Source organism: Mustela nivalis (genome assembly GCF_964662115.1).
Source record: "Mustela nivalis genome assembly, chromosome: 5".
Taxonomy (NCBI): domain Eukaryota; kingdom Metazoa; phylum Chordata; class Mammalia; order Carnivora; family Mustelidae; genus Mustela; species Mustela nivalis.
Genome location: NC_139024.1, coordinates 69339260 through 69483438, shown reverse-complemented (window position 1 = coordinate 69483438; position 144179 = coordinate 69339260). Strand labels below are relative to the sequence as shown.

The window sequence follows — 144179 nt, the reverse complement described above, 5'->3', positions numbered from 1 at the left end:
AAATGTGAAAAAAAAATCCTTCAACTTTAATTACTAAAAATGATGAGGTCAGTGCTCCAGAGCAATCAATTCACCAGTCTTTTGTTTCAAGTTCTAGCCTCTAGAGAAGAAAAATTATAAGATACTATCCTCTTAAAGCATTTGTTGATAAACTCTACTTTTTTAAGGTTTGAATAGTTGACAATTGTAGGCTCCTGAGGTGTTCATTCCCCCCTAATACTTTTTTCTTCCCACTTTTAAAATTCTTTATTCTGTCTGGACCAAGGATGATTTATCCTAGATGCTTTTGTACGTGATTTTGGAGTGACAATATTGACAGTCGACTTTTTAAAATTCTTCCCATCAAAATGAAAGAGGTCCAAAGAACTTTTTTTTCTTAAAAGATTCGATGACTGAGTAAGATTAAAGGACCAATTATCAAATATTGTTCCTAAAGATTATATTTTAAGGGGAGCCGGTGAGGCTCAGTTGGTTAAGCATCTGTCTTCAGCTCAGGTCATGATCCCAAGGTCCTGGGATCAAGCCCCAAGTCGGGCTCTCTGCTTAGCAGGAGCCTGCTTCTTCCTGTTCTTTCTATGTGTGCTCTCTCATTGTTATCTCTGTCACTGTCTGTCTCTCTCTCTCTCAAATAAATAAATAAAATCTTTTTAAAAAATTATATTTTAAAAAACATGGTGGGAGAACAAGGAAATCACTGAAGAGTAAAATTATGATATAATCTAATTTCTTTATTCCATCTTGTATTATTATTTAAAATTTTATAAAGCTTTTGACCCAAAATGTAAATAATGATCTTTCTAAAGCTATCTAGCTAATGAATCTTGTTTATCCATAACTATCAATCCAACTCCCTGTTCATTTGGCCATTTTAAAGTTCATAATAACTCTTTTGGTACATAAAGCTAGCAACTGTACTACCGCAGCATTTCAGTCTTGCCATAATAAATATCTCAATCAACAGCTAGACTTACACATATGGCTAATGAGGACATTTTCATTTCAAGTTACATTTGGAATGCCTACTATGTTTAAATGTGAATATTCAAATATTGACAACTAACCAGAATGACAAACTTTCTTCACACTACTGATACTGATATATTGATTAGACACAGTGATTAGATACGATGTGATGACAATTTGTTGATGAAAAGTTTAGGGATGCCACAAATAACAATGAAAGGAGCATTTCGCTGCTTGGTCTTCTGAAGATCAAAGCCAACGCAAACTTGAATTACAGATCTAGGCCAAATCCCAGACCCAAACTCAAAATCTGGTGCAACCCTTATTTATAGTCTTGAAGTGGGCGGCAGGGGAAGTGCCCAGAGACAGAGACATTAAGACTGATTCCAGTCTTAAGTCCCTCTGCCTGAGTAATGGTGGGCATGTTACAAAAGCCCTAAGCCTGACCTTCTTCACCAATAAAACAGGAACAGTGTAACCAGAAGATGGAATGAGCCTAAGTAGGTGCAGCACTTACCACAGGACTTGTTCTGTCATGCATAAATCCTAGTTGCTGCAATTATTGTACTTACCCTGATCATCATCGTTAATATTAGGAATATATCTACTTTGGGGGTTGTGAGAATTAGAGGGTACCTATAAATAGCACTTGAAACACTTTGCACTCATTTTATAGATGGAAGCTCATATTATCTGGGCACCTACAGAACTTTGAAAAATGCTATAAACAAAACCTTAATTGTGAATTCAGAGGGAATGCAACCAACAGGTATATATGCTGCTGACATTGGCATGTCATTTCTTTTCAACCTAGTGCCCTCACCTCCTTCCCCTCATAGGGAACTCTGCACCTTAAAAATCCTGGGAAAACAGAGCCTGTCTCTTCCTAGAGGGGCTGAAAACACTAGACAGTGGTTTCACAGCATTCCTGGAAGCAAAGCCTAATAAGATCAGCCAATCCAATGCACCCATTTGAGATTTTCACATTGCAAGGTAGTGATGTAAAGCAACAGAGTCTGGAAAGCTGACTAAGGGATACGGAGGAAGCAATGACATCCACTTTCAGGTGTGTACGAGTGGTAGTGTTCAGTGGCTGGCAGCAGCGGCTTCAGTGGTCCTTGCCAGTGTGAAGCTGGACAAGAATTGGCTCTAGCTCTCATGGGCAGCTGCCTTGATCCCGACTTTTTCCAAACCTAGCACTCCAGACTTCCCAACATTTCTAGAAAGTACCCAATACCTTTTCAATAAATTACTCTTCTGCTTAACTTGGTCGAAGTCCATTTCTGTTGATTGCAGCTAACACTTTTGCAGAAATTGGTGATGAGTGTTGGGGTGCGGGTGATAGAGCCCCAAGTGTAGCACCGCTGAGTGCAGGTAAGGTAGTGAGGACGCCACCATTCCCCGCAGGCCGCCTTGCCCAGCCACGAAGATGAATTACAACCTGAACGTTGCCCCCTTGAGTTGAGCCTGTGGACTGGAATTTCCAGCTGGGAACTGGGGATGCTTGTGATGCAGGTAAAAGACAACTTCTTAGCTGTTGCTTATTATGTCTTGGGCTAGGGACTATGAGTCTATAAGACTCTAGTATTAGGGAAAATTCACGATGTTGGACTATGTTACTACTTTTTATGGTGTTCAGTAAGATATATCGAAAACAACGGACAACTTTAATTGAAAGTGGCTGGTTTTGGTTTTTGCAGAATGCTGACCTCTAAAATGCCTGTTTTAAAAGCAGAGAAGAAAGGTCAGTATGGCTTTACTATTTGAAATAGGTGAAGAGGAGTCAGAGGCACAAACTTCCAGTTATCAAATAAATAAGTCACGGGAATGAAAAGCACAGCATCGGGAATATAGTCAATAATAATGTAATAAGTAGGCGGTGACAGACAGTATCATGGTCAGCATTTTATATGTATACAATTATATATATTTTATATAATTTATATTGTATGTAATTACATATATATGTATGTGTATATAATACCATGGTCAGCATTTTATATTGTGTATAATTGTCAAATCACTATGTTGTACTTGAAACTAATAGGTCATTTATGCTTGAGATTAAAAAAAAAACAACAACAACAGTTTTTTCTGTGGCCTACAAGCTAAATTGACTAAAAATCTGATAATTTACTGCCCTGCAAGATTGTAAAATTAAAATTCTCAATGCCAAACTAAAGTTTTCGAACCAAGACAAAGACTGCAGAGACTAGGCAGGAAAAAAGACTCTAGCAGAAGACAGCCTGATCACCTGGGCCCTGCCTGTGAGCCTCCTGTAAGTCTTGTCAGCAGGACTAAGCGTGAAATACTTTCCATGGGAAGAAGCAGCTGGAATGAAAGCAGCCTGAGTTTAGATGAGATTGTTGCTTTGAAATATCCTTTACCCTGGACACAAGGGCGATCAGGCAAAGTACAGAGGCAGATAAGAAAGCAGATCAAAAAGCCAAGCTGCAAAGGTGATGTCTGGGTAAGATCTCTGGCTGTGGTTTCTGTTCCACGGAATTAACCAGAAGCAAGTAAACAAAATACCTGCTCAGTTTCTAAAGCCTCTGCATTACCCAAAATGCTCTGATTCCAGCCAACATCTTGTGATCGTGTCACCCTTCAAAGCAAATCACAAGCCGTCTGAATTCCTACCTATGATAAATAAACTGCGAAAGATTTGTACCTCCAGAAAGGGCATTCCCCTTCCTAATGCCCATCACAGAGGGGCCCACAGAGAACAGTGGACAGAACATTCATCTGCAGAACCTGCAGGACCAGGGTGGCAGAATGGCTGCCAGGGCATAGGACATGGACTCCAGTGATCCAACCCATGCTTTGAACCAATGACCAGTAGATGCTACTTCCATTCTTCCCTCCCCCAAGTGAGTATTTACCGTTGTGTTCATTTTCCACCATTGTATATGAGATCATTCTGGGGAGGGTAGTAAGAGACAAAACTCTTACCTGGAGACTTCTGAACCAAGAGGAAGATGTTACCGAGAGATATTGAACTTGGAGCCGGATATGAAATCTCAACAAAGTTTTGAGTTGGCTCCTTTTGGAAAGGAGTGACTGCATTCACCCAAGCATATTTGAATTGATCTTAGCCAAGCATATCATACTTGCCAATGGTTGGTTCAGGAACCCAGAGCATAGCATTCCCCCAGCAAATATGGTTATTGGTTTGGGGATGGGTACGTGTCTCAAGTAGACCAAATTAACTGAAGGGAAGGCCTTTATAACCGATGGCATGGCTCCCACTCCCATACTTCTCGATCCCTCCACCACATTCCTTCAGTTAGGTACTGTCTTACAACCTTAAGAGAAGCCCACTGATGAACACATGGAGAAAGGCAGAGTGGAGAAAAGAGCAGAGAAATTGAGACAGAGCCACCTTCATACTATACCTGAGGCCTACATTATTTCTGGACTTCTTGTTACTTGAGATAATAAATCTTCTTCTTGTCTAAGACAATCCAAATTGGGGTTTCTGTTCATTTTCTGCCCAAAGCATCCTGATATGCCAACCAAGTGGAAAGTTAAGGTTATCAGCTGGAACATATTTGCCTCAAAACCTCGGATAAGAGAATATTAAACTGGCACAAAAGGCACCTGGTTCCTAAACCAAGAGTTATCCAAAAGAGAGCTGAAACAAACCATGAGGTCCTTCATTGACAAATACGTTTAGGGCAAAAATTTTATGTGTCTCCTATATTTATTTTATATGTGGAAAATGTTACTGCTCCTCCATGCACAATACTGCTATAAAGTTTACTTTTTAAATGAAGGTGTCTGTTTAAAAAAGGAATCAATTTAAAGAAATATACTATCTCAATTATATTAGTTTCTTATAGTTGCTGTAAGAGTTTCATAACCTAAGTGGTTAAAACAACAGAAATTTATTCTTTCACAGTTCTGAAGGCCCAAAGTCCAAAATCAAGATGGCAGCAGGGCCATGCGCCCTCTGAAGCCTCTAGAGGAGGATCCTTCCTTGAATCTTTCAGCTTCTAATGGTGGCCAGAATCCTTGTAGTCCTTGGTTTAGAGAAGCATTACTCCCCTCTCTGCCTCTATCCTCCTGCGGACTTCTCCTCTCTTATGTGTCTGTGCCCATATTTCTGTCTTCTTATAAGGACTTCAGTCGTTGGATTTGGGCTCACCCTACTCCAATATGCCTTTATCTTCACTTGATTCTAACTGCAACTTCCAAATAAGGTCAAGTTCATAGTTACTAGAGCTTAAGTTGTTATATAGAGGCCACCCATTGGGGCAGCATTTTTATGAGCATCTGGCCCTGTTCTAATCATTGACATCTTCAATTGGAACTGAATTCCATTATCTCTGACTAAAATTAACCATCATTGTACTCTGAAATGCCTTCCATTACTCTGGGCACTATTTTCCGGTACCTGGCATTACCCTCTGATTTCCTAGTTCTCTGGTGTCCCTCCTCACAGGGAAACAAAGGGCTTATAATTTGAGACTTAAATCAATTATAGAAAGTAATTATTACATGCTGTACCTCAAAGAGCTTGATCCACAATTAATTACTTGGCAAAAAATGGGGGAGGTGAATTTAGGATGAGTAATTTTTCATTTGGAAGACCACAATTGGAATGGTCAACTATTTAAAATTGAGAATGACAGTCTGGGAAGAAAAAAAATAATAAACCTTTTAAATGGTTTCATGAAATCTTGGTAGCTTTAGGTATTAGGAAGGTTTTCCTGTCCCATTTGTTGAAGTAATAAAGTGTGAAAAATGTTAAATCTGATTGGCTACGCCTGTCTAGCATTAATCTACATCTGAAAGGAAAGAAAAAAATATTCAAAACTTCAATCACTGTTCTTTCCTGTTTTAATCAGTTAAAAATATATTTTCCAAAGCTGTTCAGAAAACAGCGGTGTACAGGTACTCTGAAAAATCATTCAGGAACCCATGGGCCAGTGACCAAGGCAAACGCATTTTTCTGAGTATGGTCAAAAGCCGTTTTCTCTTCACAATGTAAGTTCAGATTCTTGGCTGTGTGTGAACCACCTGGTGTTCATAGACCAATGCAGGAATGCAGAAAACTGTTTCCATGGTGATGAGACTTTCCTCCTGGCAACCACCCTTCCCCCACCTCCCATCTTTCCCCACTATCTGGGGTTTAGTTAGGATTTCTGGGAAGAGCAGGGATAGATGTACAGCAAGCATGTTGTGGTTTTTCCAAGTGCAGTTACTGTGCTTCTTTATGACTTTAAGTCATGGATGAGTCTCCCTGCCACCATTTGGAGATAGCCACAAACTCATCAGAATCCATCCAAATCTTCTTACATTTGAAATCACTCCATCAATAGCATTTTATTTAACATCTCCGTATATGAACAGACACTTCTCTATAGCCGTGGTCAGCAACTACAGCTCAAAGGCCAAAGCCATCCTACCACATGTGTTTGTAAATAAAGTTTTATTGGAAGATGGACACACCTAATTGTTAGCATATTGTCTATGACTGCTTTCATGTTCCAGTGACAGAGGCGGGTAGTTGGCAGAAGTGACACAGTATATGGTCCACAGGCCTAGGAACATTTTCTTTCTATCTGGCACTTTGCAGAAAAAGTTTTGTCCGTTCTTGCCCTAGAGGATGTGGAGTCAAAATCTGGTAAGGAAGACTGCACAGTTTAGAAATATGTACTACATGCTATCATAATCACAGAGAATTAAGTGAATGTTACTAGGAATCCCCACATACCACTGAGGACAGAAGTGGGTTGGAAAGAATCTCTAGAAAAGGTAAGACTGAAAGATAGGAAGCCTTGGGATATACAAATCTAGGGCAAGGAGAGAGGCATTCAAGGCAGAGGATGGTGAAGGAAACAGTCTCCAGTATCCTGACACGTGGAAAACCCACGAACCCTGGAAAGAACCATGCAAACATGGAGTGTGGCTCTCACGGTGAACACAAGTTTATAATAGTAGGAGGAGAGAGTGGGCATAGCAGGACGTGAGGCTGGGGCCAAAGACATACAAGCTCTTGAAAGTCAAGCAAATAAAATGACCTGAATCCATAGGGAATGACGACACCCCAAACTGGAAACTGATCTGATGAAATCTTTGTTAAAAGTAAATTCAGGAGCACCGGGGTGGCTCAGTGGGTTAAAGCCTCTGCCTTCAGCTCAGGTCATGATCTCAGGGTCCTGGGATGGAGCCCCACATCAGGCTCTCTGCTCAGCCGGGAGCCTGCTTCCCCCTCTTTCTCCGCCTGCCTCTCTGCCTACTTGTGATCTCTCTCTGTCAAATAAATAAATAAAATCTTAAAAAAAAAAAGTAAATTCAGAAAATCTAATGAAGATTGAAGCACAAAGAAAGGAAGAAGAAAGAGAAGGAACCCGGTTACTATCTATCATCTATGTCCTGCTGATTATGTCCCAGCCACTACTCTAAGCACTTTGCGTGTATTAACTCACTCACTGCTCCTGACAACCTTATGAAGTAAGTACTGTCATGACAGCCACCTTATAGATGACAAATCTGTAGCTATGAGAGGTTAAAAAACTTGCTCTAGGTCCGACTGGTGGAAATGTGCAGAGCCAGGGTTTGGATCTTGGTAATCTGGTTCCTTAGTCTAGCTTCTACGGTCATCGGTTATGAGATTGTTGCAAGAGTATGAAAGGGAGGTGGTAAGAATTCACTTATACTTGTTTCCATGGCCACACAAGGTACTCCATAAATATATTTGATGAGTAAGTGCTGAATGAAAGAAAAGAAGAAGAAGAAAATAAGAGTAACAAAGTATATTTTGCAGGGGGTGGGGGATTGGTGGTGATGGGGGGGATTCCATAGAGTTCAGAGCCTAATATAAAAGATAGGGAGGAGAAGGAGATGACAACAATCATTCTAGTAGTTCCCCTTAGGATGAGTGAAAGAATGAGGGAATTTACACACAGACAGGCAAACCAACAAAATAGGAAAATTCAGCTCTGGGGAAAAAGGTAATAAATTCAGTTTGCGATCAAACAGGTAATGAATTTGATGAGATGGCAGAGCATCCAAGTAGAGAAACACTAAGCCCTTAAAGGTATAGGACCAGGCCTTAGGAGGGAGCTTGAGTCAGAACAACAAGGTTGGTGGGTGAGCTTTGTGGATGTGATGGAGAGGACAGGTTGTCTTTCTCACACTGATGGAAAAAATGAAGTGATCTTCACTCATGACATGGACACCAAATAAAGCAAAGAAAACCATGGTGACAGATGATGACAAGTTACGAAATTGGCCTACTGAAGAAGAATGTGGGGCTGGCTCTAGAGGAAACTGGGAAACAGAAGAGAATATCCATATATTTAATGCCTTTTCCATGTCCAGTGCTCCGACATTGCACTTGGCCATCACATTGAGTCTGAAACTGGTGGTGTGTCTCCCCTTGAGAGCAGAGGAAACAGAGTTAGAGAGAATAAATGACTTACAGAAGAACAAAAGGCAGAAGGTCACAGAGCCAGGATTTAAGCCCATATCTGCCACTCCAAAGCCCATACTCCTAAGTACCACCTGACTGCAAAAGTGTCCTTCCACACACTTCCCAAAGTTCCCTACGACCTTCTGCACCGATAGTATATGATAGTATATGATTCTGTAAATTGTTCCATGATCCTTGCATCCCATGAAAGGGCAAATCACAAGTAACTGCTTATAGAGCCACCCCTCCATGGGGTATGTTCACTAAAATGCTCATTTCAGACCAGTTTTGGGGAGAACTTTGGAGGAATGTGCTAGTGTTCCTAAGCTTTTGAAAAACTCACCCAATGCTTTCTCCCTAGATGTCCTCATTTCTGGTTCCTACAAGGCTGGCCCCTCTCTGAGTGATAAGCTCTGAGGACTGGATCCAGGGTATTGCCCTCAAAAATCCGAATCTCAGGAATCCCTCCCTCCAAATCTCAGTATTTAGTACAAGGACATAATAATTCATTTGGAATAATAAAGATAAAAATGCATTAGTCTGCTTTTAAATATGAATAGAAGAAATACCACTAAATGCAATAAAGGCTATTTTTAAAAGGTAAGAGCTGTCTCTTAATTAACACTCTCTTTTCATTGACTTAGTTTGCATCACATATATAAACAAAGTTTGGGTTCCAGTTCCATATTAAACATACCTGATGATTTCACGAATTGTCTTCAATATGCCCATTCTAATTCTTTCTTTCTGAGATCAGATAGCCAATCTCACAGATGTTGGAACAAATTTCTTCCTTGAAATTCATTTCGTAGTGAAGTCACACTGACTCATTGTATATCTCAAATAAATAGATTTCTTCACATAAATATCAATATTGACAAAGCTAAAGAAAGAATGAAGGAAAACTTATCCCGAGACTGGGACGAAAAGTTTGAATGCTTAGCAGTGAAGAAAATGGAAGTACTGTGTCTCCAGAAACTCATAGTAACAATAATAGCATATAGGTTACCTTCTCATAGAAAATGAAACCAAGGAGCAGCAAATATTTCAGGCAAGCAGCTCAGAGCTTCAGATGCAGAGCTGATCTTCAATTTCTCTTAAAACTTCACACCTTTGCATGCTGTGGATGAAGGGATTGAGCTCCACAAAATTGCAAGAAGCTTGACATTTCTTGAACCTAATTGCCCTCCAGGAGAAACAGGTCTAGCAGAAGGTAGAAGCCTTCTAGATCGCCATGTTAGGAGAGAGGATTCCGGTATCTCTAAGACATGGCTACTGGCCACGGTGGGAAAGACTCCTCAGCATGACACCTAAGATTATTGATACATCTCTGACCAGTCACTAGAGCCCTGCTGTTGAACCACAGCTGCACTAAACAAAGTGGGCTAGTAGGGACCGAGGAAGGAGCAATAGGCTGAGTAGGAACATTGTGAAAATAACTATGAGTCCATGGAGCAAGGCATGTGCCTGTGCCAAAAACTCACCTTACAATATTCTGGCCTTCACATCTATACCAACTCTAGAATACATACTCAAATTTCTGGGTCTTTCTCCTCCTTTGAAAAGAAGAGTAGTAATTTTATAAGATACATGGGTCCTCTTTCTTTCTCTAATGGTTGTTTCAAGTCCTAATCTCAGCATCCACCAGATGCTCCCTCTACTTTTCATGGAAGACAATGCAGTATCACCCCCTTGGTGGACTTTATTGACACTCTTCAGCAGCCTGGTACCACACCTTGGTCAAGGTTCCCTTTGCCTTATATAATCTGCTGTCAGTTCTCTCACTATTTTCCCCGTGTTTGCTAACTTGTCTTTATTCCTGGACTGTGAGTTCCTTAGGGCAAGCAGTTATATCCTCATCACCCAACACAGGGTACAGATGGCAGACAGCTTTTCAGGCGTTCTCCAAGCCCTTGGGACTAACCACTCTCCCCTCCCATGGTTGGTTGAATACTGTCCCTCCAATAATTTCTAGACCCCTGAACCTCACAATGTGACCTAACTTGGAAATGGGAACTTTGCAGATGTCCTTAAGGTAACTGAAGTGAGACCTTACTAGATTGAGGTGGGCACTAAATCCAATGACAGTATACATGTATGAAACGGGACAGGAGACCTCAGAAGCTGTCCTAGACAAGAACGTATACTCCCCAAGAGTTCAGAAGGAGTGTAGCTGACATCTTGATTTTGGACTTCTGGTCTCTAGAACCATGGGAGAATAAATTTCTGTTATTTTAAGCCACCAAGTTTGTGGTGATTTGTTACAGCAGCCCAAGAAAACTAATATACTTCCTTTCTCTGGAGGTTTCCCAGCAATCCACATGGTTTTAGATTCTAGGGAGCCATGTTGGGACTACAAAATTCCATTCCCTCACCTCACCCACAGGGTTCCCACCTGTGGGCATATATTGAAGCTAGGCCAACAACATTCCTTTTTTGGGAGTTTGAGGGATAATAAAAGAGAAATGTTCTTTTCCCATTTTTCTATGTCATTCAAGTTTCTGCCCAAAGGCTAGCACCCCATAGATACATTCCTAGCATCCTATCTAGAATTCTTCTTCTCATGACTCTAGATCTCTATGCAGGTGATTTTGGAGTCCTTATTTCCACCTGGAATTATATTATTTATATACTTGTTTCCTCTTTTTGTTCCTCTGACCTCCCACATAAGTGTGTAGCCTCCACAAGAGCAGGGACATGGTCTGCTTGTTGGCTACTGTATTTTCAGCCCTAGGACTCACCTTGCACACAACAGCTCTGCAGTGAGACAGATGAGTCTGATCTAAAGAGAGAAATTAAGGTGAGAAGTGAAGAGCACAAATTTCCTGTCAGAGTTCCCATTCCCTGTTTCAATTCCTTCTGAGGCCTGGTCATATTTCTCCCTTTAGTTTCTGGGGGACAGTCTGATGAAATGTGCCCTCCTAAACTTAAGCGAGTTGCTTTATGCTTCTTAGATCTACACAAGAAATCAAAAGAGACCCATCTAATATACCATGGCACTTAGTAAGAGCTCTCTCCAGCACCTCAGAGGAGTAAATAACAGAAAGGAAAACTGATGAACAGATGTATAACTTAACTACTTAATTCAGTTAGACTCCTAACGGGATTCATCTTACAAGTAACTAAGTTGATTTCAGATTGTAGGATATATTTTCCTCCTTCAGAAATTATCTTCTTACCACCAACTTGAGTGCCTGAAATTCTATCACTACAGATTTTGGAAGCACTCTGTTCAAATATAAATACTCCTGGAAAAAGCAAACGTTCAGCCAGTGACTATTTTAACAGATCTTAGAAAGCTAGGCTCTTCTGAATGATGTATAGTCACCTTAAGGAAGGAGAAGGGAAGGGATCACAGACATGGGAAATGGCAGGATAGCAAAGATGAATTTTAACCATTTTTCTAGCATGTACACTGGGGGATTACAGATTCTCTGTTCATGCAAGACCAATTGCATTGATGGCCCAGTGAATGGCCTCTCTGGATCTTACTTTTATAATGTGATTCTACAACCATTCCCATTAAGAAGCTGGATCTGGGGGCGCCTGGGTGGCTCAGTGGGTTAAGCCTCTAGTTTGGCTCAGGTCATGATCTCAGAGTCCTGGGATCGAGCCCTGCATGGGGCTCTCTGCTCAGCAGGGAGCCTACTTCCCCCTTCCCCTACTTGCCTCTCTGCCCACTTGTGATCTCTATCAAATAAATAATTTTAAAAATTAAAAAAAAAAAAGAAAGAAAAGAAGCTGGATCTGTTTCCACACTGCTTGAATCTGAGCTGCCCTATAACTTGCTTTGGCCAAAAAAATGTGACATAAATTATATCGTAACCAGGCCTCAAGTGGTACTTTTGCTTCCACTATTTCATGGAAACCTGCCATTTCCATAAAAACTAGCCAGCTCACTCTGCTGAGAAATGAGACAAGTGGCTACCCAACCACCCTCTTGGCCAGCACAAAGGTAAGTGAGGCCATCCTAGACCAGCCAGTTCCCAAATGATCTGCCAGTTACTCACAGTTGCATGATGAAGTCCAGCCAAACTAACACCAAGCTGACCATGCTCATGAGTGAACAAATGTTTGGTGTTCTGATCCATTGATTTTTGGAGTAGCACACAGCAATGGCTAAATGACAAAATACCAGTCTACCCTAGAAATCCCAAATCTAGGGATATGTTGCTTTCCAAAACCATCTGGAAGTCTTAGATTCTGATACCACCTTCCCTTGACAGTTTATACTGGAAGGTTGGGTTTTCCAGGTTGAGCACCTACCTTCTACTTACCCTTCAACAGCACAATATCACCACCAAGTGTGATGGTGTTTCTAAGGAACCTTCGTTCAATGTCTCACTTTGATGTCAGGAACATGGCTCTCTTTACCACTGGTCTGGCCTCACATTTGGGAATCTCACCTTCTCCAGCACCTACCACTCACACTGATAATGATTCTTGGACCTGGGCCAGAGGACTCAACTGAGAGATGACTGTTCAGGAAAAAGGTATAGGAGAAGAGTCCTAGAAAAGGAGGAATAGAGAAGGCAGTAAGCAATTGATATCAGGCTGGAGTTGGAGCCAAAATTGGGTGAGGCCAAAATGCAGAATCTCAACCAAAATTGAGAGAGCAAAAAAGTGGAAGTTGGGCTAGTGAAGAGTGAATAATAGCAATGAGATCACATTCGTCTCCCCTTCTCTCTTGTTTCTTTCATTACCATGTCTAAAGGGGAGAACAGGATAGTCAGAAAAGCAACACATCTTCCTTCCAGCCTTTCCCTCTTTTTCTGTGCCTACTGTGACTTGAGAAGAAGCCCCAGTGTATGTCTGGGTAGAAACAGATGCCTCTACCCCCAGCCTCCTCCCTTTGTCCTGTCCTGCCTCCTCCTTATTACATTCTCACTACCTATGGTAAGAGGTGAACACAGGGATTATTTGGGCATGGCGGAGGTGGGATTCCTCTAGACAGTTTAGTGACCAGCCTGTCATTCATGGATGAAACTATGGTGAGGGGAAGGGGAGGTGAGGCTTCCATGGTTGGACACAGAGACCCTTAACCTTACTAACCAATGAGGACAATGATCTCCTGTAGACCTAGTATGTGTCTACTGGAGAAAACGGGGCAGCGCTCCTTATGATGAATGGAAAAAGGTTTATTTTATTTTATTATTTTATTTTACTATGTTTTATTTTAAGGTAAGAAGAGAATCTATAATCATTGTCAGGAGCCTGTTCTAATAAATACCCTAACAGGATAATTTTTTATAATAAATGTGTGGGTTTTTGTCCCCTATATTTCACTTTGGACCTCTTTACAGAGCAGAAGGGCAGGTTTATATTTGTGTTACAGACTGCAAAGCAGATGTTGCATGTAAAGACAACTATTGTTTTCCTAAAGTTTCAGCCATTAAAAATATTATGCTTCCTTATAGTCCTGGAAAGAAAGGGGGAAAAGGAGATAGGGAAGCAAGGGAGAAAAGGGGTCAAATCTGCAGATATGGTGACCAGAAGACCCATGTTCTCCCTGACTCCCACCACCCGGGAGGGGCAAGAAATTGGAGTGGATGCACAGGTGCACCCAGAAGTGGTAAACCCCAAGCAGAAGTGGTCCAGCCCCAGTGAAGATTCCTACACCTTCTGGGTAGAAATCCAGAGCAAAACTTTGGATACCAGTAAGGACCTCAGCAATAAGGATATCAGCAGAATTCATGCTGCACTGGAGGGTAGAATTCCTCCAGCTCATCATGCTCCAAGAATTCTGAAGTGACCTTGAGATGGCAAGCAACCCCAATGCTGATAAAAGGGGGCGGAGGGGGTCTCTGACATGGATGTATTCAATTAAGATTAAGAAATGGCTTTATCATGCATGTCTTGGTTGGATGGTGGCTCATACCACTTCATCTGAAGATGTACGGTATCCAACACATTACTCAATATATGAGTGTGCTCTTAATTCTGTTTTCTTAGTTCCTTTTGAGTCAGAACAAATCTGCCAGGGCCCTATTCCATAAGTCTTTCAGAGAGATATCCTGCCTCTGTAGGTCTGTTACATGTTAGAGGTTTGTTTTAGGGGCCAATTCAGTGCATGCCCCTTCCATCATCAGCAAGAAATGAGATAACAAGCATGTGGGAAACAATAGGGAAATAAATGCTGCACAAGTTTCTGAATTTGTGAAGTTGATGGAGATTGTCTTCATTGCATCTCACAACTATGTCATGCTCAAAATCACTGATTCCTTTTACCCAAAGAAAAATGTAGCCCCCAAATATATTAGATGTCCTTTGAAATATGTGTACTTCATCTCCTCTTGTCATCTCCTGATAAGATTAATGAAATAAGGGGTGCCTAAGTGGTGCAGTCAGTTAAGTGTCTGACTTTTGGTTTTGGCTCAGGTCCTAAACTCAGGGTCATGGGATCCAGCCCCATGTTGGGCTCTGTGCTCAACACAGAGTCTAATTAAGATTCTCTCTCCTTCTCCCTATGCCTCTCTCCCCACAAAATAAATAAATAAATCATTTAAAAGAAAGATTAATGACATAATGCATTCAAAGAACCTAGCACAGGATAAGAGCTGGTTAAATTACGTTGTGTTATATCTTTATAAGACAGAAATACTCATGCTCCAAACTTCTTGTGTCTTAAGATGAAATCAATGCAGAAAAAACCCTCAACCCATTCCACAATAACCTTTGTCCCTAGCTCATTATAAGAGCAAATTAACAGCCCACTTCGTAGGCAGTAGGTTGTCAAGAAGCACAAAGGCCTGGGCCCAGAGAAAAAAAGGAAAAAGAAAAAAGACATTTTCTCAAATCCATGGAAACTGAAGACTTACATAAATTTCATTATACAATTTGCCATTGCTACAGATGCATATACTATTTTAAGCATTATTTTGCTTTTGCTTTTAAAAAAAAAAAAAGCCATCTTGCAACTGCCAAAATATGAATTGGGACACCCATCTCCTGTCACCTTCACCTAGGCTCAGACACCCTCATGACTGTCACCATTCTCCAGACTCTGTCCATCTCTGCAGCTCATGGCTCAGGTTGCTATAGAAGGTAAGTGATGGTGACCCTTTCCTGTGCACTGGATCTCAATGAGGGTGTTAAAAATGGAAAACCACTCTTCACATATCACTGAATCTCTTCAAGGAGGATGAGAATGTGGCAGCTCTGGTGATGTAGAGAAGTGGCTTTTAATTCTCAGATCTTCATGAATAGAAACTACAGTTGTGTCTGTATCTTGAAAACTACATCAAAGGGGTGGGGGAAATGTTAAATTTGTGACCTACTTTTGGTTACTGGAAATATAAACTACAACCCACTCTGTGCACTGGCCCCCAAGTATCACATAACACACACCTGGCAATCTTTTTTTCATTCTCTATATCTACCTCTTTATGTCAGCCAGTATCCTTTACTTTTAAGGGGATGAGTTCTAGTCAGTGTTTATGTTGCAGTTGGTGCAAAGTCAATAGCATGACTCCCTTTCCAACCCTGCATTCTGTGTTGCACATTGGTGGCTTCAAATCAGCTGCAGTGGGAACATTTACACAACAGAGAATGCCAAATGTCACGAACCAGGGTTGTGGGTTTTTGTTGAAAGATTTTTTTTTTGAAAGATTTATTTATTTATTTGAGAGAGAGAGTGTGTGCAGAGAGAGAGGAAGACAATCAGACTCCTGCTAAACAGGGAGCTTGATGTAGGGCTTGATCCCATAACCCTGAGTCAAAAAAAGGGTCAGATGCTTAACCAATTAAGCCACTCCAGTGCCCCAAAATAGATGGTTCTTAAACACTAATTATCATCACAGCACTGGTTTAAGGAAGGTAGGTGGGAGCAATCAAGAGAGTACCAGGTGCTTAAGCAGAAGAAGGAATTGATGGCGTTGGAGGCAGAAATGAGGTTCATTTAAAAAGGGGGCCCAGGGCAAAGAATACCATCACCTACTTCACAATTTCTCCTGTACTGTCTGCTAATGTCCCACCCCAGACTGTAAGGCCTTCCCTGTTCCATACTTACCTCAGATATTTACACAGGCACACCTTCACCTTGAAATTTCATATCAACCATCTCCAAAGATGGTTGGAGATAAAGCCCATAAAAGCCATAGATCTTATTCTCCGAAGCTGTACCCAGATAAAACTTGTATATTGCACATTAAATAATCTTTTCAGAGTATAATACCAAGTATAATACTACTTGCAAGCTGATTAAATATTTTGATTAAAATATATATATATATGAATTCACTTTTCTTTTTTTTCCTGTCAAATGTAATTAAACTTCATCTCTGCATTTAGCTGCTAGTGTTCAAGTAGAAACCCAATGCCTGACTGTATGTTATTTTAACAGCTAAATTAATTGCCTTCCTGCAATAGTGAGAAGCAATGAACTACATATAAAGAATCAGTATTTCATGCTCTTTACCACTTTAACTGCCCAGGACAACCTAATCTATACTTGAGTTAACAGGTTTGATTTCTAAATTATTTATTTTCCTTCCCTTGTTTACTAGAAAGGAGAAGCTTTTGTGATACTGGAAAAAGAAAATGAATAATACAGGAAACTATATGTCTGTAATGTTAATATTAGCACAGAGTTGAGCTCTCAATGAAACCTTATCTACAGAACTAAAGTAGTCAAACAAAATGACCAATACACATTTATTCTGAAAATCTTTGGGTCTAATTCAATTAGGCTATGAAGGCGACACAAAGCCTTTTAATGAACTATTGGACTAATGACATGTTTATTTGGTAATCAAGAACAAACGCAGTTCAATTTTAATGCAATTACCTTCTTTAAAGGACACTTCTTCGTAGGATAATGATAAAAAGTGGAAGGCTTCTGAAAGAGAAGATGTTTAGTATTAAATTCAGCTCTATTTCACATCCATAGCTTCTAAAATGCAATGTGGTAGAATGCATTAGTGGTCCAAATTATTCATTCCTCCATATAGCTATGCCCTTTCCCCAGAGACTGCAGTTCTGCAAAAATCTGTATTTCCTGACCCCTTGATTCCAAGTTCAGTCATGTGTTTTGCCAATAAGTAAAGTATGAAAAGGACTTACATATTTCCACTTGCTCTCTTGAGTTTCTGTCATCACCAAGAAAGGGTATGCCTGGGCTGTCTATATCTCAGTAGGAGGATAAAAAGCACAGAAGAAGAGCTTTGCCAGATAACACATTAACACACTCTAGCAGAGTTAAGCTTAGAAGAGAGACATCAGCCAGCCTACGATACATGAGTAGGCCTGCCAAATTAGCCAAGTCATCAACTCACCAGTATATAAGCTATAACAATATATGGCTATTATAAGCTGTTGAGTTTTAAAGTGGTTGGTTACACAAAATAGCTAAACCATATATAATGTCACTCCCTTTCACAGTTTCTTCTTGAAGAGTGAAGAATTTTATATACACAAAGGATTTCCTAATCAACACACAAGTGATTATCAAAATCAGACTTTGCCACTTCATAACTATAAATATGGAACACTTTCTTTAAGAATCAACATTGTTGGGGCACCTGGGTAGATCAGTGGATTAAAGCCTCTGCCTTCAGCTCAGGTCATGATCTCAGGGTCCTGGGATGGAGCTCCGGATTGGAGCCTGCTTCCTCCTCTCTCTCTGCCTGCCTCTCTGCCTGCTTGTGATCTCTGTCTGTCAAATAAAAACATTAAAAAAAAAAAGAATCAACATTGTCATATTATATCTATCAAGTCTCATAATTAGTTCAATACCAGAAACATTGACCAAGCTACCAATATCATGTGCTACATCCTGAGAACTCAGAATTGAGGAAGAGCACTTAAGTAGAGCTCAGGGTCTATGTTGGAGAGGAAACACTTTTATCTACCCTTTAAGATTTTTCTAGCTGGTCTGGTCTAAGAATTAAACAGATGTGAGACAGAGTAACAGGAGGGGAAAAAAAAGTTTAATTATGTGCACACAGAGACTCAATAATAAATTAAGACCCCCAAAAGGTCAAGATAGGCAGCTTTTATACTTCTTAGACAAAGAAACGATAAATCTGTGAGGAAGTGACAGGACAAAGAAAACATGTTTGGAAGCTTTAATTAATAAGGAATTTCTTTAAAAGATTTTATTTATTTATTTGACAGACAGAGATCACAAGTAGATAGAGAGGCAGGTGGGGAGAGAGAGGAAGCAGGCTCATCCGATGCATGGAGAGCCCGATGCTGGGCTCGATCCCGGGACCCTGGGATCATGACCTGAGCCGAAGGCAGAGGCTTAACCCACTGAGCCACCCAGGCGTCCCAATAAGGAATTTAAATCGAATTTGGGCTGTAGTAGTAAATCAGTAAAAGTAACAAAGTGTCAATATAGTCTTTCCAGCTCTCAATTCCCTATCTCAGGTGATAAGAATGTCTCTTTATCTCCCTGTATAAGGAGGGTAACTTTCACATGGGAGATTTATTTGCTGATTTCTGGAGACAAAGAGAAATGTAAGAGTGTTCGTCTTACATTGGCTATTTCTTAAGTAATGCTAATTCAAAATAATCAATATGCCAAAGTGGCACATTTTGGGGTGGACTACCCTTGGCCCCCACATCCATCAAGGGCCTGGTGACGCCAAGACAAAGAGCCAGAGTCCTTGCCGAGTGCCTTCCTAAACCCAGATGTGTTTAGTTCTGATTTCTTATATTGGAAACATCACTTTGAAAATACCCTCTTTGTCTAGAAAGACGAGTTTTATAAGGGGCTCCAAGATTCTGATAATATGCAATATTTGAAGATTTTAGGCAGATAAGAAGTTGAAATTGAAAACTAGGGATACCTTAAATTCTAGGAAAAAACTAAGGATGCAATCAGTTATTTTTTCATACTGTGGGTGTAAAGATTGGACATTTATTCAGTTAACAATAAATTTTCACCAAGTTATCTCCTTTCTCCATAGCAGCTGGAAGTTTTTTCTTCCCAATTTCCCCTGAGGGCCATGGACTCAATATGTGAGAAGAGAGGAACTGACATTACTCTGCTAGCTGTGGAGTGATTTCAGTGAACAAATATGAAGGGAGATCAATTTTTTAAATCCTCAGTTAATTTTCTAAATACAATATGTAAATATGCTTTTTATACTCAGATTTCATAGTAAGTACATCTGTGATGAAATCACAATCTTACCTATTTCATAATATTAATCTTCCCTCATAGATAAGCTTTGTAAATACATTTTCAAATTCTTTTCTATTAAGAATTTCTATATTCTAAATCTATATAAATCTAAGAGATTATATTAGGGTTGTTTGTGGTTTATTTACTTATATTACTTTCTTTAAGATAGAAACTATGGATGATTACTTTGATGAGGAAATGTGTAAAATAATAATGATAATCAGAGGCTCAAAGTACTTTACATGTTTAAACTCATTTAATTCTCACAGCTTTGTAAAATAGGTATTATTATTATTATCCCCAGTTTATAGAAAAGGAGATGGGTGCAGAATGGTTTTGAGAGCTGTCCAAGGTCACAGAGCTGGTAAGTAGTAGAGCCAGAGTTTAAAAGCAGGAAATCCTCCAGAGTCTTTGCTTAGGCCACCAAGATACACATTCCTCTCTTAAAAAAAAAAAAAAAAAAAAAAAGGCTGCCTGATCCTTCCCCTACTGCACACCCTTTTTAATGCATTCAGATTGACTCACTGACACTTACCCAAAAATTTGGGAAGGGACGGTGCTTTTTACATACAAAGCACTGTGTACTAGCACTGGAAATACTCCATAAACAAAACAGAGTATTTGCCTTCTTTGGGCTTGAATCCTGTGAAAAAAGTATTAAACCAGTAGTTAAAATAAAATGTAAAGAATATAATCTAGTCAAGGGGTTAGAAAAGACCTCCTAGAGAAAGTAGCATTTAAATTGAGATCTAGGGGGCGCCTGGGTGGCTCAGTGGGTTGGGCCGCTGCCTTCGGCTCAGGTCATGATCTCACAGTCCTGGGATCGAGTCCCGCATCGGGCTCTCTGCTCGGCAGAGAGCCTGCTTCCCTCTCTCTCTCTCTCTCTGCCTGCCTCTCCATCTACTTGTAATTTCTCTCTGTCAAATAAATAAATAAAATCTTTAAAAAAAAAATTGAGATCTAGGGGTACCTGGGTGGCTCAGTCCTTAAGCATCTGCCTTTGGCTCAGGTCAAGATTTCAGGGTCCTGGGATAGAGCCCCACATCGGGCTCTCCGCCGAGTGGGGAACCTGCTTCCCATTCTCCCACTCCCCTAGTTTGTGTTCCCTCTCTTGCTGTGTGTCTCTCTCTGTCAAATAAATAAATAAAATATTTAAAACTAACTAAATAAATAAAGATCTAAAAGATGAATAGGAGTTAGCCAAAGAGTAGAGGAAATGTCAACAACAAGAGAACACCCAAGAGCAGTGGAGTGTGCCTGATGTTTATAGAGAAGGACAGGAGCAAATGACAAGAAATTAGTTCAAGGGCTTGGGATTTATGTCAAGGAAAACAGAAAATCATTAAAGAGTTTAAGGAAAGGAGTCGCATGGTTAGATATACATTTTGAAAGCACAATAATAAGAGCTGTATTGGGGGGCAGAGAAGCCTGTGCCCCTATAATTACCAGCTCAGAAGAGCTCCCTTTGGATGGACCTAGAGGGTATTATGAGAAATAAATCAGACAGAAAAATACCATATGATTTCATTTCTATGTGGAATCTAAAAACCAAAATAGACTCATAGATATAGAGAAAGAAAAATCTGGTGGTTGCCAGAGGGGAAATGGATGAAGGATGGACAAAATACAAGGAGATTAAAAGGGACAAATTTCCAGTTATAAAAAAAATGACATGGGGATACAATGTATAGCATATAGAATATAGATAATAATAACACAACAGTTTTGTATGGTGACTGATGGAAGCTGGGTTTATCCAGGTGATCACTTGACTTGTATACCAATGTTGAACCACCATGTTATACAGCTAAAACTAATATAACACTGTATGTGAACTACACTTTAACTTTTTTAAAATGAAGAAAGAAAGAAAGAAAGAAAGAAAGAAAGAAAGAAAGAAAGAAAGAAAGAAAGAAAGAAAGAAAGAAAAAGTGAGAGGAATCCCTATCATCTCCATCCTCATACTGATGAAGGATGGTTGGAAGACAAGAGGTCAGGAACAAGGTCCCCCCAACATCTCTCTCCCCCAGGAGGAAACCACTTTTAAGATTTTATTTATTTATTTGACAGAGATCACAAGTAGGCAGAGGAGGCAGGCAGAGGGAGGGGGGAGCAGGCTCCCCGCGGAGCAGAGAGCCCAATGCAGGGTTCGATCCCAGAACCCTGGAATCATGACCCAAGCTGAAGGCAGAGGCTTTAACCCACTGGACCACCCAGGCGCCCCAGGAAACCACCTTTTTTTTTTTTAATATTTTATTTATTTGACAGAGAGAGAGAAATCACAAGTAGGCAGAGAGGCAAGCAGAGAGAGGGGAGAAAGCAGGCTCCCCACGGAGCAGAGAGCCCAATGTGGGGCTCGATCTCAGAACCTTGGAATCATGACCCGAGCTGAAGGCAGAGTCTTTAACCCACTGGACCACCCAGGCGCCCCAGGAAACCACTTTTAAAAGGAGTTTATACCACCATGGATGAGCCTTCCACCCTTTCCCATTTGACGAAAACCTGTTTAGATGACAGGGTCAGGGAGCGTTAATCAGATTAAAACAGCCTTGCAACAAGCCCATAAAAAAAACCCTAAATGTAGAGACTCTGATGACAACCCTCTCGGGCCCCCTTCCTCCTTGGGAGCTTCGTACTATCACTTTGTTATTAATAAATCTTGCTTTGCGGCCCACGACTCTGTCTGGTCTACCTCTTCATTCTTCCAAGCAGTGTGACTTAAAAGGGGGCAGGGGGTACCAACAGAGAAAAAAATCCTGTAACAATACCAACGTAAACTTGTAGAAAGTCTTCTAGCAAAGACCCTAACCTCCATACTCGGTAACAGTTTTATCTATTCTGGCTCCTCCCATCTTAAAAGAACTCCATCCGTGAGGACCCTTCCAGTTTTCATCCCATCCCCTGCTCTCTTTCACTCTTCATTCCTCTCCAGTTGGGCTTCAGTCCCTTTGCTTCACCAAAACCACTCTTGCCAAGGTCACTGGTAGGAGCAATGCTGCCAAATCCAAGAGTTGCTTGTCTGTGGTCATTTCTCCAAGCTTCTCAGCAGGAGTCCATACCCGGCACCACACCATTCTCTAAGAGCACCTCCTTATCTTGGCTTCTGTGACTGTTCAAGCTGCACATTTTACTCCCACCTCACTAACTTCTCCTCAGAGACTTCCTTTCTTTTTGTTTTAGAGCCTCAAACTCCAACTGTTGGCAGGCCCTGGGACTCCAAGCTGGCTTTTCATCTCCATCCACACCCACTTTCAGGCTGATCTCATTAAAGACCCACAGTTTTATTTATTTTTTTTTTTTTAAAGATTTTATTATTTATTTATTTATTTGACAGAGAGAAATCACAAGTAGATGGAGAGGCAGGCAGAGAGAGAGAGAGAGAGGGAAGCAGGCTCCCTGCTGAGCAGAGAGCCCGATGCGGGGCTCGATCCCAGGACCCCGAGATCATGACCTGAGCCGAAGGCAGCGGCTTAACCCACTGAGCCACCCAGGCGCCCCAACCCACAGTTTTAAATACCAGCTAAATTCAGGTGACTCTCCACTGGACATCTCCAATCCTGACATCTCCCGAAGTTTCATTTTTCACTAGACCCCACAGATGACATAGTCAGTCCCACACTCAGTACAGGATTGCTGAATTCGTCAAAGAGGAAAGGAATAAAAGATCTGTGGTGTTTCATTTTCTGTCTGTAACTTTCACAGAGAGCACTTGCTAATTTCATACATCTTCTAGCATGAAGATGCAGCGGAAGATAAAGACCTTCAGAAGAAAATCACAATTGTTTCCCAGGGAAAAGTCCACTGTATTAAAACAGTAATTCAGAAAGCAGTAGCATAATTTTGTTGCTCTTTAAACCTTTAGAATTTTATCACAACTAAGGGATATAGGGAATATATCTATATCCCTTAGATAGGCAGATACACTGACTAGTGATAACTGGGTTAACCTTTCTTTATCACTTGCTTTTTGATCGTAACAAAGCTTTTAGCTTTTATTCCATAATTTACCCTTCCTTAAAATGAAAACAAAGAACTCCTTCTATTTTAAGATATAATAAAAATTTTAGGTTTCGCAGAGGTCTTCTGAAGCTTTAGTTTTAAGTCTATGGACCATGACATTCCATTACAACCACTGGTTCTACTAAAATTCCTTACTAATTTCACATTCTTTACCTTATAAAATGTTGAATATCGAAAATTCCAATTTTTAACGGACTTTGCTTTGTGACTGATTTTCTTCCAACCTTATGCTTACTGTGATGGTTCAATAATATTTCTTTCTCAATTGCCTTTTTTAACAGCTATGTTATTATTGTCTCCCTCTTTCCTGTGGCCTTGAACTATAGGCTAAGGAAAGACTGCGTTAGAGACCTAGTTTCTGACCTCGACTGTGCCACCAATCAGCCACGTATGATTAATATATAGAATTCTGAATATTTTCTTCTAATGAAGAAGTTGAGATCCATGGGGTTAAATGATTTGCCCAATTAGAAAATGCTAAAAGAACAAAATAAATTGAAGATATTATTATTTTCATCCTCATTCTGTAAATAAATTCATTGCAGCTTTTATTTCCATATTTTTTAAGTAAGAAAGTTGCCTGGATTCCTAAATGTGGGCAAGACCTAATTCTCCAGGTTTAACAAATGAGGGAGTTCTAAACTTCTCTTGTACCAGACTGAGTCAGAGAAATTATAGGGACTCCATGAAAACCTGCTCTTTTGCTTCTTTTCCTGCTTCTGCTGCTGGGACATACAGCCCTGCCTTAACGCATGCCTTATAGAACAGACAATGTATGTCCTCCTTGTAAAGGCCAAGAGTTTACTGACTTCTTCAGAGTCTTGCAGCACAATAGATAACACATGGGGAGAGACTGGGAAGGATCATCATGAACATTTTCCAAGGTTATTGACTCATCGAGATCCCTGGCTCAGGGCAGAAGTGACTTATGGAGAACATCTAAAGGCTTGTATTTGTTCCTGGATCACTGAGAAGTTGCCTACACAGGACCATTGTCCTCAGCAAAAATGGTAGGCCCCAAGCAAAGAACAAGACTCTTCTCTCCTTTCTGAGTTTCCTGGATGCTCTGTCGGTATCTACACTCTATTCTTTAATAAATGCTGCTCTCACTTCCTCCCAGCTCACATTTGATTTCTAGCCTGCATGGAGTCAAAGACCCTCTTGGCTGGGCCTGTGGGACATCCCCTCTGGGTCCTTGTGCCCAGCCAGCCTACACCAAGACCTAGCAACAAAAACCTCCTCCCCTGAGATATCTCCATTGCCAACTATGGTGATTAGCCCTTTAATTCAAGAGTGCATGAATGCTTGCTAATAAAAAAAACCTCATTTTTTCTCCAAGTCATCCAATCTAATAAGCATCCCCAGTGTATTTTGTTTCAACACACTACTTCAGTCTAAAGTTGCAGATGTAAGGTGGACACACGATAAAGTATAGAGAGTTCCCATGAACACATCATCCACCTCCAGATAGGCTGCCTCCATCTGAAGCACGTACAATGTTTCTTCAATAAAGCAGCCCCCATTCTCCACTCTTCTGATCCCACATCCTCAGTACTCTGAAGGAAAACTGGACTATGGGTTTGAGGGGTTGGGCAGAAATGAGTAGGAAGATAAAGCAAGGCTGAATAAGGCAAGACTGCCTCTGGGCAAAGTCTTTCCAGACCCCTTTCTTCCCTGGTCCCCATGCCTTTTTCCCTTCCACGGCAAAGCATTCTGTCTCTTGGAGCAACTGAGGGTTATGTGGCCACCGGCTGCCCTCTGGACCTCCTGCTCATTACAAGTTCCCGTGCTTTCTACACTTCTCACCACGGAGAACTCCAAATTACATTCCTTGAATCTCAGCTAGATAGTAGAAGAAATAAGAATTTAATCATAGTGACCCATACCATTGATTGATTCACTCATTCAACTTGCATTTCTTGAGATAGCTATCTCATGATGGGTGTCATTCAACTCCCATTTCTTCCCTTTATGTCAGATGTTGATTGGCACAATGACATAGAAAGATATGTGTAAATGGTATTTACAGGTTAGAGAGATCTATAAATAATTACCCAACTCCCCAAAGTGTTGTCAACTGAAATAATTTTCAGTTGGTAAAGTTTTAAACTGTGGTGTGTGGAGGCAATGTGAAGAGGGAGCAGGGAGCCGATGGTGGAGAGGAGAAATTTGCCTAAATCCTAGCCTTCAGGCTGCTCTCCTTAAAATCAGAAAAATCCAGGGAGAATGGAGGGACAAGTGTTCTTAAATCAACTTCCTTCCCCTACAGAGAGTTGAGTTTCCCCAAATACCTTTAAACCACTACACACTTTGTCATTGTAACTGAGGGGACAGTCCTAGAATCAATGATATGGAATAACGACCTTGACAGGTCGTTTAGAGGAAATGGATTATTTGTATGGTAGGAAAGGGATCATGCTCATCTTTTGTCTGCAGTAATGTGTAAAATCAATAACTGAAGAATTGATTCTCTACTGGGGGAACTAGGTAGACATAATCAGCTATAGAATAGTCCTTTCTGACTCCTATAGTATAGCGTACAATGGCCCCCTGTGCAGTGTTTTTGCCCCTCATTGAAAGGCGACAACTTTCATTTCAGTGTGACAGGCACAACTCTGCCTTACTTACAGCCTGTTAGTTTCTGCCTTGTGCCAGCTACCAACGGCCTGGAGCAGAAGCATCACCATGAACCAAAAAGCATAGAAACCATTGCACCTGGGACTCTTGATTCTGGCCCAGAGTAAAGTAGCATCTTCTCCTTTTCTGTTCATTCAGCAGCCCCCAGATATCACCAGGGTGGGTCCTGCAAAAGAAGGGGAGTTATAGTCAGTCCCACAAGCAGATTTCCACTGATGTGGAAGTTACTTGCAGCTCTATCATGACCACTAACATAACACATTTTATTTTCAATCGTAAGGGATTATGATGCTAAATCCTTTCACATTTTCCCAGTTTCATTATGTGTTGGTTATCCATCACTAGTTTTTTTTTTTTTTTAATTTCAAAGAAATATTGGTTTTAGAGCAGTTAAGAATGTTATGTTGGTAATGACCTTTTTTAAAAAAAAAAACAGATTTTATTTGAGAGAAGAGAGAGAGCACAAGTTGGGGAGGGGCAGGCAAAGGGAGAGGGAGAAGCAGACTCCCTACTAAGCAGCTGATCTCAGGACCCTGAGATCATGACCTGAACCAAAGGCAGATGCTCAGCAACTGAGCCACCCAGGAGCCCCAGCAATATTTCTTTTTTTTTTTTTAGAGGAAAATCTATGGAAAAGCAGGAAGGTAGAAACTGACATTAAAGAAGTGCATTGTTGGGGCACTTGGGGGCTCAGCTCATTAAGCAGCTGTCTTCAGCTCAGGTCATGATCCCAGGGTCCTGAGATTGAACCCCACGTAAGGCTCCCTGCTCAGTAAAGAGTCTGCATCCCCCTCTCCCTCTGCCAATCCCCATGCTTGTGCTCCCTCTCAAATAAATAAATAATTTTTTTAAAAAGAAAGAAAATCTCTCCTTCTTTAAAAAAAAAAGTTCATTGTTGAGGACAAAAAAAAAGTGTGCTGTTTCAGAACAAGTGTTATGTTTGTTTAAAGTTTGCGTTAGCACTTAACACCATCTATCAGCTTAGGCGTCTAAACAATTTGGACAAAGAGTCTAAGAAAGTGCAATTGCAATGATTCCAAAAATAGCTACTCTGTAGTTTTAGACAATACCATTTTAGATCACATTCCTGTGTATTTTCATTTACTTATGAGCTGCCAGATTATTAAAGTAGCAATTAGCTATTCAATCAGCCAAAAAAACACCTCAGAATTTCTATATCATATTAAGCAAAGAAATACTAACCTTTTTATTATGGCCTTCTTGTCTCCTTGTGCCTTTAAACAAAATACAAAAAACAAAAAAAGACTTAAAAAAAACTCTTTAGGGGCGCCTGGGTGGCTCAGTTGGTTGGACGACTGCCTTCGGCTCAGGTCATGATCCTGGAGTCCCGGGATCAGTCCCACATCGGGCTCCCAGCTCCATGGGGAGTCTGCTTCTCCCTCTGACCTTCTCCTCGCTCATGTTCTCTCTCACTGTCTCTCTCTCAAATAAATAAATAAAAAAAAATCTTTAAAAAAAAAACTCTTTATATCAGGGAGATCATATGATAGTTGTCTTTCTCTGCTTGACTTATTTCGCTAAGCATGATACACTCTAGTTCCATCCATATTGTCGCAAATGGCAAGATTTCATTTCTTTTGATGGCTGCATAGTATTCCATTGTGTATATATACCACATCTTCTTGATCCATTCATCTGTTGATGGACATCTAGGTTCTTTCCATAGTTTGGCTATTGTGGACATTGCTGCTATAAACATTTGGGTGCACGTGCGCTTTTGGATCACTACGTTTGTATCTTTAGGGTAAATACCCAATAGTGCAATTGCTGGGTCATAGGGCAGTTCTATTTTCAACATTTTGAGGTGATTCACAGACCTGTACCCCTGGGGATAAAAATATATGTTTATAAAAAATTAAAAATTAAAAAAAAAAAAACTCTTTAGTCAGGGTAAAAAGTTCACATAAGTCATTTTGTGACACTGAGGAGGAAATAGGTTCCTAATATACAATAAACATTCTGATTGCATGTTTTGAGTGAACTTTTGATCAGGGGGTGTTGCCTGAGTGACAGACTGTCAATTGAAGAAGTAGCTATTGGGTGGTTGGAGCAATTTCTGATACTTCAGTAGCCTTACAAGTGACAGAGATAAAGAAGCGATTGCAAGAGAGCCCCTAAATCAGGGGTGCCTGGGTGGTTCAGTGGGTTAAGCCTCTGCCTTCTGCTCAGGTCATGATCCCAGGGTCCTGATATCGAGCCCCGCATCGGGTTCTCTGCTCAGCCGGGAGCCTGCTTCCCCCTTTCTCTGCCTATTTCTATGCCTACTTGCGATTTCTCTCTCTTTGTCAAATAAATAAATAAAATCTTAAAAAAAAAAAAAAAAAAAAAAAGAAAGAAAGAGAACTCCCAGATCATCAGGGCCTGGTTATGAGGTTTCTTGCTCCCATCTGGCTAGCATCTGGCTAAATGCAAACATTCTGAACTTCAGGATTGGAACTCTGAACTCACTGTCTAGTATAACTGAAATGGGGAAATCATTTTTCAAACTACTTACTGAGAAACTCAGGAAAGTCTGAGCATCTACGTTATACTAGTGTTCCTTCTAAGGTGTCCTACCTCTCATCATAGTGTGTATTTGTAAAGGTGGATTAGAAATCTACAAATTACAATATTGAGATTTCAAGATCGAAGGAGAGAATAGACTATGTTCTAAGATCTACAATTGCCAGGGTTAAATGAAATCTTATACTTTTAATGACACCCCTACCCCCACTTCCAAACTCTGTAATAGGCATTAACTAGTACAGCTCAATGTAACTCAAGAGGAAATTTTCCTTGAAATAGATGGCACATCAACTCCAGATATAATTGGGCTCTGGGAACCAAGTCCATGTGCAAACAATAAAAATCAATCAGCAAACAGCTACTGAGTATGAGCAAAAATACTGTCTTCAGGGCTATGAAGCAGTTCAATACTAAATACAGTTCAAAACTGAATAAGCTCTCCAGGGTCTTTGAATCCCATAGGAATGACAAAAGAACCCATTTCTAAGATAAATTAAGAAAACAGAGAAGCTGTGTCAATGCTTGTTTAGTTGCATTAGGCCCAGTTAGCTTATCCGACAAATAAGGGCAATAATGCCTATTCGACGGGATCATTGAGAGAATTGTGTCAGATGAGTGTCTGTAAAATGTCTAGGGCAGTATTCGGCACTTAATTGACATTCCTTTAAATGACAGCGGGGCTGATGGCTGGTGGTGTTGCTGTCTTTACTGATGATTTTCTTGCTGCTGATGTTGTTAATGAAGAGATGACACTGAAGACAGCAATCAGGAAACTCCTGTTCTACACAGGATTGGATTTAAGGGACAGATTATATCTGAATTCTAAATAAATGGGAATAAACAATGATGTGTTCTAAAGTCCTTCTTGAAAAGAGAGTAGAGAGAACCTAGGAGAGGCTGCCTTCTAGGTCTGCCCTAGGACAGACCACACAGTCAGGACTTGGGGAGAGTCACTAGGAATTCAGTACAGGAGGGATCGCTCTTCACAATGACATATTTCCTCTTGTTATCTCAGGAATAAGAAGGCCTAAAAAAAGAGCAACAACACAGATCGCTTTCTAACTAACACATCTCAGGAACTAACTCCTCCTTTGGAGTGAAGCCCAAAACACTCGAGTGGGAAGTGGGTGGGGAAACAAACTGGGCCTCTGTTTTTCCCAATCTCTTTCCCTTTATCTCTGGTTTTCCCTTTCTTTCTTTGACCCAGGAAATCTCTCCTCTCTGTACTGCAATCCCTAGGCTTTTGAACTCAAAACTGACGTATCTTTATCCCAGTCCCTGCTGTTTAATGCCCAGAAAAGGAAAAATCTGGGGGTATGTCTTACAGTTATGGAGGGGAAGAATAAAACTTTGCCTTCTACCCTCTTAGGTTTTTTCCCTGGGGTCCTGCAAATTAAAGTGACAAAAAGTAGATTAACAGATTAAAGGGCATACAGATTTTATTTAATGTTAATTTTTACAGGACATAGAGGCCTTCCTAGAAAAGAAGTAAAGACCCAAAGAAGCAGGTAGGTTCGAGAGATAACATGCCATTGTTAACAAAGAGAAATAAACTGTGGAAATGTGAAAAGACAGAGGAAAAGGGATTTTAGGCTTCTAGTGGCTACAAACTGTGAAAGATAAATATATGGGGAAAACTAATGGAAAACAAGAACCATTTTAGCAAAGTTTGTTTATGTGGGCCCATCTTGGTGCCAACTTTTCCTCTTCTTCATGGCCATAAAACGTTCCTGGGAGAAGAGATTTATGGCAATCTTTATTTCTCAGCAATGCCTACTTTCAGCCAGATGAGGAAAGTTCTGGGAGTGCTTCTTTCTGCATCTGTTGAATCTCAAGTGACTTCATCTCAAAATAACTCTTACGCTAAAGTGGCAACTTTTGGGGTGCCATATTATAATTCCCTTCAATTTCAAGCACAATTGTTAAAAAGAAGCAGGCTCAAAATGGAGTCACTCATGTTAAGCCCCACCAAGATTTAATACCTAACTTCAGGCCATTTTGGCCTCTCCTAGAAGTGGAATTTTAAACCAGTTTTAAACCTGGAATTTCCTGAGGAGCACTAGTGAGTTCATCTGCATGATAAGGCCACCTGCCTTTCTCTCTGTGGGAAGGTGACCTTGCCTGAAACAATCCTTTCTTTTCTTTTGTTAGTAACTTCCTGGTCTTGCCTGGTTCTGCCTATTAAAGCCTTCCATTTTGAATAGTTCCTCAGAGCTCCTTTCTATCTGCCAGGTAAGGGCCTGGCTAATTCATTAGTCAATGAATAAAGCTGAATAAAGCCGATGAGATGAGATCTTTAATTGTACTCAGTTAATTTTTTTTTTTTTTTTTAACACATGTAAACAAGAGAACATTACAAAAGTTTCAAACTAACTGCTTGGCCCAGGCTCACCCTGTCCATACTCCATATGAAAAGGATAGTAGGATGGGCACAGAGTTTATATTTTAACTGTTACATGGTTATTTTAAAGTCTCTGAGAGTACAACTTTAAAAGGAGCTTCTACATGGCACCTTTATTAATAAAACATGAACTAGAGAATATGCATAAAATCATCAGGACTGTCACTGCTAACGTTCCAGGTATTTGGACACATGGCATAAGTTGAGCCAAAATTTTAGAGAACAGAAGTGAAAAATAGTTTTATTTATTTGTCAAAATAATGATCTCAACTCTATTTTTTTCATGATTTTTAATAGAACCATAGTTTTAAATTTATTTCTTTAAGGATATTCCTGATACAGAAAGAAATCAATGTAGGCATCAAACATAACCTTTGGGAATTACTGCCCATGCCTAACTTCTAGAAAAAGCAGACACCAAGCTTTTTTTATGATACAAAACACCACCTGTAAATTCTCAGTAATTTTCGGTTCAAGCGAGAGTGCTGCATTTTCAAAACAAAATGCCTTTTGCCATTTAATATGTTTATTACAAGTTTCATGGTTACAAGTTCCAGGGTTACTGCATGTCAATGGTAGTACATGTGTCTTTATGCATTCAATATTCAAATATTGCCAACATTTCTTTAGCATTCTGTTACTTCAGCACACTGAGTTAAGCTCAAACTCTGTTACTATGACAACAGAGATCATCCTGGCTGCTTACACCAGTATGCTGCTCTGTAAATCATACTTCTCCAGGTAATTTTGCTAACAAAGCATTAATTGCTTCAGAGTTATAGAAATTATGTTTTAGATTATAAACATCAGAGCAGAGAGAAAAGCAAATTGAGTAACTCTAGACCAGGATTATAATGGTGCAATTGCAGACAGATGCATTTTCACTGGGTAGGGCTCCTCGCACTCCAAGCACACTGTTGTTTGCTCTGGGCAGAGCAATGCAGGCAGCTCATTTCAATCCACTTTGTAGAACAGCAGACTGTCTATCTGCTCTTTCCTTCCATTTAAATTTCTCTTCATACTGTGGTTTTTCAACATGTTGCCAGGAACATGGCCCTTGCATACATCTGAGATGGAAATAACTTATTTTCTACTACTAATTTAATTTCAGCCTTTAAAACTGAATAGTACTTAAATTGTCACATGTGGTTCCAACTTGTTTTACATATGTATGTAACTGGGTGGTTTCTCATAAGATTACAGTTAGAAAGGGCTGCAATCACCTCCTAGCTCCAATGAGGTGGAAGGGTCCACTTCTAAGGTCATTCCTATCACTACTGAGAGACCTCAGTGCCTCATGGGCTGTTGGCCAGAAGCTTCCCTCCATTCTTCTCCAGTGGACTGCACTAGACTTCCAGGACAGCTCACGAGATGGAAGCTAGCTTTCTCCACAGCAAGTGATCCAAAGAAGAGAGAAAGGGTATTCAAGAGGAAGGAAATCAAGCTCTACCTCTCAAAAGTATAGCTATCAAAGTATTTGTGGAATATTTTGTACATCATCACATCAAAACTATGTAAAGTGTCAACTCAGATTACTCTTCTGATGCTTTTTCCAAATCTACTATGGCTAGACAATACTTTAAGATATTCATTTGTTTTTGTTCTATTATACCTTCTCTCTCTTTTTCCACTGTTCAGGGGGTAACTGATCAACCTCTCATTGCCCCTAGGGACTTATGTGGCTTTGGGGAAAGCAGAACTGACTTACATGTCTAATCCCTTAGAATAAGAAAGTATTGGAATGCCTGAGTGGCTTAGTCAGTTAAGCATCTCTCCTGGGCTCAGGTCAAGATCCCACAGTCCTGTGATGGAGTCACGCATCAGGTTCCTTTCTTAATGAGGAACCTGCTTCTCCCTCTGCCTACCACTCCCCCTGCTTGTGCTCTATGTTTCTGACAAATAAATAAATAAAATCTGTTAAAATAATAATAATAATAATAATAATAATAAGAAGAAGAAGAAGAAGAAGAAGAAGAAGAAGAAGCATTATCTGTGGGTACAGGAGGGGGAAAAAAAGTGGGGGAAGGTTCTGGGCAGGTTACTAAGTTGCACCAAGCTTTCTGACTCACTTCACAAGCAATGAGATGTTAGGGAGAGTTCTGGCTGTGGTTTACCTGGAAGAGGGGGCATAGTAAGAACCACAGTTCTGGTGTGGCAGAGGAAGCTAAGAGAGCCTGAAGACCTGGAAGGGCCATGCAGACAAGAGCAGTGACGTGTTTTTTTAATGACCAAGAATATTCTTTCTCCAACTTCTGCCACTTCTTTGTTCCTATACAAAAATATACAACTTGAGGAGGGGATGCTGGTTCACCCAGGGAAATGGAGGCATAGAGTCAGAGACTGAGTGATAGAAAATTTAAAAATGCCATCTTCTTCATACTTGAGTTGTGACTGAGACCCGACAGCTTCATTCCTTTAGTAAAGCGCTGCCCAAGCCTGGTGCCAGGATCTTCATGTGAATTATCTCAGCTGATCCTCACACTAGCCCTCACAGATGAAGGAACAGGCTTAACCAGCTTCCAAGATTTACCTAAGCTCATACAACTGGTATAATGTAGGACCAGAATTTAAACCTGACTACAACTCCAGGGCCTGGGCTTTAACATAAAAACAAAGAACATTAAAGATCAAAGGCAAGACCTGAAACCATAAAACTCCTAAGAGAATATACAGGTAGTAATCTCTTGGATATCTGCCTTAGTAACATATTTATGGATATGTCTTCTCGGGTAAGAAAAACAACAGCAAAATTAAACTATTGGGACCACACTAAAATAAAAAGTTCTGTACAATGAAGGAAACCATCAACAAAATGAAAAGACAATCTACTGAATGGAAGAAGATATTTGCAAATGACATATCCAATAAGAGGTTAATATCCAAAATATATAAAGAACTTATACAACTCAACACCAAAACCCCCAAATAATCCAATTAAAAATTGGGCAAAGGACCAGAATAGGCATTCTTCTAAAGTAAATATATAGATGGCCCAACAGATTCTTGAAAAGATGTTCACCATCAGTAATCATCAGGGAAAGGAAAATCTGAACTACAATGAGATATCAACTTACACCTGTCAGAATGGCTAGAATAAAAAAGATAAGAAATAACAAGGGATGGCAAAGATGTGGAGAAAAGGGAACCTTCATGCATTGTTGGTGGGAATGCAAATTAGTGTAACCTTTATGGAAAAGGGTATGGATATTCCTCAAAAAATTCAAAATAGAAATACCATACAACCCAGTAATTCCACTACTGCATAATTACCCAAAGAAAATGTAAACACTAATCCAAAAAGATATATGCACCACTATGTTTATTGCAGCATTATTTATAATAGCCAGGAAATGAAGCAACTTAAGTATCCAACAATAGATGAATGCACACACACACACACACACACACACACACACACACACACACAAACACACACACACACGTGGAATATTACTAAACCTTAAAAAAAAGAATGAGCTCTGGCCATTTGTGACAACATGGATTCTAAGTCAGACAGAGAAAGACAAATACCATATGATTTCACTTATATGCAAAATCTAAAAAACTAAACAAATGAGTAAATCAACACACAGAAATAAACAGAAACAGACTCATAAAACAGAAACAGAAATAGAAACAGAATAAGACTCAGAGAGCAAATTGGTAGTTGCCAGATGAGAGAGGTGAGTTGGGGGTGTGGGGAAAAAAGAAAAAAAAGAAGAAAAAAACAGAGAATAAGAGCATAATAAATGCTTATTAAATATGTAGCCCTCATCCATGAGAACTTCTGAAGACCAAAGAAGATGTCTAATAAAAATGACCTTGCACATACATAAAGGGAGACAAGTTGGTGCTTCTCAGCTACCAGTGACATTCTGGGTTAGAACACTGAGCACATTTATTAACTCTGTGTCCCTATCCTTCTCCCCATCAGACAAGCTCCTCAAGGACAGAACCCTTGGTCTGTTCAGCTCTCTCAGCTTGGTGCCCAACACAGTAGATATTAGGTTCTCAAAATGGTTTTGTTATCATTAATTTCCAATATCATCACTTTATAATTCTTCAAATATCCCATTCTTCTTCTGAGGAGGAAGAAAAAAGAGGCTTAATGGTAGTAATGTATTTAGGTACAGAAGTTTAATTTTCTGAGTGATTGCTCATCAATACAAACACAAACAATAAAAATATATTGGTTTCTAGTACTTTGTCAACTGGAAATAGCTATTATATCCTTAACTCTGATATTAGATTCACTAGAATGCATCTCTTCTAAGCCAGAGTTTGCTACACATTAAAAGAGATTGTAGGGACGCCTGGGTGGCTCAGTTGGTTGGACAACTGCCTTCGGCTCAGGTCATGATCCCGGAGTGCCCAGATCAAGTCCTGCATCAAGCTCCCAGCTCCACGGGGAGTCTGCTTCTCTCTCTGACTTTCTCCTCACTCATGTTCTCTCTCACTATCTCTCTCTCAAATAAATAAAATCTTTAAAAAAGAAATAAATAAATAAAATAAAATAAATAAAAGAGATTGTAAAGAGTGTTGCAAATATAGAAGGAGATATGCATATGGTAAATTACAGCTAGAGTTCTCATTAATAAAGTGTTAAACAAAATGACTTTCATTATGTCAAGTTACTATATGTGTCTTGGTAAAGTAGCAATTAACCACAATTCACCTTTATTTAGAGATTTTTTTTTATTGTTATTGCTTTATTTTACTTTAAAGAGAAGATGCTGCATCTCTTTCTCACACTCATATTTACCTACATACCCACAAACACACACACACACACACAAAAGGCCTGCACAGATGTTTTTTCCTTCTTAAATTTGCTTCTAATTACAAAAGTAAATGTTTTGAGAGGTAAAAAAAAATTTAAGATTCAGAAAAGTGAAAAAAGAGGAAAATTCATTTAATCATCCAAAGATAGACACTTCCACCATTTTCCCATACTGGCTGAAATGATACAGTATATTCAATTTTGTATCCTGATTAACATCATAGCATATGTTTTCCCCCCTGCATTAAGAACTCTTCAGATATATGTTACTAAATCAGGCAAGTTAATGAGGCTTGAAACAAAATAATTTCTTGACTTATACTCATTTAGCCAGAAAACATAGTGAATTTGAATATTCTGATTCCCAGAACATGCAGGAACCTTTTTTATGTAGTCAACTGCACTGATTCTGTTTAACTCAACAAATGTTTGTTAAATGTTTAATATATGAGAAATAATGAGCAAAAGGTTTGTAAGATGTTGCTCCTAAACTCAAGAAACTGAAAATTTAGTTGAAAAGACAAAATCTGAGAATCCTAGAGGAGAACACAGGCAATAACCTCTTCGACATCAGCCACAGCAACTTCTTTCAAGATATGTCTCCAAAGGCAAAGGAAACAAAAGTGAAAATGAACTTTTGTGACTTCATCAAGATCAAAAGCTTCTGCACAACAAAGGAAACAGTCAACAAAACAAAGAGGCAACCCACAGAATGGGAGAAGATATTTACAAATGACAGAACAGAAAAAGGGCTGATATCCAAAATCTATAAAGAACTCTTCAAACTCAACATGCACAAAACAGATAATCATGTCAAAAAATGGGCAGAAGACATGAACAGACACTTCTCCAATGAAGACATACAAATGGCTAACAGACACATGAAAAAATGTTCATCATCATTAGCCACCAGGGAGATTCAAATCAAAACCACCTTGAGATATCACCTTACACCAGTTAGAATGGCCAATATTAGCAAGACAGAAAACAACATGTGTTGGAGAAGATGTGGAGAAAGGGGAACCCTCTTACACTGTTGGTGGGAATGCAAGGTGGTGAAGCCACTTTGGAAGACAGTGTGGAGATTCCTTAAGAAATTAAAAAGAGAGCTTCCCTATGACCCTGCAATTGCACTACTGGCTATTTACCCCAAAGATACTGATGTAGTGAAAAGAAGGGCCATCTGTACCCCAGGGTTCATAGCAGCAATGGCCACAGTTCCCAAACTGTGGAAAGAACCAAGATGCCCTTCAACGGATGAAGAGATATAGATGATATGGTCCATATATACTATGGAGTATTATGACTCTATCAGGAAGGATGAATATCCAACTTTTGTATCAACATGGACGGGACTGGAAGAGATTATGCTGAGTGAAATAAATCAAGCAGAGAGAGTCAATTATCGTATGGTTTCACTTATTTGTGGAGCATAAGGAATAACATCGAAGACATGGGGCAATGGAGAGGAGAAGGGAGTTGGGGGAAATTGGGAAGGGGAGATGAACCATGAGAGACTGTGGACTCTGAGGAAGTAACTGAGGGGATTTTCTTTGGCAGGGGGGTGGGGGGAGGTTGGGTGAGGCTGGTGGTGAGTATTGCAGAGGGCACGTATTGCATGGAGCACTGGATGTGGTGCATAAACAATGAATTCTGGAAGACTGAAAAGAAATTTAAAAAATAAATAAAAATTTTTTAAAAAGAAAAAATTTCAATATATCAAAATGTTAAATAATATTGCAATACATAATAAGGAATCCAGAGGAACTGGGTAGACCATAAGGGCCATAAGAGTTCAGTTATAAAAAGACTACATGAGGTTTGAGTGGAGGGCAAATGTGTGTGGGTATCATCCTGGAATCATACATTCACAGGTGTGATCACAAACAGCTCCTCAGGCTATAGGTCTATCTAGGACCATTCTGCAAATCTACTCTTCCCCAGTCCCCGGAACTAGATGAGGCTAGTTCCACCAGCATCCATATGACCAGGCAGGGTGCCAGGGGGTGGAATAAGAATCAGCATAGCCCTTTAGTAAGTGCACACAGTGATGGATGTTTACGGCAGATTATCACCTAACTTCTTCTTGCCCTCATCCCTTGTATTAATTGGCACATGCAAATTATACATGCAAAAATGGATTGTAAACGAACAGTAAAACCATGCATTCATGACTGAAAATACACAAAAAGATGTGCAACTGTCACGGATTCCCCTTAAATACGCTGACTACCCTCCAGGTTCATGCAGATCGTTTTTCCTTGATTCCTAATTTAAAAGGTTTTATTTATTTATTTGAGAGAGAGAGCACAAGCAGGGGGTGAAGCAGAGGGAGAAGCAGACTCCCTGCTGAGCAGGGAACCTGATGCAGGACTCCATCCCAGGACCCTGAGCCAAAAGCAGATGCTTAACTGAGTGAGCCACCCAGATGCCCCATCTTAATTCCTAATTTATTTTATTTTTTTAAAAGATTTTATTTATTTATTTGACAAAGAGAGAGAGATTGCAAGTAGACATAGAAGTAGGCAGAGAGAGGGGGAGTAGGCTCTCGGCTGAGCAGAGAATCTGATGTGGGGCTTGATCCCAGGATCCTGAGATCATGACCTAAGCCAAAGGCAGAGGCTTAACCCACTGAGCCACCCAGGTGCCCCAATTCCTAATTTAAACATGAGGTCTGATCTGAGCTCAGAATGGGTTTAGCTCTTTCTTAAAAATATGGGAAAGATATTTTTAATGTCTTTAAAATAGCTGAGAAAAAGTGTTGTTTTAGAAAATTCTTTTTGAAACCAAAAACCAATGTAGAAGCTTTCAACTAGAAGATTAATTTTGGGGACAAGAACTGAAAAAAAACAGCTTGAACAAACACTGTATCTGAGTGTTAACTGTTACAGTTACTCTCACAGTGATTACTATTAAACTGAAACCACATCACACCCCTTGCAATATGAGTATCAACAGAAGCAGAAACATTACATACGTAATGTGTGATCTTTCTGTCTTCAGCTTTCTAAGCTCCCTGAAATACTGGAGTCAAATATTGGGTCTAGGACACAGGAAGAATTATCAGCAGAGTTTATAATCCCTTTGCAATATGCCTAAGATTTTTCTTGCTTCACATCCTCTATAAACTGCAATTTTCACCAATGTTAAAGTATTTTTACTGTGACCTTTAGCATCAAGTCATTTGCCTTAGCAAATGAAAAATCATGCCTTTCTGTCATATCTAGAAATGCAACATGAACATATTGGAAATAAGTCCTGTTTCAAATCATTGAATAATTATTACAAATTACCTTTACAAAAGATTATCAACCAAGAGACACAGCACAGGAATAACACAATCTCAAAGACTGAGTAATCATATAGCCAACTTTAAATTGGATTTCATCTATGGCATTTACCTATTTTTAATGTTGGAAAGGTTTAGTCTTTTTGTATCAGAAGGACTACTGGAATAGACATCTGAATGGCAGGGGGAAAGTTTCCATACTTTTATTAAACCATTGGTTCTGAAATGAGCAACCCCACCCCCCAGACATTACCCTCTGCTGGAGGCAGCCATACCTACAGCTCATGGTGGGGAGCAGCCAGAGTGGGTGGGCTACCCGACCCTTACTTATCTATCCTTTCAGAAGCTGCAGCTGCTAGATTCAAGAAGGTATAAAGTAGGGGGAGACAAGTTGGCACCAGGAAGTGTTCTTCCCTCAAGTGCTGTTGTTCAGACAGAAACAGAAAGTTTGGTATTAGTGTATCTCATATTTTCTTGTATTTTATTTGCTCAGAGTATCTAGTTGAAAGGAAGTAGGATCAGGGGGAAAAAAATCCCATCTCCATATCACAGAGCACCCTGGAACTACATGAATATGCCAAAGCTTGGAAATTGGGTTGGAAGATGTACATGTGTATTTGACCCCCCAGCTGTAGATCTAAGAGGCAGTTCCACCAGCATCCATATGGCCAGGAGTCACACCCAGGGCATCCACACCCTGGCTGTGGACAGACATTGAATCTAGAGTTCTGCTGTCTCAGCTATGAATTTAAGAGCTGCATGGAGCTTCTGTCCTCAAGATTCAGAGTAAGATTGAATTTTTTTTAAATACATACCATATGAGGCAAACACCTTCTGAATTGTTTCGGTATCCTTAGTAGATTGCAAAAACACACTCCCTCAGTGAAAAAGAGCCAAAAATCATAGAAAACCAGTTGAGATTAAAAGAAAATCACAAGTAAATGAAAAAGGAGTTGGCTAAGATAATAAAGGCCTACAAGGAAACAAAAGTACAATAGAACTTCTACTGTCTGAATGTTTGTGTCCACCCAAAATTCCTGTGTTGAAATCCTAACCTCCAAAGGTGGTCTTAGGAGATGGGGCCTTTGGAGGGTGTTCAGGTCATAAGGATGGGGCCCTTATGGATGGGGTTAGTGCCCTCATAGGACATCTCATAGAGCTCCCTTGCTTCTTCTACCCTGGGAGGACACAGAAGAAGCCTGGGACCCAGAAAGAGGCTCTCATCTGATCATGCCGGCACCTGATCTCAGAATTAACCACCTCCAGAACCATGAGCAATAAATTTCTGTTATTTATAAGCCACCAGATCTGTGATATTTTGGTTTAGCTGCCTGAGACAGAACTGAAAGATGCCTTTCTGGCAGTAAAAAGCAGAATGCACACATCAGAAAAGTGAGCTGGTGATACAGAAAACCAACATGAGCTCTCCCAGATTGCAAAGGAAAGGGAGAAAGAGATTTTTTTTTTTCAATTAGAGGATAATACTTACTCAGAACCTAAAAATAAGTTATTTCTTAAGGATCATATTTGTGTTTCTGAGAAGAAAACTGCTATATGAAAAGCAGTAAGGCACAAGTAAAAAAAATTTTTTAAAAATTGATAAAATAACTTCAATATGAAGATGCAGGGAGTTTACTGAGATACAAGCTAAATCAATTAAGTGATGGTGTTATGACCTGAGTAGAAAACTCACTTACCACCGTGTAACTAGACCAAATTTTCTGTGGTCCCCAGTGTTCACCCCACACACTCAGCTGTTGTTTTACTTACGATGTTCAAGAATTCCTTTTGGACAGTAATAGATTCCAAGCCACATGTTTCTCCTACTCTGATTAGTCAGGACTTTTCTGCAAAATACTTCTCTCAATCTTGGTATTAATTCTATCAATAAATAGAGGAAACATCCAGTCACAAAGACTAATCCTTAAACTTAAACTTCTGTCTCACCATGACCCCGAAGACCCACCCCAGCTAGAGGCCACCAGCATAAGTGATGCCTGTCTTTGAAACAGCCTATTGAAGCTATTCAGTTGATGGTTGGTGAGACTATTCTTCTTTTTTTTTTAATTTTTTATTTTGTATAAACATATATTTTTATCCCCAGGGGTACAGGTCTGTGAATCACAGGGTTTACACACTTCACAGCACTCACCAAAGCACATACCCTCCCCAATGTCCATAACCCCACCCCCTTTTCCCAACCCCCCTCCCCCCAGCAACCCTCAATTTGTTTTGTGAGATTAAGAGTCACTTATGGTTTGTCTCCCTCCCAATCCCATCTTGTTTCATTTATTCTTCTCCTACCCACTTAAGCCCCCATGTTGCATCAACACTTCCTCATATCAGGGAGATCATATGATAGTTGTCTTTCTCTGCTTGACTTATTTCGCTAAGCATGATATGCTCTAGTTCCATCCATGTTGTCACAAATGGCAAGATTTCATTTCTTTTGATGGCTGCATAGTATTCCATTGTGTATATATACCACATCTTCTTGATCCATTCATCTGTTGATGGACATCTAGGTTCTTTCCATAGTTTGGCTATTGTGGACATTGTTGCTATAAACATTCGGGTGCACATGCCCCTTCGGATCACTATGTTTGTATCTTTAGGGTAAATACCCAGTAGTGCAATTGCTGGGTCATAGGGCAGTTCTATTTTCAACATTTTGAGGAACCTCCATGCTGTTTTCCAGAGTGGTTGCACCAGGTTGCATTCCATATCACTCGGCATCAGGGAAATACAAATCAAAACCACAATGAGATATCACCTCACACCAGTCAGAATGGCTAAAATCAACAAGTCAGGAAATGACAGATGCTGGCGAGGATGTGGAGAAAGGGGAACCCTTCTACACTGTTGGTGGTGAGACTATTCTATCTGGACATGAGAACCCATATGTCTTATATGGATATATGCATAACATAGTATCTTATTGCACATATAATCTTTTTGTCTACAAATAATTAATGAATGCTTTGGGATTGAAAGGCAAGCCAGTCCTTTATTTTCAATATCAGAATCAAAATGTGAGTTTAATGGACCGAGATTGAAAAATAGGAGGAAAAAATATGGACAACAGATGAAGTAGTAATTACCAATTGTTTACAAATACACCCCAAAAAATGCTGAATTAAGATGTCTCCCCAGCAACCCCAATTGGCAAAACACATTAGAGAAATGGCTATGGAGTTTATAAGGACAGGATTATGACTGAGGAACATTCACAAAGACATTCTCCAATACTAAAACGCCCCAAAAGTCTACACGTGTACTTCTCTTGGAAAAAAAATACTCAATAGAATACTCCAAGATTAATCAAAAATTTCAAAACTCCATAATAGTCTGACTATATGAAAGGGCTCTTGAGACTTAACTTATGTAGTTTGAGTTCCAGTCTTAGAAATGCAATTGAATACATGTTGTCAGAAGCATTCACCAGCCTGACAAGAAGTCTTTATAGAGTTAGACCTTCTCAAATATTTCTCTTCTACTTCTGGGTTTGTTTGTGGCTTTCCATAATTCCAGAAACGGTGCTTCTTGAGCACCGTTGAGTTCAGCTGGAATCCTTCACTTGCTGTGGTTGATGACCATTTAAAACATTTAAAAGACTACCTGTGGAAGTCAGGTTCCAGTTCTTGCTAACAGTGGCTAAACGCTGGACAGGGAGAAGCCCCCAAATCAGAATTGTCTTGTCTCCTCTGCCTTCAACAAACAAAATCAGTTTCCTGGAAAAAAAAAGCGGGGGGGGTAGGTACCAGTTTCTTAGCCAAGTAACCTGAAAACTTATTTTTTTTATTTCTTTAAAATTCATTTTTAATGATATGAATTGTTGATGTTTTTCTATGAAAGATAAGTAAATTTATTATCCCTCATTTGCCACTCTACATCTTATCATCCATCAAAATTATTTGAAGTATTTTTCTGCTCATTATACCAAAAAATCACTATTGTGTACCTTTAAATATATAAGAATATGCAAAGAAAAAAAGATTATAATTAAAAGCAAAATATTAATAGTGGTTGTCACTGGGTCAGATTCTAGTTACTTATATCTTTTTCTCTATTTTCCAAATATTCTGTAATGTTACCATATCACTTTTTAAAAAGATGATTTAAAATCCATTTGTGTAATTTATAGGTCATATGATCACATTTATTTCTGAATATATAGCAAAATTTCAGGGCCTAAATACACAAAAATAATATTAGAAGTGATTATCTCTGGGCAATGGATGGAGGGTACTTTTTCCCTCTTATGTATTTTAAATTTTTTTCTATAATGATAACAAACTATTTTATTATAGAAAATGCTGTTTGTATAAAACTTAAGGGTCCGGGATGGCTTCGAGGAATATATACTCACACATACTGTAAAATATTTATTGAGTTTTATTTCTATTTCACATTTAGAATTTAATAGACTGTAAGACACCCTACAGGATAAGCCACCTGGTGCCCAACTCAACATAATCAAACAGGCAGAAGCAGAGAGGTGACACATTAGGACTGTTTTGTCACACCGCATGAGTCACAAGAGAGCAAGGACTGCTTTAATTACTAGTCATTGGAATTTCTGATAGATATTATGGAAAATTTTAAATCCAGTTAATTTACTTTGGCAGCTTGACAATGGGCTCATTTACAATCCTCTGAGGGAATTGCAAATTTCCCATGCTTCAATTTGGGATGGGGTGGCATTATTCATATAAGTGCACTGTGGTGGAATTCAGGCCTTAATGTTAGTCAGAATATATTTTTAACCCATCAGAAGCCTAAGTCAAGATTATTCATGTTTGGAAGAAATGGGATAGAGGAGAAAAAAATCAATGATAAGTTTTTTTAAAATGTGTACATGGTCTACCCTGATATTTATAGCTTTTTAAACCTAAAATTCAATCATTGGAATATTTTCATAGAACCCTGTTATTGTGACCCTTCCCAAGAATCTTCCAAAATTCTTTTGACTAATACCTTGAGCAGTGGTTTCTTTCAGAAACTAAGCTTTTGCAATCTTAGAATGTGAACTCCACGAGCAAAAGAGTTTTCCCTTCCTTCATTTGCCCTCCATCGAAATCCCCAGTTCATTGCCATGAGCATTTGGAATGTTGAATGAACTCTTATTTCTTGGGTGTGGGAAAGAGGTAGGGCTCAGACTAGGGTAAAGAAAAAGAAAAGTGAAAAAATTCAAAGGTGTATTTGTGGGTGCTCTGAGAACAGTGAAGCCTTTTCATTCATAGAAGATATTTAAAACTTCCAGGGGGCACCTGGGTGGTGCAGTCGATTAAGCCACTGACTATTGGTTTCAGCTCAGGGTCAAGAGATGGAGTCTGGCATTGGGCTCCATGCTCAGCATGGAATCTGCTTAACATTCTCTCTCTCTCCATCCCTCCTGCTCAAGCTCTATCTCTCTCTTAGAAATAAATAAATCTGAAGAAGAAGAAGAAGAGGAGGAGGAAGAAATTTAAAACTTCCAGGTTGTGTTTTAGAATCTTCTTCATATAGGCTGATTGTCAAAACAGACTTGAGTGAATATTTATGAAGCATGGGTATTCAACTCAAGGGGAAAAAATTTCAAAGCAAAAGATGTGTTCAATTTTTTTTTTCTTTTTCAGAATGCAAATTTATCTCTTCTGGGCTTTTTTTGTTGTTGTTGTTCATCATTTTTTTTAAGCCAATAAAGCACAAGTTTATAGGTAAAAGTAAGTAGTCCATTCAGGATGATCATATTTCCCCCTCAAGGTTTTGGGAGCATGAGGAAATCAAAACCCATTAAAATTATGACCGCGGGAAGGGTAAACGTGATACCTAAATACATGTTGGAACAAGAGAACAGCTCACTGGTGGGAGTTTCAACTTCACCACCACTCCCTCTGGGGCTAGGCTCATCTTGATAGAGTTAACTGCCTGCTTGCATATGCTTCACATTACTCACAACTGGCAACCTGAGAAAGCTGCTGGCATGTGGGAAGAAGTATGTCTTGCTTCATTACTTCTATTCATTTCCTCCTGAGTCTCTGATCTCAACCGACTTTCAGCCAACGCTGAAGAAAGAACTGACCTTTATCTTCTTAGTAAGTAACTGACACGCAAACATGACTGCAAATGAATAGTCAGTTTTCATGATTTAGACTTCAATATTCTCACGTGATTAACTTAAAGTAAGTCCTTTAAATTCAATCTGCCAGCTTCGAAACATATCGTCAGTGTAAGGGTTCCTCTTACCTTATTTTACTTTGGCAACTGGCGTTCTTGATGGAAGAGACCTCGTTCCCCAGTTGCCAACTCATTTCTCATTTCTCAGATGCAGTACAAGCTCTGGCCCGAAGACTCCGCCTCTTCCTTTCCCTCACTCTTGAGACTGGCAGTATCCTTACCATAAGGCATATTTTCATCTTCTCGCTGATGACCAGTCTTGACTGCAGAGTTCAGCCCTGTGGAATACAATCGAGTGAGATGGGTGATGTTTGTAAGGACACTCACTTCTTCAGCAGCCCAGACCCATAAGATGATTCCCTGACACCACTGTGAATCAAAGAATAAATGCAGCCTCTCTAATGAGGGGGGCAACCCTATTTTCTCTTTTATGTGGATCTGTGATAAAAACCAGGGGCGCCTGGGTAGCTCAGTCAGTTGAGCACCTGACTCTTGATTTTAGCTCAGGTCATGATCTCAGGGTGGTGGGATCAAGCCCACATGGGGCTCTGCACTGGGCGTGGAACCAAATTAAGATTCCTTCCCTTATCCTCTGCCCTTCACACCCGTCCTCTCTCTCTCTCTAAAACAAACAAACAAAAAACCCAGGAGTATAACAATAATGAAGAGCCCACAAAAAGCCCCTATACAAATGCGATCAGGGCACTAATAAAATAAATAAATAGATGGTAATCTATTTAGCCAACATCTTTAATGGATGGAAGCAAGCATCGTAATCCACACAGCAGCCCTACAACAAAGGTCGCATTCTTATCTCCATTCCACATAGGAGGACAGCAAGACAATGAATGGTTAGATAATCTTTCCAAGCTCACACAGCTGGTAAGACAGGATTAGGATTCTGGATTCCAACCTAGATCTGGCCCCAGACCCCATGCTCTGAACCACTGGGTACACTACCTTTCTATGAGTGGATTAGTATAAGCATATATTTTTAAAATGAAAGTCATATATCATCAACATCTCCCAAACCCCAAAGGAGGGCACGTGCCTGGTTTAGTGATTTTTCTTAATTTCTGGATTTGCTTGAATAAAAACACTTAACTTATATTTTTTAAAACCATAAAGACCAAGTTGTTCAGTTATATGATTAATGAATCACCTTAACTTAAAAAGAATAAAGTCATATGAAAAACTAGAATATTTCCCTGCCAGAGTCACAATGAAAACATAAATTTATAAATTAAAATGTATGTCAGCAACAGACTCCTAAATTTTATTCAGGGATGACTTTCTTCCCTTTTTTGAAAAAACAAAAAACAGTCAGGCATGCTATCAGCAGGCAGGTCTAAGTTTAAATCACCTCAATGCATTTGTACTCTCTCCATTAGAGTCCATTAAGTGTTTGCCTCTTGGTTGTCCATCATTTACTTTGTTCTTGGCTGGGTCACTTAATGGCTCTGATCCTTAGCACCTGCAGGGATATGGGATGGCTTTGAGATAAATGGTGTGAAGGGCTCAGGTGATACCTGCCTATGATAAGTCACAGTTACAAACACTGTGGCCATTTTCATTATTAATAATTCTTCTCTAGAGGATGTGCTGGCTTTGTCTGCCCAGTCTGTCCCCCTCCTTACTTCTCCTGGTATTTGTGCCTCCCGCTCCCTTCCTCTGAGGGATTCGTCCCAGTTCTGTGGTGTCTGCAGGGGCGGACCACAAGGGTGGGATAGGACTCACGGTGGTCCTATTAGGCAAGTACCTGGAATTCCCAGATTGGAGGGGAAACAAAGTTCTTCTTTTAGTTTGAATTAGAATCTCCAAGAATGTAACCCCAGAGCTGACTAACATCACATCTGTGGGGCATATATTTGTAGAGGAAACAGAGAGAATCGGAAGCCAGTTCATGGGTGGCTAAGCTAAGGAAAAATACACCCGAGTACAGCTTGACCCTTATCCTTCCAGGTACAGTAGTTACTAGTGTCCCATTTATATTCAGTTTTCAGAAATTTGCAGTTGAAAAACTTCTGACCAAGTAGGTTATTCATCCATTCATTTATTCTTTCATGCATTTATTCATCAGATGTTTATTAGATGTCTACCACGTGTTGATTTAAGTGAAAAATTAAATATCTGGTTCTGGATATATATATATATATATATATATATATATATCTTTCTCTATATATATGTATATACATATATATGTATATATATAATAATACATATAATATATGTATAATAAATATATAAATATACATATATACATACATATATATATATATATATATTTGGTTCTTGATATTTATAAGAAACTGAGTAGCTGGACAGGTTTCAGAGGAAAATTGCAATTCTGGGTCTGTTTGAATTTTTGGATGGTCTTAGGCATGAGGGATGGTTTATGGCTTTCTCAAGCAGGCTTTGGGGTCTTGGCTGAAAGTAGGACATTTAGAGCCAGGCTACCATATCCCTCATTTTGTAAAAATCTGAGTCCAAAGTAATTTTTATTATTTTTGAGAATACAGAAAGTCCAGAAGGTACAAATAAGGGAATAAAAATCATCCATAGACCAAATACCAAGAAGTAACCTCTGTGAATATATTGGTATATCCATTTCCAGTAAGACCTTATTTGGTGAGTAAATTCATGGGTCTGTGAGTAAGTTCACGGGTCAGAATTATTTTGATCCTTCAAAGATATTCTATTTTTTGGTCCTCTTCTGACACAGCTAAATTAGATGGCCATTTAGGGTATAATAAAGGATCTTCAACTGGATAATCAGAGCAGCATTTATCTGTGCCTTCTCACCAGGGGCACAAATTCTGCCTAAGTCACAACTGTCCACGGCCAATGGGTCATGTTCAGCAGGAGATCATCAGAAACTCTGCTTGCATGCTGTCACTTGAGCAGTTAAGCATGAACTAGATGACACATGTGAGAAACTGGCTGTCCTATTAGACCAAGGAGGAGGCAGTGGAAACCCAAAACAGCTAAGTTCTGAGGCTCAATTAAACTCCAGCCTCTTCTTCCCATGTACAAAGGACACCCACTGATGCACTAGTTTGCTCTTAAATGCGTTCCATCAGAAACTGATTCATGACATCTCTCATAGAACTTAAGGTCACCCAGTCCTGTCTGGATGTTTTGCTAAACTCCATGACTCAGAGGTGTCCTGTCCAGAAGGATATAGGATTTCATCCCTGTGGGTAGTTTAGAAACTATTCTTGTGATCTTATTTATAATATTCATTTCCTTCAAGAAATTATGGCTAAAGTTCTGCCTGAATTATCACAAATTCTGAACTGATGATATCTTAATTAATGGTTTTGAATCTCCTAGTTCTTATTTTTCACACGAATGAAATCTTGTCATAAAGTGGTTCTGGTAATGGTGAAATATCTTGTTTTCAGACTAACTGTCCTACTAACTACAATTATATATTCTAGACAAAATGTAAAGATCACCTTTTCAAAGTCACTAGAGAAAGTCCAAAAGGAAGAAGAATTGAGAAGTTATTCAACACTTAAAAGAAGCAAAGACAGGGGTAAGACCCACATTATTCAGTTTTTCCCTGGATGGGGGTGGGGGACACACTTCAATCCAGGGCATGGAGGATGATCTCCAATAGAAATCCCTAATCTTAGTAGCCTAAGTAGCCTGGACTACCACGGTAGCTGGAAATTGAGAGAACAAATCTCAAAAAGGAGGAATCAGAGTAATAGGAGCCCCAAAATCTGTGTATTAACGTCCCTCAAATTCTTGGTTAACCTCTGAACTGTATTTATGCAGGATAAGATTCTAAGAAACTCAGAAGGAAAGTGATAGCTGGAAAAGCTGAAAGACCTGTGCATTGGTTTCAGTGGCCACTCACCATAAAGAACACAGAGTTTAGACTTCAAGACCCACCCAATTAGAAGCATTTGGTGAATGTCCCAGGCTTCCATTAAAACTGCACAAGGGACATGCATTAGGAGTAAAGACTTACTCTCACCCTCCAAAATATGCTAAATGAAAGAAGCCAGATGCAAAGGGCTACATACTGTATGATTCATTTATTGCATGGTTAGAGAAAATAAATTTATAGAGACAAAAAACAGATCAGTGGTTGCCTAGGACTGAGGGTAGTGACACAAGGCACAAGGCAGTTTTTTGAAATGATGGAAATGTTCTAAAACTGGAAGGTGGATAAACAAAATGTCATATATATGAATTATTCATATATATATGGATGAACAAAATGTCATATATATATATATGTGTGTGTATATATATATATATGGATTATCCTCTTTTAAAAGGAAGGAAATTCTGACATGTTCTACAACATAGAAGAGCCTTGAGGACATTATGTTAAGTGAAATAAGCCAGTCACAAAAGGACAAATACTGTATGATTCCACTTATATGAGGTACCTAGAGTCATCAAATTCACAGAGACAAAAAGCAAAATGATGGTTTTCAGGGCCTGGGAGCCTGGGAGGAGAGAGAAATGGGGAATTGTTGTTTGGCAGGCATAGAATTTCAGTTTTGCAAAATATAAAGGGGTTCCAGAGATAGATGGTAGAAATAATTGCCCAACAATGTGAATGTGAATGTACTTAATGCCACTGAACTATACACTTAAAAATGGCCAAAATTGCAACTTTTATGTTATGTATATTTTATCACAATGTATATTTTATCACAATTTTTAAAAATTGGCTTGTGGTAATTGTACAGCCCTATTAATTTGCAAAAAATCACTGATTATGCACTTATAATAGGTGAATTTTTTGGCATGTAAATTATACTTCAATTAAGCTACTAAATAGACCCTGAAAAAAAGTCTTTATCCTCAGACTAAGAAATTTTCCTTGGGACTAATGACAAAACTAAAATAAACCTACACTTAAGAAAGGCTAAAACCAAGATTTCACAGCTCAAGGGGATTTTCCAATAATACAACTACTTGTTAGAACAAAAATCACACACTCTTCAGAAAAAAATAACACAATTCAGATTGTACATAATGGACTATCACAACACCAACTATGTAATTAAAAATCACTAAATGTAGCTCATAATCAAGAGAAAAATTTTAGTTGATAGAAACAGGCTAATAGATGGTATAGATGTTCAAATTAGCATAAAGAGGTTTTGAAATAGCTAAAATATTTAAAGCACCTATAGGAAAAGATTAGTAGGAGAGGTGAGGTAGGGAATTTTAGGAAATATATGGAATTTGTAGAAAATTTGAGAAGGAAAAGAACTAAATGGAAATATTAGAAATAAAAAGTACAATATTTGGAATAAAACATTCATTTGATGGCATTAAAAGATATTTGGCCATACCAAGAGAAAGCATTAGTGACTTTGAAGATAGAAGTCACCCAAACTGAGGCACAGGAAAAGAAAAGAATTTTTAAAAATAAAAGGAACCTGAATTGCCTGTCAAATGATATCAAGCAGTCTAATATGCATGTAATGGGAGTTCCAAAAGGAAAGGAGAGAAAGAATCAGGCAGAAAATTATATTTGAAGAAATAAGGACAAAAATTTTCTAAATTTGATCGAAATCAGCAACCCATGAATCCAGGACACTCAGTGAAAGCCAAGCAGGATAAAAACAAATAAAATCCCATCTGATAAGATCATAAGTAAGCTTCTAAAAACAAAAGATGGAAAGAAAATCTTAAAAGCAACCATGGTTTAAAAAAATTCATCCCATAAAGATAACAACAATACTTATGGTTTCCTTCTCCATCAGAAAAAGTAGAATCCAGAAGACAATGGAACCACATCTTTAAAATGTTGAAAGAAAAAAAAAATCTCTCAATCAAGCATTCCGTATCTGGTAAAAACATCTTCTGAAGTGCAGGTTAAATAACTTACCTTCAAATAAAAAGCTGATAGAATGTGTTGTCAGCAGACCTCTCTCATAGGAAATGACCCTGACCATTCCTCTGGCTGAAGGAAAACAAGAGATGATACAGTTTGGATCTACTGCTAGGAAGGAAGAGCATTGGCAATGGAAGCTCTCTTTAAAAAATAATAGATTGGGGACGCCTGGGTGGCTTAGTGGGTTAAAGCCTCTGCCTTCGGCTCAGCTCATGATTCCAGGGTCCTGTGCTGGAGCCCCGAATCAGGCTCTCTGCTCAGTGGGGAGCCTGCTCCCTCCCCACCGCCAACGGGCCTCTCTGCCTACTTGTGATCTCTCTGTCAAACAAGTAATATCTTTAAAAAAAATAAAATAATTGATTTTTGTACTTCTTTTCTTATATTCTTTAAATGTCAATTCATAGTTCAAAACAAAAGTGACAGTACTGTATTGTGATTTATTTCATATTGAGAAGTTGAAAATATGAAAACAATACAAAAGGTGAAAAAAGTGTTAATGCAATTACACTATTGGGAGATTGTTACACCATATGAAAAGTGATATGTTTATTCAAATTACAATGTGACAGTTAAGGATGTATGCTATAATCCCAAAAGAATTCTTTATCATGGATTAGTTACTACTCCAATTTAATAACATTTCCATTAAAACTAAGGAGCATCATGTGAAAGTTACTTTAAAAGTTACTTTAAAAACTCACAGGAAAACACTATAAAGTTATAATAGGATGCAAATATTTCCAATAGAAAGACAAGATTTTTCTCTGAGTATTCAAATATTTTCTAAGTCATCCTCTCTTTTACAGACTCAGAGAAGGTTTAGAATAAATAAGGTGATGTGTTTGAGGGAAAGATTTAGGCAAAAATAACAAGTTTTCAAATTTTACTGTATCCTCATCTCAAGCCTTATAATGCAGGATAAATTTAAAATATCACTATTTTAAAATCCAGTATGCAGGTTGGACTAGACAGCAAAACTCTCCACAGGGACACTACCCTGAGAAACTGGTCATATTTCGTGGCTTTATAAAAATAAAAATAGCTAAATAAATAAATAAATAAAAATAAAAATAGGGCAGTTGCAGTCGTGCTCTCCGAGTGCCTGTCTCCCTCCTCGCGCCGCCCGGATGGCCTCCCAGAACCGCGACCCCCAGCTGCCGCCAGCGTCGCCGCCGCCCGCAAAGGAGCCGAGCCCAGCGGGGGCGCCGCCCGTGGACCTGTAGGCAAGAGGCTACAGCAGGAGCTGATGACCCTCATGATGTCCGGTGACAAAGGAATTTCTGCCTTCCCTGAATCAGACAACCTTTTCAAATAAGTGGGGACCATCCACGGAGCAGCTGGCACAGTGTATGAAGACCTGCGGTATAAGCTCTCCTTGGAGTTCCCCAGTGGCTACCCCTACAATGCGCCCACGGTGAAATTCCTCACACCCTGCTACCACCCCAACGTGAACACCCAGGGGAACATCTGCCTGGACATCCTGAAGGACAAGTGGTCAGCCCTGTATGACGTCAGGACCATCCTGCTGTCCATCCAGACCCTGCTAGGAGAACCAAACATTGATAGTCCTTTGAACACACACGCTGCCGAGCTCTGGAAAAACCCCACAGCCTTTAAGAAGTACCTACAAGAAACCTACTCAAAGCAGGTCTCCAGCCAAGATCCCTGACTGTCCAGCCTCTCTCCTTGTGTTGTCTTTTTATTTTCTCCTTAGACAGTCTGTCTTTTTCTTCATTTCTATCTAGGACTGTGTATCTTCAGCTGTGGTGTCATTTTTGTTTTGTTTCTGTTTTTTAAATTAAGTCTCTGGTTGAGCCCTTGTGATGAATATATTAAATAAATACATTGGATTAAAAAAAATAAAATAAAAATAGTAAATAATTATTGAATGTCCATCATAGGTGCCAAGGATAAGAGTTAAGAACAGAGTTGATGACCATCCTGACCTTCAGGGAACTCTTCGTCTAAAATAACACACACAGGGGCACCTGGGTGGCTCAGTGGGTTGAAGGCTCTGCCTTCAGCTCAGGTTATGATCTCAGGGTCCTGGGATCGAGCCCCAAGTTGGGCTCTCTGCTCAGCGGGGAGCCTGCTTCCCCCTCTCTCTCTGTCTGCCTCTCTGCCTACTTACGATCTCTGTCAAGTGAATAACAAAAAAAAATTTAAATAACACATACATAATACAAACATAACACACAAAGCACACAAATAACTGAAATTCAAGACTGAAAAAAAAAAGAAAAGAAAAGAAAAAAAATCCAATGAGAAAATTATCAAGTTTAATGGAGAATTAGATCATCTCTAGTTGCAGCGATTAGGAAAATCTTCAGAGAGTTTGCAATGGACCTTGAAGGATGAGTGGGATTTTCTTGGTGCAAGAGTGTGGAGCTACAACAATAGACACAGAAGCACAAAAGTGGGAAACTAAGAAGTGTATGAGCAGACGATCCAGCTACTCAGTTTATCTCTGTTACTAGGAACTAATAGAAGAGTCATCAGAAATAACTCGCACAAGCAAATTAAGGCATCCTCTGAAGGGATAGGCAGGTCACCCCAAGAATTCAGAACTTTGTTCTCTGAGTTATAGGATGTCATGTCTCCATGCCAAGGGACTGACATAATCAAACTCTATTCTTGGGGAAGACAAATATGGCTGATGAGCTATAGACAAGCAAGACTGCAGAGTCCCATAAATATGTCCTACTTCCCTGAAGGATTACAGCATGCCAGGGACTCAACTCGGATGCCACTGGAACAGAAGCCAGAGCTAATGTCTAGGAGGATGCTGCCATGGGATTCCTAAATCATCTAATGTCAACATGGAATGCCTCCAGACTCCCAGCTCCATGTGGGGTTCCATGCAGCATATAAAGCTGAGTGACATCAAAGAGCAGATTAAAACACATTCACAAATCACAAAACACAAGCTAGAACAGAACAGATGCTATATAGTTGTTTTGTCCTTCAGGACATGAGCACCCAAGGCTGAACTGGGCAGAGAGGGAATAGCTGGAACTTGAAAGTAGACATGTCTACTGGGATAGAGTCACACTGAAAGGACAGATTCAACTTCAGGGGGAAGGGGAAGTCCAGTTGGGCAAGCAGAACGTAGAGTATGGGAAGCACAGCCATCAACTACAGGTAGAAATCAAGATAGAATATCTCACCACAGCAGGGTCCAACCCCCAATAACACTGCGGTCTTCCCTTATGACAGAGCAGAAGAAGGGGAATCCAGTATAGTTAATAATCACAGATGCTAGTAGAGAAGCAGAGCTATGAGGGCACTAGCATATCTGTCACCACTCACAAGAATGATCCTGTTAGGCTTAGGGTCATCAACATGGAAAGGGAACAGCCACTTGCTCTCTGATAAGACTCTTGAGACTGCCCACATTATAGACACTGTTATCTTGCAGTCTAGTCAGGTAAACAAGTTCTGAGGCACAGAGAACAATCACCAAAACTGGGCTATAAATTTGAGAGTATGTGTTAGGACTCAAACATAAAGCCAATTAACGGAATTGGGGTCCAGAGTCAATATCAGTCTTAGATATTCCATGCTGGAATTCTTTAAATCCCCCCTAATCCTGGTCGGGATCACGGTTGAGATTGAGTAGAGGCAAGTCACATGAGTAAGGATGAGAGAAGGGTGGTCAAGGCTGGGAAGCCAGGCCTCCCCTGGATGGAAAGCATCAGTCCAGTAGGGAAGCCATTATTCTGACCAGGAGGCTCAGAGCAAAGAATCATGGATGAGACAATATTGGAGCTGGCTCTTTTCTAAGAGATAAGATTTTTCTCAAGACGAAGAAGAAATAGAAAGACTCACCAGGCTGTGAGAACAACACAAGCAAACAGGGTGGCCAGAATGTCAGTGATTCTCAGGGTTGTAGAGAGGGGTGAGGTCAGGGAGACATGGTTAAATGAGACCCCCAAACCAACCTAAGTAATCGGGATTTCGTTCTATCGGTAACCAGCGTACATTAGAGATTTTGAGGAAAGAAGTGACAAGGTGCCATTCTGGACAATAAGCTTGACCATTGTATCTGAACTCTACTTCTCCACCTTCTCAATTTGGGGGGAGGGTTTTCAACCATAGGAATATTGACAATGCCCTCCCTGCTCCAATATTGGATCAAACGGGATCATTGACCCTGTGTCCCATGTCCAGTCTGATAAGGAGTCTCCATTCTCACTTCATCTTGCGATCTCTGTGGACACTTTTCTCTTTCTCCTTTGTCTCAGGGTCTTGACCAGCACCTGTCTGGGAGATGACTCTTCAGGCCTTGTTCTGTGGGCTGGTGTCGGCACATCAGTGTTGCCCTGTGAATAACCCTTGCCTCTGCATATTTAGTTGCGATACTCTGGGCTTAGCCTTAATCCCACCTGCCCACCTAAGAATTCCCTTTCAGATAGATAATCTTGGGATCATGACTGTTCCAAGAGGTCAGAGAGGGAATAGTGAAAAGGTCTGCCAGATGCTGTTTATGTTGGCACGTTGCCCCACATAAACTCTGACCTTGTTTTGATGTTCTAACTAGCCAGAGGACTGTCACACCACTTGTTCTCCAGAGGACTTCATTTTATTTTATTTTATTTATTTATTTTATTTGGCAGAGGAGAGAGTGGGAAAGAGAAAGTAGCAGGGGGAGGGATAGAAGCAGGCTCCCTGCTGAGCAGGGAGCCAGATGCGGTACTCAATCCCAGACCCTGGGATCATGACCTGAGCTGAAGGCAGACACTTAACTGACTGAGCCTCTACCCAGGTGTCCCAGAGGCTTCATTGTGTGGTACTGAGTGATAAGAGGCCTTACCAGTACAAGCTGGGAAGTTTAAAAAGAGGAGATTAAAAAGAAGAAGGAGGAAGTAGGGATGAGGGAGAAAAGAAACAACAAATAAACATAAAATAGGCACTATTTGTCTGTAGGCTTCTGACTTAGCACAGACAACAAGTCATTCAGCAAAAACTAGTGTTGGTTGTGTATATTGCATAGCTTCCTATTGCTTCCTTCTCAAAGATTCTTCAGGATAAAGCTAAGAAATGAAACCCTTTGTCATTTTCTTTTCTCCTTAAAATTGGGAAGGAACAGAAGAAACATTTCATGGGTAAAAAGGTATCTGACAGGAACCACAAAATAAAAATTCAGAATCAACCTTTCTGGTCTAATTAATATAATGCATTTGGGTAGAGGAACATTTATTTATAAGCATTACTATGGGTTATTTAAAAATTTTAAAAAGTAGTTATCAGGGGTATGTTTGGGATAAAAAAATACAGTAAGAAATTCCCCATTTCATGAGCCTAGTAATCTAAACCAAAGTAACAGGCTTGAGATCACCATGTTTTGATCCAGTCATACACCTTGGTGCTAGAATCAAGGTGAACAATACTTGGCTTCTTCTTTTTCAAATACCTCTGAGAAAGAATTTTGTCAACAGCGTGATAACATAGAAGTGTGGTATTCTGCCCTTCTGATTCTCTGATGAGAGAGATATTACACAGAAAGAGAAAAAGTGAAATTTGGTAACATGAGCAGATCCCAAGAATGTAAATTAGTATTCATCTGAATTCAGATAACTTGATTCTCTACAGTACTTGAAGACCTCTTCACAGAAAATAAATTAAAGTTTTCAACTTTGACAGAGAGCTACTTTCAACTACAATATTTTTTTGTAGGCTGAAGAACTAAAATTATCATTTGAATTTATATAATGGCATTTCTGGGTAAAACAGAAGAACCTAAATCTGGCTATCCTGAGCAAAAAGGCAATTTAATGGAAAGATTGAGGTCTCAGGGAACCACAGCAAGCCTGGAGAATCCGATCTGGAAAATAAGGAGCCCAGGGTTCCTGTGAGGCATCAGGAATCCCATCCAGGTTGTGGAGCCCCATCCTCCCAGCCTCAGACCAACACCACTGCTACTCAGATGAAGGCTCTGATTCCAATCTCCAGATTCTTGGAGAATTTTCTTGAAGTTGAAAGTTCTAGGTTTGCCTAGCTGGTCAAACCAATCCAAGTAGTTCTGCAGCAGTAAGATACAGGGACAGGCAAGAACCTGACTTCTTTAGCTTCCAAAAAGGAAGGCAGTCTCCAGTAGACTACATAAAATGGGAATCTTCCCAAAATGGTGAGTGGGGTGCAAACAGGAAGGAGTATTAAAGATTAAACAGTGAAAAATTACAAGGGTTCCTTACAGTATCCCCATTTGGGTCCACAGATTTTTTTTCCTGTGTAACACAAGTGTAATAGGAACTGAAATCACTCTCACTGCTTCCCAAAGGGAACTGTCTAAATTAAGTAGTTACTACTTCCTAGCTCTTAATCCAGGATCTCTAGATGATATATGTTTCCCATATTTGCAAGATGTGATTTAAAAAAAGGATTCATCCTACAAAGTAGGTGAGAGAGGAGAAAGAGTTCAGTTAAGATATGTATATATACATGATAGAATGGAAAGTAAATGTAGTTGAGGTTCTAGTCTTAATTTCTATAAATAATTATGAATTTATTGCTGATTTTCAACATTCAATGTTATCAGAGGCAGCTACGCTTCGATTGTTGACTTTCCTTCTCTTTGGCACATCCCATGTTCCTTTTGCTTTAGTCAGCATAGGTGGTTGCAATTCCTGGCTTTATTGAGTTACCCACAACCTATTACTGGAGGGACTGAGCCCCCGTAGGTACTGTATGTAGGAAGTTGCATTAAAGAGATACATGGGAGAAGGAGGAGGTTCCCAGAGATCACATGGATTTAATTTATGCTCTTCCTTAGCTCCTTTGAGAACAAAACTGTATTTTTCTTTGATAGCCAAGACCTCTTTGATAGCCAAGACAAGTAATCCCTTTTGATCTTGATAGTAACAGTGTGGCATCCAATTCACTAACATCATTGTTGTATCCAAGTTGGAAGCATTCCTACCTTTAGGCTTAAGCATTTGAATCAGCAAAAATCAGCATCTAGCGATAAGGAGTTAAAAAAAAAATTGCAAACAGATTATTACGAGCAATTATCCTTTAGTTCACAGACCCTAGTATCCATAATCTATATGAAAAAAATCTCTTTGGGTCAGACCATTTATATTAGGATGCTGACCCTACTGACCATTATGGAAATAATGCCCATTTTGTCTCTGGTAGTTAAGTAGAGTTATGTGGTCTCTGCCACCTCTGCATGCTCTAGTTGACCATGAAATGAGGTAGCCCATATCTACTGTCTGGTCTCCGACCAGAATCTCCAGTCTTCAGAAATTATGTTTCCTTTACCAATGTATGGATGAAGATCTTACTGAAGACAGTAGATTGTTAAGACAATTTATGATGTCGTTGGGTAAGATGCTTCCAAGGGATCACTCCATATTCTCCATGTATAAAATAGCATGTTCTTTTATTCTATGCCAAGAACTGTTTTCATCAGGCCCAATATTTTGTGGGCTAGAGTAGAAACTGGGTTTGGGTTAATTAGCCAAACAAATTATTGGAACCACAGAGGGCTACTCAGGCTTGCTCTGGATGCAAAAATGCTTGCTAAGCACATCCATCTTTAAAAATTTAGTCAGAAATATAATTATATTCCTCCTGATTTGTCAAGCACCGTCAGTCTTCGCCCCACACAATCCACAGATTATTTTCCTATAACATTAGCAGCGCTTGGAATTCTTATGGTATATAAACCTTCTCATCAAAAGAATGATTTTGTAATTGTGCTCAAGTCAAGTTGAGATTTAACTCCAATTATTTCTCTGTGAAGTGTCAAGGCAGGTAGGAAATTTAGAAAATTAGTTCTTCCTTCAAGAACTCTTTCCTCAGGCAAAAGAATAGTCTTGAAGCAAGAGAAGAACAATCTCATCCCAACAGGAAGGAGAAATTGTGCCCTTGGGAAATGGAAACTCCATACAGTATAGGGTGAGGATTTGGGTTCTTCAGATGCAAGTTCTCTCATGGATCTCACCCCACTGTCCATGGCCTACTCTTTTTTGATGGATGACCACATTTTTATGGAAATGACATATATAGCAAAACATTTATTGAATTGATGTAATTTGGCATCTTTTAGAATAAAAAATATCTACTTCTGAATTTTGGCTATTACAGGTTTATAGCTGCAAGGTAATAAATTCTTTCATCGTGGTTACAATACATCCCTAAATTTCTTTCCATGGCTTAAACTGAGAATTTAAAGATCTGCGTTTATCGCCCTCTGACTTTAAACCATCCAATGTAATCAGAAGCAGCTACCCATCAATTTTTTCATATCTGTCACACTTTTTTATGGTGGTAACATGGTCTGCCAGAACATTATCCTCAATGGATCCTGAAACATAGATGTCCACAGGCAATCATTTCATTCACTATCTTGTCATTACAAAGCACAGGCTACTGGATTACCAACCCAAAACAATAATAGGACATTCAGTTCCTTCTATACTCTCTCAGATTGAAATTGTCTCCAATTCCCCACATTTCCTTAAAGGTCTATTACTCAAAACTCCACTCTCTGATAGAAATTTCTGAATAGTCTGGTTAAGAGATTGGGTGGATTCAAATTCTGACTCTGCCGTATATTAGCCAATTTGAGCACTCTCTTGCATTCAACGTCCTCCTTTGGAAACCAGAACAATAACACTTACCTCAATGGCTCTTGCGAGGATGAGGGAGTTAAGACATGTAAACGTTAAGAATGGTGCTTGGCATTGCAAATGTGCTCAGTAATTGTTAGCTTATTGTTATAAAAATAATGCTGATTAGTATTACTATTATATTTATTATCAGACAAAATTCTTGAACATAAGTGAAAGAAACCAAATCTGGACATCTCGAGCAAAACAAGAGAAATTATTGGAATATCTGGCATCACAGAAAGGATGGGAAGAGGGAGGACCAGATCTGAGAAGCATGAAGGGACAGGAGAGGTCTTAAGGGCTAGGTAATCATAGTCAAACAACAGACAGGGCAGCAGGACCTGGTCCACACACATCACTACCGCTCCTGCAAAAGACAGACCCAACCAGCTCTAGATTCTTCTGTCAAGACTGAAATTGCAAAGCACTCATTAAACTAAGCCTGTATCACATGCTTCTAGGTACAAACTGCCACCAAGTCTACATAATGGGAGTTTTCCCAAATGGTAGTTGGGGTGTTATTAGGAAAGAGAGTTAGATATTGAAAAGCCAAAGGATGATGAGTGTTGAAGTCATTAGGTAACATTAGTGTTACATAGAGCCAATGATCAGCAATCCATGGGTATGACAACATGGCCAACACGAAGTTTCCTCTGATTTGAGTCTGAAATGCATGTGTCGAAGAAAAGAGGTTTTCAGTTTTTCTGACAATTTGAAGTATCAAGTCCTACCATCTACTCCAGGAAACTTTCCCAAGGAGCTAGTTCAATTCCACCTGACATCTTCTCTTCCTCTCCAGACTCACTTCATTTTCCAGATCAGGATCCCAGCTTCTTCTCTCCAGCTCTAGGAGAGGGAGGGACCGCTGAGAAACAGAAAGGTCAAAGATACCTTCAGCGATGGGGTAGCCTTAGCTCATCTTTGAAGGATGGGTCATTCTGCATAAGAAGGAGAAGATATGGCTGTTCAAGACACTGAAATGAGGATGTGCAAGGCCATGCCAGCAGGACTTGCCTGTCTCTCTGGAAGTTTCATCATGAGGATAATGAGAGAGGGCGATTGAATGGAAGGCAAGTCCAGTGTGTAGAAGCCCTTAGTTGTCAAGCTAAGATTTGAAATTTAAACTGCATGTAAACTTAAAAGGAAAAAAGCGGGATCAGACCCACAACCTTGGTGACAGCAATGTTTCAAAACTGAAGCTTAATTTGACATTCCTGCAGCATGGGTTAAAGAAGGAAGAGCCAGAGGCAAGGAGACAAGCTAGGATTGTAGCAGTCCATTCTATCTCACTCCCTTCTTGGTTTTGACAGGAAGTCATTCTGGAAGAAACCTGGGGTGTTTGCAGCAAACAAAACTAGAGTTTTTATAATAAAGTCAAAGAGCAAGGAAAGCCCCCAGAAAGTATTGGGTGTGGTTTGGGTTAATGAGCTAGACTGACATATACGGGCAAAGCCAATTTCGAGAAAGCTGATGGCAATGGCACAACAGGGTAAAAGTTCACCTCTTGAGAAATTATCTGTTTTGCGTTCAACTCTAGAATTACTGCTCCCCATTCCCACATGCCCAATTTTACAGTGGAGCCAGTCCTTTGAGTCTTTGACATGGGGAACCTTACCAGCCCTTTGGGGAGCTTCAGAACATAATAGAGAATTCTCAGGAGAAGTATGCTGCTAGGAAGACAACTCTTAAATCAACTGCTGTTTTCATATCCCAGGTCTATCAGGCATTAAACAGGACCATTAGAAAGGGGAGGGAAGAGATGGAAGAGGGTTGTGGCCCAGTCATAGTGACCTTGTAGGTTACCAGGGTAAGTGCCAGGACCCAGGTTTTCAGCCCCATACAATCATTCCCATTTTAGGATCAGCCACTTCCAGTGGACAAAAAATGAGTAGACTTGGGTCCCTACCTAAGGGTGGCCACACTGTCCCCATTTGCTCCTGGGGAGTCCCAAGAGTCAGAACTTTCAATGCAAACCCGAGAGAATCCTGGGCAAAGGAGGGCCAGCTGATCACCCTAGTCTTAGGAGCCTGCTCACAGGCAGAGGGGAGGTTCTATTAGACCTGCCTGTTTTCAATTGCAGTATCATGATGGCAGCCCCCTGGTGTACAATCAGGAATTATCCACTTCTTTCTGCACCTCAAGAGCTATAGACGGTTTATATAGGTTTTATAATAGAGGGTAAGGACAGGAGGCTGACGTTTGATTTATATTAGACTTTTTCTTGCTAAACTTGACAGGGGGGATCTAGCAGTCAAGTTAGAAAGACAAGAAAGATGATCTTTTCTTGAATAGCTGATGGCTTGGAGTAGTTCCTGTCTCTTCAGGTAAGATTAACAACTATTTCCTGAGCATTTTGTATGTGTTAGGCACAATGCTAAGTATTTATATGTATTACGTCAATCACTTCTCACAACAGTTACTTGGGCTGAGTACCATGAACATTCCAGTTTACAGTAAAATCAACAGAGGCTCAGAAAGGCTAAATAACTTGCTCAAGTCCAGATGTTAAGTGAGGGAGACTGATGGATGTTCAAAGTCTAAACTCTTAATTATTCCCTAATCTCTACTCTCTCTTTTTTTTTTAATTTTTATTATTTTTTTTAAGATTTTATTTATTTATCAGAGAGAGAGGGGGGTAGAGGGCGAGCACAGGCAGACAGAATGGCAGGCAGAGGCAGAGGGAGAAGCAGGCTCCCTGCTGAGCAAGAAGCCTGATGTGGGACTCGATCCCAGGACGCTGGGATCACGACCTGAGCCGAAGGCAGCTGCTTAACCAACTGAGCCACCCAGGCGTCCCTCTACTCTCTTATTTATGGATTAAAGTCAATGTTGACAGGTCTGCAATTTGTGAAAAATATACACAAGAGTTTTTTCTCCCCTACACCTAATAATATCCATAACCTACCATGTTTATTATTATTTAATGATGATTTAATGATTATTATTCTTACAGAATAATTATTGACTTCATGGAAGGGGATTCACTTACTGGGACTTCTTATCTGTGTGATAAACTTCCCTCCACGCTTCTTTCAAGATTTAATGTCAACACAGAGAAAAAATGACAATTCAGGGCAAGGTAAGGATGGTTCCAGTTGCATTTTAAAGTATCTTTTTTTTTTTAAACTGTTGTATTGCCTTCCTAACAGGACTGACGATTTCATCCAAAACCATGGTATCTAAATCTCTCCTCTCCTCTTTGCAATCACCCAGCTTCACAAAAAAAGCCATACTCAGAGAAAGCTACATCCCTTGCATTTTGTACACGAGCCCAGTTGCAATCTCTCTGAGGACAGAACCATTTCTCATTAGAGCTTAAAATCCAACACAAGATGGGCTTATCAATTTTAAAAGCCATATACATTTTATGGAAATAATCTTCTCTGGAATGCAGAACTTAGAATGGAAATCCTTAGAGTTCTACAGTGTTACAGCTTACTGGTGTCTTTTTAGAGAACATAGACCGAGTGAGAACTTCACAAGTCACAGCCTCAATTTTGACGGAGCAATGGCTCTAGAAGAGCAGTAAGTTATAGTGTCATGGGAAAGGCAGTCAAAAGCAAATGCATTAATCTATCCCGGAGTCTCCTGCACTTCTTTCCTGTCCCTGAGTCTTAGAAAGTGAACAAGCTAAGAAGTTTTGGAGCTCCTGAGGATGGGCCTTTTACAGACCGCCGTGTTGGCACTATCTGCAAATACTAGGCTAAAAAGTCATAGTGACAGGCCAGACAGCAGTGGCACATAAACCAGATATAGCTGCCTAAATTACCTTGACAAGGACTGGTTTATGAGGAACATTGAAGATGCAGAACTCATATCTCTTTCCAAAGAATTTGCTGAGGGAGGATAGTCCATGGACTACCTCCAGCTGATGCCCTTTTGGACACCCCCACTGCCTTCCCACCCAGACCACCCCTCCCCCAGGATGGCCCCAGCCAATGACTGAACATGGTGCAGGTACTGGTGCCAACCCAGTCCTACACACCGTCAAACTCTCCTAAAGGCTGGCCCTTGCTCGGGGACTCCCCATCAGCCTGACTCCAGCTTCCTTAGATCTGCCGTCCACGTTCCTGCCCCATCCTCCTTCCTCTCTCCTGTCACAAGTATGGCAGCAGAACCAACCAGAAGAAATATAAAGTGAGTGAGTCATGTACATAATCTCAAATTTTCAAGGAATTCATTACAAAAGGAAAAAGAAACAGATGGAATAAATTTTAATTATAAACATATAGAGAGAATGATATCTTTAATTTATCTCAAAATATTATCTCAACATAGGGTCACATTTTCAGAGTCATTAAAGATATACTTTACATTCTCATGTGTATGGCGGGTTTTTATTTCTCGGGGTAGGAAGTTTTAGAACTCCAGGGAGTGTTTTATATACCTCAGTTCAGCCTAACCACATTGTGAATATTCCATTGTCCCATGTGTTGGTGGCCATCCTGTCAGCCAGTGTGTCTCCCGAGGCTCTTCCCGCCTTCCCTTGCTCCTTTATCTTTCATAGCCTCCCTCCTCCAAAACCCTCCACATGAGCCACTGCTTCTCAGGGGACCTGAACTGACCTGGTCTGCCTCTTGTTCTCTAGTCCAAATACTGTTGTCAGATGCAGATTCTTAAAAAAAACCATTGTTATTATATCACTCTCCTGCTCAAGATCCTTCAGTGACCACCCTTTATTCCCATGAAAAGCTCTCCCCTTGATTCCCTCTGGTATCCAAAGTATCATGACCTTCCACACAGTGAGTCTGCCATGAGGACACCCAGACCCAACCCTATCCAGCCCTCAGGTCTCTTTCACACCTTCAATCCTGCATGTTGTTTCCATTTCCTAAAATGCTATTTCTTCCTATTGAACTTATTTGTGGCTAATTTTTAAAGACCCAATACTGGTATTGCCTATCTATGCATCTAATATTTAAAAATTATATCTGGGGTTGCCCAAGTGGTTCAGTCGGTTAAACATCTGACTCTTGATCTGGGCTCAGATCATGATCTTGTGGTCCTGGGATCAAGCCCCGGGGTCAGGCTCTGTGTCTTTCTCCCTCTGCCCTCTGCTCCTCTTCCCTACTCTTGCACATGCTCTCTCCCCCTCTCTCAAATAAATAAATAAATAAATAAATAAATAAATAAAAAAAATCTTTAAAGATTATGTCTGGGTACTGATGTGGGAAACAAAGACAGAAGAAAAGTTATTAAATTTCCTTACTATCTACAGTGCATTGACAAGTCTTTGAAGTAAGCATAGTGATATTCCTCAAGGGATTCAATTGCCTCGATGTTAATACTTCACTAAGGGTAAAAAGCAACCTTAGCCTCAGGGTCCTGTGAGTCTACTTTAGCATGTAAAATTTCTTTTGGAAACTTACTTTGTCTCTACACCCCTAAGCATATAAACCACTGATACACATCTGAAGGGTCTCATGACTCAGGTTTTATTAGACAGTAATAAATAACATTTCCCCAAGGCCCTGGAAACCTGGTTTCCAAAATTCCTTGAGACTTAGGCTATCCTTAACCCCTCCCCAACTTGAAAGTATACAGTGGGCCACTCCTCACGACCCCAGTGCAGCTCTTTCTGCCCACAGGTCCTGTCCCAATGCTTTAATAAAACCACCTTTTTGCATCAAAGACACCTCAAGAATTTTTTCTTGGCTATAGGCTTTAAACCCTAACATCTTTCCTACATCAGATACCATTGGCATTTTCATTTATTTTTAAAATTTTTAAAGATGTTTTTATTTATTATTTGACAAAGAAAGAGAGAGCACAAGTAGGCAGAGAAGCAGGCGGTAGGGGGTGGGGGAGCAGCCTCAATGCTGAGCAGAGAGCCCAATGTGGGGCTCGATCCCAGGACCCTGAGATCATGACCTGAGCCGAAGGCAGAGACTTAACCCACTGAGTCACCCGGGTGCTCTGGCATTTTCATTTATGAAGTAATACAAGTGATTTTCAGAAGACCAACTAATATTCCTTTAGCCAGTCTGTACTTACCCGGGATATATTTTTTCAGTAGGTGATAAACACTGTGGCAACACACAAAGAGCTGGACTCTAGAACTCCTGTTCTCAAACTGTGATGGTTAATTTTATGTATCAGCAGGCTGGGTTATGGTGCCCAGTTTTTTGATTGTATGTTAGTTTAGATGTTGCTCTGGAGGTATTATTGGATATGATTGACATTTACAGGTAATTGACCTTACATAAAGCCGATCACCTTCCAGAATGTGAATGGGCCTCTTGGGCCTCAGCTGGAGGCTTCCAGGACAAACTGAGCTTTATGTAACATGGACTTTTGTTCTAAGACTCCAACACAGAATTCCACCTGCATTTCTAGCCCATTGGCTTAGCCTTCAGATTTCGGAATCAAGACGACATCAACTCTTACCTGAATCCCCAACCAGCCCTACAGATTTCGGACTTCCAACCCTTGCAGGTCCATGAACCAACTCCTTAAAATAAATCTCTGTCCTGTTTGTATAGACATAAACTATTAGTTCTGTCTCTCTGCAATGCCCTAATACACAAGGGTTTTAGTTTCTGTTGTGGAGAGGAAAACTTGGAAAATTAAATGAAATCCCAAGACAAGACTATGTTGCCAAAATCAATCATTAAATTGCAACTGTCAAATCTATGCTGCAGACCTCCGCATGCTCAAGGTGTTCAGAAAGAAAGATAAATTGCAATGGAGTAGTGATCTCAGCGAAAGCTGGGTCACTCAAGCACTTTGGTATTTAAATTTGAAGCTATTTAAAATTATAGAACTAATTTGTTAACATTTCAAACCCACCTTTTTAAAAAGTACATCCTACTTTTGGTCTCTCTGGCCTTTGATAAAGTGTGTTTCTGCTGAGATAGAAGAGAATAGAAAGCACGACCTAGTTAAGCTCAGGCAAAACTTATCTTGCAAATTGATCAAAACACTGCTTCGCAAAAATTCCCTTGTTAAAGTGTCTTGGGAATGCCTCAGTAAGAATTTAAAAGATCCCAATCTAAATCAGAACAGAAAACTATGGTTTCCCAACATTATACACACACAAAAAGGCTGTGTCATTTACTTCATTAGAGAGGCAATTTTATTTTAACATGACATTTTTTAAAAGGCTATGTTGTTTCATCCTCCCTACTCCCTACATCCTCCCTATCACCCTACTTTTCTGCCACACCTACACCCTCTCATGCAAAATATTTCTAAATTTGGCAAACTTAGCTTTTACAATGTGGCTGACATTGTCAAGCTATGGTTGTTCAATCATAATTAACCAGCAGAATACGCAACGCAGAAGAAAAGAGTAATAATAAAGCAAACTTTTTTTTTTTTTAATAAAAAGCCTCTGATAAACTACTGTTATCTAAAATAAACAAGGAGGGGCACTTGGGTGACTCAGTGGGTTAAGCCTCTGCCTTCAGCTCAGGTCATGGTCTCGAGGTCCTGGGATCCACCCCCATATCGGGCTCTCTGCTCAGCAGGGAGCCTGCTTCCCTCCCTCCCCTCTGCCTGCCTTTCTGCCTACCTGTGATCTCTCTCTGTCAAATAAATAAATAAATAAATCTTTAAAAAATATATTTTAAAAAATAAAATAAAATATACAAGGAAATCTTAAAACTCAATAGTAAGAAAACTAACAACCCAATTTACCGTTGGGCAAAAAGGCTGACCAGACACTTCATCAAAAACAACAGATAGTAAATAAGCACATGCAAACACCTTCCACTTTGTATTTCATCAGGGAAATGCAAATTTTAAAACCACACACCTATTGAAACGGCCACAGTCTGGAACAGGAAGTGCTGGTGAGGATGTGGAGCAACTGGAACTCCGACTCGTTGCTGGTGGGAATGCAAAATGGTGCAGCTACTTTGGAAGACATTTGGGCTGTTTCTTACAGAACTAACATACTCTTACCATTCAATCCAGTACTCCTGTTCTTTGGTATTTACCCAGATTAGTTGAATACATGCCCACACAAAAACCTGCATATGGATGTCTTATAGTTTCTGGATTCATTATTGCCAAAACTGGGATGCAACCAAGATGTCTTTCAGTAGATGAGTAGAAAAATGTATGATAGGATGGTACGGCCAGACAATGAACTACTATTCAGTACTAAAAAAAAAAAAAAAAAAAGGAAAGAAAGCTATGAGGTCTTGAAAGAACATGGAAGAAACTTAAATATGTATTACAAAGTGAAGAAGCCAATCTGCAAAGGCTACATACTGTATAATTACAACTAGACGACATCTGGAAAAGGCAAAACCGTGGAAACAGTAAAAAGATTAGTGATTGCCAGGGGCTGGGGGAGAGGGAAGGAGGAAAATGCCATGATCTGAACTTATGAATCATATTTTCAGGAACTGTTGTTTTTTAAAACTCTGCTAAAGGAACATGTTCTCACTATGAATCTGAGTATAGAATATACCACTTAGAATTACAAGGTTCCAAATGTTCAAATAACTTCTGACTTGGGTGTTGAAAAAGAATTTTAAGTTTTTATCAGCCTTTACGGTGTTACTTAATCAACCATTCCATCTTTTCTTTGCCATGTGTGTCTATCAAAACTCACCTCTCTTCACATCTCATGTGGTACTTGTTGGGAGAAGCAATCCACTATTGACCCTGAGCTCCTCTATAATTCCTTGCCAGGGACCCCAAGAATGTAAGGGTCTGACCACTGTTTACTCAAGCCATTTTTCAGGGTGGGCTTACAACTTTTAGAGATGAAGTGACAACTACCCAAGACAAAGAGGAGACTTGCTTCCACTTACTATGAACACGGCAGATTTCCCAAGTTCAATGTTCCTTTCTTATAATGCAACTCACTGCGGGGTCAAGGCTTCCATCTAGGCCCAGCTGGGCCACCCCCTTGTGCAACTCTGGGGCACCAGTCTCTGGCTTCTGCTTTTGCTGTAAGTAATAAAGTTTTTTAAATCTCTAATCCAGGAGTCTCTTATCTTCTATTCTGGCAGAATTTAGCCAGGAAACAGAAACAGTCGAACTTCTTGACTTATAAGTAGGATAAAATTTTTAGACCACTCACAGTTCTTGACAGTATGATTCAAGAAATGCTAACAATTACACATGTCCCACCCTCCCAAAAAGTTGACCCCCACATTAGCTCGAGCAGGGCTTGAGCTGTTGAATGGAGAAAAGTACTGAAAGAAGGATCAGAAAAGAACTGGGACAGCGTCTAGAAGGGGTAGCCAAAACTGGGCACTGCTGTGCAAGTTCTGAATAGACTGAAATGCTAAAGACCAACTCTGCAATTGTGTTTGAGGTCAGGCTGCCTACTTCTTTCAGAAAGAGTGCCAAAGTTTGTGTTTTGTGCCTCTTACATTTCTTTTGTTAATTTATTCATTCAAGGAATATTATGGGAGAGCATGGACAAGACCAAAACCAGAAAATTTTCAAAAGATATCTCTAAAACCAGGTAGGTGGGTATTCTTGTTTTCATTCCATAAGTTATTTCAAATTCTAGATGAAATTATCTCTCTTTTCTTCTCTTCTACATCTATTCAAGTGCTCAGAAAGCACCTTTTCAGATTTCCAGGCCCTCTACTCCAACTGCTTCTTTATTCTTCATCTCTTGGTCTACAATAGTAGTGTTATAAGTTTGTGAACCTTCTCCAGTGAGATGAAAATGCACTGTTCCATTGACTGTCAGTTCAAGACTTTCCCTTACCCAAGAGCTGCCCCCACTAAGGTAAGTCTCCTATATTCATCCAGTCACTCAGCATTCAACAAATATTTATTGAGCAACTTCTATCTACTAGGCACTGTAATAAGAGCTGGAAATGAACAATGAACAAGATAGAAAATCATCCATTCTAGTGGGAGATTGGAGAAAGACATTGGGAAGCAAGAAATAATGTATGTTCTTAGATACGGAAAACATAAAATAGGGTGATTGGATAAGGCATACAAAAGTAAAAGGTATTAAAAAAAAAGTAAAGGGTATTTTACATTTGATGACTGTAGAAAGGGTCTCTGAGGTGACATTATCACTGGCACTTAGAAGGTGAAAGAAAACCTTCATGGAGGCGTGGGTATCCAGTGGTAGAGTGTTCCAAGCAGAGGAAACCATAAGACATAGTAATGACTGGACTCTCCCCTAAACAGAAAGAATCAGGGTAGCCAGAGGAAGGGGAGAAAACTGAGAGATCTACTTGAACCTTTCTGAATAACATGGAGTTAATACCTAAGCAAAACAAATACTAGAATCTCTATGAGCAAAATAATGAAGTATCTAGATCTCTCCTAGAATTGTTAGATTACCAGAAAGTATAACCTCAGAATCACTTTATTTTAGGTTCTCAGTAATGGATATTTATCAACTTTACAACAAACTATAGGACATGCAGTATCATCATGTGCTTCCTCTGCCCTGTCGTATCCTGCCCAACATCATAATATCTCCAGAGGTAAAAATAACAAAGCACAGAGGTAAATTCTAAGACATCAGATTGAAGTCTTAGGGGATTAAATATTGTTGGTGCTAATTAAATAATACCAGAAAACATTGTCTATGTCTCTGTGAGCCTGGGGTAGAGAGAAGAACGGATCCTCTGGAAACTAGCATCAGATCTTTCAAGAGTATTAGGGCCTTAACTAGGGAAAGGATGTTATTTAGAGGACAATAAGGGAAGAGGACAAACCCAGTTCACTTCATTTGCCTTGGGTTAGTCTTTCCACTGGAGGCAAAGGGATGGGAATGTCAAATATAAGCTGTTGCTAGAAGCGTTTTTTCTTAAACACATTCAAGCTGACTCTGACTCTTACCCAATTAACTTAGTTGGAGAAGATGGAAAGCTTTTTTCTCTTTTTTTTTTTTTTGGAAAGTCTTTTATCACATTTTTATTTGTTTTTTAACAATTATCTTAACAACTGAGCATTTTTTTTTGTCTTTTTAAAAATTTTTTTTATTTTATTTATTTATTTATTTATTTTTAAATTTTTTTTTTTTTTTTAATTTTTTATTTTTTATAAACATATATTTTTATCCCCAGGGGTACAGGTCTGTGAATCACCAGGTTTACACACTTCACAGCACTCACCCAAGCACATACCCTCCCCAATGTCCATAATCCCACCCCCTTCTCCCAAACCCCCTCCCCCCAGCAACCCTCAGTCTGTTTTGTGAGATTAAGAGTCACTTATGGTTTGTCTCCCTCCCAATCCCATCTTGTTTCATTGATTCTTCTCCTACCCACTTAAGCCCCCATGTTGCATCACCACTTCCTCATATCAGGGAGATCATATGATAGTTGTCTTTCTCTGCTTGACTTATTTCGCTAAGCATGATACGCTCTAGTTACACCCATGTTGTCACAAATGGCAAGATTTCATTTCTTTTGATGGCTGCACAGTATTCCATTGTGCACTATTGGGTATTTACCCTAAAGATACAAACGTAGTGATCCAAAGGGGCATGTGCACCCGAATGTTTATAGCAGCAATGTCCACAATAGCCAAACTATGGAAAGAACCTAGATGTCCATCAACAGATGAATGGATCTTTTTAAAAATTTTAATTCCAGCATGTTAACATACAGTATTATATTAATCCCAGGTGTACAATATAGTGATTCAAAAATTCTATACATTATTCAGTATTCATCATAATAAATGTACTCTTAATCTCCTTCACCTGTTTTGCCCAACCCCCCCCCACCACCACCACGTCCCCTCTGGTAACCACCCATTTGTTCTCTAAAGTTAAGAGTCTGTTTTTTAACAACCATGCAAATTTTAAGACCAGAAGTCATTCACCCCAGAACTCTGCCATTTTGATAAAATTTAATTTTAAAAAAATTAATTTTTTCTGTTTCTAGACTTTTTCCATAGACTCATTTATATGTAAAATTATTGTAACCATTTTATGGGTACACTCTCATGTTCTAATACAGGGGTTTTTTTGTTTTTTTTTTTTTTATTTTTTTCGTTTGGAGGTGAGAGCAAGTTGGCTCCATTTCTGGTCATCTGAGATGAAGCAGGCTGACTGTCTGGGTGGAAGACAACTCTCTTCTAAATTTTCACAACAGAATGACAACTCTGCCTTCTGTGCATCTGGTCCCTAAGCATATGGTTCGCACTTTTTATCAGCCACATAGACTTCATGCAGAACAAGCACTTGTCAGAGAAATCGGCTGCAGTCCAATACTTCCTGTATATCCAATATGCCAGAATCAACTGGACAAGCAAGCCACCTATTCTTTCAGGTTCCCCAAGCTCTCTGTCTTGGTATTACTACATCAACAGAAAGGACAGTTCCAAAACCACAGTATCTTAGCTCTTTTTTTTTTTTTTTTAAGATTTTTTATTTATTTATTTGACAGAGAGAAATCACAAGTAGATGGAGAGGCAGGCAGAGAGAGAGAGGGAAGCAGGCTCTCTGCTGAGCAGAGAGCCCGATGCGGGACTCGATCCCAGGACTCTGAGATCATGACCTGAGCCGAAGGCAGCGGCTTAACCCACTGAGCCACCCAGGCGCCCCAGTATCTCAGCTCTTCAGTTTCACACTATCTTCCTTTTTAAAGGGTTGATGGTGGAGAATTTCATGAGCAAGCACCTTTGTCTGTTTTTCACCGTGAACCAGATTTACCTATGAATAAAAGACTCACGCTATAAATGCATTGTCTCGTAAATGTCTCGTTCCTGAAAAATGCTGCTTTCTGCAGAACTTTTTCATGTGCTTCCTTTTCCTAAAATTAAACCATAAAAGAAGGATGACATAACTCATCCTCCTTGCTTGAAGTTTGGCTCAGCTGCTTGGAAAGTCTGCCACATTTGTGACCCTTTAGGGCAAACATTTCATCTCAGATTATCCGTTAACGTCTCTTCCTGCTCTTTACAAAGAGTTTCATTCTCATCATTAATTTTACATTGTATTAACTTTTACAAGTCACATTACATCCTCTATCATATATATAAGATGGACTGAAGAAACAGTACACACTCAAATATAAAGGAGTCAGGATGAAATTACTCAAGGAGTCAGGATAAGTCTGTGGATGGAAGGGGTGAAACCTTCTGTGACTTCATGGCAGCTTTCTGATTAGAGAAAGGAGAACATTCCTGCAGAAGTATTACTTAAACAAACATGGTGAAGAACTATTCTCTGTAGCAGTAAATACATGCCCGACCACACTGGACGATTCACAAGGGCAAATAGTGGAGCATGAAGTAGGAAAAATACCAGGCTCAACCTGAAGAGTGTGTTGAATGTCAAGTTTGTTTATAAGTTTAATTTACACTCTGTAAGTAGTGTTTGAGCAGGCAAGAGGCTGACGAAATTTCCTGGATAATTATGGCCAAGATGTCACCATTGATAGGTCTGCATCTATCTGGAGGATAGGTCATTTGTTGTATGGGATGTTGACAGTTTGTTTTTAGACATTATATTTTAAGTTCCAGCACGGTATCTTGGTGGAAGTGCCTAAGAGATTGTGAGGTAGGCAGCTGGGGCTTGTTACTGATGTCAGAGAGACAGATTTGGAATTAATGCGTAGAGGAGCGTTAGAGAAACATTGAGTGGAGATGAGTACTCTGGGCTCACTCTCTTTCAACAACTAAATAAAATAACCCCAGAGAGCTATGTTATCTAAGAGGAAAAATATTAAGCTTTCCTAAATTAGAAAGCATGGGTGGACAGTAGGGCACTTGAATGCTCTCAAAATTGATACTTTCTCTCCAACATACAGGCTAAATTTAGAGCAGTCTTCAGTTGCTGTCTCTGTCAGGATGAGAGAGTTAATGAATAATTTGGGGAGGTGGTAATAAACAATGAAGTTGAAATGCTGAAAAAAAAACAGAGACAAATGTATGTTATCTATAAACTGAGAAGACAAAATCTTCAGAGAATAACATAAAAACAATATAGCCAACTCAGTTGAGAAAAAATGAACAGACAGCAGCATCTTGAGGCCATTCAGTGGCACCCTTATATTGCAAATATTACCCAATGTCAAGAGAAATAAGTTATCACTACAAGAAGCCACAGTCCTCTGTTAAAATCACTAGAGGGAATGGGAGTAAAGGGGACAATAAAGGTAACACTGGCACCTTTACAGCAAAGGTAAGACCTTTGGGATATGGGACTAAGACACATGATAAATGAGCAATGTAAGTTAAATTCAAAAATAGCCTGGTGCTAATGGTATATTATCAGAACTGGTTAGCCTGAAACTGGCCGGGTATAAAAGACAATGTTGCAGAAGGGAAGCTCAATGTGACCTATGGGGCATGGGGGTGAACACCAGAATGTAAGGATGAAGCGATGGAAGACAAAACTGGAGAATGAAGGGTTGAGATGACAGGCCAAGGAGCTTGGGCTCCACCCTGAAGGCAATGGCATTTATCAGAAATTTGTAAGGAAGGAGAACAACAGGTTCCTATTTATGTTGGAAAAGGGACTGCAGTGCAGGTGCACACAAATTCCTAGAGTGGGCCAGAGGCCAGCAGAGGGAGGCCAGTTAGGGGCGTTTGCAATAGGTTGGCAAGTGCTACTGAGGCCTGTGGTCAGGAAACCACGGGGGAATGAGGGTCGGTGGGAAGCTGTTCTCAGTTAACACTGTAGCCGCCATCCCTCTTCTTTCTTCATGCATTCCTAGAATCAGTCTGCCGGGCAAAACAATTTTCTTAGAGGTAAAGAGGAAAGGCATAGATAACACTACCAACTCACTTAGCAAAATAAACTATAGAATCTCTAGGGTGTGTTGTAGAGCTTAGGACCAGGTGCTATTGTGTGGACTCCTCCATTTCCTCTTCCTTTGCAGAGTTTTCTCTTTTGATTGCCATATTCCCAACACATGGGTTCCAAAAGATCTGAAGTCTACCTTTATTATACACGGGCAAAGCTCTTTCCATGCTTTCTCTTAGTACTGTTGAGAAACACTGTTCCAGTTGAGATTCAAAAAGGAAAGCTTGAGAGAGACACCAGCTCTTCTAAGCTCAACCCCTGTAGCAAGTCTTCAGGTCCAACATAAGTTTATTAGAAATGTCAGCACTTGAATGCACGCAGACCAGAATTGAGTTCAAGTTCTAAATTCCTAAATCGTCTTAGGACCTTAGCCAGGCCCACAAATGCTCTAAGCCAGTAATATATGGCTCCGAGATGAGCTGAGAAATTTTGGACATAACACTGGAGAAGCAACAGACACTACACAGCTGTGCATGTCCGGGAGTAATTTAATTTGGCTGCTAGCAAAAGAGGCCGAACTCTTGTGGACTAAGCACACAAGGTTTATTCTCCTACAGAAAGGAAGTCTCAGGGTAAGCAGTCCAGAGGTCTTCGGGGAACCAGACATCACCTATTTTCAAACTTCAGTTATGTCGTGATCAAGATTGCTGCTGGCACAATTAAGGCAGAATTCACCCCTCCCTTCTGGGGAAATGTTCCAGGAAGGAATTTTCACTTTCATCTCATTGACCAGGACTGAGTCACAAGACCACACCTGACTGCTAAGCAGACAGGAAAAGTCTAGTTTTCCACTGATCATGATGCACTTGATTCTTTTACAAGAAAAGGGAGAACTGACATTTGACAGGTAATTAACAGTCTGCCATCCTTTTATTAAATGTTAGTCCCCTTCTCTTTTGATTAAAAAAAAATTCAACATAGAATATAGTATCATATCCTTACCTTTTCCTGCTCTCTGACATAATAAATGGTCAAATGAAGAGTATTTCTGCATCTTTTAATAAGCCACTGATATATGATCCAAAATGGTCAGTCTTCCTTGACCAAGACAATAAATTAGTACCAGACAGCAGCATCTTGAGGCCATTCAGTGGCACCCTTATATATATTGTTTTTCCTTTTAACAGATGACAACTATATTTTTTATCTTGTCATATTTTGGTTTGGCTCGCTATTTTTCAGTCAATGTTAACATGAATGAACCTTAGTCTAAATTCCAATTGCAATCATCTCCCATTATTTTCTTAATTGGCTATTGTACTTGTACCCTGCTTTTCATGATTCTTAAAGCATTTGCACTTCAGATTCTTTTGAAAGTAGAAGGAGGCTAAACTAACGATGAATCAGAAGATCCAGCTCTCATTCTGAGTATCCATTTGAACGATTCTTCAGCCCCAGTGCTTAAGTAATTAATAGATAGTTGAAAACCTCAGCTTCCGAGGCACTCTATGAAGAGAATTACCATGAAACTCGTGCCAATGGTGTCTGAAGATCTGGAAATATGCAGCTTTCATTCATCTCAAATATAATGCTACGGCATAGGCAACAAATGACAGTGATTTCCATCCTCAAGAACACTAAAGCCTTAGCAAACTTTCTAGAACTAGAAGAGGTTGTGGCCAAATAGTTTTAAGGAACTAAATCTAATATGACAAGAAACAGGAACTGCTACATGACTGCATTTAATAAAATGGACATTTAAGAGAGAGAAAAAAATCACAAGGGTGATGGAAAAATTCCTAAGATAAAAAGCAGACTGTGACCTTTGGTACTATTTAGAGGGCAAAACGCTGAAAAGTTAACAGATAAAAATTGCTCAAACATCATAGCTTTAAAAAAAAAAAAAAAAAAGCAAAACAGTAGAACTCATCTGGTTAGGACAAGTGAAGACATTTCTTCTTTTTCTTAACTGCCCACTGTCAGAGACACCATGTTAAGAGGTGAAGGAATGAGCTGAAGCCAGAATGAGTTCTGATCACCTTCAACGAGAAAGCAAGCCAATTTTTAAAATGCAGCCTCTGTCCTTTCTTTTCACCTCACACAGGTTCTCTGATTGCCCACGACATGCTCCATCTCCCATCCTGTCTGGACTCACCTCTCTCCTCAGGGACCCCACGTGAGCCGTGAACATCTTCCATGCACTCTGCATACCCCAGCCTCCTCCTCTTTCCTACCATCTTCCCTCCTCAGGAAAGCCTTCACATAGCAGTGCTGTAACCATATTTTTCAGAACCAGCTAAAGTCCTACATTTTCTGAAGTCACTGCCCTCTTAATTCTGCACTCGCGGGCTCAGCCACACAAAGCAGCACATGTGCACACTAACAGCCATCAATGTTCTTTCACTGATGTTGGTCTTATAACTAGAGGGGAAGTCCCTCTAGGGGGAAGTCCCTCTGGGTGGGAGCAAAACCATATTCTGTGTCCAGCTGACCTAACTGCACCTGATCAAAGTCAAGCACGGAGTGGCAGCCCAGAGAGGGCAACACAGCACCCAATGCCCTATGGCTGCCTCTCCCCCTTTTCTCTTTGAATGCCATTTAATACATGCAGTTACGTACTCCCTCCCAATACAAGTCCACCGCTGGCACCTGACCATCTTTTCCTTCTCCTGGTGGTTCTCCTCCTTGAGAACGAAAGCCAACAGGAAAATGAGAGGTGAGTTGAGTGGTTCAAATTTCAAAGACTGAATTAGCTTTGTTCTAAAGGACTCAGTCCCTTGATACACTCGGAAGAATCTTCCCCCTGGTCCTATAGGATCTGAGCAACCAAACTGTCATTTTATTTCATATTTTCTGGGAAGTCAAAGGGTCCACTGCATTTTATGCCCTTTCTTTTTCTTATATCATTCAACATATAATTACTGGGCATCCATGATATCTCTTAGGAATCATCCTACATCCCAGGAATATGGCAGGGATTAACATGTCAAGCCCCTGTAGCAGATTAATTCGTGGCCCTCCACAAGACTTCTCCATCTGGAACCCAGAGAGTCAATCGTATTTGGGGAAAAAGGGGCTTTTACAGAGGTAATCAAGTGAAGGATGCTAAGATAAGATCATCCTGGATTAGAATGTGTCTTAAATTCAATCATAAATCTTTAGAAGAGCAGGTGAATGGAAGCACAGACAAGAGGAAACAGCACCATGGCAAAAGCCGTGAGAAGACAAGAGACAGAGGGCTGCCTGGGTGGCTCAGTGGGTTAAAGCCTCTACCTTTGGCTCAGGTCAGGATCCCAGGTCCTGGGACTGAGCCCTGCATCGGGCTCTCTGCTCAGTGGGGATTCTGCTTCCCCCGTCCTCCTCTGCCTGCCTCTCTGCCTACTTGTGATCTGTCAAATAAATAAATATAATCTTAAAAAAAAAAAAAGATGAAGACAGAGACTGGAATAATGGGTGTAGGTGCTATGCAAAGCCAAAGATTGCCAGCAGCCACCAGATAATGGAAAAGACAAGGAAGAACTGTCCCCCAGAGCTTTCAGAGGAAACTCAGCACTGCCAACACCTCAATTTTAGACTCTGGCCTCCAGTCCTGTAAGAGAATACATTTCTGTTGTTTTAAGCCACCGCATTTGTGATCATTTATTTCCCCAGCCCTAAAAAATGAATACGTCCTCTTGTGAAGCTTACCATTACAGTGAAGAGACAAACTAACAAGAAAGTATAACATAGTGAGAAGCAAGCACATTACAAAAACAAAACAGGACAATGAGCTACTTTAGATCAGAAGGTGAGGAAGACTCTAATCTTTTCCAGTATTTCCTGGGAAATTGTATTTGGGAAAAAATTATATTATATGTAAATTAACTAACCTGTTAAGTGATTTTCCATGTACATGTTAAAGATTATTCTCTTTGGATCATTTTAAGGTATAAGTGAGGTGCTAGCTTTTGTAGACATCTGGTCTAGGGCATCATTAGCATATACCTAATGGCCTGGGAGGGACAGTGCAAATTACCTGAGTTGTAGTCATAGCATTTAACTTAAGACTAAAATAAAGTTGTGAAATAAGTCACTTATTGAGGAAATAAGATAACAAATGTCATCACAACTCAACATCATCCACGTTATATTTGTTTCATATAACAATGAGCTAAGTATGTATTATTTTTGTGGTATTATCCAAATGTTGGGGATACAAGGAAATAAAATGAAAGAAATATAGTCTGTGCTATGGAAGTCTGTCCTCTATAGGGAAATGTTGACATTAAGTAAGTCATTTCAAGTAAAAGGGAATGTTTAAAGACAGCAAATATAGGGTAAGTCATGGGAGATCACACAAGGACGGGTAACAGTAGAGACCTCACAGGCTCCTATGGTTCCTTTAGTCAACAAATATTTCCTGAGGGTCTACTATGTGCCAGACACTGTTTGAGTCACCTGGGATATATCAGTGAATAAAATAAGATAAGAACTGGGTTCCTCCCCCTCTCACCCCTTCCTAGGAGAGACAGGCAAAAATACCCAGCAAACAAATCATTTACTATCTCACAAGAGGTAGGTGCTATGAGAAAAGAAAAAAGTAGAGCAGAGTAAATAATATTGGAAGTGAGAGGTAGGAGACAGCCTGGCCATTTGTATAGGGTAAGCAGGGAGAGCATCATTGAGAAGGGGACATTTGAGTAAAGATCGGAAGAAAATGACAAATTTAGGCAGATGGATAAATGAGCAAAAAGAATTCTATCAGCAGGAACAGCCAATGCACAGACCCTAAGGCAGAGTACCCTGATATGTCCAAGGAGCAGCAAGGAGGCAAGGGTGGCTGGAGTGAAGGGGAAAAAGAAGATAGGAATAGGAGACAGTGTAACATGGAACAAAATCCTTTAGGCCTCTTAAGCTATTGTGAAATTTACTTCTCTCATAATGAATGGAGAGCCGTAATGAAAATTGTTCCTTCTTTATCTTCATGTAGTCTCACAGTTACTTCATGGTTCAGCTTTAATGTAATTCTTAACTTAATGATCACAGATATTTGCTATTGCCTTCAGAAGGTTTATCATTTTATTCCCACATAATAACCACATATATCCTCCTCCCTTCTCTCACTGTTACCCACACACAATCTAGGAAAATTGCATACCAATGAGTAGAAGGGCTTGCCAGAACTGTGACAAGAAAATGGCATTAATGCATTTATTAGAGATGAAAGAAAAAGTCCATTGATAAATCAAAATGAGCTAATTTTAAAATGTCACCTAGCCCACTATCACTCAGAGAAGGAGTGGGAGCAAAGATAAATGGTCCTCAGATGGACATGGGGTGGGGAGACGTCTGTGCACCAAGCCAACTGCCTGAGTGTTGTTCATCCTGTCAGCAGTATAAAGTAAAACTGAGCCAAGGGGACATTTGTCACTTTGAAGAGGACAATGAGAAAAAACTGAAATGGAACATTAAGAGGAGAATTTCTCCTTGTTTGAAGAAATCATTCAAAGACATGACCTGACAAGAAACCAAAATGACCCAGAAGGCAGCCAGTCTTTGATGCTGCTCTTCAGACAACAGTTTGCAGAGAGACAGGACTGCCCTACTCTCCCAAAGGAGAGCCGTTAGCTGGGGAACAAGGGGGAAGAGTAATATTGTACAACAAGGTCAAACTCTTTATGCAAAATGCCCACCTTAAAAAGAAACCCTTCTTGTAGTTTTTCTACTTCAAATTAAGTAAAGATTTCTTGTCTGTAAACAACATAATTATAAGCAGAAAACTCCTATGCCAGACCAAGATTTATAGCTGTAGGTCTCAGGAGAGTCAAACTTTTACACCTGAAATGGGCAGCTTGGGTATCTTCTGCATGGTATTTCCTTCATGGCTACATAGCCTAGAGCTGTATTTCCAAAGCAGGTTTAATGGTCTTAAGGTAACATTTTGCTTCCAGTTATAAAATAAATAAGTCCTGGGATATAATGTAGAACATGGTTACTAGCACTAATACTAATACAGCATATATGAAATTTGCTAACAATGGCCAACTAATCCTCAAAGAAACAGGAAAGAAAATCTAATGGGAAAAAGAATGTCTTTTCAACAAATGGTGTGGGGAAAACTGGACCACAACATGAAGAAGAATGAAACTGGATCACTTTCTTACACCATACACAAAAATAAATTCAAAGGGATGAAAGACCTAAATGTGGGACAGGAAACCATTGAAAGGAGGAGAACATGGGCAACAACCTCTTTGTAGAACTTCTTACTAGACCTGTTGCCAGAGGCAAGGGAAACAAAAGCAAAAATGAACTATTGAGAATTCATCAAGATAAAAATCTTCTGCACAACAAAGAAAACAATCAACAAAACTAAAAGGCAGCCTACAGAATAGGAGGACATATTTGAAAGTGACATATACTGATGAAGGGTTACTATCCAAACAATATAAAGAACTTATCAAACTCAACACCCAAAAACCAAATAACCCAGTTAAGAAATGGGAAGAAGGGGCACCTGGGTGGCAACTAAGGCACCTTAGTTGCCTTAGAAGGCAACTAAGCATCTGCTTTCAGCTCAGGTCATGATCCCAGGGTCATGGGATCAAGCCCTGTGTCAGGCTCCCTGCTTGGGGAATATTACTCAGCCGTCAAACAGAATGAAATCTTGCCATTTGCGATGATGTGAATGGAGCTAGAGTATATTATGCTAAGTGAAGTCAGTCAGTCAGAGAAAGACAAATACCATATGATTTCATCACATGTAGAATTTAAGAAACAAAACAGATGAACATAGGGGGAAAATAAAGGGAGAGAGGGAGGGGGAACCATAAAAGAGACTCTTAACTATAGAGAACAAACTGAGGGTTACTAGAGGGGAGCTAAGTGGGGGGATGGGTTACATAGGGGATGGGTATTAAGGAGGGCACGTGTGATGAACATTGGGTATTATATGAAAGTGATGAAACACTAAATTCTACTCCTGAAACTTATTACACTACATGTTAACTAACTAGAATTTGAATAAAAACTTGAAACATTAAAAAAAAAACTAGAAATAATAAAATAAAATCCCATACAAAAATTATGTAGTCACACAGTAGTACCAAACATCAAAAAAATGTTTTAATGGCTACCAAGAGTCTAGAGTTGTTTCTGGTGATTAAGCATCTAAGAGTTGCCTTTCCTTTCCCGGTATGGGAGTGGGAGACCCCATTACAAATGGAAATTAATGTTCTGCTTTTAGGCAAATGGAAGGGGAGAACGGAGAGCTTTTTTGGCATTTGTTTCTCAATTGTCTTCAGCTCAAAATAATCTTACGGCAAAATGGCATGTTTGGGGGTGGCATATTCTGATCTACATTTTTTTTTCTAGCTGAACTGCTGACAACCGCTGTGAATTGGAAAGCATGGTCACCATATCCAGAAGTGATCTCCTCTATTTTTATTTCCACAATTGAACGCAACTCAGGACATCATTAGCTAGGTCTATTGCTATGAGTTCTTCATGATAATACATAGTTAACTCTCTAGCCTCATCTAGTACTCCTTGCCTTGCATTTTCCACTTTATTATAGTCCCCACTTTATTATAGTCCCCTACAACCATTTTCCTGTTTTGTGCCTCCACGATTTTGCTCCCATTGTTTCTTCTGCTTAGGACACTCTTGCCCTCATTTTTCACCTGACCAACTCTCATGCATCCTTTGGGACTAAATCAGATCTGATGCTTCAAAAAGTTTCAGTCATCTTCTCAACCCATCAGCTATGAAAAGTGACCCTTCTTTAGCAAAAACACTGAATGCATCGAAGTAACTTGTCTCCTTCCTAAATTGTAAGCTCCTTGAAACTGCAGTAAAAGGAATCTGGGAGATAAGCAAACACATTATACCTTTAAACCCTACTTCTGGTCAAGCTCCTCTGCCCAAAAAATTGGGAAGTTAATCCTCAGATAACATTCACCATTGGCTGTAGTCATTGCCATGGAACATCTCCAAGTAGGTTATAATTATATCATCTAATCACTGTTTATGAGCAATGAGGTACATATCATGATTCATTCCTGACACCCTAAAAGCTTTAGTCCTCACATTCTAAGGCTAGGCAGAGAATTCATTTTGGGCAGTGAGTAGACTGGATATTTAAAGTACCAAGGAGTAAAGCTGGCTTTACTGATAGGTGTGATCAGCCATTGTTTGCCTATCTGGGTGATTTGAATTGCAGTTAAGCCTTGGAAATGGAAAGACCAACTTAGAGATAAATCCATGACAATTAACTTATTTCATCCATCCATGCTCAACTGATTTGGGAGGATTAGCTCACACTGCCTCAGTATTTACAAGTCTGGTTGGTACCAGAAAAGAAACATGTATTCCATTCTACTGGTCTTGCATGGTTTCAAATGCTATTTGGTGAGCCAGATCAATTGTTATGGAACCTGGACTGGATCCTGGCAGAAGAACCAAGCAGCACTCAGAGCCTTTGGAGGATCGGAGGTTTTTTAACACCAGTGGGCTCAAAGGAGGTTGTTCCCCAAAGATCTGAGCCCCAAGTACTAGCAGGGAGGGAAATTTATACCCTTCTACTTCTCCATACTTGGTACTTTTGACACGTGTGGGAAACGGGGTAGGAAAGAACACAGAAAGAAGGGCTTTGAGACAGGGACTAGAATTCCCTTGCTGGTTTGGTTGGCCATCTTAGAGTACAGTTTTTCCCTATCATTCTTCCCTTGGATGTCCCTTTAAACACCTAGTTTAGAGGGCATCATTATCATCTACTACAATGGGCCTTATAAGGCTAGTATTTGGGCAGTGGCTTGCATGGTAACAGTGTTTCTATGAACTTAGCAATCCATCTTAAGGTTTCTAAGGCTGCCCAATAAGCAATAACAATAACAAGTTTCTGGGAGAAAGTCCAGTCAGAAGGGGCAGCAATGTAAAGTCCAACTCCTGAGGTGAGGGTCAGTGTCATGTCATCAATAGCCAGGGACCACAGTGAACAGATGTCCTCCACCAGTTGGTGGGGTCTCACTGAAGGTTGAGTGAGAGCATGTCCGTAGGATTTGGTTGGGCTCTCCACTGGTGTGATTCATCCAACTGGTGAAAGCCTTCTTTACTCTAGAGCAGTGGACCCATTCAGTGACACCTAAGACCCTGAAGGCAGTAGGGGTGGTTAGGACAACAGTGTGGGGCCCTATCCACCATGATTTGAGGGGGTCCCTTCTAACGCTTCTCAGGAGATGCACCTATGAGTTTTTTCCAGGACTTGGAGGTGTTGGGACACTTCTAAGTTTCCAATCTGTTCAAGGTCTCCTCTATGCCTATTTACTATAGGGGGTGATCTGTCATAGAGCTTTTGAGATGAATTATAGCTGCAGCAATCTCCTCCAACAGTCATGCTCTATAGAAGTGCAACGTTCAGGTCCAGGCATAAGGGTAACTGGATTTAAAGTCTGACAGGTTTTAGGTATTATTCCAGGAATATCTATTAGTGTAGCCTGGTATTTAATAAGTTGGCCTCCATCATCCGTTGGTGGCCTTTGGTTTCTAAGACACTCTAGACTGGATGTGAAGTCATTACAGTGAGGGCTGTCCCATAACGAGCTTTGAGGCTCTTTTTACCAGGAGCACTGTTGTATGCTTAGAAAGTCTTTGTTTACAATTGTACCTCAATAGAAGTGGCTTCTAGGATAAGTATAACTGAAAAATACCATTAAGCTCTTTCTCTGAAGTAAAGAGTTAACATTCTAATTACAAAAGATCACTGGCAAGTGGGAGAAAACTTGTCTCAGGAGATAAGGCTAACTCAAAGTGCATTACTGAACCAATCACAAAGAAAGTGGTATTATCCATTATCTCTACAAGTCCATAGTTAACCCTATAGAGTAGGGTATGCTCTGGATTTTAGGGAATTATTTTACTATCCCAGCCACACAGAACTGGTCAAGGTGATAAGTTACACAATTGTTGGGGAATCAGTCCCATTTTCCAGTTGTTCAAACATGTGCCATGGGGTCCTGTTATTATTATATCCACAGAATAATTAGTAAGAAGATTGTCTATATATGAGTTACTGTGGTAATTTCCCTGAAGTTTACTGCGAGTTGTCTAGCTTAGGTAAACAACAAACATTTAAAGACAATCAAATCTAGAATTTAACATCCACAAAGGTGGGTATTATTTAAACAATTTTTCTCTCTTAAATAACCCTCATTTCCAGAGATAGCCAAATCAGGACTAATTTACTTGAGAAACAAGTCTAGTTCTAACCAAATTGGCCTAATTATTTATATAAGCTCAGCAAGAACAGTGAGTGATCATATAGATCTTTTAGAATCTGCTTTGCTGGAACTTTATAAGGAATCTCTAGGTTGAACTTTTGGTAGCCTCTCCAGGCGAGAAGCCAAGCCATGTCCTAAGCCATGTACTTGCCATCAGATATGCCTTCAATACCTCTAAGATTTGGGCAGATTCCTCTTCATGAGGTTCCCAAAATATCCTAAGGTTCCTGTACCTGCCAGGAAGTGAAATCCTTTACTCACCTGGTGAGGTTCCTGAGACCTCTGTAAGCAAGGTATCAGGCTAACAGTTCCAAGGGGCTTTATGGCTCCAAATTTCATAAAGTCACCCTTAGCTCCTTAAAGTTGTCTGGTCATATCTGAGTCTATGCATGTCTTGCTCAAATATGACATTCCAGTCAAAGCCTTGGTAAAATAACCAATGTTTCCAATGGTGTCTTGTTATAAGGAGAACAGATTTTTACTGAAATTATGCAAATGACTAAGATTGCCATGGAAGAAGGTATACTTACTGAGACCTTTTGAGTTTCAGAGGGTTCAGACAGAAAAGTTGAATGCTTTAATTTGCTTACAAACAATTATTTTATCATGTTTCTGTAGGTCATAGAAATCTTACATTTCCCTAATCAGGAAGAGTGAACATTAAGGAACCAGCAATGCTTTTCAAACAAGGATCACAAAACTATAATTATCTTTTTAGCTCATTTAGTCCCATGTTACTGATTCTTGTTCAGCCTGAATGCAGCTTCTTAGTTCTAGAAGTTCTTACTCATTTCAGTTTTAGGATTTTTACTATACTGAATACCTGTATCTGTCCTAAAAGTCCTTTATATGAATCTCTTTGAAGATAGAACTCACTTTGCAGGAGAATTAGAACAATTACAAATGGCAAGCTCAGATTAGACATGGTTAATGATCTGATAGGAGAGTTCACTATGAGATGACTGACGAGGAAACTCAGTTATTCTAGATATGTAACACTTCAATAGCCAGAACCAGAACATTACATACCGAACAAGCAAGCCTGATTAGTCAAGACTTGGTTCATTCTTGGGGAAGTTTGTTAAAACCTTAGAAAGTGTTAAAGCTCATGCCGACATAGCATTAGGGATGTTAAAGACCTGACAAACTCAAGACATAGAAATTGGTTTTTCTAAGCAGGCAGAGAGAAAACAACTATTTGTGTTTTCTTATCAAGAGCAGACCAACAATTGAGAATACTTTGTCTTTTTGAACAGAGAGAAAACCAACTTTCTATACTAGTGTCTTTTTAGAATTCGTTTCAATCTTAGTCTGTCCTGACCATACCTATAATTCATTTCCAAAGATTTCCCCTCACAAACCTTTTTTCCTTTTTATTCGGGTTTCAGGTTTCATCTCAAGCCATTTCTTTCCAAACAACCATCTCATTTAGGATAAGATTACCTTCTTTTACCTTCAACAAAATGTATTCCCATTCCTTATCTTTCTGACATATCTCCTACTTTTCCACATGCAGAGTTGATCCCCTTATTTCCATCAGTCTTAGTTACACTTAGCAGAATTTTGCACTCTTTAGAAACCTTGATCTCTAGTGAAGACTAAAAAGTAACCAATTGTAAACTGTTACACCAGAATCCTTAAATGGCAAATCTGAATCAGTTAAGCACAAAACATGTTTACCAACAGATTTAAATAGCCTTAATTCTTTGCAGTAAGTCACAAGCACAAACCTTTGTCCAGTAATCAATGCTTTAGCACTTTATCCCATTTGGAAAAGACCTAGATGTCCAACAAATTTAATTCCATTTGTCATCTAACCAAAACTTTAAAGTTTCAGAGTTACCAAAGACTTTGAAAGCTATTTTAACAATCACCCATGAAAACTTTTTTTTTTTAAGATTTTATTTATTTATTTGACAGACAGAGATCACAAGTAGGCAGAGACACAGGCAGAGAGGAGGAAGCAGTCCCCCTGCCGAGCAGAGAGCCTGATATGGGGCTGGATCCCAGGACCCTGAGATCATGACCTGAGCCAAAGGCAAAGGATTAACCCACTGAGCCACCCAGGCGCCCCTACCCATGAAAACTTTGATGGTTACTAACAACACAACAGAGGTAACAGGAGGTTATTTGACCTTCAGTAAACCTTGATAGGATAAAAGTTTCACATTTACCACTGATAACTTAAAATACATCTGTCTGAACTAAACCAATAAACTTAGTTTAAACGCTGAATTATGTTCGCTCAGGATCTTCCCCATGGTCAATTTTCACTTGAGACACGTGGGGAAATCTGGAGTGGGAGGTGTTAGGTCCTGGGGGTGCTCTGCTTGCTCCTTGACAGTGAAGGGAGGAGCCATGGTGCCTGAGGCATTGAGGATGGTCTAGAAGCCAGTAATGCAGGCTGCACCCAAGGTGGTACAGAAAAAGGAAAAGAGGGATGAAGAGGCAGAAGAGACAAAGTGCTGCCTGAGGGCAGAGAAAGGGTTCCCAGTTCAGGAGATCACCAGCTCCACGGGAGCAGATGCCATGTTTTCCCACCAACAAGCGGGGGACATAGACAATCCATATTGGGCCAGAGAAGACAGAGAATTTCCCCCAAACAAAGGATTTTTGGCAGCTGCTGGGGAATATTCCTTAAAGTTTCCATTCTGAAGGACTCCTGAGATCTTGACCAGAGTGGAAGGCAGACGCTTAACCCACTGAGCCACCCAGGCGTCTCCCCCACTTTCTCTTAAAGGTAAATATGAGAGCTCCTGTTATTTTACATCCTGTTTCTGTCTGGATCAAGTTTCCTGTGTCTGTCAGAGCTGCTAAATCAGGTGTCTCCCTACACATGCCACTTACAAGAAGCAGGAACACTGTCTTCCTACAGGTCAGCTTTAAGCCCTGGGTCAGAGGACTGTGGTCCCACACTTTCTAATGGGTTCATCCTTGTCCAGAGCTCATCTGCCTTGCTGCCCCTGATCCCCCTCCCCCCCCCCCCCCCCGCCCAGGCAGAGCCTCCCTGATAGGCTTTGCTTCCTTACAGCCTTTGGGCTCTTTCACTTGGGTTACAAATGTCCTACTTTGGTCCTTCCTATTAACACAGAATAGACGCATGGGGGCAGAGTTTGGGCTATCCAAAGCCAAGAATCAATATGTGGGAATTGGTCAGGGTGTCTGGGAGTCCCAACCATAATTTTGTAAATGACCTAGACAGTGGGTATGTCTTAGGGCCCCTCAGAGGGCCAGTCAACCCCAAAGGTGGCCCATTCTAATTCACATAATGTGCCTAATTTTCCAGATGTTTTTATCCCATGGTCTCCTGAGTATCACCTCTTAAAATTTTGAGCATACAGTCTAAGACTGTGGGTTTTGAAGAGCTTCTACCCATGATGAGCAGGGGGCTCTCTTGGCCACCCTGTGTGTTCCCTTCCTGTGTCTTTGGCATGAAGACAAAGGAAGGGTGGGTGTCCCTCCAAAGGAGATACGAGTCAGACACCTGCCTGTCCACCATCCCAGAAAACACCTGGGTGCCTCTTAGCCTTAGCGAGTCTGTATAAACCACCAGACTGGCACCCCAAAGGGGCTCACCGTAGACCCTATGAGATACCACAGAAGCATCCTAGGGCCACTTGGACTCCATAGGTTTCTGGGGACCCTATGAGGGCCCACCCATGGAGCCACAGAATCAGTCCACATGAAGCCAGGTCAAACTGCACATTCACTCGTGCATTCACACCAAAGTTATTATAGTTCCTCCCCCACAGGAGGCCCTGACCTGTGGAATTCCTTTCAGAAATTCCTTTCTGTCCCCCCTTATGGGGGTTTCTGACCTGAAGGACCTCCCCCCCAACCCTGAGAGGCGCTACCTGTGAGACCCCCTAAGAGGTCTCTGGGAGGTGACCAGTTTCCCTTTCCACCCTCACAGGTGGGCCTGACTGGGTCCTGGGGCCCCAGGCCTTACTGAAATCTGACATCAGGACCAGGTCCTTACCTGCCACATCTCCTTTGAGTCCAGGTGGGAACAGCAGGGTGAGCTGGCCTGAGGTGACCGGGTGGGAGACTGCTGAAAATTAGGCAGGGTGTGCTTTCTCCGTTCGATCCTGTATTCTGTCACTGCCCTGCCATTGCCCCAAATGGGTGGCAACAATGGGCCAGCACGGTTGGGTTTCCCAGTCAGGGAACCAAATGTTACAGAACCTGGACTGGATCCTGGCAGAAGAACCAAGGGGCACTCAGAGACTTTGGAGGATCAGAGGTTCATTGAACACCAGTGGGCTCAGAGAAGGTTGTTCTTCAAAGGTCTGAGCCCCAAGCACCAGCAGGGAGGGAAATTTATACTCTTCTACTTCCGCATACTTGGTACTTTTGGCGCGTGTGGGAAACAGGGTAGGAACGAACCCGGAGGGGCTTTGAGACAAGAACTGGAATTCTCTTGCTGGTTTGGTTGGCCATCTTAGAGTACAGTTTTTCCCTATCACAATGATTGTTCCTAGGTTATTCTTACACAGAAGGATGCTTACTGACATGGATCTGTCATTCAGAGAAGTCTCTCTCATAGTCAGGTCTAATGAAATAGCAAAAGCTCAGTGCTCATAACCAAAACTTGTTTCTCACGGTTAAATTGGATAAATTATATAAAAATATTCAGGAATTTAAAAAATATCTTATTTATTTATTTATTTATTTATTTATCTATTTATTTATTTATGTATTTTGAGAGAGAGAAAACTCACACATGAGTTGGGAGAGGAGCAGAGGGAGAAGGACAAACAGACCCTATGCTGAGCAGAGCCCAATGTGGGGCTCGATAACCCTGAGTTCATGACCTGTGCTGAAATCAAGAGTCAGACAACTTACTAAGCCACCCAGGTACCCCAAAAATATTTAGAAAATTTCAAAGCACTATATAATTACAATAATTAAATTGTTTCTAATTTCCTTTTTTTTTAAGATTCATGGTATGGGAGAAAAATTATCTGTCTCATTATTTCTTCTTTTTTTTTTTTTTTTAAGATTTTATTCATTTGTTTGTCAGAAAGAGAGAGGACAAGTAGAGAGAATAGCAGGCAGAGGGAGAAGCAGTCTCATCACTGAGCAAGCAGTCCAATGGTGGACTCGATTCAGGACCCTGGAATCATGACCTGAGCTGAAGACAGATGTTTAACTGACTGAGTGAACCAGGAATCCCGATCCTCTTCTTTTAACACATTAGTGATTAGCACAGAACAGGCATTCAGAAAATATTTATGGAGTGAATGAACTGATGAAAGAGCAAGAAAGATGCAAAGAGAAAGAAAGATTGTATTAATGACCAGAGCAACACCAAGAGAGCAGTCACCCTAGCTCATAATAACCTCATCTTTACATAATGGGGTTGAACTAGATGATCTTGAAAGTTTGCTTCAAGAGTTTTATAACAGTCTCTTCAACAAATGGTGTTGGGAGAAGTGGACAGCTATGTGAAAAAAAAAATGAAAAAAAAAAACTGGACCACTTTCTTATACCATATACAAATATAGACTCAAATGATTAATGACCTAAATCTGAGACCTAAAACTATAAGAATCCCAGAAGAGAGCACAAGCAGTAATTTCTCTGACATCAGACTCAGTCACTTTTTTCTAGATCTGTCTCCTGAAGTAAGGGAAACAAAAGCAAAAATCAACTATTGGAACTTCATCAAAACAAAAAATAAAAAAAAAGCTTCTGTACAGTGAAGGAAACAATCAACAAAACTAAAGAATAACTAACCTACAGAATAGGAGAAGATATTTTCAAATGACATATCTGATAAAGGGTTAGTATCCAAAATACTTAAAGAACTGACACAACTCACCATCCAAAAAAACAAATAATGCAATTTAAAAAATCAGTAGAAGACATAAATAGACATTTTTCCAAAGAAGACACCCAGATGGCCAAGAGACACATGAAAAGATACTCAAAATCACTCATCATCAGGGAAATACAAATCAAAACCACAATGATATATCAAAATGAGCTATTCAAACCTGTCAGAATAGCTAAGGTAAAAAACGTAAGACACAACAAGTGTTGGAGAAGATGTGGGCAGACAGGAACCCTCATGCACTGTTCATGGGAATGCAAACTGGTACAACCACTGTGAAGAACAGTATGGAGATTCCTAAAAAAAAAAAAAAGAACTATCCTATGATCCAGTAATTGCACTAATGGGTATTTACCCAAGAAATACAAAAACACTAATTAAAAGGATACACGCACCCCTAGGTTTATTGCAGCATTATTTACAACAAACTAATTGTGGAAGCAGCCCAAGTATCCAATGAAAGATGAATGGACAAGGAAGATGTGATATGTATATGTGTATATACATATATAGTAGAATATTCAACAATAAAGAAGGATGAAATCTGGCCATTATGCAACAACATAGGGCTAAAGAATACACTACAGAATGAAATACGCCTGTCAGAGAAATACAAATACCATATGATCTCACTCATATGTGGAATTTAAGAAACAAACAAAGGAAAAAAAAAAAAGGAGAGAGAGAAAAACCAAGAAACAGACTTTTAACTGTAGATAACAAACTGATGGTTACCAGAAGGGAGGTGGGGGAGGGTTGGGTGATATAGGTGATGGGGATTAAGAGTGCATGTATGATGGGGTGCCTGGGTGGCTCAGTCGGTTAAGCGGCTGCCTTCAGCTCAGGTCATGATTCTTGGGTCCTGGGATCGAGCCCCGCCCCAGGCTCCAGGAAGCCTGCTTCTCTCTCTCCCTCTGCCTGCTGCTCTGCTTACTTGCACTCTCTCTCTATCTCTCTGTCAAATAAATAAATAAAATCTTTAAAAAAAAAAAAAGAGTGCACGTATGATGAGCACTGATAGATAGTATTGTTGGATTACTATATTGCACACTTAAAAATGAATATAACACTGTATACTAACTATACTGGAATTTTTAAAAATGTATTTAAAAAATCTTTTTTGTCAAATATCTAGTTACCTTGGAGTAGCCCTATAAGGTTGAAGAGTCCAACAACCCCAAGATTAACCTCAAATGTCAGAGGACCATAGGTCTTCTGCAAGGTCCCCTAATTTACCACGATTATCAACCATGACACCCATCTTCACTACACATTACAGACCTGTGTACTAGACAAGGTATGTGTATTTGAAGAATCTCAAAACACAGTGCTAGCCTTCGATGCCTTTCTGATCTTGTGCAGAATTCTTTATTTTAGTTAAACCCCAGCTCTGCAGAAGGTCAGCAAGCCACACATGACAAAGGTAAAGGATCCTTTCAGCTGCGGTCCTGCAAAGAGAAAGTGTACCACTGCTGTTGAGAACGAGTTGGAAAGAGATAGAGAGAAACTGTCAATCAAGCCGGAGAGCTGATATTCTGCAATTAACAAAAGACTAAAATACCCAAAGACTCTTTTGCTTAGGACATCCCAAATGTCTAGGCCACTGTCAGTCACTATGCCACTGAATGTATTTTTTGCACTTAAATGAAATATTTGTAAACACCAGAAAATACTACAGGAGGCTTGTGCTATATTAGCCTAATTCATTCTAAAACAGAAAGGGATTAATTCTTACTAATCTTTCAGATGGAAAACATTGGTCTCCTCACATTTGTAATATCAACATTTAATGCCTCACTTTTTTTTCTCTTGTGGGGAAAATTCTTCTTACTGATTAGGCATACTATTGATGAAGACAGGGAACGTAATTGGGAGGAGGTTAAGGAAAAGTGAGCAGAGAAAGAAAAATGTGTCAAATATTAAAGAACAGTATACCACTTGTTTTTTTATAAAGGAGTCTAGCTTTGGTAATTGTACAGCTATGTGACAATAGTTGTGCTTGAATAACACTCAAATCTCATTAGTCTGGAATTCAGCAAGTAGGAGAAATAAAATCAATTTTCAGCACTGGTGTGAATAATGCAGTATGTCATTTTATCTGCACACTAGAACAAAGACCCTGATAGGCCTTTCCTTCCTCAGCCAGGACAGCTTTGAATAAGACAAGGTGATAGTGAGAATTAAATTATTCTGTTGTTTACTCTCCCTTCTATAGGCAAACCATGATCATTATTCATCGATCTTTCTTTTTCTGGTCATAGCACCCAATGCTATACTTGAAAGAGCAGACAGTCCTAAATATTTGTCATGAAGACAATCAAAACCTTTTCCTCTTGGTTGTGAAATGTTTTTTTGGCTTGGAAGGTATTATTAAGCTCATCAAATATATACAACTGAGATGGTTTATAACTCAAAAGATACACAACTTTCTCTAAAGCAAATGAAAATGGGAGTAAAATAATATTTTCAGGGTGAGGGACCAGGAGAAAAAGGGAAAATGAGAAATAGAAGGGGAAAAAGAAAGCATATAGTGTCTCAGGCAAGAGTTAAGGTTATCAAGATGTAAACACTTTTTAATCCATCTTTCTAATTAACTTTACTCATGTAAATGGTTGTCATGATTTTCCAAACTCAACGGGAGACAAGTAAAGGAAAAATCAAAAGGCACTCAAATAATGTACTATAGTAGCCTGATAGGCACTTTCAATCCACTTACTCTTTGGGGGGAAGTCTTTTTCTGAAGCCAGAACATATAATAAGGCACCAGACAATAGAGGGAAGACTGTGGAGATTTAAATACTATTCCTAATGGCCTGACAAATCTTTAGCGTTTATTGATCCCTGTGTTCACCAGTGCCGTTGAACTTTCTCTTCAGATAGGATGGAATCCAACTCCTGAGCAGGCCTGACAAGGCCCTTGATAACCTAACATTACCAATCTTTCCATCTTCATCTCTGCCCCCAGCCCACGTCTCACCCAGGGTAGACCGCACTCCCTAAACACACCACCCTCTTGCTTTCAGGTGGGCTGTTTCCACTGACTGGACTCCTCTGTTTCCCTCCTCCACGTCTCCCTCCACGTCTCCATGACCACATGACAGCCACCCTCACTCAAGTTCCTTTCAAACCCTGGATTGCCTTAGGGATGCTTTCTCCAAGCTTCTAGGCTCTTGTTCCAAAATGCAGATTTATTATTATTCAGCCAAGGTCCAGGATCAGGAGATGATTGCCACTGAAAAGATCATTTATTATTCACATTTCCCCAGAGAAGGAGGCAGACAGTGCCCCACAGGGTCACCTGGGGAGGCACCACTGTCAGTCAGGAGACAGAGGGAGTAAGGAAAACATGTGGGCAGAAGCCTCATCTTTTGGTTTCTGCAGGAAAGGCAAGCCGAGATGAGGCAAGCCAGTTTAGGATTGGTTAGTTTGAATAATTTCAACAGGTGCTGGATGTGCAGGGGTTGTCTTTGACTGTCTGGAGTCTGGCCCTGGAGTGATCAGGGCAGAGGAAAACTAGCCCTTAAGGGAGATTGCCCAACAGAAGAGTTGGTGGGGTGGGTGGGTTCTGGATCAGTTAGTTTGCTTGTGAAAGATATGTTCCTCAGTGGGCAATTTGTTTACCGTCTCTGGGAATTGGCTAGCTCTGGGAAGTGCAGTCTTCCTGGGGTCAGCAAAGCCTCAAGATGTCAAAGCATCGGAACTATGTAAAATAAAAAGTCTTGGTTAATAGGCCCCTTCCGATTATACTTTGTGTAATACCTTTATAACATTTTGTACTCAAACTGTCTGTTTCTCAAGAACAGAGGTCTCACCTTTGGAACTTGGATACACAAAGATCTAAAATTAAACAAGCAAAAAAAAAAAAAAAGAGAGAGAGAGAGCAAGAGAGAAGGTGGCAGATCATTTTTGACAGAGAACCAGAGATAAGTATTTTAAATAATCTCCTAATATTGAATTTCCCACAGTTTTCAAGATCATGAGTTGAAATTGATGACTGTGCCCTGGGAGTATTGGTATATAAATCTATTGTCAGCCACTGGAGATCCAGTACAGGTCTGAGCAGCTCAGCCAGGTCCCAAACCCAAATAAGCTCTCCTTAAGATTTCAGGGCCTTTGGGCTTACAGACTGGGTCTTCCATCATCTGTATGAGCTGAGCAGCACCTTATATTTATTCTATTTCTTCAATATATATTTTTTTCAATATAGATTAAATGAATCATTACAGCAAATAATATTTGTCGCAGCCAGTACGACAAATCAACCAGGAAATGTGAGGGTAAGAGGATGGTGAAAAGAAATTAAGAAACAAAGAGATGGGGGCAGGAGGGACACTGAGGAGGATGTCCAACAGTGCCGATTTTATTCTACATCTTACAAGCATTTATAAGGCAGACCACAATAGGAGTAATACATCAGTATCTAGTCAGATGACCGCAAGTTCCTATAACAAGTTTACATTAACTACAAGCAAACCTCGTGATGCCAGGTAGTCTCCGCTAATGCCATTAGCAAGACAATCAACCAGGGAGTGGGTTATGGGAAGTACAGGAACAACAAGGACCAACTAAGAATTCATGACCCTGACCACATTATTCCCTTCTGTAGGGAGAGCGTGTGGGAAGTCACGTAGGCGAGCGCACCACACATAGCACAGACCCTTTCTCAGTGTTACTCAACTTTCCCGTCCTTAACCCCTTGTCAAGGTGTCCGGACTTTAAAGGAGACACAAGTCAGGGCCTGGTTTGATCCACGACTCCAACCGTGCGGTGGCCTCCAACAAATATTCTTCCCATCCCTTGTTTACTCAATCTTGCAAATGAGCATTCATTACTCCACAATGGGTTTTTACAACAATAATAAACCAGGAGACAGGATGAGATGGAGACTCCTGTTTTTCTGTGAAGATATTTCCCCTTTAAGAAACAAAATGGAAAAATATGCAAAATAATTGAAGAGTACATCTCTCTTAATGTCCTTGATTGTAGCCTATTCAGTAAGAACCCCAGAGAGCAGTGTGTGCCTCTGATGAGGCCCTGATTGGAAGAGAGCAAGATACAATAAATGAGGTCCGAGGACTTGGGGAAACAGCAGGTTCCTAATACACAATGTTAACCAGAAGCAAGGGAGGATGGGGCAAAATGGATCAAGAAAATCATCGAGGGGAAAGAAAACAGAACCAGGACCTGTAGATGGAGAAAAAGAAACACAAGCACTAATGATTGAGGTCATTCATTCAAGACCAGCTTCCACTCCCTGTGATTTGCAACCAGAAAACCCAATCAACACTAAGTGAGATTCTTTACTGCCAACGAACAAAATCTATAATAAGAACAGTCAACCCATCCTTTCCGTCTGTTACAACATCCTCCTCTTTAGGTCCAATGGAACCACTTGGGATTGTTGTGAGTCAGTGTATGAGAAAGCATCTAAGATACTGAAGAACAAATAGGGCTATTCAGGAAATGTTAGTGCTCCATTTCTGCCTGCACATGCAATTTGAGAAGGACTCCAAAATCGTCAAGTACATGGTCAATGGATTAAGTGATACATTTATCCCACCAAAATTATGTTTCGTGGCTGGTGAGGAAAGCAAGATTTCAGAGTAAGAAGGTCCCAGACGGATTCCATGCGTGGTCCTTTCCGACTACAACTCTGGCGCTACCTGGCATTGTTCTTGGCTCTTCCTCACCAATAGATGACAACCTCTGCCTTTCTCTTTGTGGCCAGAGGTGAACTGGTACATATTCATCTACCTGGCAAATGGGATGTTTCCTTTGTGTCTTAGCCAACCCAAATGTGCCATTATTGGAAGACATTAGCCAAAGATTTGCAGTGTCCTGGCTCCTATCCCCTCACTCCTGTCTTACTATGTGGGTCACGGGAGGAGAACCTCACTTCCCTTATTTTCTACCTTTAATTTGCTTTGAGCCCCCACCCCCCGCCGGCCACCATGCAGAGGAGCAATCGCACAACTGAGATTTAGATAACTCTATTGAATGCTCTTTAATTTATCTCTCCAACATGATTTTACTATTCATACTCCTGTGTCTTATACACAATGGAGGGTATCAAATCTGTTTTTACCTCCTGGAAATATGCCAAATTGTATAGAAACAAACAGTTGTCCTAAAAGTAAAGAAGTCATCATAGAGCCACTATGTCTTAAATGAGGATTCCTGACTCAGGAGATAAGTGAGTGAAGTTGTAAATTAAAAAAATAAAAAATGAGGTTATAATCTCGCCCTTGTTCTGTTTGCTAAGCCATGCCCAGAAGAGGTGCATTTTCCTAATTTATGCAAAGGCATTATATCAGACAGAGTGACTCTTCTCATGGCAACATTAATCTAAAAGAAGAATTGAGTAAACATATGAAGCTTGGTGTTATGTAACCAAAGAGATATTAGCAATTAATATTTGCATTTTCTTCCCCATTATCCTTATAGAAATTCATTTCCCATCCAATTTATTTATGCTTAATTTAAAAATAATAATCTAACCTAATAAAGTTTTCTGAATTTAAAAGCTAAAATGGTATCAATAGAAAAATTCATCAAATCAAACAATTTCATTTCTGAAGTACAAATGCTTAAAGGTAGAAAGGCACCACCAAATTCTTTTCCCTAAAGGACAAAATTAATTGTGAAAAAAGAGTAGAGACCTGAAATGAATTCAAGCCCCACTGTAAATAACAGAATACAAAATACAGGGTAACATAATACAAAATTCCTCTTCCACCTGACTGACTTATGGAAAATCTGAAAACATACTTTTTTTTTTAAGATCTATTTATTTATTTTAGAGAGAGAAGGTGCAGCGGGGAGGTGCAGAGAGAGGGAACACATTTTTATTTTAAGATTTTATTTATTTGACAGAGAGAAAGAGAGTGCAAAAGCAGGGGGGAGTTCAAGAAGAGGAAGAAGCAGGCTTCCCGCTACTTGTGCCTGATGTGGACTGGATCTCAGGACCCTGGGATCATGACGTGAGCAGAAGGCTGATGCTTAACCCACTGAGTCACCCAGGCACCTGAGAGAGGGATACTCTTAAGCAGACTCCACATTGAGTGTAGAGTGTGACAGGGGTCTCGATCGCATGTCCCTGAAATCACAACCTGAGCCAAACTCAAGAGTTAGATGCTTAACCAACTGTGCCACCCAGGCACCCTGAAAACACAGAAGAGATTTTCAATAGAACAGAAAATATTTTTGGTCACAGAATACTTTCCAACATTAAACTCCAGAACGGCCCACCTAAATATAGTAAATACAAAGTACAAAACAATTTGCTTGATAGTAGGAAGAGATGATTAAAGAAACCAGCCCCAGGGGCACCTGGGTGGCTCAGTGGGTTAAGCCTCTGCCTGAGGCTCAGGTCATGATCCCAGAGTCCTGGGATCGAGCCCTGTATCAGGCTCTCTGCTCAGCAGGGAGCCTGCTTCCTCCTCTCTCTCTGCCTGCCTCTCGGCCTACTTGTGATCTCTTTCTCTCTGTCAAATAAATAAATAAACTTTAAAAAGTTTCTTAAAAATAAAAATAAAAATAAAGAAATCAGCTCCATCCTCCAGGGATTAAAATCTTAACTAGAAACAGACTTAAAACTCAAACATGACTGTCACAGAGCTGTACATGTGTTGCAATGGGAATGGGTAGGAAGGAGAAAGGATGACCCTGAAAGGTCAGGAAAAGGTTTGGTAACATTTGAGCTGGGATATGAAGATGAGGGAATCTAAAGAAGGATTAACTTTTCAAGCTCAATGGCCCACAGTCACAGCATTATCAGGAAAGGATAGTGTCTGTGTGGTACGCTGAGGTAAACTGAGGTTGCTGACTCCTGCTGGAGTGAGGGATCTGGATAGGACTGGCTGCCCCCAGGGGTGAAAAGATCTGTAACCCAGGATACCTGTAAGCCATCTTGGCCACACCAGGATGTCATGGAACACTTATTGACAAGTTGTGTAGAGTCTTGAGAGTAAATCTGAAGGCTTTAAAAACAAATAAATGCCATTTAAATCAGAATTTCTGGGCAAGTAGCCTAAACATAGTTGTGTTTTAGGAGCTCTCAAATAAGTCTAATATGAGACAAGTTAAAAACTACTGGTTAAAACTTCCCTTTTCTCCCCAAAGCAAAACTGGCTGAGTCACATAGCAAATATCATCATCATCATCATCATCATCATCATCACCAACCAGTAAATGCTTAAATATTAGAGTGTATCTATTTCTTTTTTTTTTTTTTAAGATTTTATTTATCTACTTGACAGAAGACAGAGCACAAATAGGAGGGGAAGGCAGAGAGAGAAGCAGACTCCCCCTGAGCAGGAAGCCCAATGTGGGACTTTATCCCAGGACCCTGGGATCATGACCTCAGCTGAAGGCAGATGCCCAACCAACTGAGCCACCCAGGTGCCCCAGACAGTATCCATTTGTAACCGTAAAGGAGTAACAAGCTCCAGAATTACCCTTTTGTTGTAAACAACTAGAAAACTGGATAAAACACAGAAACAACTATTTTCAGGCACAAGGGAGTAGAGGACTATGGTTCTTAAGAATGGGGTAAAAAAAGTAAGGTGTTTCCTACTATTACCCAGGATTTTTGACAATCTCTAGACTGTAGAACAGAAAGGGGGAATATGAGTTGAGCTTGAGAATCTTGCTCAGTTTAGGAGCAAGGAACAGGAAATTGGGGAGGACAAAGCAGCTAGAATTTGTAGGGCAGAGTCCCCAACAGGAGGAAGCTAAGCAGAAAAACAATCCCAAAAACAATCTGAGGGTTTTGAAGGGGAGGGGGTGGGAGGTTGGCGGAGCCAGTTGGTGGGTATTAAGGAGGGCACGTATTGCATGGAGCACTGGGTGTGGTACAAAAACAATGAATTCTGTTATGCTGAAAAGAAAAAAAAATCTGCACAGGATTCCCCTTGACTCTTTTACCAAATATAAATCTGCATGTGAGATTGAAACCCCTGAAAATAGGCGGAATAACTACTAAAAAAAGAATAATTGTCCACTCTTTTACTTGTTCAACACTGTACTAAAGGTTCTAAACAGTGCAGTTAGACAAGAAAAAGAAATAAAAAGCCTGCAGATTGGAAAGAAAGAAGTAAAATTCCTTATGTACGCATGACACATAAAACCCCCCTAAGGAATTTACCAAAAAGCCCTTAAAACTTAAAAGCAAGCTTGGAAAGTTCTTGAAATACAGAATCAATATACAAAAATTGCATTTCTATATACTAGAAACACACAACGGGAAATGAAAAAATTTAAATTCCATTTATAATTGCATCCCAAATATGAAAAACTTAGAAGTAAATTCAACAAAATATGTGCAAACTGTACTCACAAAACTACAAAAGATTCCTGAGAGAACATTACAAAGGCCTAAGTAAATGGAAACATAGACCGTATTTATGAATTAGAAGATTCAATGCTATTAAGACTCTCATTCTCTCTAAAGTGAGCCATAGATTCAACAAAATCCAATCAAATTCCCAACAGTTTTTTTGTTTGTTTGTTTGTTTTTATAAATCTGATCTAAAATTACTTAGAAAAGAAAAGGACCAATAACCTTTAAATAACCAAACAATTCAAAGTTGGATGACATGTTTTCTTATTTTAAGACTTCCTATAAAGCCATAGTAAGCAAAAGAATTTCATACAAGCATTGAAGGACAGATCTACACATCAGTTCAACAGAGGAGAGAGTTCTCACTCACCCCCTACACAGGTGGCTAGTTGATTTTCAATAAAAATTAATATGCCAATTTAATTCAATGGGGAAAGGAAAGTCTTTTGAGCAAGTGTTGTTGGGGGGCAAAAATGAGCCTTGACCCTTACTTAAATCAATACAGAAAGTTAACTCAAAATGTACTACAGACCTAACTGTAATATTTAAAATTCTAGGAAAACAAAACAAAACAACAACAACAAAAACAGAAGAATATCTTCATGATCTTGGGGTAGGCCAAGATTTCTTCAATAAAACACAAAAGGCATGAACCATAAAAGAAAAAATTGATAACATCATCAAAATTTAAACTTAAGCTCTTTGAAAGACATTTTTAAGAAAATTAAATTCTCTTCCATGGATTGAGAGAAAATAGTTGCAATATGAGTATCTGATAAAGAACTTAGATTAAAATTTTATATTAATTAGAACTCAGTAAGAAAGCAATACAATTTTTTTTTTTAGAAAAGGCAAAAAAAATTGAACACTTTACAAATGAAGCTGTATGAATGGCCAATACATGCATGATAAGACGGTCAATATCATTAGTCATCAGGTGTATTCATCATGTCTTTTTATTCTATATGTTTCATGTCTTAATATTTTGGATCCTTGCTGACCCTAGTGGCAGTGATCTCTTGATCTGTTGGCCTTGCCATACCTAAATAACAATAAAATCTACATTTTAAAACACAGGGAAATTCAAATTAGCTGCTCAGTGAAATTCCACTATATACCCACTGACATGATACAATTTTTAAAAGATAACAAGACCAAGTGTTGGTGAGGATGTGAAACATCTGGAATCCTCCTCATCCATTGCTGGTGGGAGTGTGAAATGGTGTAATCATTTCAGAAGGCTGTTCAATAGTTTGTTACAAAGTTAAATGTACATTTACCAAAAGACCCAGCAGTTCTATTCCTAAGTTTTTACTCAAGAGAAATTAAAATATATTTCCATGCAAAGCCTTATACACAAATTTATTCATAATAGCTAGAAACTAGAAATCGAATGTCCATTTTCCACAGATGAATGGATAAACAAATTATGGCACATCTATGGTGATATGGAAGGATATGGAGTGAAAGTGAGATAGCATTCAGCAATTGAAGAATGCAACAGCATAGATGAATTATGCTAAGCAACAGAGTAGGATGCACGGATTGCATGGAGCACTGGGTATGGTGCATAAAGAATGAATTTTGGAACACTGAAAAAATGAAAGTAAATTAAATTTTTTTAAAAAGAGTAGGATGCAAAAGTATACATACCAGGGATGCCTGGGTGGCTCGGTTGAGCATCTGACTCCTGATTTCAGCTTAGCTCATGATATCGGGGTTGTGAGATCGAGCTCTCCTCTGGCTCAGCATGGAGTCTGCTTGTCCCTCTCCCTCCTCCATACACCCTGCCGCGCTGGTGTGCACTCTCTCTTTCTCTCTCTAAAATAAATAAATAAAATCTTTTTTAAAAAGTATATATAATGTTAAGAGTCCACTTTTATGAAATTCTAGAAAAAGCCAATTTAATCTACATTGACAGAATGTCAGATGTTACCTGGTGCTAAGGGTGGGGAAAATCGACTAGGAAGGGGCACAAAGACAATGTGGGGGCTAGTAGAAATATTCTATAGCTTGACTACGGTGGTGATTGTATGAGTATACAAATGTGTCAAAAACACATTAAAATACAGACTTACATGGGCAGAACTTATTATATGTAAGCTATAGCTCAATAAATTTGATTTTTTAAAAATAGTATCCTTGAAATAGAATCAAATTTTGTCAGTCTAATTTATTATTCTTTTACCCATAATGAGGTAATATGTCTGATTATTCTGAAAATATCATGGAAAGAAAATAAATTATATTTGGAAGCAATTACTGAGACCAGATGGTTTCTCGTTCTTCTAGGAGTTAAGACAATATTAACAATATAGCTTTAAATGCCTGTAAAGAGCCCTATCTCTGTGTACTTTGTATTATTATAAATCTACAAAATATCTCTCGGTAACAGTAGCTGTACTTTATAAATCTCTTTTACGAAGCTTAATTGTTAACTGATATATATAGGCTCTGTGATCTATCCCTTCGTAAGCCACCACCCCCATTACCCACCCCCCTCCCCCACCAATTCTGAAATTAGGAGGCTTTTGCTTTCCAGCTCCAACACAAAAACTGTGTGGCCCTTCAGGAATCCACTGTCAGCACAGCCATCTACCCTGCATTCCCCAAAAGGAGGACTGGGAACTCTGAGCAGCTGGATGGATGCCCATGAAAAGAATGTCCCCATCTCTGCTTCTTTTTAGGGGCAGCGGGGAAGATAAAATAGGACGGCCAGATGGCTACAAGTCATTACTGCCTGGCAGCATTCAGGGTGAAATGAGAGTAAATTAATCAGCATTCAAGAGAAATGAATGGCAAGGGGCAATGGGTATTGATGCTATTTTAGCACAAGTCAAATTAAACTTGTAGAAATGACAACATGCATTAATCTCCCCATCCCCTCCAGTAGCTGTGCAAATGAGCTCCTAGTTTCCTTATACAAACAGCTGTTATTTCCCTGTTACTACCTTGGCAGAAAGTGCTAGTAATGGCCTGGTAGCTTACCTCTAGTGATTAATACAGACAGGCTCATTGTACTCACTCTGCTCATGGAAGAACTTAGCCTCCGTTGCTAGGATGAGTTTTTAAAGTGCTGTGCTCTAACAGAAAGCCAGGCTGTGCAATGCAACAATCCGATCTGTCCGTCATCTGCAAACACAGGTTTAAAGGACACCAAGGATGAACTGTTTGGATACTGCAGAAGTCATAAAGACTTTTTTCTGAAGGGAAATAGAAATAAAATTATGTTTTTTCTAAAAGGAGCATTCTGACTTACATTTCAAAGGTCAGCTATAAATCTGTGTAATGGCATTGTGTTGGATTATCTTCTCTGTGACAGACATTTAACAATAGTACCATTTAGCAGGAAAAGGTTCACTCTCAAGTTAAAAAAACAACAGCAACACAACATAGGGGTGCTTGGGCAGCTCAGGCGGTTAAGCGTCTGCCTTCATGATCCCAGCATCACTGGACTGAGTCCTGCCTTGGGCTCCCTGCTCAGCGGGGAGCCTGCTTCTCCCTGTACCTGCTGTTCTCTCTGCTTGTGCTCTCACTCTCTGACAAATAAATAAAATCTTTTTTAAAAAGGCATAAAATCAATCAATGATATCTGGGTTAGATTTCATTTCTGCTTTAGCTACACTCTGACATGAATACTTATGTTTTCATTACTTTCATTAAAAGTATAGGCCTTGGGGCGCCTGGGTGGCTCAGTGGGCTAAGCCACTGCCTTCGGCTCAGGTCATGATCTCAGGGTCCTGGGATCGAGTCCCGCATCGGGCTCTCTGCTCAGCAGGGAGCCTGCTTCCTTTTCTCTCTCTCTGCCTGCCTCTCTGCCTACTTGTGATCTCTCTCTATCAAATAAATAAATAAAATCTTTAAAAAAAAAAAGTATAGGCCTTGTAACAATGACTTTCAAACTCCTAAAGACAACCAATGGTTAGAAATACAGTTCATACATACACACACACCACACACACACACACACCCTGTTCACAACTGTAAAACAAGTTTCACAAAACTCTTCTCTTTCCACATGAAATGCATTCAAATATTTTTCTCCATTTTGATTCATTTTTTAATACAATTCTGGCTGAGACCCACTAAATTGATTTCATGACCCAACACATGTTATAAAACACAAATGTTACATTTGTACAAGTGTGTATATACTTTACATAAAATGTAATCCTTGGAGCAGGCATTGGGTGGTGGGGGTTGTCGTAATAATAATGGCAGCTCTTCTGTACTGAGTGTGTTGTGCTATGGGAGAATTCGATTTAAAATGGTAATTATAGGGTCACTTGGGTGGCTCAGTCGGCTAAGCAACAACTCTTGATTTTGGCTCAGATCATGATCTTGGGGTTGTCATGAGATCAAGTCCTGGGTTAGGCTCTGAGCTACTTGAGATTCTCTCTCTCCCTCTCCTTCTGTCCCCGTCTCGGCTTGCATGCTAGAAATAAACTCATACATACATAAAATCATAAAATGGCAACGTTCTAAACCAGGAGAAAAAAAAAGCTCCTCTCTGACTTTATCACATAGAGTCTCTGGCGTCACTTCAAACCACCCCCCTCACCCTCGGCCACCTCACAACCCCCCTGCCCTTTAATACTGAACATGGCCGTCTTTGGTGAATGTTCCTCTGAGAGAGCCCAGTAAGTCAGAAGTGCCTTCCTGAGCCAGCACATAGCCAGCAATATCAATGAGATGGGTCATTATCCTTCTGAAATTATGGCAAGAAGCCTAAATTAGAGAATTTAGAAATCACAAAATGGTCTGCAGAGCTGTCTGGTACTTCTCTCAGGATTTTCTTCTCTGGAAAATTTCTTTTCTCCCTCAGCAGCAGATCCAGGTTTGCAAGTCTGAAGCTTTATATTTTGTTGGGGAGGAGTCCCTGTTTCAGAGAAAAAAAAAATACAAAGTTGCAGACACAAAATTCTGTATGAAAGGGAAGATGCATTTCACAGAGACTGAGAAAAGAAATGACAAATTTGTAACAAAAGAAGTTACAAATTTTAAAAAACTAACCATTTTTTTATTTTTATGTATTTTTTTTACATTCTGGAGCTTTTGTCAGTCTTTCAGTTTTTTATTTTGTTCTCCACTAGGAATTTCCTTCTTATCATATTTGAGTTTTGGTATAATCAATAATTTTGAAAGACACAAAAATAGTCTGCAATCAAGGCATTATGAAAAGGATTAAGTATTTAAAATTGTTATTATATTGTGCTACATATAATAAAATGTATATTACATACATTGAACTTTCATTAAGATGTATACTTTGATATTAGAACACAGGTTTCTTCATTGACCCGCTCTCTAGGTGGCGACTCTGTGTGTTCTTTTGTCCAGAACTGCCCTCACTTTGTCAAGACAAGATCCGTCGTACACACTAAAATGTAATCCAATACTTGGGAATCTGTAAAATTGCACAAAGATACAATTACTGTTTGTAGGACTATTGGTAACTGTTGTCCTCAGACTCCGTTCCCAAAATTTCTATTTTACCCAATTAACTCCAAAATGTATACTTTGCTTGTAATTGTATATAAACTGTAGGAGATATGTTTCATTTTGACAGAGGAATAAGGAGAATCAAATATTCCAGTTATAATTTTCCATGCTTGATATTTGGAATGTTTTTTCAGAGTCATTCAGGCTCCTTATATTTCAAATCTTATTTCTCCTCCACTTCCGATATGCTTCTGAAGTCGAGTACCACAGGACATGTTCAAACTGAGCTTTGACCTTTTTCCCCTGAACCTTTAGATCATCCCACAGTGGATGGTAGGAGTATTCGCGAAGCCTTTAACACACCACAACTAGATACAACTTAACTATATGCAGAAATGACTGCAAACCACATATACATTCTACTCACCCAATTAAATGTGTCTCCCCCAATTAAATGCTACTCAGCCCATCTTCCTCAAGACCTGTTCCAAATATGTGTATGGCTGCTCCAACACTACATACACGACATGGGAGCATGGCAGAAGGGAAGTTGAAGTACAAAGATATGGGTCTTAATTAATTGCAATTAATGTATCTTTCTTTTGCAAACTTTACAAAAACCATGTCCCAAGTGTATATATTTTCCGTATCCTTTCCTGGGTCTGGAAGAGCAAATGGAAGGTGCTGGCACTGAAACTTCATTAGCTTAAATTAGTGTAAGTCGGTCTCTGTTCTGATCTCTTAAATCATAAACATATTGACTGATCAAAACATAATGGGTGAAGGGAGAAAAAGCCTGAATTGGTAGGACTTCCATCTCTGAGATTCCAAATACGTTCAAGCAACAGTCAACTTTTTGGTGTGTCAAAATGCCCTCATCTCCCTGGCACTTGGAAGGCAAACATTCACCTTCATTCAAATCCCAGAGAGCTACCCACTTCTGTTACAGCTTATTGCTAATGATGAGAAACATCTGATTTCTAAGGTCACCCTAGATGGAATGGGATTGCAAAGATCTGTGTTCAGGTGGGCATGTTCTAATGATCATTTCCAGTGAACAAAATAACACTTGCAAAGTGCAATGAGCTGACAACTGGGAAAATTTCATGAATGAGACAATGTTGATGCTTCTTGAATTGTTGGGGTCACTTTGTGCTAGCACCATTTACAAAACAAAAGCAAACAAAAATAAAAACAAAAAGCCCCACCATCATAATTTCTCATCATTTGTTCCTTATCTACTGTTCTCTACTTAAGAATCTAAAACCTATATGTTGATGTTTAGGGACAAACTTTATGTTCAGAGCACCAGGACAAATCTTCTAACCTAATGGCCTATATTCAAAAACATGATCTATAGACCTTAATTCCCTGGGAGTCTCCTGGCAAAAAGGACTTGATAGTCCAGTAAGTTTGGAAAAGGCTCATGCAGTATCCCTCTTGGGGATTCACAGTATACAGTATACCCTACCGAATTAAAGGCTCTACAAAACCTTGCAGTAAAGAAAGCTGCTCACCCTTGTGGAATGAATTGGAGTTTTGGAGATTAGACACAGAAATGGGCACATTTTCTTGGCCTCTTTATTTTAAGTGTTGTCAAATTTTCTATATCCTATTTCTCAGAAGTATGATTTCTATTACTTGTCCTCTTTCTCAATGTGCCCCAGCCACTACAGGTCTCATTACATATCTTTGATCATGCCAGAAACATTTCCATTTCAGAAATTTAGTACAGCCTATTCCTCCTGCCTACAACTCTTTCAAATATGAATATGACTCCTTCTTTCACTTCACTCAAGACCCTGCTCAAAAGTCAACTTTTCAGAGAAACTTCTGAATTGTGTCCCTTCCCAGAATTCAGATGTCGAAGCTCTAATCCCCAATGTGATTAGGGCCTTTAAGGAAGTAGTTAAGCTATAATTAGCCATAAGTGTAGGATTCTAACCCAATACGACTGGTACACTTCTAAGAAGGGGGGGACACCAGGAATGCCTCTGAACAGGGAAGATGCCAAGTGAGGACACAGCAAGAAGGTGGCCACCCTACCAGCCAAGGAGAAAGGTCTCAACAGAAATCAACTCTGCCAACACCTTTATCTCTGATTTCTAGCCTCCAAACTCTTGTCTCTAGGAGGCTGAGAAGCCGAAGAGTAGAGTACAGTGGATGAATGTTTGGGCTCTGTGTTCAAACCCTAGCTCTTCTACCTTCTAATGGTGTAATCCTTGATGAGACACTAAAACTCCAGGAGCTTTTCTGTCTGTAGAATAGTGATGAGAAAAACAGCTCTTACTCCAAAGGCATTGATGTAAGACTGTAATGACACACAACACAAGCAATGATTAGAATACTGCCCAGAAAAATACATGCATTTGATAATGGGTACCCACTATCACTTAGTGTCTGTTTTCTCCTCTGGAAGGTAGTAAGTTCTATAAGGACAGGGAATTGGTCTTAACCAGAGATACATTCATAGTCACCAAATCAGTGCCTCCAGGGCACATGTTAAGATCTTAATAAATATTCTTTGCCTGGAAATATGAAGAAATAAAAGCTGGTAGACAGTCTTACAAAGTTCACACAGAATGTAGATCCTGCATTGTCTCTTCTGTGATCATACTTTTTTTTTTTATATATAATTGAATGAGCACCATATAACCCATCATTGCCACATGATTTCAGAGCACTCGTTTTTCTGCTGACCGTAGTACTGATGCCGGGTCACAGTACTTAATTATGAGCCAAGCTAGGAGGGGCAGTTAATAAAGGGCCAAAGAATATAGGTTTCCCACTCAAAGGGGTTGTCAGAACTACATTTACCTTGTGGGTGGTGCTTGGTTTCAGCAAAACGTCCTGCATATAATTATGTCAAAGCACTTCATTTGAAATTCATTAGTTGTGTTTGTGCTGAACTTTTTGTATTGTACATAATTTTATAGCTTCGGTATCAGTCGATGGAACGTGAGCACCTTCCACTGATGGACTTCGGAACTTTCATTAGCCCATGACATGTCACTGGGATGAGTCATTCTTGGTGGCTCAGGCAGATTGATGCGGAATCCAAACCAGGGCCCTGGTGGGTTTGATATTATCTATAATAGGCCACAATTACCTGAGGTCGGCTTTTGCCCATGTCATTCTTTAGAATGAGTCATTCTTTGTGGCTCAGGCAGACTGATGCAGAATAGAAATCAGGCTTGGTGGGTTTGGTGTTACCTGCAATAAGTCACAATTATCTAAGGAAGACTTTAGCCCGGCTCTCACCAAGAGTTTAATAGGTGATAATTTAATAGTCCCTAGGCATTTTATCACCAAATATCAAAATCTACAACCACTTGTTTCTTAAATAATCATGTAAAATCAACAATGGGAGCATTCACTATAAGGAAATCAGTAGGAGAGTGTAATTCCCAATGCGTTAGCTATGTCCCTCAATTTTCATAGATGTGTATTTCCCAGTAATACTAATGGTTTTCCTACTACATGGTAGAGAGCCAGGTGAAGAATTTGCTATAGTTGTGGTAGGAAATTGCACATTGCCTATGGAATCCCACCCTGAATTCCAGTAAATCACATAGATTACCAGTGTGTCCACCATCCCCATCCTTCTATAGCTGCTATGCTTGCTAAATATAACTCCAAGCAGCCAGTTTGGATTGGGATAAGAGCCTTTATAAATAAAAGTTCCCAAGCTCTCTAGGATGTTTTAATCAATTCTAATATTTAATCTTCTAGAAGTTCCCAGTCCTTTGGCATTTTTCATAATTTAAGAAAACATTTAATACTACCAGTAATCACAAATCAAAGTCTAAAAAGCAATACCCTTTGCAACAGCATTAAAAAATATGAAACTTTTAGGCATAAATCTGACAAAAAATGGTCAAGACTAGCATACTGAAAACTATAAAACATTGTCGTAAAAAGCTAAAGAAGATCCACAGAAAAGGGAAACACATGTGATGATCTTGGGTCAGAAGACTCACTATTGTTAAAATATCAATTCTCTTCTCATATTGATTCTCTCCTCATTTGCAGATGCAATGCTATGTCAAGGAAAAATCCCAAGAGGACTTTTTATAAAAATTGGCAAGGTAATCCTAAAATTCACATGGAAATGAAAATGACCTGTACTAGCCAAAACAGCTTTGGAAAAGAACAAAGTTGGTGAGCTTAAAGTACCTGATTTCAAGACCTATTTTAAGTCTACGGTCATCAAAACAGAATGGCACTGGTTTAAAGTTTAACAGTAGTATCGTGGAGCAGAATACAGAATGTAGAAATAATTGAACTTCTGATTTGTGAAAAAGGTGCAAAGGTAATTCAGGAGCAAGAACTGCTTTATCCACAGATAGTGTTGGAGAAATTGAATATCTGTATGCAAAAAGAAAGTACTCTAACTTTTATCTGTCATCATATATAAAAATTAACTCACAATAGATCATAACCCTAAATATAAAAGCTTAAACTACAACACTGTTAGAGGAAAACATAAGAGAAAGTCTATGTCATCTTGAACTAGCAGAAGATTTTTTAGACATGACATGAAAAGCACAATCCATAGAAGAATAAATTGGTTAACTGAACTTCATTAAAATTTAATACATCTATGTTTTCAAAGACATGGGTAAGTGAATGAAAAGACAGAGCTAGAATGGGGAAAAAATCCTTGCATATCATATGCATGATAATTGACTTATATCCTGAATATACGAAGAACTCTCAAAACTCAGTGAGAAAATAATCTAATTTTCTTAAAACATGCAAAAATGTTGAACAGACACTTTATGAAATAAGATACATAAAATGGCAAACAGGTACATGAAAAGATGTTCAACATCATTAGGGAACTGCATATTAAAACCGCAGTGAGTTTCCACTAAGTGTCATTGGAATAGCCAAAAAAAATGACCATACCAAGTGTTGGTAAGCATGTGAAGAAAACAGAACTCTTATAACACTGCTGGTAGAGATATAAAATGGTATAACTATTTTGGAAAACTGGTTGACAATTTCTTAAAAAGTTAAACATACATCCAGCCATTTACTATCTTCCCAAGAGAAGTGAGAGCACACGTCCATCAAAAGAATTATACAGGAATGTTCACAGCAGCTCTATTTGTAGTATCCTACTGTGAATAAACACCCAAATGTCCACCAACAGGTTACTGGGTAAAAAATGGATATTCACACAATGAAAAGCTCTTCTGTAATGTAAAGCTGTGTATTAATATGCACAACGACATGGATGAATTTCAAAATTATTATGCCAAGTGAAAGAAGCTAGACAAAAAAAAGACACACTGTATGATTCCACATATATAAAATTCTAAAAAATGCAAACTAACACATAGTAATGTAACAGATCAGGGGATGACTGTGGATTAGGGAAGCATGAGGGGTGGGGAGAGAGATGGCAAAGGAACATAAGAAAACTTTTGGGGTGATGGATGTGTTCATCATTTGGTTGTGACAATGAGCTCACAGGTATATATGCATAGGCCAAACTTACCAAGTTGTATAGTTTATTATGTCAATTACATCCCAAAAGAGCCATATTTTGGAAAAAAGTATATTTTTAGTTTACAGTGTTAAATATATTTATTTTCTCTAAGTAAATAGTTTAAAGGCCTATAAAACCTATATTTTCTTTTTTTTTTTTTCCCATAGTTTGGCAACCTTCTTTTTTTAAATTTTTTTTAAATTTTATTTTAACTTTTCAGTGTTCCAAGATGCATTGTTCATGCACCACACCCAGTGCTCAGGCAACACGTGCCCTCCTTAATACCCACCCCAGGCTCACCTAACCCCACCCCTCTCCCTCTAAAACCCTTTGTTTGTTTCTTAGAGTCCACAGTCTCTCATGGTTTGTTTCCCCCTCCAATTTCCCCCAATTCACAGAAGAGCCTTTTTAGGGAAAGAGTAAGCCTTTGAGTTCACTTCACAGATTGCACCTCTTAGAATTCTCCATGTGGGTCAGAATTAGCTCAGAGCCAGTCACTGACACCACTTCTCACTCTTTCCTTCTTGGAACTTTCTTTTGCAACCATTTCCTGACTTGGCATCCTCTGGGTTCCTCTCCTACCCCACAGAGCCCTTGGTTTCCTTCCCTGCTTCTCATCCTTCCTCCCATGTCTTATGTGAGAATGTTCTTTATGGTCTGCAGCTGGTCTCTCTTTTATTCTCATGCACACTCCTTCCTGATCTCTCCACCCACTCTGCCCTGGCCTCCATTTATACTCTAAGAACTCCCAAGAACTCCTACTGCAAGACTTTGTCCCCTCTCCTGACCTCCAGATTTCCACAGGCTTCCCCTTCCATACCTCCAATTTAATGAGTGCATAACTGTAAATGTTCCCCCACTTAAACCTGCTGCTCAGCCTGCGTTCAGGTCTCCCCTAACAGCACTACCATCTCCCCAGCCACCCACGCCAGGCATAGCACAGTGGATGAAAGCACAGGCTCAGGAATACAGTCACTTATTACATATGCATCTTGGGAAAGTTATTTAACCTCTCTGGGCCTCATTTCTTCATTTGTCTAATGAGTCTCTTCCTTATAAGGTTACTCTGAGGATTAAATAAGATACACATAGAGTATGAGATGCCTGATACATAGTAAGTGCTCAGTGATTAGTAGCATCATGGGTGACATTTACTTCTCTCATAATTCACCAAGGACTATTCATGTGGTTCCTGCCAGCCCCCTGTCCTGCTCTTTTCCTTCCCTCTGCTCCTCCCATCTCAGATTCCTTATATCTTGATACCATGTTGAGACAGCCTACTCTAAACTTTCTTCCATCAGTCCATTCTGTCAAGGGTTACCTAAGTGAGCCCAGGTCAGCTCATGCATTTCCATGATCAAAGACCTTCCACTGGTCCTCCTTGTCCAAACAGCACAGTTCTTAGCATTCAAGACAGGACCCCACTTTTCCACCTTCGTATCTCTGGTCTGAACCCCCTATCAGTTGGGTACTCTCATTTCTTCCCTGTCCTCCATAGACCCTTCTCTACAGTCACATGTTTGTCTAAGAAGGTCATTCCAAAACTCCCCACCCTGAGGCTCAGCTCAAATGCTATCCTTTTAATGAACTTGGCCCAATTCCCTAACTGGAATTAATCAGTCTCTCTTCAGTACTTCCATTGCACTTTATATGTCAAGTTAGGAGCTTATATTATTGTCATTTATATATTTGCCTCACTCTTACTTACCTTGGCTAGGCATTCAGTGAAGGCCTGAGTTTTGACTGGAATGAAATGGAAAGAAAGAGCATGACAGTCTGCCCAACAGCTGCCTAACATCTCCCTGGTAATGTCACCTGCTCATGGAGTCTCTTTGTAGACTGACACTTTACAAATTAGCATCCTGTTCAAGCTGAAAGAGCACCAGAGAGCCTCCTCATTGGAAAGCACTCAAGAGAAAAAGCAACAACACCACTCAAGGGTCTGTGGAGGGAAAGAAGAGAAGCAAATAAGGTACGACAGATGCTGACTTAATCTTGGCTATTCTAAATGGCTTTTTCTGCAATTAAGATGTCTCTCTTCTGAGAGGAAGCTGTTTACTGTTCACAGCTGAGGAATGCCAGCCAAGCATCCCAGAGATGCTCTCCATTCTTCTCATTTTATAAATTAGGGTGCCACTTTACAAGGGGACTAAGACTCTGAGTGGCCATGCAAAATCTCTGAAGAAAAAAATTAAGAGGCACTCACAAGAGCATGCACTTGATAGAATCTTCCAGCCACTCACCCAGGCAGCTGCCAAGTGGGGAAAGGGACAGGGTTAGAATATGAAGAGGTTATAACATCAACCCAAGAAGATAGCTGTCAATTTCCCCTCCAGATTTCCCAAATTCTCCAGGAGAGTCTTTCATTACGGAAATGATTCTTTCCATTGCTTTTAGTTTAGTAGACCAGTATCTCTGAACTTTTTTTTTTTACTAAAGCAGTCAGTGGCAACTCAACTTAGTCAATACATCAGTATCAAAATGATTTACTGCCCCCTTTTTTTTTTTTTCCCAGAAACTCTGTAGTTACCACACAAACCACAACACTGGCATTCAGGGCCCAACTTCTACTGTTAATTGTGGACCCAGAGAAATGTGTAAGCAAAAGATAACTAAGAGTACAAACTACTAAAGCAGTGAGCAAAAACTGATGCTTCAAGGAGAGAAGGTTGAGGGGCTATAGAATATCATTGCCATCACTATCAACACTGCAGCCATTACCTCTTTCGTGTCTATGTCTACTCTCAGAAAGCAGGGGCCATGACTGGCTTATACTATTCTTCATATAGCCAGAGTCTAGCTGAGGGGTTAGGTTCTAGTAGAATTAAACATGTGTTGAATAAATAAATATACCAGTGTACCTCTCAGAAAAGTAATTGAGGAGGATATACTAGAAAGAGTTTTTACATTTGTAAAGAATATTGCTCCTCCTTCCTAGATATTATTTATATCAACTACATATGAAGGAAAATTGACTTTTTCTAGACACAGGCTCATAGGTACATGAGCATGTCTACTCAGTAATTTTCAATTCTGAAATTTAGAAAATGTAGGAAAAATTCTTCCCATGTCTTGGAAGAATATAAATATCTATATTTGGGAAGAATATAAATATCTATATCTATATCTATAGCTGGTAAGATATAAATATCTATAACAATGAGTTTTGCTTGGAGTCAGGTACTGTTCATCCCAGATAAACTGAATACAAAGAAATCTAGTCCTCCTGGTGTCATTCCCAGCCCTGCCAGATAAATGCTTCTCTCTGGAATGGTTTAGAGGAATCACATTGCAATTCTTCTACACTTCGTAGCTGAGTTACAGAGTAACCTGCCAGCAATCCTCTCAGATTCACCAGGCTGTTGAAATAGAGCAAAGTCCACAAGATTTCCACTGAGATGTGCTGAGCAAAGGCCAGAGCCCCAGAACGAAACAAGTACAGACTCTGAGCAAAGCTCCCCTCATCCTGAGAGTGAACCCACTGGCCCCTGGGATCCAGGTGATTGGTAATGACCCCTGTGATGCTGGCACTCATGAGGGAGCTCCCTGGGTGGTTCCTGGTCGCTGTGGTCTTCCTACCCGTGGCTCTGCTGCTATTCCTTCTCATCGCCTACTTCAGGATCAAACTGATGGAGGGTAAGTGTGAAGCCACACCAGGCAGTGGCTTGAAGTCCTTTCCTAAGGAACGCATTTGCAAAAAGCCAATGCAAGGTCAGTGTTTCTGGCAGGGGGTCTGGGGCAATACCTGGTTGTACCTGTGGGTACTTGCCACCAAGCACTCTCTTCGGATCTCTTCATTGGTGAACAGGCAGCGTGATCCTTTCAGCAGTGCGGATCCTGAGCAAGGCTCTGCGGATCTGCGGTGAGGACCCCTTAACTGTAGCCTTGACCCTGACCTGGACAGATGAACTGTGAATCAATGATTCTGACTTATGATTGCTTCTCTCTCTCTCTGACAGGGCAATATATTCTACAAATGTTAAAACACATATCATGATCTGCATTCTATCCCTGACAGACACCTTTGTGCTTGTGACGTGAGTGTGTGCACGTACATTTCTCTCTCACCCATGGAACTTTGATTAAGAAAATGTGCCAAACATGTGCTATCACAGTGTTTGGCAAATGTCGAGCCCTAACAGATAGTTGAGGACTTGGGGTAAGCTTTTCATGAGACTATTGTCTTAATGAAAAACAAAACAAAGAAACAAACAAAAACCTCAGGACCTCAAAGTGATTCAGACATAGGCAGTTGGGTCCTGGACTAAGACTGTTTATTCTGCTATAATTAAATTAATGAAGCTGAACTGTGACTTCATAGACTAAATGTTAATAATATGTCCAGAAAACATTAAATTAATATCATAGAGGTTAATATTTATTTTAGCAATAGCAACAAAAGCCAGTACTATTTAAGTTGGATGGTGTCATATTAAAGCACTATAAAAATAAATTTGAGAATCATTCCTTTCCCACAAAAACTTGCCAAGTCCAGGCAATGCCTTTATGAATGCCATTCTATAAAACATTTTCAGAATTCTGAATGAAGAAGGCCATCACATATGACCTAAAATCAAGTAGAAGTCCAACTGGGGATATTTTCTTTTTATGGGGGGGCAGGGGTGAAGGGAGAGGGTGACAAAATCTTAAGTAGGCTCCGCACCCAATGTCAAGCCTGACGCAGGGCTCGATCTCACAACCCTGAGATCATGACCTGAATCGAAATCAAGAGTCAGATGCTTAACTGACTGAACCATCCAGGTGCCCTGGCGATATTTCTAAGATGAGATTTAGAACATAAATTCTAGGGGCACCTGGGTGAATCAGTGGGTTAAAGCCTCTGCCTTCAGCTCAGGTCATGATCCCAGGGTCCTGGGATCGAGCCCCACATTGAGCTCTTTGCTCAGTGGAGAGCCTGCTTCCCTTCCTCTCTCTCTCTGCCTGCCTCTCTGCCTACTTGTGATCTCTGTCAAATAAATAAATAAAAACCTTTAAAAAAAAAAAGAACATAAATTCTAGAGGACATTATAGAGCACATTATAGAATCACAAGTTTCCAATCATAACATACTCAAATATTCCCTAACCTTTCATTTTTTTTGTCTCATTTTTATGAACAACCCTCTTGTTGAATGGCCCAGCTGTATTCTGTCTTGCTGTGCAGCATTTCAAGTGATAAATCCTTTTCTTTATTAAGTTAGTTTATCCTCCATGGCCTTAAGACCAGTCTACTGGACATTCTGCCACCTAGCCATTCATTAACACTTACCTCTGGAAAAAAGCCTCTGAAAAAAGAAGAGAAAATTAGAAATCCCCAGGATCCTAACTATGGGATTTTAACCTTCCAAACTGGTTGAATCCCTAGCCATTGCAAACATTTCCATTTTGAAAGTCTTTTAAAGCTGTTGCAATGGCTGTTGTCATTCACAGGCATCCCAGGCCTCCAGTGACACTGAGCACCATATGGAGCAGTGACAGGATACTGATGTCACAGTCAGAGACCTGAATTGTTCATGTCACTCCCAAGTTTCATCTCTGGCTGCCTTTTTGGGTAGATAAATGTTTAGTATCTCAAAAATGGGTCAAGCCTTAAATGAGGCAATCAACAGACCAATATAGCCTCATGGATTCCAAAGTCTCTTATTGGCCTCTACTTATTACTTGCTATAGGTCAGATGGCTCAGCAAGACAAATGGTATTTGGGACAGACTCTTCAAAAAAGGATGAATCTTGGTTTTACAGCCTTACTTATCCCTGGATGACTTCTGGGAGAAAACGTCTATAATCCGCAAAAATTAAAATTAAATGGGTATATGGTATTTTGCTTATTTAGATAATGGAGATAATTACGAGGTATAGATGTCAATCACATTCCTTCCGAAGGCCCTGGAGAAAGAAGCCTGCCCTTGGCAGTGTGGCTAACAAAGTAAGACTAACAAGGATGACTACAGCATAATGCCATTGCGAGAATTAAATGTGATAAGACACGCAAAAGGATTCACACGTGTCTGGCACATAATAAGTACTCAATAAAGGGGGCTGATGCTGGACAAAATGCAGGCAATGTGTGCACACAGTGCCGGGCCGCAAGGACAAGCTCAGCGTGAGCACTAGGATCATTGCACAGTGACACCCTCATTCTTTGACACATCTCTGCCCATGTAAGTTGTCTAGAAATCAAAGCCTCCATGTTTTGCAACAATAAGGTCCCCTGGGTAGAGTCCTTTCACCAACTCTGAGGCTCCTTCCAAATGTGCACCATACTGCTGGGTAGGAAGAGTTCTCATGCATTCATTCAACACATATTTGAGAAGCTACTATATACCAGGGATTGTTCTAGATTCTGGAACAGATTCTTACTATGGACTTTCAGAATGGAGATAACAATCCCAGGTCCATAAAACCACAAAAGGCATCTGGTGAAATGTTTAGAATTTGGAGGACAGACTTTGCAAATCTCTCTGTTTCTGGTTCTGGCCTCCTTTACAGGTCTGGTCAATGGCCTGAAGAATGACCTGCCCTTTTCCCTAAGTCTTGTCCCAGCGCTGGAGCAGAGCACTCCCACTAGAAGCAGAATCCTCCAAACAGTGAAGAGGCCCCCACAATGATGTAATGAGCCTCCACTTTCTGTGGTTCTTCTCTATGGTCCCCTTTTGTTGGCTCTCACTGAGGTGTGCCTGGAGCTTCCGGGCTACAGGTGAGGAGCACAGGAGGGGTGAGGGAGGAGATGGAAGAAGTCAGCAAGTCTCTCTGCATCAGTCACGTAATGTGGTAGGGGTCCCATCTGAGGCTTATTGTTGGAAAGAATACTAATGACTGTCGGTACACTGTTACCAGCAGCTTGCTAAGGAACCATCTGCAGGATACCAAGAGAGCACTGTCCTGCTGACTGGCCCAAAGCGGGCTTCTCTCTTGTCAGTTTTCATTCAGTTGAGACTGGGTCCTGAGGGTGGTGGGGTAAGACTAGTAAAGACCCTGGTAACTATTCCTTGTAGGTACCTGGCAAAGATAGCAGCTGAGGGACACCCTGCATTGTTCCTCTCTCTCCAGAATTTTCTATTCCAACCGAGCTTTGCTTATGTTTCCCTCTTCTTCCCAGTGGGAACTGTGCATCCTTTTCTGGAATAATTCCTGATAACATTTTCCACTGTTAGCAGACAACCTTAGTCTAAACATATTTTCATTTTTCTGTGGGTCTGTTCCCTTTATTTCCAAATTTTTCTTTAAAAAAAAAAAACTTTAACAACATTTTTTAAAGGTAGCTCTTTCTGTAGCTGTTTGCCTATGTGTAAATAGTAATATCTTTTCTATAGTTTGAGGGCAATTGAGATCACATGCCCCAAATAAAATATGACCAGTTTGTATCTTTATTTAGCAGCTCTCATTTAAAAACTGTAACCAGATGGTCAAATGTCATGTCATTAATCTTCCAACCAGGGTTATGGCAAGTGTAATCATTCCTATTTTGTGCCTGAAAAGAAAGGGACATTGACAGATTAACTGGTGTGTTCACAGAACCCCAGAGTCTGATGTTCTGAAACAGAAAATTAGTTTGCCTGGCCCATACGTCCTAGTCCATCAGCCAAGAGAGGCATTTTAAGATGTGATGGAAAGCATGTGGAGGTACTATAATCACTCAACATTAATCCCTACACTTGAAGCCTTGGGAGGTAATGGTGCATGTAAATTTAATTAGTATGTAGACAACATCAATTTTCTCACAAAGGAAGAAGGAAAATTCTCTAGCATTATGCACTCTTCAATCTCTGTCAATTGCCTTAAGGAGCAGCTCTTCAGGTGCAGGTCTGAATCTTGAACTTCCCATCAGTAAAACCCTTCATCCACCACTCCCGTGGCCATTTCCTACCTTCTACAGTAGAAGTTTTGATTATCTCACCTCCCCAACTCCTGAGATTCCTAAACCTCTACTTCCGGTATTATTCTTTGCCCCCCAAAATACCATCATGCTGATAAAGGACAAATTGCTCCCTAAATAACCAACACTGCCCAAATAATCTTTTTTGGTTTGTTTGTTTTTGATGTCTATTGAATGCCTGAAAGTTTTTGTGTGGGGTTAGATCCAGCAACTTACATTCTAAAACAAATATCTCAAGTCTGGAAAATGTGCACATGACTAGACGTCTTTCGCTAAACTTCATATATATGTTTTGGTAGTCAGCAGTCAAAAGGGAAAAAGACACGTATTTGGAAAAAAATCAGATTAATGTAAGGGTTAGTAGAGTGAAATTGTTAAGAGCTTTCAGACCACAAAATCAAACCAAACGCGGTTTGAATTCTTGATGTCACAATGGCCACCCAACCTTCTAAAGTTCAGTTTCTTCATCTCTAAAATAGAATAATAGCAGAAAATAGCTGTAAGGTTGGTGTGGGGTTTATATGAGGTGATACATACAAGGTTAACAATGCCTATTCCAAAAACTAGTAGTTATTATTATCCCTGGTGGCTTATAAATCCCAAGAAGCCATGTTTTATCATTATAATAACAGCTATTATTAAAATTATCCTGTAATAATTAAGCAAATTGTCCAAATCACTCACCTAGAAAGTGGTAGAGACAGGAAATGAACCCTGGCCGGCCAGCTCTAAAATTAGCCAACACACAACTCCTGGAGTATTGAACACAGTATTAAATAGTATTGAACACAGATGACATGTTCAACAGATACCTGTTGAATGGATGAATCTTTTCAGCCAAGACAAACAAACTTACCACAAACATGGAAGGCAACTGTGGGAGAATTTTAAATAAGGGAAGGATTTTAGAAAAGTTTTGAGAGGATTTAATCTCTATGTAACAGGAGTAATTATTTCTGATGGGGATTCCTCAGCATAAAGAGGTCACCCTAAGTCAAAGAGGCTGCATTTCTTCACCTGTGGCCCAACAGGAGAACTTTGATGCCTGCAGAATGTCCACCATAATGAACTCAGGTGTTTTCAGGGCCACCGCCAGTCTCACCAGTCTAGTACCTCTCAACATGCTCCTTAATAGATTGATGAGGTAAAACGATGGCCAGGCCACAAGCTGTTTCAGGAGACAGGTGAATTCTTGCTCTTATTCTCTGCATTATACCTTACACTGGATACCGTGGACTGGAGAGCTAACTCCTTGTGGATTGATGAGCTTCCTCTTGGTCTCTTTACTCGGGTTCTCCACTCCTAGAGTGCTCTTCCTTTGATCCCTTTACTCGGGTTCTCCACTCCTAGAGTGCTCTTCCTTTGATCCCATTACTCGGGTCACCAATTTTCAGTTCTATAGTTTGTATTCTGGTTCCTCATTCACAGCACTTGTCATGTAGTTACTCTTCAGTAATTAAGAACTAAAGGGAAGAAATACTCACATTTCAATGAGTTTAGTGTCTAAGCCCTGGGCCATCTCAAGAAACACCTTGGAAAAGCAATCATCTAATGGACAGGCAGTGTAACCGACTGGTTGAGAGTGTGGGCTCTGGAATCAGACTGCATGGGATGGAATTCTGGATCCATCTATTTTGGGGATCATAGGCAAATTGCTTCCGCTTGATTTCTCCCTGCCTCAATTTGCTCATCTGTAAAGTAAGACTAACAAGGATGACTACAGCATAATGCCATTGCAAGAATTAAATGTGATAAGACACGCAAAAGGATTCACACGTGTCTGGCACATAATAAGTACTCAATAAATATTAGCTATTCTATCTTGAGGCTCATGCAGCTTATGGCCTGTCACCATCCAATGCATACGTAACACCTCCAGACTATAATGGCAAGCCATCACGGAGGCCTAGAACTCAGGTCAAGGAGAGTGCATTTGTCCTGGGGCACATGGCATATAAAATGTCTGGCAAGGGGTAAGTTGCTTGGATTTGATACAGGAGCCAAAGGGAAGATTTTCAGGCTCAAGTCTATAAACATGTGTTACCTCCCATAAGATTGCAAACTCCTGGTCTTTGGCTTTGGATAACCCGAATAATTATAATTCTGAAAAGAAAACTGGTAAGAGTAAAAGCAGGTTCAGTGGTGTGTGTTGGTGGTGGTCAGGAAGGGAGATATAGATATAGATATAGATATTGATATAGATACAGATTTTTTTTTCCTGTATCAGGAAGATCCCAGATCCCAAGCAATACTTGTGGGGATCTCAAGAGAAATCTCAGGCCTCAAGATCCTATATGTTATTGCCAATGAGAGAACAATGGAAGCTATGGGAGCAGATAAGAAGACACAGAATGATAGTGCATAATAAAAGCCAAAAGGAGGAAAATAACTGGTGTGTGGTGGGCTTGTGTCAAATGCTACAGGGAAGGAAGTTGGGGGCTGAAAAATGCCACCAGATTTTGTAATTACGATATCGCTGATGAGTTTGAATAGTTCAGTAGAGTAGCTTTAACTGTAGCCATGTTTCAAGGGGTTAAGGAATGTGCAGGAGGTAAAAAGTTAAAACAGAGTTTTCAGTAAAGGATGTCAAAAGGTAAAAGGGAGAAGACTAATTTGGCATATCTAAAGACTAAATGTGCCTAACACATTTTGGGACAGGGTCAGAGACAGAAACTCTGTCTTACTCATTTTCACATCCCCAGCCCCTGTTCTACAGACTTGCTTTATGGATGCTTATTGAATGAGGGAGTCCAAATACATTTAATCAGCACTTAATCGGCTAAATATTAAATACCCTTAGCACATAACAAGGATTACAGTGGTACTTTGCCCACTACAGTCGGGGCCACTCTTTCACAATAAGCATTTACATTTCTGTTGGAAGTTGCTGGGGAGGAAGGGGAGACCCTGCAACAGGCCTTGCTCTGGGGACCCGGCCTTGAGTAACTTCTAGAAACGCTGGCCAACACCCACACATGAGTCGTCCATGATCCAGGGCAGGCACTCCACTGCCTCCAAAGTATTAATTGATAATTTTCCTTTCAGTTAATGAAGAACTGTCGCAGACCCCCCAACACCAGCACAAACACGAGGCTGGCTCTGATCTGTACCAGAGGAGGAAAAGAACGTGACCTGAGGACTGACCCGTAGCAAATTTCTACTGAGCAGAGAGCAACGGTCAATGGCTTAGCTCCTAACATAAGTTCATAAACTCGAACAACAACACAAATAGAGTACTAAAAAGCTGGTTCCGAACCACTTTGCAAAGTGGCAGCTGTTACCCTGGGGGGATGTCTACAAGACTCCGTTAAAGAGCAGGTCGTCGGAGAGTACCAAGAATACAAGATTTTCTTGGATGTGCAGTATGGACTGGACACTTAGCATCTTTTTAACTTTTATAAGACTCTGTCTATTCTGAAGGACACTATTTTTAAAATAAAACTCAAGTATCCTCATTACATAATCCTATGGAAGCGTACGTTATTCTGATTTTGTTGGTGAAGCAGCTCTGGTAGAGAACAAACATTGGCAAAAGACGAGTACCTTGAGGCCTCTGCGGATTCCCTCTTCGAGAGTATTCCCACGCCCTCCACCTGCTGCAGCACGACTCTTAAATGACGTCCTTCCAGTCATCACTTCCAGCCCTGGGTTGGCTACTCTCCCTTTTCCAGCTGCCCCCACAAATCACATCACCCTTGTGATGACCCACAAAACAAGTGGAGTCTCTCCACACCAACGAAGGCAGCTTTCATTAAGAAATGTCTTGGAAATACTGACAATTTGCCGGTGGGCAAAGGGAAGAACAGGATGGTCATGTAACTCATACGGAGAGTAGCTTAAGCATTTGCCTCTAAAACCAAAACATCAGGGAGCTATTTCTAAATAAGGAAAGAAGTCAACATTTCACTAGCAGAATTCTTTTTTTCAGGGGGAGCCCCAAGGAGCCAACATAGATAACCAAAAAGAAACACTTAATTCAAAGTGGTCATTAAAATAGATTGAGTACTCTTGGGCTCTCCACAGTTTTTTTTTTTTTTTTTTTTAAAGATTTTATTTATTTATCAGAGAGAGAGAGAGGGAGAAAGCGAGCACAGGCAGACAGAATGGCAGGCAGAGGCAGAGGGAGAAGCAGGCTCCCTGCCAAGCAAGGAGCCCGATGTGGGACTCGATCCCAGGACGCCGGGATCATGACCTGAGCCGAAGGCAGCTGCTTAACCAACTGAGCCACCCAGGCGTCCCACTCCACAGTTTTTTAGTCAAGACCAACAAAAGATGCTTCCTGTGTCCTAAGCAGGAGTCTGATGATATTCCAGTCTTTGCGTGTGAATCTAACAGGCTATTAGCATGATTAACTTTATAAAATGTACTGAGTTTGGTCACCTGTAAGAAACGTACCAACTTCTGTAGTGATCCATAATCTTAAGAAAGATTGTGCGAATGACCAAGAGCAAGAAGGCACCACTGGTGCTGGGTATTTTCTTAGCTACCTCTCTCCCCACTCCAAACTCTTCACATGCATCCAGAGTCATTAGTCTCCATTTGCCCTTCTTGCCTCATGTAGAACTCAGTGTTTGAAGACACTCATTCTGTGTTTTATTGCATTTGATTACAGTGGAACTGTCTGCTGGGGCTTTCAGACAGAGGTAATTTAAAATAACAGCGTTCGTGCCATATGGAAGGAATAATAATACTCTATCAGTTCTGGGAGGGATCTCTTTTTAGCCCCTGATGGAAATCAGCTTGTGTAAAAATGCTTTCTTTAACAGAAGGCGTGAAAGGATGCATCGTCTTCCCAGCTGGCCACCAGGGTTGGCTCCACCTTCTTCTGGAAAGACGGGAGCCTGGCTTTTGATTCTGGTGGAGGCCAGTCCACCGTCTCTTCCTGCCCAGGGAAAATGCGTCCCAGCTGTGGTGATAACAGATGAGCTCCACATACATGTGCAGCAATAAGCATAACCAAAGAGTTCAAAGCAAGATCCCTTTCTTTTGTTGCTGTTGAGACTAATTTCCAATGAAATCCTGAGCGGATTCATAGTTTTTGTATGTAGAGAGAAACAGAAACATGTTTTCCCATGGAAAGGCCATGCTATCTGCTTGAAGGCACAGCTACCCAATCTGTAACATCCTTCCCAAAGCTCTGTCAGCTACACTTGCTCTTCAGACACTGACAGCCGAGGGGAGATCTTCTTCCGGCCTGGATTGCTTCAGCTCCTCTGCACCACTCCTGCCACCTAGACCGGCCGCAGTCTCCTTACGCTAGCCTCTATTCTGCTCCATCCCATGCTCCAAAGCCCAGCGCCCCCAAAGCATGCACAACCCCACACCATCTCATAATGGCTCATCTTACTTCTAATATTCTAATACTGAAAGAATCTCCAGCTCTTCCCCACCGTCAATATAATATTGAGACCGTCAATAAAATAATGCTCTTGTTAGGTTGCCAAATACTCAGTGAAAATTCACCAAAGGGGGGAAAATATATATATATGTATATATACATATATATTTTTTAAATATTTATTTATTTGACAGAGACAGACACAGGGAGAGAGGGAACACAAGCAGGGGGAGTGGGAAAGGGAGAAGCAGGCTCCCGGTTGAGCAGGGAGCCCGATGCGAGCTCGATCCCAGGACCCTGGGATCATGACCTGAGCCAAAGGCAAACGCTTAACCTCTGAACGACCCAGGGGTTATATATATATATATATATATTTTAAACAGAGCTAAATACAGCAGTTAATACTAACTTTGCACCTCTCTCATCAAGTGGGAAACTGCCAAGCCTGATGGTTCCTCTACATCACGGACCTATACAAGTGGACCAAACAGAAAATGAGACTAGGAAGGACACACAGTATGTCCCACCCAGCAATATTATTCGGAACCCTTAAAAAGGAAACTTGTAATTAATTCAACCAGGTAACAGCCTCTAGCATTTTCTAGAATTTAATAGCAATTAGAAAATCAAGAACAAATAAATACTCCCATACACCAGAAACAACTTTTCCTTGAAATCTTAAGCTTCTTGGCAATGTTTTGTTTCAGAAATCAGAATTCATAATTCATAACTGTTAAAGCACATTCTGGAAATTAATTTTCTAACTTGTTTAGAAACACAATTTTTAGAACAAATACTCTTTGGAGATTCTTGCTTCCTGACTTTATAATTAGTGTGCTAATCCAAAGAGACCTCTGAGTTTATCAGAATTTACACAATGATAATTACCCTGGAAAATGAGAGACAAACAACAGAACAGAAAACATGCATTCAAAATATTTTATTTATACTTACCACCAAACAGATTGGAAATTTAAAAATTCCTTCCACTGTTTTTTTTTTTAATTTTATTTTTTTCAGTGTTCCAAAATTCATTGTTTATGCACCATACCCAGTGCTCCATGCAATACGTGCCCTCCTTAATACCCACAACCAGGCTCACCCAATTCTCCATCCCCCTCCCCTCCAAAACCCCAAACCAACATTTCCAAACCCAGATTATTAAGAGCAGAAGTTCCTAACTTTTATTTAGATAATAAAGAAACTTTTTGAGAACTAGATGAAAGCCAGGTATTTATTCTTTAGAAACATGCACACAGGGAGTGCCTGGGTGGTTCAGTGGGTTAAAGCCTCTGCCTTCAGCTCAAGTCATGATCTCAGGGTCTTGGGATCGCTTGGCATCAGGCACTCTGCTCAGCAGGGAGCCTGCTTCCTCCTCTCTCTCTCTGCCTGCTTCTCTGCCTACTTGTGATCTCTGTCTGTCAAGTAAATAAAATCTTAAAAAAAAAAAAAACGTGCACACACCCACAATTTTGCATATATTTAGGGGCAAATTCAGACCCTTGAAATCCATCCAAGAGTCTGTGGTTAGGAAGCCTGCAGTCTGTGCTACCTCCACGGAGTAGACCATGAGTAGACCCTAAGATGTCCCTGACACTGTGGGGCTCTCGGGGAAGTAAGGTCCACATACACTCAAAGCCAAAATCTTCTCAACAGGCTTCCCCAGTAACCTTAGAATAGCACAGAATTCTACTAGGGGAAAGCCCTCAACACAGCTCAGAATGACAATGATCTTCCACAAATTTGCCAGGGGTAGATCACCTCGTGCACAGTGGGCTTACCCCCCACAATGCTTGCCATGTTGGGAGGGTATTATTGGGCTTGGAGCTCTGCTAGGCATTGCACACATGTTTATCAGAATATCCCTGCACTGGGACGCAGAAGTACCCTCACTTTAGAGGGATTTAAGTGCCTTCATTAAAGTCACATGGTTCAGTTTACTCTGAGTTGGGGATTCCAAGGTCCATCTGCAGGTCTCTGAGGCCTTTGTATTTGAAGCAAAGTATCACTTTATACAACCCGAGGCTGCTATAAATCTAATCTAGCACCGCAGTTGTACACAGGGTCGGTGTTTTTGGCCTTGGGGTCAAGGGTCAGGAGAGCAGCATCTCGGATTTGCCAGCTGGCCGTGTTATCTTCTGGAGCAGGTGCTACACTATGGTCTTATCCCAGCAGACATATGAATGGGTGCATGCAAGGATCCATCTGAGTCCAGGCTGGCTTCTGTAAAACTCATCAAGGTACCTTCCCTTTGGTCACTGTCTCAACAGTGACAGTCCAGTGTCCCAGTCTCTTGTGCAAGCACGGAAAACAGGTGGAAACTGACCAGAGCACCATGCAATGAAGAATGATGTATTCCTCCCTAACAATACATGGAGGAAGGACTTTAAAAAAAATTATGGGGCTTTAGGGTATTTTTTTTTAACATTTATTAGGGACTATTTTAACAGGATGATATAATAAACCCTTATTTACCATCACCTGGCTTTAGCAATTATCCACTAATGGCCAATCTTGTTTCATCTGAACCACAACTCACTCCTCCCTACCTATAATTGATTCTCAATTATGTGTTCAGATATCAAACAACTTTGTGCTTGAATAAGGGGGATACTTGTCCGTGTTGGGCAGTCGTTGTGGCTACAGTCCGCGTCATTGCTGGAGTCTTGGTGATAGGCATTCTATGAACTGTGGGTCTATGCAATGAATAATGCAATGCACAATGTATCATAAAACAGAAGCCACTCATGATGGTCAAATACCAACCATTTACCAACTCTACATATTTTAAAAATAACCTTATTTTTTATCCAGCTCTCACCTACGGAAAACGCACCAATATTTCCTGCATCCCACACAGGACTGCTTATAAAGCTTACGTAAAATGTTGCCTATAAAAACCCCCATGCAGGCAAAAGGAATTTTTACTTATCACCCTGCAATTATATGGCTTTTAAGATAAATAATTACACCCAGACGTCCCTCATCTCAGTGAACACTGTTGACCTACTTTCTTATTCTATCATTTGAGGTTCTGAAAGCTTACTTTATAGACCAGGTAATATCCTGGGAAATACTTTTGAAGAACTACAAAATATTCAGAATGGCAGTCCTGCAGCTGCCGCTACACATGACATCACTTATCTACATGGTGCCCAGCTGCTCTTTGGGTCCTAAGCCCCAATCCTTCAGGTGCTTCAGGTGTCTCCAGGACCCCAAGCCCCAACCCTGCTATCTCAGCTGAATGAAACTGAGCCCAAATCCAACACAACATTTCCTATTCACTGGGAGTTGCCATGGACACTTCTTATCAGGGCCATTATCACCGGAAGGATGGGCAGATCTGGTTTGTGAAGAACTCTTAGTAAGTCCAACTTCTGCTTTAAATATGAACACTATCCATATAAGCTTTCTGATGAGAAATAGATTCGCAGAGCCACATTTGGCTCCCTAATGTCACTAAGGCTGGCTTGCTGAGATCCGCTTCTCCAGAGAGGAGTGGTTTTTATAATACTTCTGCAGGAAGTGAGAAAGACCTTTCAGAAGGTGAGAGATAATTCAGTGGGGACAGATCCCGAAGCAGTCAGTCATGTACGTTGGATTTAACACGCTCACTTTAAATGACCTGAGGAATCCTATGTAACATTTTAAAATGGAATAGACCCTGTTGGTCATTTGCTGTGTAATGATTTCAATGTGTAGAAGAAAATGGAGCACTTAATCCGAGGTGTCTGGGCAGAAGTTTCATAATGAAACACCCCGACTAGACATGGACGCGGCCCCTTGGCAGAACCCATTCTGTTTCATACACTGAGGCCCACCGGACAGTAGAGCAAAACTTGAAGCAGAGGAGGGTTCAGGTGGTGGAACGAAAATATTTTCTGAAAACAAAAACAAAACATACACAGAGAAAACAAGCGGGATTTTCCCTTGGAGAATCTGCAAGGCAGTGTACCCAGGCAGGAGGAATCCAGCACTCTGAACAACGGACGTCCGAACCTTCAGCGCTGCCTTAGCCATTTTGCATTGGTGATGCGGGCGGCAGCCGCAAATTATAAAAGATTGAAGCAACAGGTTCTAAAAAATGCTGCATTTCACCATATAGTAAGACTTTCGCCTGAAAAGATCAGTCCAGTTTATTTTTTAAACCTTTGCAAAAAAGAGAAGTGGCAAGTTTAGAGAATAAACAAACTTTATTTTATAACAGTATTACAGAAAGCAAAATATCATTTAATACAACTTGAAGCTGCTATAAATCTAATCTGGCATCAGAACTATACATAGGGTCAAAAGCAAAGGAAAACATGTTCAATATCGTTAATAGGCCCCTATCAGGTCTCCGGTGTTGGCTGTAAGTGGTTTCACTTCCTTACAACCACCAAAAACACCACCACAGCCCCTGCTCCTCCCCCAGTGTCCTCAAACCTGTGTGAATCATCCAACTATATCTGAAAGAGATACACCTGCTCGATAACAGAAAGTCAGTTTTACAAGTACACAAGGAGGTTTAATACAAAGCAAGTGTGCTACACAAAGGGGTCAAATAATGGAAAGTCTTGAAATTTGGACATGTTAAGAAAGAAAGCACTAAGGTTTTAAGCTGCCTGAATTTTTAGTAGAAGGGAAGAAACAGTAGTTTCTCTTTTTCCTCCCTCCAGGTTCTGGAATGCTGCCGAAGAGCATGTGTCTGAGAAGCGTTGGCACTGTGGCACGACAGGGTCTCAAAACACAGTGCGTGGTCAGTGAGCTTCTTCGTAATTGTCCAGTCGGGAGCATCTCTGACTTTCAGGGGAAAGTCAGAGGACTGGAAAGTCGAAAAGGATTCAATATAAAAAACAGCCCCGATGAAATTCTCAAACATTAGAAAATTTTCAGGATGTAAGAAATGCTTTTAATCTGTATTAATATTTTCTCATACAGTATATTTACTGCAATCTGAAAACTCCGTAAATATTTATGGTAAGGATTCAGTGGGAAAGATCCGGAAGGCAGGAAAGCCACTATGGAAATTAGTCACAGAGTTTCCTTTCCGCACAACAGCACCTGTTCAAGTGAACAGCACCTTACCAGCATGGGGCTGGCTTTGTTCACTATCATTTGATCAAAATGAGTGATAAAATGCAGGTAGTTGTACACAAAGTAAACGGGAAACAAAAACAAAACTTCCTAATTAAAAAAAAACAAAGAAAGAAAGAAGAGAAGAAGAAGAAGAAAGAATCAAGAATATTTAGAAGTGGTTATAAAACAAAATAATGTATTAAAATGCGAGGGAACAGTATAGACCAGAGCTGTTAAGGTAAGGTTTGGTTGTTGGCATTTTAATTCTTCAGGCTTCTGGTCATTGTTACCAGTCGTAGTATAAATTCGCTGGAGTAGTGGTGTGGCATTAGGACTTGGAATGATCAAAATTCTTCAGGTTCACAAAGTTGAGTGTTGTTTAAAAAATGGAATTTCTAGGAGGAAAAAAAAGAGAGAGATGACTTAAATATTCCCAAGACAGAGGCTTGAAAAACAATGTAAGTAATGTGCCATCCAGTTCCAAGTCAAATGACCCAGTTACCATTTGCCTCGTTCTACTCTTCTATTTACTCTTCTAGTCGATAGCACGTAGACCAGAAGACAAGCAGGAAAGTCTATGCCACCCCAGCGGGCCTTACACTATGTGGAGATCTGACAAGCACCAGAAACATACTGGCAAATAGGAACATGCACACAGAGTTAATTATAAAAGAGGTAACTCATATATCAACAGTCCCAAACAGAGAAACCCATGTAGGCTTTAACGTTAGATTCAAGTAAAGGAGGAAAAACAATGAAATGAACAGAAAAGGGGCTGCAGGTGAGGAGAAGAGAATGGGGCAAGAGGCCAGGAAGTGAGACAGCGCAATGTCTAAGTGGGGGTATGCAGAGTATGGGGGGCGGGGAGCAAGAATGAGTGAGGACAGGATAGTGAGGAAATGGGCATTATTGGAGAGAAGTAATAATAGGGTGAGGAATGGAAGGTTGGGTAAAAAATATTAGGTCTACTCTTTAATCCCAGACTGAGGAGTACAGACGTGATTGAACAGACAAAAAAAGAAGTGAAGTCAGAAAGGGCATTCAGACGAAAGACCAGCTGTCGGTTTGCTGCAGTGATCCTGAGGTAGAGAGCAAGAGGCCGAAGACAGGTCAGAGAGCCAGGGGTTAGCGAGTCCACGTGGCACGTGACAAGCTCAGGAGAAGAGGAGGCGGGTTTTGAGGAAGGCCTGACATGGCCTGGTTTATGTTCTGAAAACAGGGCTGCAGCTTCAGTCTGATGAAGAGGCTAAGGCTGGGCAGGAGAGAGACAAGAGGGCCATGTAGGATGGCTAGGTGATGAGGACTCCGACTTTAATAAAACCAGGGCGAAGGGTGGATGGAGAGGCACCCTGTAGGAGAACCATTGGAGGGTGGGGACAGGCAAGAAAGTACCAGGGAGCGCGATCAGGTTTGGAGTCTGGGACCTCAGGACAGGCATCAAGCCCAGGTGAGGTCTTAGGACCAGGGATGTGGATTTGCTGGCTGGTGCAGAGGGTGAGTGAAACTCATAGGTGAACTAGTCTTTACAGGTGTAAGGAAAAAGGAGGGGCACGAACCCGGGGGTGGGGGGGAGGCCACAATCAGAGGGAGGGACAGAGGGAGGGAGGAGATAGGACTAAAATGGGAGTGGACAGGGAGGCAGACAAAAAAATACAGATGGTGCATCACCCCAGAGAGAGAAAAGGGTTTTGAGAAGGTAATTTTTCATTTCTTAGTTGAAGTTTTGGCATATGGTAGGTGATGGCAGAAGACAGTGGAGGGTGGTAATTAAGGTCCTTTCCAAGGGACACTGGCCCCCGAGTCAATTAGAATGCACATTCTTTTGGTTAGATTAAAAAGTCTTGTTTTCACAGAAAAACTCCCCACCACTGAGATTATCACAGATATTATTTTAGCCTCTTCATTATATAAGACAGATTGATTAATCAAATTCATTGTCTCTCACCTGTTGCCTGCTTTAGGCTATTTGGTTACTCATTAGGACTTCTGCTTGATTCTAGGCAGGCTATAGGGGCGGGCACAGGGCAGTGTGCGGATCAATAGAAAAAAGATAAAGTCGTCTCTTTTTAGGTTAGTAGTTATGAACAGAAACTTGGGAATGGTGATCAGGGATGGATAAAACTACCATATCAAATTGGATTTGGGAGTTAGCTACAGCCTCAGTCACAGAATCGATCAGTCAAGATCTATTCTTGATCTTTGCGGGCTGGTTGCTGGGTTCTTGAACAGAGATACCACTTATGCCCAGCTTCTATTATAGAAAAGGAACCCCTCAGGTTACCAGTGCCTGGAAACCCACAGAAAGAATGAGCTTAGGATCCTATTCTCCATTTCCTCTAGATTCCATGTCACATTATTTCACTGAATCTGTTTTCACCAAAAATAAAAAAATTTCAATTTAGAAAAGAAAGCTAAAATTAAACTTGTTTCCAAGTCATTAGCAGACAAGTAAACAGGAATTAGGAGTGTGTAGGAACTGAATGAGAGATCTTGATTTCAAAGAGCTTCAACATTTATTGAAATATACGTGGAGAAAAAGACATAGTTACCCATGTAAACTCAAATGTCATTTACTTTCATTTATTCGCAATCAAACCACTAGAAAGAAAGAAACCAATTTCCTCCTCTGGTAATAAGTATTACAAATGACAACCTTAACACACTCTTGGAATTCCAAACAGTTTTCAGACTGAAAGAAAATTACATTTATTGTAATTTTAATGTTAAGCGCATTTTTTCCCTCTCTCAAGTGCATTTTTTTCCTCGTTCTTTAAGAAGCAGTAAATCAAGTGTAACTCTGAGCTAATTAGATATTCAGCATTTCAGAACATCCCAATTCCTCATGTCCTGGATAAACAGGGAATAATTCATCGTAGGAAGTTTATAGTTGACCCATCGACCTCTCTTCTGACTGCTTTCTGTACTTAAGCACATATAGAAATATATTCCTGCAAGTAGTAAACATCTAGGCTTTTGAGCTGGTAAAGAGAAAAGAAAAGAACCATTGCCATTGGTACACAAGCATCAGGCATTTACATGTTTTCTGTTCTGGCATGTATCTGTGAGAAAAATAAAATCCCAAAGCCTTCATATTTGTGTTTGTTTGTTTGTTTTTTTAAACAGATAATGATTTATCACCCATTCCAATCAAACTGAAGACTACGCACCAGTAGTGCAAAAAAACTTGTTTTTTGTTTTTTTTTTTAAAGCCTGAATTCCTCCTCATATTCACAACAGCTGAACAGTTTTTTTTTTTTGGTCAGTACAAATGGACAGGTATTATTAGGCTTTTCCTTTGGATGACATCATAATGTTCACCTGGAGTTTGGATAAGACCACAGCTTTAAAGTATGTGGATTATATGTTAGGTATTAGAATTTTGGTCAAGTAAAAACAGAAGCCCAAACCACTGTTTCCATCGGTACCCACCCCACACACTACATACAATGTCAATGAACATTTCTAACTCCCACAACCCCGTTCCCTAGCCTCTGTCCCCCTCTTTTGGTCAATATGGGAATAGCTCAGTGTGGTTGTCTCATCCAATCCCAGCTCTCACTCTAGATCTAAATTCCTCAAGGACATGTGCCTGTTGCCCACTTTGCCCTACGTCCTCACAGAAGGTTCTGGAACACTCTGATTTATTTTAGTGTGCCTGAGGAGCAGTGGGAAACCACACTCAAGCACAGTGGTTCTGTGACTTCATTTGAAAAGCAGAGCTTCCGAGTTTCCAGAGATGGGGGCTCCCAGCATGGGGCTCAAGTTTGAGCATGCTCTTCTCCAGAAACTGACTCAGTAAACTGCAAATGTACACTCATGAAAAAGCACTTGACCCAAGCCACCAGAAATTCTGCCTGTAAGTGGTAAAGCACTTATCCAGAGGGGAGTCTCAATAAAAATGCAAAAATACGGCTTTCATCCAAAAATAATTAAACTAAAGCAAGAAACCGTAACATTTGTCTTTGGATTAAGTAAGATTCAATTCCCGTAGGGCAGCAGTATAGCCAGAGTTCTTGAAAATATGAAAATTTATGCGAGAGACAATCCAACTCTTTCCTAAATAAAAATGAGATCCATGCACTCAAGTGTTCAGTTTTAAATACAAGAGTTCATGGTTATGGACGTCAGTTATTCCTAATGGGAAGCTTTCTTCCTTGGGTCTCCAATATGCACATTTGATTTTCACTTTTTACATAATTTCCATGGGAACACAGGAGTCTTAGATCCAAAAATGCAAGAAGAATAAATTTCTATTGGGTGAGGGGTGGGGGGCGCCTGGGTGGCTCAGTGGTTTAAGCATCTGCCTTCTGATCAGGTCATGATCCCAGGGTCCTGGGATCAGAGCCCTGTCTGGCTTCCAAGCTCAGTGGGGAGCCTGCTTCTCTCTCTCTGCCCCTCCCACTGCTCATGCATGAATGCACGGATTCTCTCTCAAATATATAAAATCTTTTAAAAATTTTCTATTTGGTTAACCCAGGAAAGTCGATTCTTACAGTGTTGGTAGCACCACTGGTTCTCAGAGTGCTTGGCCGACCCTGAGGGTCACAGAGACTCTTTTTTCAGGGGGTTGTGAAGTCAAAGCTATTACATTTAAAAAAAAAAAAAGATTTCACAACCACACTAAGACACTAATTGCTCTTTTTGGGGTGTGGACATTTTCACCGATAGCGTAACAACAAGGGGGAACACACCTGTTAGCATCTTGCTACAGGTCAAGACGGTGGCACCAAATTGCACCAGAAGTCACTGGACTTGTTGCCACCATACACTCTCAGTGAAACAAGGAACAAAGAAGGCAAGCCAGCCTCACTTAAGGATGTCCTGGATGAAACACAGAAAATTACTGTCTTATATCCCATCCTCTGAGTTCATGTTTTTCTAACATTCTGGGTAATGAAATGGAAAATGGGCACAGCACACTCCTGCTGCATATGGAAGTACAACGGATGGCTAGAGAAGAAAGGAACGCTCGAACTGGGAATTGAAGAAGCCGCCTTTATTTCATAAACACCTTTTTTATTTGAGAATTACTGATGGACAAACTGTTATTCTAGTAGGCAGGCATTTTCTTGACAATGAGGCGAGCCTGTCATCTCAAGGAAAACAACTGACCATGGACTTGTGGCCAGTGATAAAATTCAAGCATGCAGGTGAAAACTAGAATCTTGGGTGATTGTATTTTGGCCACCATGAGCTTGATAGCTTCCCGATATTGTTTTTTTTTTCAAAGACCTTATTTGAGAAAAAGCGCACGTGTAGTTGTGCATGCAAAAGCAAGCCAGGGGAGGGGCAGAGGGAGAGGAGAGAGAGAATCCTCAGACTCCACATGGAGCACAGAGCCCAATGTAAGGCTTGATCCCATGACCCCATGATCATGACTTGAGCCAAAATCAAGAGTTGCTCAACTGAGCGACCCAGGTGGCCCAATAGCTTCCCCGTATTTAAAGACTCTTCCAAGGAGCTCTGTGACAACCAGTGATCTGTCTCAATCACTTTGCCTTTTGTAGGATTTCATATCGTTGTAACCACACAGTACATGTGGCCTTTTCTGACAGGCTTCTTTTACTGATTATTTTGAACTCTTTCATAAATATTTTTAATCTGTTCTGTTTCATTTATAATCTGGTAAACTTCAATAATTTTTATTTATACTATGGTAACTTTTGGTATGTATAATTCACAGCAATGAAAGCTCTTTGGGCCCTTCGGCAATATTTAAGAGTGTAAAGTGTCCTGAGACAACAAAGTTTGGGATCTTCCTGTGGAGAATCTGCTATCCCTCGTGTATCACCCTCCTTTCCTTTTCTCACAGATTTGTGTGCCTGCTGAATTCAGAGCGAAACATTAAGTCGAGTGTTTTCTTCTTTTTGGCCAAATGAAAAACAGCACCCATTCAACAAATAGTTCAGGGAAATAATTTTGCTTCGCTTGTTTGGCCTGAACATATTAATGCTGTTAGGGCGCCTCTGTGGTCTCAAGAGGCTCTCGCGTGGGCTCTCACATGGGTCCGACTGACATGTAGGTTTTGGACCAGGGTTCCTCCGCCACTGTCTCGGCCTCCTCTGAGTGCCAACTATATTGTGCTCTTTCCAGCCCTGCTGGGAACTCAACACACAGCCACACGCGAGAGCTGTTCTCCCTGCCACCCCTGCCACTGCTTCTTGGCAAGCTTCTTCCGCTCTGCGCACCTCCGTACGTTCGAATCCCCTCCCGGCACTCTGCGGAGAGAGGCTTCCCTGATACCTTTCTGGGGAGGTCTCGGATTTACCCATCAGAAATTTCAATCAACTTTCACAGTCCTTCATCAAGGCTTCCCAAACACTACATTTGACTCTCTATGTTCTTTGCATTCAGGTTCTCATGGGTTTACCTCTTGCTCACCAGAGCTACCAGAGTGCCCCAAGCATGGTGTCCTGACAGGAGTCAGCACTGATGAATCTACAGATGAAGGTGCTAGGGACTGAGCTGCAAAGGCAAGAACCAAGCGCAGGGGCTTGGGTGGGGGAACAAACAAACAATTGTATTTCACGGCAGGAAGCACTGTCGCCTGTCTTTCCCATTACTTACACCTGCTGACTGAAGTGGAAAGTTTGCGGTTTCCTTTTTCTGTTCTTTTGTTAAATAACTACATCTATCATATCCTGGGAGGACTCTGCCTTCTTTTTTAAGATGGCTTTCCCAAATCGCTGAGAGCCCTGACAAAGGTTTCTACTTGTAGTTAATATCTGGCCCTAAAGCTAGTGTAAGATCTTCTGGTTCATTCTGCTAGGTATAAATCTCATGGGAATGTGATATGAGAGCATTTTACAAACTCTTAAAGGTTCTTTTAAGTAACAAATGGACAAGAACAACGTTACACTCAGTATACCGTATTCTAGCTAAGCCTGTATCAATCTTAGGTTCATAAGATAAAGAGATGAGAAAACATTTTATCTGATAAAGCATCAAATAAAAGTTGCACTTAAAAAACAGTATCAAAACCGTTATCTTTGAGGGGGGAAAAAACCTTTGAAACCATATATGAACAGAACTCACCAAATATTTGTTTTGTGTTTTCCTTCAATAGAAGTTTAGTGGAACTCAAAAGAGTTCATCTCTGGGCCCAAATCTCTAGATTATTAGTCTACACTTTTTTTCTAACATCTTCAAATCCAGTATGTTATATTCTACTTATAGCACATCTCAGTTTGGAAGAGCCATGTTTCAAATAGCACAGGTGAGGACTGGCTATCATACCCGACAAATCTAGACACTCTACTAGCTCTAAGGCAAATGGAATCATTTTGATCATGAGAATTAAATAAATGTAGGGCTAACAGGTCCTCCAATGTAATCGTCATGGGGTCAGGAATATCTTTAACACACACTACTGGGTTACCACTGCAAAATTCCCTTCTAATGCCACCACAAATTTACACATTTAGAAAATAGTATCTGGGATGACCGACATTTGTGGTTCTTCAGACAGATGAAACTCTCTTGAGCTCCGCGCATGGATGGCATTTAGGAGTCCTGACTATAAGGGATTGATGCCGATTACTTTATTCTCCAGAATTCTACTTCCTCATTGAAAAAGAGTTGCTGGGGGGCGAGTAGGGAGAGAAGAGGCTGTAATTTAAACTGTTTATAATAAAATATTCTTCTGATTTTCATACTTCTGCATATGCCCTCATCCAGCCTAAGGCATAATAAAGTCACGATCGCCACGCCCACCCCTCAGAGGCCAGGTGGGTGAACACGTGAGCAGGGAGATGGGGTACCCAGGGCCTCCTGAGGAGACACAGGTGGCTCGGGAGGGCTCTTCTGTTGCCCGAGGGTGGTGCTGCCGCCATGCCAGAGGGCAGGCCCAATGCCACTGGAGCTCCTGATGGTTCTGAAATCAGTTGGTGCCTTCCTGTTTTAGGCACTGTTCATTAATTCAAATTCTAAAAAATACTGTTTGGGCCAAAGAGACCAAACTCTGGCTGCGACCTTCATGCCTCCAATCTGTTGATTTTGTCTGGCCTTCGCCCTCCCTCCCCCAGCTTGGTGCTATTTTTAATTCTCAATAATAATGAAAAACTAGAGAAAATATGCAACACTTGGGATGAAGGGGTTTGTAACCTTAATAAATCTGTCCGAGATAAGGTAACACCTGAACAGAAAAATGGGAAAGAACTGACAAATCAAAAGAAATAAAATTGTGTGTGTAAGTGTGTGTGTTTGAGCCTCACTAGCATTGAAAACAAAACGCTCTTTCCTCACAATTAAAAAAGGAGATGAGGGGAACAAATGCTCTTTCCTCACCAGATGGGCAAGGATTTCTTAAATGTTTTATAATCCTTAGCTTCAGACAAACTGTGGGGCAATAGGGATGTTCATACACTGCAACTTCTTCAAACCTTTCAGGAGGAAACATTTGCCACGGAAACGATGAAATCCGTGCCCCAAAATATACACATGACTATGACCTTTGCAGCTGCGTGCTGAATTGCGACAACGGAGGAATAACCTAAACGCCCGTTAACAGGGGTCACGTAAATCCTCACGTGTCTGTTCAATGGCTGATGAAAAACGAGGAGAGGCTTCCGGGGAAGGTTCTCTCCCATGCACTGCCGGGGGAGGAGCAAACAGGCTAGTCACAGAATCGACAGTCCCAGCTCGGCCCACAGAGGCGGGCGTGGGCGTGGATGTGTTCACACATACATACACTGTGAAAAGGGATTATCTAACTCTAGGAGCAGAGGAATTAGGGATCATTTACATTTTCTCCTAGCTCTTTTTAAAAATAATAATCGCTTCTGTTATTACCAGGAAAGAGAGCCCCAATAACAATAATCCTATTTGCAAAAACAAGAGTCGATAATAATCTTGCCCAAGAGCAAACCCTGGAGAATTCGTGACTCTTGTGCGAACAAGTGCACAACAGTGGTGGCGTCCAGTGCCTCTTCTGTGGGGTGGTTCAAATATGTTGGAACTGACTCATGGAAAGCACCTGTCAGATTTATAAACATGAAGCAGAACATTCCACAGCATGCCGAAGTGAAAAGTACCTGTGCCTGACAGCCACTAAATCTGAAATGGCTTTTCGGGGCTATATGTAAATCTGCATTTTAGGCTTGATTAATCTACATTGAAAACTAATGCTAATTTTAGGTATAAGACTAGTACAACTAGCCAAGGAGAATAAAATAAAAATGCAAGGCATGTGATATGCCTGAAAAACTCCTGGCTCCTGAACTGGAAGTCCACAGGCTGGGGCTTCTTCTTCAGATACAAAGTCAGGCTCATCAGGGCCCACACGGGAATAAGTAGCTCGTGATGAGCAAGAACTCAGTCTAGCCAATGTGGCTCTGTTCTCCTGCGAGTCAGTTAGACAGCAAATGCTAATTTCCTGTCTGGCTCTCAAGTTCATCTTGAAACTCTGAATATCACCCTAACTCAGAAATGTTAGCTTGAAGACAACATTATCTTATGTAGAAATTGGTATTCACAAATGCCCGATAGCACAGAGAGCTTCCTGAAAGTACTTTCCGTGTAAAAGTCCAATTTCCTCAACATGGGACAGGGCTCCATCCCCACTACCTGCCTGACGCGGCTCTGACCGAGTCCCAGGCTGATTCTATACCAACAATTCCAGAGGACGTGTTCAAGACTTAATTACTCTCTCCTTCTTGGAGTTCTCGTCTTCTGCAACTTTCGTGACAGTGTTTCCTCCGCATTTTCTTCCTATTTTCCCATTCCCCCTCCTGCATCTCCTCTGACCTTGTCCAGGGTAAAATCCCTCAAACCAAAGGCTTCCTCACTAGGTGACACATTCAGATGACTTTCAAACCTCTACCTACAGCTCCAAACCTGTTTTGATTTCTCTCAAAGCTCTTGGCGACCTCCTGGACCTCCCCATGTAGCCATTTCACGTGCACCTCAAACTCAACACCCCTGGGGAAGGATATTCCAATGTTTAATTTATTCCTAGGAGCAAAAATGGTTCCTATAGCTGACTCGATATGCTACAGCGTGCCTTGGAAACAAACTCTTCTATAAATTCTATTATCCTCAGTTCACAGATGGCAGAGCTGAGGAATAGAAACGTGAAGAACTTGGCAGGTCACATACTACGAAATAGATTTGAACCCAGCAGATCTGCGATGCTGCATTTCCTCTTAACACTCCGACTATCTGGTAACTTTTCAAATAACCATGCCGTGTGCAGAAGAAAGGCCCTTACAGATTCACTTCCAAACGTCCTCCATAATGCCATGGCAGGTGTGTTCTCCTACACTACCAAGAACAAAAAATAGAACAAAACCTGTGCTTTAAGACAGCTGAGCTGAGAAGACTGGCCATGTTGCACAGGACCTGTGAAAACCAACACCTGTATCCCAGGATTGAAATTATAGCTCCCACCACCCACTCATTTGCTCATGCCAGAAGCCTGGGATCCTCCCCTGCTTGGCCATCTTCTCAAATCACAAACTTACATATCCCCATGCCAACAGTCACCAAGTCACAGACCTCTATCCCCTTATCATCTCCCCAGCACACGAGGTGTTGTGTCCCTTCGCTTCTCCAAGTAGAGCTGAACTCCAGATTTTGGCTTGTAAGACTTCAGAGTCGGGCTTCGGCCACTCCCATCGCGCTCCTCCAACACGTGCCCTGCAGCCCAGACGTGCCTGATTCTGCCCCATTCTCGGGATATGAGGTTCAGAGAACCAGCTCTGGCCTGGAGTGCCCCCTTCCGTGCCTTTCTTCCCTGAGCTATTCCTACTCCCCTAAAAGCTCCAATGAGAAGCCATCTGACACCCCATCCTAATGTAGAGATCTTGCCTTTCTGTTCCCACCCAACGCAGCTCAGAACACATCCTCAAGGCAGAGACTGTACCCTGCTACCATGATTTACTGCTGAGTGCAGACCTTGTTTGGTGTGAACCTTCACGGTAAATAGATGACACCCAATGGGCATTCCGTATATACTGGTATAATCAACAACAACAACAACAACAACAACAAGAGTAAAATACATGAGCAGATGAGACACTGCTCCCCCATCATTTCCTCCTTTGGTGGCTCACACTTTCAGCTGTAAAGGAGGCCTTGTTTGCTCTTTATCCTACACATCAGTGATGACTCCAGGAGTCACTGGGACTTATTTGAAGTCTGGGTGCAGAAAGGGGATGGAGCCAACTGAAGCAAAGTCGCCAGCTCCCCATCCTGAGCTCGTCCTTTCTGAGGCCTTGCAGCCCAAACCAGCAAGCAGGACTCTTCTTCCTCATGGGAACTCTTGAGGAGCACCATTCCAGTGGCGACAAGGCCACGGACGTGTTGTGTCTAGCTGCGGGCTCATAAACATGCATTTAGGATGAACTGGGAAGGGAGGAGTCCTTCTCAGAACACAGAGAAAAACAGCTACAAAGACTTAGTCAAGTACTCCTCTGAAGCATGTTTCCTTTCTCATGGAGTCTGTGGCAGCTCCTCTGGGCCGCCCCGTGGTCGGCACCCAGCTGAGAGTGGAAGCCCTGGGAGGCTCGGCCCTCAGTGGGTCTTCCTCCACCACCTTTCTGTGCACTGCCCTCGCCTCCCACTCTCAGTGCTTCATCCAAAGCTCAGAGCTCCTCCAAAGGAAGAGGTCAGGTCAGATCAGGAGGAGAACTTTTCATGTCAGAGAAGGGGAGATGGGGCGGCTATACCACCAGTAAGTACTTATTCTTCTTTTCTGGCGTTCAGTGACAGGCCTGCACTTGGCCTTGGCCCACCTGCTGCCTCTGTGGGACCCTGATGGGGCAGCCAGAGAGTAACCGATGCGGCACATGCACTTGTCCTCCCTGACAGGCACCAGCGAAGGAAAGTCTTTGAGCACAAGCGGCAGCCAGCAGGAGGCGGGGTGCTGTGAGGACTCAGACACCGGGGTAACTCCTATTCGTCCTTCAGATCTTAACGCAAACTCGCTTTCTCAAGGGAAAGCTTAAATTTACAGCAGCGTAAATCTATTTGGTTCTCTCCTATCGCATTATTTCCTTCAGAGCATTTATCACATTTGCAAATTACATTTTGTTTCTTAATATTTACACCTCCCCTCCCAGACAGGATCCTTTCCCGAGGAAGGGGATCCTGTTTGTTTGTTTCCCAGTTTGACCATTTGCATCCTCAGTGCCCAGCTCTACCCATGACACTTTGGTCTCATGTTTTTTGGAATGGATGAATGAATTTTTCCACATTTATCTAGTTTGCTGGCCTTACATGCGAATTTACATTTTAACTGCCTAAATCTGTTTAGCAGGGCTGCCTAAAAAGGTGTCCTCTGAGATAGGCAAACTTCACAGGCTGTATGTGTGTACACGCGTGCCCACTGCAAAAATGAGGAAAGGGTGCTAGGAATAACGGATATAACTAACTTGCTTTAAAACTTATTAAAATGCCACAATGAAAGTGGGTATTGGTAATGCTCACATTGGCCACTAATTTTTGTCCTATGTTCCTGATTAACATAATTCAGGAAAAATACTTATAATTGCATAACACTAAATTTTCTCATTTGTTACTTATATTCTTAAAATATTATTTTATATTCTTTTAATATTCTTATATATACTCTTATTATATTCTTATAGTAAGTCCTGTGAATTAGTAAAGGTGGATTGGACCAGCCCTGCTGACTTGCCCAATGTCACATAGTTTGAGATCCAGCAAGATTAGAGCACTTGATCTTCTGACGGCTAGCTAAGAGTGCTCAGCCTTGCACATAACAGAGCACATTTATTCAGTTAAATGGATATTTTGCTTGTGCTCAAATTTTAAAGATTTCTGCTTGTAGGCCTTTTGTACACCCTGTGTTGAAAACAGCATCTAACATATAAAGAGTAAGGTTGCTAGATACAAGACGAATATTAAAAAGTCACTGGTATCTTCCTATACTAGCAACAGCTAGAAAAGATTTATAAGACCTCTTTTGGGTTAAAAAATTATACAACTTTATTGGGAGACATTTAAAAATGCCATATATAAATGAAGAGGGATCTTTTATGCTTGTGGGGAAAAATACTTTACATCATAAAGATGTAATTCTCACCATAGTGAGCTACAAACCACATGCAGCTCTAATGAAGATACCACAGGGTCATCTTAGAACCCAACAACCTGACTCTGAAGTTTAAATGCAACGGAAAGCTTTAGCCCAGAATTGACAAGACACTCCTGAAGAAAAAAAACACAGCTGGGGATACCAAGATACCAAGACTCATTTTAAAGGTATAGTAATTTAGACAGTCTGGCATTAAAGCAGGGACAGACACACGGACTAATGGAAAGTAAAGTGCTCAGAAACCCCCCCACGCACTGGCTACTTTTCAAGGAAACAAAAGTAAAAAACAGTGCTGTTTTTCACCACACAGGAAAAACCAATTTCTTATGGATTAAGAATTGATCTGTGAAAGGCAACATTCAAATACCGGGATCAACAGTATCCCTAACACCCTGGGGTATGGAAAGAGCATAAGCCATAAAGAAAAGCATGATAATTGAACTATATAAGCTTCCATTAATAACTACACTTGATACCTCGATATACGAACAACTATACTGACCTATACTGAAAATAAAGGACAAACCACAAACCTGGAGATATTCACAACACATAAAAATTAACAAAGGACTAGTATGCACAATCTATGAAGATCAGTAAGAACAAGAAAGTCAGGTGTCATTTCTTATCAATCAGTTCAGCTGTTGCAATGGTGGGAGCCATGACCTCCTGTGACGGAAAAGCACTTGGCCTAACCCCAAGCTGGAAGATGTGCAGTCGTCTGTGGCCTGCCCTGTGGGCTATCAACCAGTCAGTGTACAGATCATTTTTAAAACAAAAAGATAATCTTGGTATACATGCTATGCAATAAAACTTACTTTTTAAATACATACATAATTCTGAACATTTCTCATTTCACTAGTAACTCTTTAGCATAACTTTTAATGGCTATGTTTTAGTCATCACACAGAAGCAGCATTAAGGCATAAGCAATCCTTACTGTGGACCATTTAGATTTTTATGCATACTAACAAAGATGTGAGAAATACTCTTGTAAGAAATACTCTTGTAAGCCTGTCTACACATTTCTGATAACACGGGTTTAAATGGTAGGCATGCTTAATGTGGGCTTTGCTAAACTGTCCTCCAGGAAGTATTACTAGTTTATAAAGCAGAAGAGTATCATTTTCTCTCTTACAACCTCCCCAACACAAGCTAAAAATGTAAACTTTGCCAGGCTTATAAGTGAAAACTTACACACTGAATTTTTAATTTGTATTGATTTAAACCATAATGAGGCTGAACATTTTTTACTTATTGTTCACTTAGCTTCTCTCTGGGTTACTGGATTAATCCTTTGCCCATTTTTCTACTTGAGTGCTTGAATTTTTTGATGAGACAGTAGAGTTAGTGATAGAGTCGTGATATTGACTCCTTCTCTGCCAGGTATCTTGAACTTTGTCATTTTATCTTTTAAGTTTTAAATTTTTATAGCCAAAGCCATCTTTTCCTTTATGGTTCATTCTCTGATATACAATTCTTTGTGTATATTTAAGGGAATTAACTCTACTCCCTTTTGTGCCCCCTATAGCAAAAATGCCTCATTTAAATGAAGGCAGTAGCACCCTCCTCAAAGGGTCACTGTGAACGTTAATGAAGAAAACTTACACTGATGTACTTGGTAGGTAGTAAAACAACACAGAAATGTCAATTACTAGCAGTTTTCAAAACATGGTGGTTAATAACATCACATTCCCATCGGTCAACAGAGTTTATAATTTTATGCAGGGAACGTAAGCAGAGGAACTTGGGCTAATGAAGTCTGAAGACTCATATGGACCACAGGAGACAGACAGCGTGATGGAGAAGTACGTTTCTTGTCACTGGGCAAAGCGAGGTGCATGAACGGCCAGGACAGAGGTCCCGGGCGATACAGCCTCTCTTACCTTCCTTACTCTTCCCCTTCCTCCAGCTCCGTTTCCTTGTGCACCACCACTCTCGTGACTGACATGTCCGGGTGCTGCTCTCGGGCTTCCCGGATGGCCTGGGCCAGCGCCTGCCAGGGTCAGAAGAGAGCGCCGTGAGCAGGGAG

The 144179-nt window shown here is 40.4% G+C and overlaps 2 protein-coding genes, 2 long non-coding RNA genes and 1 pseudogene across 28 annotated transcripts in view; 2 read left to right on the top strand and 3 right to left on the bottom strand.

Moving 5' to 3' along the window:
* Positions 1 to 26189: 26189 nt before the first annotated feature.
* LOC309864398 lies at positions 26190 to 32469 on the bottom strand. Its single transcript, XR_014311499.1, has 3 exons — positions 32319 to 32469; positions 27372 to 27403; positions 26190 to 26334 (listed from the first exon to the last, which is right to left on the bottom strand). It is a non-coding gene; the product is annotated as an uncharacterized lncRNA (long non-coding RNA).
* A 9429-nt stretch (positions 32470 to 41898) lies between these two features.
* On the bottom strand, positions 41899 to 116731 carry LOC309864309. Of its 6 annotated transcripts, XR_014311451.1 has the most exons (10): positions 116088 to 116731; positions 114575 to 114715; positions 107527 to 107633; positions 105181 to 105287; positions 104634 to 104759; positions 102869 to 103012; positions 101534 to 101701; positions 46687 to 46797; positions 45393 to 45601; positions 41899 to 42895 (listed from the first exon to the last, which is right to left on the bottom strand). It is a non-coding gene; the product is annotated as an uncharacterized lncRNA (long non-coding RNA). The 6 variants fall into 6 exon arrangements; XR_014311452.1 differs by lacking the exon at positions 46687 to 46797; XR_014311455.1 differs by lacking the exons at positions 114575 to 114715; positions 116088 to 116731 and adding an exon at positions 108432 to 108525.
* Positions 52308 to 53066, top strand: LOC309864074 (ubiquitin-conjugating enzyme E2 C pseudogene; annotated as a pseudogene). The gene has a single exon. The product of its transcript is annotated as a ubiquitin-conjugating enzyme E2 C pseudogene (transcript).
* Positions 114221 to 122159, top strand: SMLR1 (small leucine rich protein 1). The gene is made up of 2 exons (XM_082729670.1): positions 114221 to 114455; positions 121740 to 122159. Exons 1-2 carry the CDS (start codon positions 114329 to 114331, stop codon positions 121823 to 121825), a joined length of 213 nt encoding a protein of 70 aa, XP_082585796.1. The 5' UTR covers positions 114221 to 114328; the 3' UTR covers positions 121826 to 122159.
* Positions 122160 to 128206: 6047 nt separating this feature from the next.
* EPB41L2 (erythrocyte membrane protein band 4.1 like 2) overlaps positions 128207 to 144179 on the bottom strand; it is a 207729-nt gene continuing 191756 nt past the window's right edge. For all 19 annotated transcript variants that reach the window (XM_082729642.1, XM_082729646.1, XM_082729641.1 and 16 more), the window contains 2 exons: positions 144034 to 144143; positions 128207 to 129485 (listed from right to left, as the gene is read on the bottom strand). In XM_082729642.1, the coding sequence (XP_082585768.1) occupies positions 144039 to 144143 (105 nt within the window). In that variant the 3' untranslated portion in view covers positions 128207 to 129485; positions 144034 to 144038. The remainder of the gene's footprint in view (positions 129486 to 144033; positions 144144 to 144179) is intronic.

Excerpts from the sequence above, each read along its gene's own strand:
- SMLR1 (XM_082729670.1), top strand. The coding sequence starts at position 114,329 with ATGACCCCTGTGATGCTGGCACTCATGAGGGAGCTCCCTGGGTGGTTC. Across the intron at positions 114,456-121,739 it reads CAGGATCAAACTGATGGAGG|TTAATGAAGAACTGTCGCAG; the intron begins GTAAGTGTGAAG and ends TTTTCCTTTCAG.